At 38.1% G+C, this 142,502-nt stretch overlaps 15 protein-coding genes and 1 long non-coding RNA gene across 20 annotated transcripts; 9 read left to right on the top strand and 7 right to left on the bottom strand.

Moving 5' to 3' along the window:
* The first annotated feature begins 1,665 nt into the window (after window positions 1–1,665).
* Window positions 1,666–2,283, top strand: LOC6644703. Its single transcript, XM_023177022.2, has 2 exons — window positions 1,666–1,745; window positions 1,807–2,283. The coding sequence occupies exons 1-2, from the start codon at window positions 1,743–1,745 to the stop codon at window positions 2,131–2,133; spliced, it is 330 nt and encodes a 109-aa protein (XP_023032790.1). The 5' UTR covers window positions 1,666–1,742; the 3' UTR covers window positions 2,134–2,283.
* A 7,868-nt stretch (window positions 2,284–10,151) lies between these two features.
* Window positions 10,152–16,189, bottom strand: LOC6644704. The gene is given in 4 exon segments (XM_002067491.4): window positions 10,152–11,385; window positions 11,450–11,758; window positions 12,884–13,102; window positions 15,493–16,189. Coding segments are annotated over 4 exon segments (1,713 nt in total). The 5' UTR covers window positions 15,649–16,189; the 3' UTR covers window positions 10,152–10,356.
* A 6,038-nt stretch (window positions 16,190–22,227) lies between these two features.
* LOC6644705 (rho GTPase-activating protein gacK) lies at window positions 22,228–28,313 on the bottom strand. The gene is made up of 3 exons (XM_023177017.2): window positions 27,929–28,313; window positions 26,198–26,533; window positions 22,228–24,647 (listed from the first exon to the last, which is right to left on the bottom strand). The coding sequence occupies exons 1-3, from the start codon at window positions 28,010–28,012 to the stop codon at window positions 23,076–23,078; spliced, it is 1,992 nt and encodes a 663-aa protein (XP_023032785.1). The 5' UTR covers window positions 28,013–28,313; the 3' UTR covers window positions 22,228–23,075.
* LOC26529088 lies at window positions 24,695–26,232 on the top strand. The gene is made up of 3 exons (XM_015177962.3): window positions 24,695–25,538; window positions 25,595–25,803; window positions 25,862–26,232. The coding sequence occupies exons 1-3, from the start codon at window positions 24,789–24,791 to the stop codon at window positions 26,142–26,144; spliced, it is 1,242 nt and encodes a 413-aa protein (XP_015033448.2). The 5' UTR covers window positions 24,695–24,788; the 3' UTR covers window positions 26,145–26,232.
* A 310-nt stretch (window positions 28,314–28,623) lies between the features above and the next one.
* On the top strand, window positions 28,624–42,057 carry LOC6644706 (autophagy protein 5). Its single transcript, XM_002067493.4, has 6 exons — window positions 28,624–28,864; window positions 28,930–29,029; window positions 29,401–29,506; window positions 30,697–30,922; window positions 31,026–31,131; window positions 41,880–42,057. The coding sequence occupies exons 1-6, from the start codon at window positions 28,712–28,714 to the stop codon at window positions 41,996–41,998; spliced, it is 810 nt and encodes a 269-aa protein (XP_002067529.1). The 5' UTR covers window positions 28,624–28,711; the 3' UTR covers window positions 41,999–42,057.
* Window positions 35,810–37,194, top strand: LOC26529727 (ran GTPase-activating protein). Its single transcript, XM_015177973.3, has 2 exons — window positions 35,810–35,865; window positions 35,927–37,194. The coding sequence occupies exon 2, from the start codon at window positions 35,942–35,944 to the stop codon at window positions 37,073–37,075; it is 1,134 nt and encodes a 377-aa protein (XP_015033459.1). The 5' UTR covers window positions 35,810–35,865; window positions 35,927–35,941; the 3' UTR covers window positions 37,076–37,194.
* A 5,389-nt stretch (window positions 42,058–47,446) lies between the features above and the next one.
* Window positions 47,447–50,269, bottom strand: LOC6644707 (box A-binding factor). The gene has a single exon (XM_023176948.2). It carries the CDS (start codon window positions 49,908–49,910, stop codon window positions 47,481–47,483), a length of 2,430 nt encoding a protein of 809 aa, XP_023032716.1. The 5' UTR covers window positions 49,911–50,269; the 3' UTR covers window positions 47,447–47,480.
* A 19,631-nt stretch (window positions 50,270–69,900) lies between these two features.
* LOC6644709 (cytokine receptor) lies at window positions 69,901–78,497 on the top strand. 2 transcript variants are annotated; one of them, XM_002067496.4, is made up of 5 exons: window positions 69,901–70,197; window positions 71,858–72,562; window positions 72,757–73,253; window positions 75,453–76,525; window positions 76,596–78,497. In XM_002067496.4, exons 2-5 carry the CDS (start codon window positions 71,858–71,860, stop codon window positions 78,209–78,211), a joined length of 3,891 nt encoding a protein of 1,296 aa, XP_002067532.3. In that variant the 5' UTR covers window positions 69,901–70,197; the 3' UTR covers window positions 78,212–78,497. The 2 variants fall into 2 exon arrangements, with proteins under 2 accessions (XP_002067532.3, XP_023032651.1); XM_023176883.2 differs by having other exon boundaries at window positions 70,192–70,251.
* A 2,638-nt stretch (window positions 78,498–81,135) lies between these two features.
* LOC111518885 lies at window positions 81,136–93,014 on the top strand. 2 transcript variants are annotated; one of them, XM_023176999.2, is made up of 3 exons: window positions 81,136–82,154; window positions 83,959–84,846; window positions 92,427–93,014. In XM_023176999.2, the coding sequence occupies exons 1-3, from the start codon at window positions 81,520–81,522 to the stop codon at window positions 92,929–92,931; spliced, it is 2,028 nt and encodes a 675-aa protein (XP_023032767.1). In that variant the 5' UTR covers window positions 81,136–81,519; the 3' UTR covers window positions 92,932–93,014. The 2 variants fall into 2 exon arrangements, with proteins under 2 accessions (XP_023032767.1, XP_023032768.2); XM_023177000.2 differs by lacking the exons at window positions 81,136–82,154; window positions 83,959–84,846 and adding an exon at window positions 88,626–89,754 and having other exon boundaries at window positions 91,554–93,014.
* A 1,479-nt stretch (window positions 93,015–94,493) lies between these two features.
* Window positions 94,494–95,274, bottom strand: LOC26529906. The gene is made up of 4 exons (XR_001450547.3): window positions 95,245–95,274; window positions 95,109–95,182; window positions 94,829–95,047; window positions 94,494–94,755 (listed from the first exon to the last, which is right to left on the bottom strand). It is a non-coding gene; the product is annotated as an uncharacterized LOC26529906 (long non-coding RNA).
* Window positions 95,275–96,515: 1,241 nt separating this feature from the next.
* On the bottom strand, window positions 96,516–98,239 carry LOC6644542. Its single transcript, XM_002067498.4, has 5 exons — window positions 98,045–98,239; window positions 97,674–97,980; window positions 97,526–97,602; window positions 97,050–97,464; window positions 96,516–96,994 (listed from the first exon to the last, which is right to left on the bottom strand). The coding sequence occupies exons 1-5, from the start codon at window positions 98,209–98,211 to the stop codon at window positions 96,794–96,796; spliced, it is 1,167 nt and encodes a 388-aa protein (XP_002067534.2). The 5' UTR covers window positions 98,212–98,239; the 3' UTR covers window positions 96,516–96,793.
* A 1,666-nt stretch (window positions 98,240–99,905) lies between these two features.
* Window positions 99,906–102,914, top strand: LOC6644543 (probable cytochrome P450 318a1). Its single transcript, XM_002067499.3, has 5 exons — window positions 99,906–100,314; window positions 101,502–101,571; window positions 101,641–101,965; window positions 102,140–102,653; window positions 102,730–102,914. The coding sequence occupies exons 1-5, from the start codon at window positions 100,023–100,025 to the stop codon at window positions 102,912–102,914; spliced, it is 1,386 nt and encodes a 461-aa protein (XP_002067535.2). The 5' UTR covers window positions 99,906–100,022.
* A 187-nt stretch (window positions 102,915–103,101) lies between these two features.
* Window positions 103,102–103,851, bottom strand: LOC6644544 (differentially expressed in FDCP 6 homolog). The gene has a single exon (XM_002067500.1). The coding sequence runs from the start codon at window positions 103,849–103,851 to the stop codon at window positions 103,102–103,104; it is 750 nt and encodes a 249-aa protein (XP_002067536.1).
* A 1,428-nt stretch (window positions 103,852–105,279) lies between these two features.
* Window positions 105,280–106,278, top strand: LOC111518905. Its single transcript, XM_023177056.2, has 2 exons — window positions 105,280–105,377; window positions 105,438–106,278. Exon 2 carries the CDS (start codon window positions 105,499–105,501, stop codon window positions 106,072–106,074), a length of 576 nt encoding a protein of 191 aa, XP_023032824.2. The 5' UTR covers window positions 105,280–105,377; window positions 105,438–105,498; the 3' UTR covers window positions 106,075–106,278.
* A 13,832-nt stretch (window positions 106,279–120,110) lies between these two features.
* On the bottom strand, window positions 120,111–125,582 carry LOC6644546 (collagen alpha-1(I) chain). Of its 3 annotated transcripts, none has more exons than XM_023177118.2 (3): window positions 125,534–125,582; window positions 124,041–125,178; window positions 120,111–123,896 (listed from the first exon to the last, which is right to left on the bottom strand). In XM_023177118.2, exons 1-3 carry the CDS (start codon window positions 125,570–125,572, stop codon window positions 120,343–120,345), a joined length of 4,731 nt encoding a protein of 1,576 aa, XP_023032886.1. In that variant the 5' UTR covers window positions 125,573–125,582; the 3' UTR covers window positions 120,111–120,342. The 3 variants fall into 3 exon arrangements, with proteins under 3 accessions (XP_023032886.1, XP_023032885.1, XP_023032884.1); XM_023177117.2 differs by having other exon boundaries at window positions 120,111–124,028; window positions 124,125–125,178; XM_023177116.2 differs by having other exon boundaries at window positions 120,111–125,178.
* A 7,663-nt stretch (window positions 125,583–133,245) lies between these two features.
* On the top strand, window positions 133,246–134,600 carry LOC6644547 (ubiquitin carboxyl-terminal hydrolase isozyme L5). The gene has a single exon (XM_002067503.4). It carries the CDS (start codon window positions 133,383–133,385, stop codon window positions 134,511–134,513), a length of 1,131 nt encoding a protein of 376 aa, XP_002067539.1. The 5' UTR covers window positions 133,246–133,382; the 3' UTR covers window positions 134,514–134,600.
* Window positions 134,601–142,502: the final 7,902 nt, after the last annotated feature.

Raw genomic sequence — 142,502 nt, 5'->3', positions numbered from 1 at the left:
ATGACAGGGTGCCCATGGTTGATCCATGATCTTGATGTACAATGACAGGCTGCAGATACATGCAAACCGGCTGGCGAGACCCCTTGCGAGCCAAAGGACCATCCACAGGCTAAAGAGAAGGCAATATCTTACAATGATACGCTAAGTTGCTGACTGATTTGTATAACTACATAAATATAAAACATGAAACCACTAAAAATATAGATTTATGTAAATAAGATTAAAAATTCACTGTTAGTGGTAACTGTTTGGCGAATTACATTATGTTAAGTTAAAAGCTTTGTTAAGATCATTTGTGAATCGATTCCTTGCTAAAATACAAAAATACAAAAAAATAGCCAAAGTGTAAAATATTATTCATCATAACAAAGAAACGCCTCTTTGATATTTTGTAAATTGCTTTTAAATCATACCTAATATATTAATAGGTTTAAATAATAATGTTTTTAGTAGAATAATTTGTTTATATATTACTATAAAATATTACAAATGGGGACATTTTGAATAATTCAAACGTTTTTTTTTTCAAAATCCTGACGTGATGAAGTAAAACTAAATACAGGACCGTGATCAGCACTCCCAAATTACTATAAGAGACCTATTAAACTTAAAACACTTTTTCATGTCCTCAAAAATGTCGGCCTGTGTTACCAATAAGCCGAAATGTTGAAGTTTTCCAACACTATTCACGGCAAGATGAGTAATTAAGAGGAATGAGTCATTGGGAGATTCCCTGTATCTGTCCCTGTACGAATGCACGTTTCTCTTCCTGAAAACTTCCAAATATTTACTGCTTGGTAATGGAACATTTATTTGAATTCAAATCTGAGTTCAGTTCAGATCAGTCAGTCTTCTATATATATATATAAGTAGACGTAGTCGTACAACGCTCAGTACGAACAAGTGGCCCATATGACACCAAGCCCGGGCCTGTTACGATTGACCCTAAGTAAAGGTAATGTGACCCGAAAGCGATGTTTCGAAACCGATAACGTGCCAAAGTCTGTTGAAGTCACTACATAGTATACGAAAAGGTTCATTGAGAGAAAAGTTAGTCCTTCTAGATGGAACAGAAATGTTAATGTGGCTCAACAGCTCGAAAGAGTCAATCTCACCATTCAAAAGTTTGTAAAGAAAAGTTACACCAAGCATATAGTTCTACGATTAGTTAAAGAAGGAAGTTTAATTAACTGAAGTCGTCTAGAATAAGATGGAAGTTGTACAGTTGTTTCCAAAAGGCATCGCCATTTAACGAGAATCCAACATGAGTCATATCCTAGTAGCATCTAACATTAAAAGTATTGATCCTTGCTTAGGCGTTTTCCCCCAGCTTCCCCCAGAGAGTTTCTGCAATCTCTTTTCTTTATCTTCGACATTCGCGCTCAATGGACTTTTCCTTTTTCTTTTCTATATTGCTAACAAGAAAAAAAGTGCTCAAAGTAATAAAAAGTAAACTAAATGAAATAATATTTAAATTTCAATGCCAACTAGATTTTGGCTTCTAATTGAAATTTAAACGATTCTAATTTTGATTCGAACTTAATGTAATCTAGCAATCGTTGGTTTTTTAAAATCAAAGTAAAATTTGTCAAGCTGTTTCATCTCTCTCGACGTATATTTTAGTCTAGTCTAAGCTATCAAAGCAACAACAACCAAAAAAATTTAAATAAAAATAAAAATCTTTCTTAATTTGGATAAATATCTATATATTTTTTGCTCAATCCCTTTGATATTGATTAATAATGGTAAGTTGTCCTGTAAGATGTCCTTGAGGTGAGATATGTAATTACTTTTCATTTGGTCCAGTCCAAAATCCCACCGATTGTGCCAACAAAGGCCAAAAACTATCGTCTGAGCGAGACAGCAACAGCAACAGTGGCTGCCAGTGCAACAACCATTGTCGAGCCAGTTGCCCCGATGCCAACATTGACCTCACCCATGGCCTATCGTACACGCCGTGCTGTTGTCGAGTCCTACAAAGGATCTCAATCGCCATCGGACGATGCCTTGCTGCCAATGCCGCCGCACAACCAAGCCTTGAGCCCGGGAGCTATGATCGAGTTGGTCCAAACCAAATTGGGCATCAAGAATATCGTGCAGAAGGCTCTGGGACTTCTAAAGCGCACCGTTTAGATTGAAATTTTTCAAACTTTTTGTTCAACCTTTTTATCGTTCGTTTGTACCAAAAATTTTGTGAAACTCACACCCATCAAAAGACCTGAAGACATACGCCTAGGCCATTTCCAAATGTTGCAAATAAAAAAAAATTAAGTGAAAATCAAATATTTATCGAAAATTCAGTTCAATTATCAAGCAGTTCGCATTTTTCGACAATTTCCTCCTTACGATCTTTCGATATATGTATGAACTTTGGAGAGTCTTTTCTTCTAATGTTTCTGCAATTTCTATTTTGAAGTTAGAGATTTAGAAATTTTATGTGCCTAAAGCTATTTCAATTTGGTAAAGAAGACCTTAACCACTTGGCTGGCGTTACATTAACAAAGGATTTGGACACCACCACAGCAATTTAAATGTATTAAGCGCAGCAGAAGCAGCCCCAAATCACAAAAGGCCCCACCAACACACACACACACACACACACACTCACCTAGTGCACATGGAGAACAAACTGAAACAACAAAAATGTCCACATTAAAATAAGTTTTAAAAACTAAGCAACGCGGCGGCTTATGTCACATAGAGATAGAGAACATGAGCAAACAACCAAAGGGAGAAAGAAGCCGCCAGTGCCAGGACAGACAACACACACACACACACACACAGAGAGGAGAGACATTTTACAAACACATAAATTTAGTTAAACAAATCTCAGGCGAGGCCTCCCCAAGGATCAAGACGATGCCATTGCTTCTCTACCAGAGCATTGTGAAGAGAAACGGGCCACAGATTGAAAGCAGTAGCAAAGCGACAGGATAATACAATATTTGAAGAATTTGGCGTATCTTGAAATTATTTGAGTTTTAGCATTTATTTTAGATCTTTTATGATTAGTATTTTTTAATTCAACACACTTGAAACATCTAAATCTAAGTAAGTCGCCGATCAGTATAGAAGAAATGCTTGTAATATTAGATGAAGGAAAAACCATCGAGCCAACAAAACAAACTCAATGATATAAAGTAATATCTGCTCACTTAGTTACTGGTATATGATTTGATGATCCTCCGAGTCCTCTGTATAATGAAAAGGAAGGTAACCCATTATTTGCAGTTCATGTCTTGTTTGAAACGGATTCGCCTAGGAACGTAACTCCCAGCATAAGCAGAAATTGGCATCAAATTTAAAGGATTGAAGGTTATAATATTCCTCTTTGGCCCAAGTCTCTTTAAAAACTGTTAAAAAAAAAGCTTATGTAGCTTTAAGCCAATTGGCTAACCGTGTGAGTATTTAATCTTGCGACACTTATGGTCAGTCATGGTCAAAGATCAGCAAGGGTATCAAAGTTTCGGTATGTTGCATGGAGATAACATTCAGTTTAGGTTCTCTCTACAGTTTCTCTTCCTTCTCGTTGTTGTTGCTGTTGCTTTAGCACCGCTGACAAACGTCAAAATATAATTTCTGCGTGGATTTCACGTCTGCCTCCCCACAAGAATAACAACAACAACAATAACTAAACTAGCCAAAAAAAAAAAGAGAAAGCCAAAAAAAATGTTTTGCAACTGCTGCCTGATGCTGCTTCTTATCGCTTCGCCTCTGTTGCCTGCTGCCTGACTGGCACATTAATGTGGCCTATGTGGCTTCAGCGAGTAGGGTGCGAGAGGGGATGGTAGGCTAGAGTATGGGGGTAATATGGCATTGCCTGGCATGTCCTACTGTGAGACATAATTTTTAATAATCTACAACAAGGCTGGGTTAAAAAGGTGGTGGTGGCCAAAAAATACGCGCATGCAAATGGCTTAATTTAATATATAAATATATATATATACATATATATGTATACACTATGGAAAAGTCGAATGAAAAAGGGGTAAAGCTCATTTTATGCAACACCATTTCAAGTAGATCAAGCAAACATTTTTAGAGGGAGCCCCAAAAAGTAGGCAACTATTTTTGTTCTTCCTTTTTGTAATCGTTTTAATCACTTTTTCAAATCACTTTATTCAATAGTTCTTAACTAAAAATAGTGGCCAATGAGTTTAAATATCTGAAATTATATGGTATATAAACTTCGGCTATAGGAAAAAAAATTTGTCTCATTGTATCATTGTAACCCGTTTTGCTTCCCCTTTTGAAGAGAGAGTAAAGAAATTTTCGTTTGGTTATTCCGTTTTCTTTTTGGCCAAGGTGTTTATCAGGCAAGGAAGAGGCAGAGAGAGAGTTGAGTAACATAATGCATAATTATATGTATATGTAAGCGAAAATTGTCTTGTCTAAGCCTCAGATTGATGCTACATATCTCTTGCTCTACCAAAAACTCAGGTGCTGTAATTAAATTGTCATGCTAGGCAGCAGCAGAAGAGCATACACACACACACACACATCGAGTGGGTGTGCCTGTGACTGTGTGTGTGTGTGTGTGTGTAAGAAAGATGGTGTTGTAATTCAAACGGCAGCAATGGGTTAACATTAGCGCACTTTTATGGCCTCATGTTAGGATAAGTGACTCGCAGTGCGTCTTGTTGTCCATGATTAGCTTAGAAAATTTATAACAACCGCAAAGGCATTTGTGGCTACATGAACAACACGGCAGCAACAACAACAAAAACAACAATGACAACAACCAACTGCAGTAACAGGCAAAACTTTATTATGTTAGATACTTAAATTTTAGTTATATTATTCTAAATTGCTTTTCTTAGTTTCACCAAAAACTGTGTGGCCACAAATAAGTTGCTAAAGTTTTATATACATATACAAGGCAATTGTCTGTTACTCAATTTCAATTTGGTTCATACAGGTTTGATCCAATTCTTAATTGGAAGTTGTTACCATTAACACCTGACACTTACTTTAATGATAACGAGAATAAAGCCTTGAAGGAAAGCATCCATCATAATATGTTGGTCGCTATTTTATGGCCCAACAACTGATTTAGAACGATCGTCACGGAACTGATCAGCGACTGAACTCCAGACCAAACGATTAAATTTCGCCAACAAGCGATTAACTGTCGTTTTTTTTATTTATTTATTTACGTCAACTAACCAGCAGTCGACGTAGAAGGTAGCTTAGCTTTATATACAAAAATCCCCGACCCGGTGGAGGTGTTTTATTTGCACAAGGTGTCAGCTATGCCCCGATTCACAGCCAATGTGGTCAGGGATGAGTTGCAAGCAATCCAAGTCCAAAACATATTCAGCGGTTTCGTTGTAGATGATTGAAAAGTATAGCGCGAAGAGAACTGACAGAAAGATAAGGAGAGATAAGGTGAGAAAGGTTATTAAAAGATTGGCAAAGAACGCGAAAAGGTTCATGAAGAGAGTAGTTAGTCAGTCATCTACTAAGGTGAATAGGAAAAAAGTTTCTGGTCCGACGTGAGTGAACACAAAAATAAAGCGTATCTAGTTGACTAGTTTATGGAGAAAGAGAATGCCAAATACAAGCCTACGGTTGTAAAGTGAAGAAAGATTAATAAGAAGAAGTCTGTCAGAATAAGAAGGTAGCCGAAGACTCGGGTCCCAATTAAGACCGCGTAACGCGAACTTAAGGAATTGTAGCTGAACCGATTCAATATTACGCTAGTGAACATCATATTGAGGGTTCCACACTGGCGAGCAATATTCTAGAGTAGGGCGAACTAACGAAATGTATAAAACCTTTGTTACGTAGGGGTCACCAAATTCTTTGGCCCAACGTTTTATGAAGCGAAGAAGCCAAGATGATTTTTTTGATGACAATAAACTGAGCTTATCGATACATTCCTTTTGGAAGTATCCACGTCGAGAGTTGTGAAAAATAATCCAAGGAAAATTCTGTCGAGAAATAGTTTAGTTCAGCATATCTTTGGGGTAAACAAATACCTAATACCTTATGCCTCTGTGGCATTTGTGTCGAAAAAAGATCGTTCAAAAATGGCGCTGCCATATTTTGCGTATTGACATAAGCATTGCCGATTTCCAATATATAAATAGGATCCCTTCTAATTATATTTCATATAAATATGGAATAAGAATCGGCATAATGCAATTTTCCATTAAAAAAAAACCATTTGATTTCTTAAGCATTGATTAAAAATTATATTCAAAGCTTTTAACCAACATCCAAATTGAGTTTCATGAGCACTAAAGTTGATGATGGAGCACTCAGATTTTTCTGCTTCAACTTTTTCATTTCAATAGTAAGTAGGAAGTGTGTTTTTTTCGGTATGGAATGGAATGAAATGGTGGAAGGTTTGGTTTTTTTTTTTTGGCATTTTCTTCTGGCCCCAAACTGGTCCCAGCTGTTTGACCAAATGTGGACTTAGGACGTGCTTTTAATTTTTAAAAACTGCTTTTAAAACGCGATAAAACACGTTGAAATGGCAAATAGTGGGAAAAGGGTAAGATAGAAGGAAAACACACATATACACAAACACACATATATATATGTATATCAGTATGTATGTGCCATTTACATATCCTACATCCTGCATATGTATATATATCTCTATATAGCGCGAACAAATCCCAAGCCAGCGCGTTGAGAAATAAAAAATATGGCAAACCAGAGAGTGGACAAGCAAGGCAACTGCTAAGCGCAAAAAAAAGGATATATATATATATGTACAGATAAAAAAAAAACCCAGAAAAAATGTGTAAAGCATGCATTTACATAATGAAAGATGTTGCACTGTGTGTGTGTGTGTGTGTGTGTGTGTTGGATACTGTGGCAGGGGCCTTAGAAATGAGGAAGGAAAGTGGCAAAGGGATAAGCAACGACGTTGGACGTCATGTGCGTGGCATGAGCTAAAAACAAAAAAAAAAATGAAATTATAAAATATTGAAGCAAGTAAGAAATGCGCAAAGGACACTCGCTAACACACACACACACACACAGACACAGATAAAGCGGGCCACTGCTCGATGGTGTCCAACTGCATCCCACTAATAAGCATACACTTAAAACCAATCTGCTTAAAATGCCATCCATAAAGACCAAAGTTTTGTCCTGAATCTGAAAATTAAATTAAGTCTCGTAAACTTCAGCTTGTAGCTATAATTCTCAAACAGTTTTAGACCGGCAATTGTAGAAATTGGTGGATATTGGACAACCTGCTTTAGAAGATTGACTTTGAGTCGACTCAAATTTCACAAAGGTTCGTTATCCTTTACGTTTTATGACATTAATTTATACCAATGCACTTTTTTGCTTAAACTAGGAAAGAAAGCAAATTGAGCTCTCCGTCGATTGCTATATTTTTCATTAAATTCAATAGTTTTTGAACGACTTACTCTATGCAAGAACACATGGCGTATACGTAATGTATAAATACTATCAAGTTTCAAGGAATCGTTTAAGCCCTATAAAACCGTTACCAAATGGAATCCTCAATATAATCCTTTATTCTAAACTCATCTAAACTTCTTTAGGCATTATCCTTTGGAATACAGTTATGTCAATGGATCACTTAGATATTCGTGATGGAGATACGATTGAAATATCTTTTTCTTTTTCTAAATCTTGAGGAAATTACTTTAAGTAACCAAAATTGAAACGTGAAAAGGTTTGGAAAGTGTCAGTCAAATTACCGCATAAAATCATCATTCGATTTTTGAAATATTTTTGGCAAGTGCATTAAACTAATGTCCTCTTAGATACAAATGCAATTTATGTACACGTATGAGTGTGTGTGTGTGTGTGTGTGTGTGTGTGTGTGTGTGTGTGTGTGTGTGTGTGTGTGTGTGTGTGTGTGTGTGTGTGTGTGTGTGTGTGTGTGTGTGTGGTGTGTGTGTGTGTGTGTGTGTGTGTGTACATATGTATGTAAGTCGCTTCAGCAAATGCTTTCACATGCTTCCTACCATCTCCCACATTTCTTAATTTTTTATTTTTTTCATTTTTTTTATTTTTTGCAACATAATTTTGAATAGCATTAAAATTATTAGCTACAAATGAATAAAAATGCAAAAAAAAAAAAAACAAAAAATAAAAGGAAAAAAAAAAGAAATGGGAACAAAATGGGCGAGCCTTGCAACAAATGCGCATAATGAGCTCTGGTCAGCCAGCCTAGACGACCATTTGTTTCTAAGGGGGAGGGGGTGATGGGGGTGGTGGCAAGGGGCGTTGAGTGTTTTGGGTGGTTTAGGTGGGTGGGTGACCATCGTAGAGATTTACGCGCGACATTTTTTTACTGTCGGAGCTAAACACTTTTCAGTTGATATCGCAAATCCTTTTCGCAGAGCGCTTACATAATGATATGTGGCCGCAGATGCTAAGGCCGCAAGAGTTGAGTTGGCGGCAAGTAAGATGGTGCAGGACAAGAGGTAACTGTGGCTTCACGGCTAGCAAAAAGGACCCAAGAGCGACGTGGCCAGGGGTTGGGTGCGGGGGGATGGGCCGGCCTGGCATCGTCTGCCTTTTTTTTTTTTGCATTTGCATGCAATTTGCGTTTGTTGATTTTGGGGCTCTCGAAAAAGAAGCCAAAGAAGCGAAGAGCCAACTAAAAACCAAAAAAAAAGATACGCTGTGATTTGGTGGAAACAAATAAAGAGCCCACAGAGCCTCTGCTTAAAAAATAATCTCTGTGTTTGCAATGTTATCGGAAAATCATAGCACAAGTAAAGGTAACTCATAAGTAAGTACATTCAACTTGCCCTAACGCTGTTAAAGTAAAACGTTAACATGTTTTCTTAGTTTTCTAATCTGTTCAAATTTCTTTTCACCCATCTTAAGGCTAAAGTACATGGGCGTAGCCTAATCAGGGGGGCGACAGGCATTTTCTTACTTTATTTTTTCAATACATTTTGATTTGTAAAACCAAAAATGGATCTTCATCTTTAAAATTATGCAAGACAAAAGCTTAACTAAAATTCTTCTTAAATTAAATAAAATTCCTAAAAAATATTTGTCTAGATTTCGACCTTATTGAAGTTAATCAAAAACTTTGTTTGAGCGGGGCTTCAGGTCAATCTTACTGATTTATTTGTAAGACTTTAAATCATAGGCAGCACAAAAGGTGAGCAGGTTATCTGTATAGCTATTTCAAGAACCACCAAGTTCTACCATCAGCAGACTTCGCTAAAGAATCCACAATTGTAATGGCCATACCATATCTTCAACGCTAAAAAATAATATCCCCTCCGCCTTACCTTGCTACGTCCTTGCTGAAATACCATATTTGAAAGAAGAACTGCAAAGTTTTGTCCTGCGTTAAACACTTAACGCTTAAACCACTTGGGAATCACAATTGGTATTAATAACTTGCAAATTCTCATTCTACTTCTTTATCAGATCTTATTGCAATCAGAAAATATAATGTTTCACCCTAGAAACTAAGTGATCAGTAAATTTACTGAAGATACTCCAACTCGTTTTTCGTTTAGCATTAAATTATATAGTGAGCCGATCCAAACAAATTTCAAGCATGCAATAATTCGCTTTCCAATAGCTTTCTGGAACTTTTAACTGGAGAATGGCTATATCGACTCAGCTTCTTATGATGATCAAGAACATACATAATTTGTATCTTCGGAAATGTCTATGTAGAAACATCTGACCGATTTATAATACCCTCTACAAGTGTATATCAAACTAAAATCAAATCATCTCTAACAACTTCAAATCTCACAATCACTTTATCGATTACGATTTCTTTGCGTTTCGAAAGTTTTCCACCTGTTCATAGATGGCGCCTATGTGTCACGCAAAATTAACTTACTTTTGATACAAAATAGAATTTAACTACTTAAAATAGTTGTTGCCAAAGATTTCTGAGTAAAGTACGTCCATCTTAGAGGAAATGAATTCAAAAATTAATAAAAAACATAAAATTTGACAAGAAATTGACTACTTTTCTGTGATAAATGACATATCATTTGTTGTTTTACAAATTTGAAGTTCAAGATTCTATTCTATAGTAATAACTCTTGTTTTATAAGCTTCAACATTCATTTCAATTTTTCTGATTTGTTTTCACATTCTTCTTCATATTTCTCATCAAGAATTAATAATTTGATCTTTAAAAACGACGATCTAATATCAAAACTCTATGAAAATTGATTTTTTGTTTGATTTTATTTTATATGTTTGGGTGTGTATATATATAATATATTATAATAGGTTTCGTTTTGTTATATCATGCAATGGTTTTACATATATCCAGTTACAAGTAATAATAATATTTTATAGACTAAGCGACAGACAAAAATAATAATAATAGAAAAAAAAAAACAAAATTTATTTTTGAACACCGCCTGCCTCTCACAATTGCAATTCTGCAGGATGTGGTGATCCTGCTGCTGCTGCTGCTGCTGCTGTTGCTCCTGGCTTTGGGCGACGCTTGCGTCGCTTACGTGCCTTTCGTCGCAATCGATCAAATTTCCTTATGCGATAAACGATAAAATGCTTAAAATCATCGCCCGTATTGTGGCATGACATGGTGAATACAATTAGAGAGTTAACATAGAAAAAGAATCTTATATCGTAGTTATTCATATTTGAATTTGGGCCATGCTGATGATTATGCTGATAATGATCATTATGATGATGTTGATGATGCTGTCGATGATGATGTTGATGGTAATGATAATGATGATCTTGTTGCCCTTTCTCGTGACACTTCTGATAGTTGGAATAGTTATGCTTGCGCAATTTGGGACAAGGCGGTGGCTCTAGGTCAGAATCATCATCCAAATCCGAGTAGCGTCGATGTTTGCGATAATTATGGACCGTTTGATTGAAATGTTGCCGTAAAAAGTCGTAAATGCTCATGCTCCTTATTGTGATTGTGTATTGTTGTTGTTGTTGTTGTCGTCGTCGATGTTGTTGTTCCGCCGATTGATAAGGCGCCACATACTGTAGATACGGCCAACTGCCGCATGCCTCCTGCACGCGTCGTATTGTTGGCAACGTTGTCGTTGTTGTCATTTGTGGCAGCAATGGCTTATTCTCAATGTTGTCGGTGCTGTTCTTCTTGTTCTTCTTGTTGATAGTATTGATATTATTTGTGGCATCGTGAACATGATGATGTTGATCTACAGCAGTGGCTGGAACACGTCAATGATCAGCAATCAATGGGCCCCAGAACATTTTCGATATCTTCGATTCGTCCTCGGTTAAAAAGAATTGACGGCCCAAGTGCACAAACTCCTTGAGCGACAATTGGCCATCACCGTTCTTGTCTATCACAGCAAATGAAACGGCAGCATCATCTTCGGTTAGTCCCAGACAGCGAAAGAAGAGCTTATATTGTTCGAGATCCAAATGGCCAGTGTGATCAAAATCAACGGCCTAAAAACCACAAAACATAATAGGTCAAAAAACAGACTTAAAGAGAAACAAAATGTGTACAAACCTTAAACAAATAGGGCAAAAAGCGTCCAATGCGCTTAGCCATTTTCTTATCGTTCAAACGATGATGCAAATCGGTAAGAAATTGCTCAGCTGTCACCAGATTATATGGGGTTATCTCGCCAAATTGCTCCTCCCAAGTCTGTTTGATCACATCGGTGAATTCGGCGGCAACTTCGGGTGTCAAATGGCCCAAATCGTTGAAACGTTTTGCCAACAAATTAAAGTCATCAAACGAGATGACTCCATCATGGTTTACATCCATAATGCGATGCAATGTGCGCATTTTGCGGCGCCAAAAAGCAGAGTCGCCCTAAAATAACAAAAAGGAAAGCACAAATCAAGTAAGGTCCTTTTTCATCAAAGTTCAGTTAGTCATGTTTCAAACCTTTACCCCAAAGGGGAAAACTGCTTGGAAAAGCTTTCAAGGACTATAACAGAACTAACTAAATGAGAAGGACAATTCTGACTAAAAGGATATGTCATACTTTTGGGAAATTCCCTCCTCACTGGCGCCGCCTTTGGAATGACAAAAAAAGCTCTCTACCGCTTTTTAACCGTTACTCGCTTAATCTGCAGCTTTTTTCAAAGCTGAGAGCGAATTTCAAGAGGCGAATTTGAATTGAAAACTTTAACTAAGTAAAGCTAAATATAAACTTGCACTTTAAGTTTAATAGCCACTAAATTTACTAAATTTTTTTGGAATAAACAAGTAAACTATTCAAATCGAAATATCCAACATAATCGTATCCGTATAATCAAAATAGACATAAAAAATAGATTGAAGTGATTTAAATTTGGGACTTGATTAGACAAATATTTTATTTTAGCTATAGGGAAATCGCTTTTTTTAAGTTTTGTAGCTTTTTCCCTCCGGATGATCGATTAAATTAGTTTAACTGGTTAACCGTAATGGGTTTGTTTAGCTTAAGTTTCACTAGCCTTAGACTTAAGCCAATGACTGAACAGACTTTAGATATAGAAGAAAGCTTAATATTTTAAAACAAGAGTTTTTAGGAAATATTCAAAATTTTGAATGAATTATCTCAATCAGCTAACTATTATGGCTTCTATGCGCGGGCTAGAAATTCATTATTGGTCAATAAGTCTTGGAATTCTTCGTGGTATCCGAATCAGGTGGACGATTATGGCGTTTTTTTTGCTCCATATAAGTTGACCCAGCCTAATATACATACATACATACATAGATACATATTTGGAAATTGAAACAGATTTTCGATTGTAACCAAAACTGATTGCTACATTTTGATGTAATGAAGATTATTGAATGAACTCTAAAGATGACATTGAACACGCCATTGATCGAAAAAACGAAACGAATGTGTAAAAACACGTTTTTACATTTCGCCCCCACGTGGAATTAGTTCGAAACGAATCCGGTTTTTTTTTTCTTTTTTTTTTTGGGAAGTTCACTCACCCGCTCACTACGCTTCGATTTGGCATTCTTCTGGCGACGTCTCTCGAATTCATCATCCGAATCCGAATCGCTGTCGCTCTCCTCGCGTCGCAATGTGGCCGCTCCGGCAGTTTTCTTTGAATATTGACGTACGGCCTGCTGCACGGCAGCTGCTGGCATTTGATGCCACGGCTGCTGCTGCTGCTGAGATCCAGCTCCGGATGCAACAAGTAGAAGGCGCTGCAAAAAACAAATAATACAGTTTGAGCATCACTGATGTTAACGAGAATGTTCTAAAACATGTTTTTGTTTTTGTTTTTGTTTTTGCTGTTGTTGCCCCATGCTGACTGCTGCCCTTCATTCATGGTTTGTATATAAACAAACATATAATAACAATTACAACTTATGTGCAGTTTTATTGTGTTTTTGTTTTCAATATTTATTTTATTTAGTTTTTTTTTTTTGGTTAAGGTCAGTTCTCAGTCAGCTCTCCCTCTATCTCACTCTCTCTCTCTCCCTCTCTTATTCTATTGAAGATCAAACACTGTGCGGGGCTCTTACAGTTTGAGAGGCTCGACCACGTGGCTGAACGAAAAAAACAAGTGTGGCTTGTTTTGGAATGAAATGAAATGGAAAATGGAACTTGGATTACGGTTTTTTAAATATTTATTCAAGGTAAACACAGCAGCAGATGTCGTAGATAAGCTTGAAGAAAAAAAAGAAAAGTTTACGTAGATTAGAAGTTTCTGCCATTTGTTTTGGAAGACTTAACACAGCTTTAGAGAGTTTTATTCCAAAATAAAGTCTCAAGAATTTTCTGCTATTAATGCGAAGCACTTGGTCAATATATTGAATATTAATACTTGGCTTCAAGTCTTAAAATTTTTGAAAACTTTTAGTAAACGTTATCAGCTTGTTTAGAAAAATAGATTAAGGATCACTGCTTTTACAGGCTAGACAACTTGGACAATTACCTCCTGAATTCTTCCCTAATAAACATAACCTCAACTGAAAACAGAAGATCAGTCTTTTCAAGAAATATCAAGTGGAAGGCCTTCTAGAGACTCTTTAGTTCGAGTAAAATACTTTATCCAACACAATATAATATCGTCTAATGGATTTTTTATACGAGAAGAAAACTCATGGAGATTTTTTAAAAGCGATCAATCTCAATCGACAATGAGTCTCTTAATGAGTTGTGCATTTGAGTTGTTAACACTTTTGTTAATTGGCTGCTGTTGACAGTCTTTTGTCTTTTGGTGGTAGTTGGTTCCAACAGGTGAGATAAAAGTGAACTCATTTTTAATTACAAGGCATTTCTTCTCTGCCGTTGATCGGTTGAATGGGAAATGAAATGGTGATGATATCATTTCGATATCAAACATTATCATATTTATGCATAAATTGTTTCAATTGGCCTGGCTACGCTTGGTTAAACGAACTGTAAACATGTTTTTCAGTCTACACAGCCAAAAAAAGAAAACAAAACGAAAAAAGAAACCAAAATTCAATTTGAATAATATGCAAACACGGGCCTCTTTTTAAATAATAATAAATTAAACAAAACAAAAAAATTAAAAAAAACAAAAACTGGTTTTCGAAAATGAAGCAAAAGAACGAAAGAAACGAACAGAGTATTTAATGAAAGAGAACTCAGACAGTCGAGCAACAGGTCAATGTTGAAATGGCAAAAAGCAAAAAACAAACAAATCAAAAAAAATGGCATGAAAAACAAAAAAAAAACAGAAGGCTAAACCAAAGACCAAAGACTATTACTACATATAAGAAATTTAATACACTTTCCATGATAAATTTAATAGAATTTCTAAAGATTTGAAAGGAACTTTTCAGTTGGTTAGCAAGAGATCAAGAAATACCAATTCCAATTGGATGTATATATATATTTATATATGTAGCTAGTTCTCTAATTATCTTAAAGTCTGCTGTCTGACATAATCGAACAAAGTTTTTTGCAAAATTTATAAATACTCGTTTTTTTTTTTGCATAAAGGTTAGCTGTACCACGGAAATTATAGTCCAAGATGAGCCACTTCCTGTGGATGTCAAACTGCTGTCAGCTGATGATGATAGACAAATACCAAATTGACGAGGTGAGGTGAGAGGTGAGGTGAGACTGAGACCATTTGGGTGGAAGTCATGGAATGAGGAAAGGGAATGCTCTAGTTTTTCTTGTTATTGTTCGAGTTTGTCGCTTTGCGCAAGTTTTTTGCGTATTTTGCGCAGTTGTTCCAACCAACAAAGCAGAAGGGACAGAGAGAGAGAAAGAGAGAGGGCAAAGAGGAAAAAGGAAGTTGGGAGTTTCTTTTATTGATTCCCCTCACAAAATAAGGGGGAGGGGGCGGGGCCAGGCGAATCTTTTCTGCAATTTTTCTTAGATTTCACTTGAATGGATCAGAGTTTTTCTTTTTGTTTGATCATCTACTAGAGTGATAGTTAGGCTTAGTTTGAGCAGCACTGGCCTCATTTTGGCCTCCTCCTCTGCCTCTGTCTCCGCCCTCCCCAAGACAACAGATAGAGAGTGAGAGAGTAAAAAAACCGAAAAACTAAATTCTCAAATTTTCTTTCTCTCTTTTTAATTAAATTAACTTTACACACACACACACACTTACATTGTAATCACTGTGTGTGGACGAGGGCGGGGAGATGGTGGACAGCGGCCGCTGGTGCTGCTGCTGATGCAGTGCACCCACCGTAGCGGCCATATTGCGTTCCAATATTTCCCTCGAAGTGCGCAAAAGGCCGCGACTTACAATGGAGAAGGCCATTTTGTTTATTTCGCGTTTCCTCTTTTAGTGAGTTGTTCTTGTTTTTTTGTATTTGTTTTCTACTCAACTCTTTGTCGTTTCGCAGAAATTTCGCAGAGTTTCTACAGTTTTCAATGCACTGTCTTTGTTGGGGCCCAATATCAGGCAATGGATAAAGAAAAGTTGTAACGTTGCTTTCTTGTTGTTGCCTCTTCTCTTGTAAATGTTGTTATAGTTGTTCTTGTTGTTGCTGCTGCTGCTGGTGCTGCTATTGTTGTTTGTATTGTTAAAGTTGTTGGTGGTAGGTTCATTTAGTAACCGGTTTCTTGGCTTTTGTTTTTGTTTTTCTCAAAATATTAACTTTGACCAGACTCACTAAACAAAAATCGTTTTTTATCTTTATTTTGCGTATTAAAAGTCGTTTTAGTTTTTTTTTTTCTTCACTTTAGCTTCTTCCTCTTCTTCTGCTTCGAACTCTTTTCGAGGAGTTTTTTCGAATTTTGAAAAGAGAGAGAAAGAAATAAAACACAACCGTTCGCTGGGACGTTCAAATACGTTTTAACGGTGGACATTGCGGCGCTCAAGAAACGAAAACATCGTCGGCGCTGTAATGGTGTCTCTGTGTGTGTGTGTATGTGAGTGTTTTGTCCAGGCCCGGACTGGCCCACCGGGCAACCGGGCAAATGCCCGGTGGGCCCTTAAGGTAGGGCCTCAAATTTTGATGAAATTTTATGTAGTAGAGTAGCAGTTTTTAATAACTAGGGCCCCTCGGACGAGGTTCCCAGTAAGAATCATTTTTTACCATAATAAATCGATGGGCGCTGGGGCCCCTGTCGTTCACAGGCTCTGTAAGACTGGAAAAGACTGGGGCCCTTTAAAACGAATGAAGTATAGAAAAATTTTCTTGAAAAACCGAAGTTGAATGTAGCAATATACCAGTTAGCCACTAGGGGCCCTTCAAACGAGGTTCTCATTACGAATCATTTTTTAAACGTCACAAACTGATGGACGCTGGGGCCCCTGGATTTTACTTCAAAAACTTTTGACTATTTGATGATTTAAAGTATAGTAAAATTACGGCTTACGTAAAAGTGCATTGTTGAAAAGAGATAGGCAAATAAAATTGTTTGTTTTGTTGGTAAGAAGTCGTTTTTTTTTTATTCACATAAGCGATCATACTTGATGTAAAACCTAAAAATGTGTACCTTTCATTCGCCTCGACATAATTTTTCAAGCATTCAATTTGAATGCCCAATGGGCCCTCAGGGTCCCAGTCCGGGCCTGGTTTTGCCTGAATGTGAGTGAGTGTGTCTGAATAGAAGGGTGTGTGGTGCGGGGTCTCTTCTACAGCTGCTTCTACTTCGACGTTGCCAGAAGCATTCAATACATGCACACATCAAAATAATCACACACTTACATACACATACATATGCATATTTGTACTTACATATATTAAGACAGCCATGTAAGCCGGCTGAAGAAGCAGCAGCCAAAAAAGAAATAGAGTATTCCGTAAACAGCATAAAAGACACGACTCGGGGATACTCTATAATGTTCATAGAATTTGTCAATATTCTTATAAATTATTTAAACCATAGAAGGATGTAAATATGTATACACATACATATGTACATAGGGATTAAGTATGTACATACATATGTACATCAGCTCAAAGTGGCAGTTCTCTTTTTCCTTGTTTAGATGCAATTTGTTAAAAAAAACTTTAATTAAACTCCACATTTAACTAGAGTCGAAATTGTTGTCAAATAATAAAGAATTTAACATAAAAAAAATCAATTCAATTTCTATACTCTATTTGTAATGCATTAATATGCCCTTAGCTCATGGAATCGAGGGGATCAAGACAACAACAGATGGCTGACATTTGCCAATGTTTGTCAAACTGTAGAAATTCAAGAAATTGTAAAGGAAGAGAGAGAGAGAGAGAGATGGATAGAAAGTGTAGTGCAGTTTATTTACCAACACACATACATACACACGCACTTATAGTGTGCAGACAAATTGATAAAGTAAACGAAAAAATATATAACAAAATATAATAAAACTCAAAAAAAAAAAATGCGTATTTAGGTCGTGTGACAAACACACAACACACACGCACAGAGGCCAAAGTATCGGCCTGTGTTTCTGTTCTACTTCATTGCCTCAGCAAAGAGCAACTGTTTACGCACACAGATACACACACACACGGACACGCACACGCATTTGTTACATGCATGTAAATGTGTTTGTGTGATTGTATAATCATTTTGGTTGAACAACAAAAAAACAAAATCAAGATCAATGCAAAACTTAAATTTTCTATTCTCAGTACGAAGTTCTCGAACATCCATCGAACAAGCGAATGCAACAAGCTTACACATGTCTCGCCACAAAAGGCCTTCGCACTCCCCCCAGCAATGCATACACAAGCACCTGTCTCCCTCTCACTCTCTCTTGTCTGTGCATACATACATACATGGCTGCAGTGCATGGGGGAGCCAAATGAGAGCCACTTTACCGTTAAAAAAAAAACAGGGTACAATGCACTCTCGAGGCTTAGCTACAAAACATTTTTGCCAAACGTTTATGCCGTTAACAAAATTATGAACACATTTTAAATGAAGCTTTTGGGCAGAAATTTCTCTCACAATGTTTGTAAATTTGTTTTGTTTATGCATAAACATCGATGGTAAAGAAAAATCAACAGTTTTAAATTCACTGAAAAGGAATTTTTGTCCTGCCTTATTCCTGATGTTTAAGTTTACCGCATAAACCTGCAGTGCTACGTGCATATGCATGCAAACGACGACGTCGACGTCGCACGCCAAGCATCGGGCGACTGACAAAGCGTCACGTAACTAAACTAGGCGCCACTCCCCCATCCTCCACGCCCCCACCATCCCAGCACCCATCACTTTATATGCATTTGTGTATCAATTTAACAACTGTTTCATAAAATTTTCTATGCATTTATCTCCCCCATTTGGGGCATCCATCTGCTGCTGCTAACTGTAGAGTCACGAAGGCACACGACTTCAAGAAGTCACCTGACGGCACTCAAGAGGAGACAAAACCCAAAAAAAAACATAAACAGGGCTTGCCATTAATCGAAATGCGTAATAAGTAAGAATTGTAAATGTAAATTGTTAATGTAAATTGTACAAATATATGTATGTAGCTCTGTATATGTAGAGACCATCGAAACGAAACATTGCTCCGAACTTAATGTATGTTTTAAATGTGTGCGTGTGAGCGAGTGAGTGTGAGTGTGAGGCTACAGCCGAAAGCACAGCCTTGTCCGCTGTAGAATTCGCGTCTTTTATTCGTTTTTCATTATTATATTTTGTTATTCAAGGCAGTCTGAGATTTCCGCAACGCCATTAATTTTGTGTGGTTTTTGTTTTTGTAGAATTAATTCTGTTTTTTGTTTTTTTGGCGTACGTGTTGCGCCTCATAGCCGGCTCAGCAATTCGGAGATGCTGCTGCTGCAAGTAGCACGAGATAGATAGAGTAGTTTTTCGCTCAGCATGAGGGCGGAAGGCGAAAGGCGGGAGGCGGGTTCTGCGCTCATTTTGTATGCCGTTTTTGGCACGTCGTCACTGCAGACGACTACACAAGCCGACACACCGGCAAAAGAGAGCTCGTTGACCCGCTTCGCTCTTACATAAAATGACATAAAACAAAAAACAAAAAAAAAGAATTTAATTGCGTTGTGTCTTTTTCCATTCGTTTGCCTGCACCACCACCAACTGAGCAAGAGTCTACGTGCTAGTTGCAACGCATCCTTTTGCCTTGGTTTCTGTTGTGGTAGGTTTTCGACTTTAACTCAAAGAGAGAGAAGGAGAGCGAAGTGAGAGAGAGAGAGAGAGAGAGAGAGACACTTAAAAACCTCGATATAAAACTATCCTAGACAAAAATAAAGAAGAAATTCAAAAATCTTTGTACAAATCCTGCGAATCAGACAATTTTTAAGGTTGTCTCGTTTTTAATGTTTTTAAGTGCCTAATATACCCGCTTATGCTAATAAGAAAACAGGATATGTGTAAGGACAAGTAGTAAAGAGAAGTTTCCTTTAAAAGGCGACTCATGTATACACTTTACAGTTTGAGAGTCAATGTAAAAAAAAAACATAAAGAGTGTAAAACTGTGTCAAATATCGGCCTTGGATTAGATGCAATATCATTAGTTTTAGATCTATGGGAAAAAGTTTAAGTGAAATGAATTGAAATTTTTAATATTAATGTCTTTTAAACAGATTTCGGCCGCTGGAAGCGCCTCTAACGGTAAAATTTGCTAATTCAAATTCATATTTTATAAAGATTTAGGAAGTTCGTATAAGCATACCAATAAAATAAATCCCGCCCACATGACATTATGTTGATCTTTTTGCCCAAAGGTTAACTAACAGTAAATCTTGTAAATTAAATTATAAACTAAGTAACTGTCTGACTGACTGGCTAGCTGACTGACTGACGGTCGTGTTATCAGCAGCGACCTGTTTCTGCTACTCATACACATTGCCAGTTGATAAAAACTCCAAATAATAATAGTGTCTGGCCCATCCATAAACAAGCATATAATCAGATGATCGAATTGGCTAATGACCAACATTTCTATACCCTCAAAAGAGAGTTGAAGCTTTTCAATATTTTTATCTTGTGAAAAATTGTGAAAATAAACATTTTGAAAAAGGTTTCTTCCTCAAAAATTCACCGAAAATCTACAAAATTTTGAAATATTTGAATTTGTTTGAATAAATTGAAAAAAATATAACACTTTCTTTTTCTAAAACTTTATGTTTAATTTTTTTTTAGAACTATTTGGATCAAAACATTATATTAGATCTTGAAATTTAGTCGTAAACACTTTTTTCAAGGGTATAACAAATTATATATGTATGTATGTATGTATTTGTATGGGTTTTGTAACCCTGAGATAAAAGTGAACCGACCACAAAAAGATTAGGGAGAAGAAAACAAAAATGAAAACAATAAATAGGCAAATTGATTTTGATTTCACAATCGGAGAAAGAGAATAAGAGAAAAACTAGGAGATAGAGAGTGAGAGAGATAGAGAGAGAGACTTGGATGATGAGATTTTTATGAATTAATTATATTAAGTGACCTTCAATTGAAACAAAACAACAAGCATATGTGAAAAATCTAAACAAACTTTTTTGGTAATCTACACCAGACCAGAAAATGCGATGTTTCTTCCCACATCATTAACCCTGATGTCGTCTCAAGTGCTAAGTGGAAGCGTTCAAACTACCCTCTCTTGCCCTTTGCCTTTCCCTTTTTGCCGATGAAGCTATTTTTAGCTCTATTTTTAGCTTCTAGCTTTATCTTACCAAAAACTAAAGAAAAACAAAAACAAAAAAGGGTTTAATTTTATATGTAACAGCCGTTCGACCGACGTTGACTCCGGCACGTTAACAAAAATTTTTGTTTTTCTCCTCTTTTTTTTTCTTTTTGGGCGTAAACAAAATTGTAAAAAAAATGAAAAAAAGAAACTATATAGAAATATGTAAACAACAACACAAGGGCCCCCCATCAAATAACAAACAACAACAATAACAACTTATCATCAAGTTTTCGGCCACTTAGTAGAATCATATTGATGGATGGTTTTCGGGGGGGATTTGTTGTTGTTAGGAGTATTTACGATTGTGTGGGTGGGCATTAATAAAATTTAATTGAAACTTTTAATTTCCCCATTTGAATTGATTCATTTCAGGCGCGCTTGAACATTAGAGATGCACAAGGTAAATCGATAGATGGTTATCGATATATGAAGCTAGCCTGTGGTCACTCTAAAAACAGCTGCAAGCAAATTCAAAAATTGCGTCCAAAGTTTGCCGAAGAGTCGATGAAGTAAATTAAATAATTATAAATTATGTTGTTATCTACCTTAAATTGTAACACTTTTAACTCTCTAATAGTTGGCAAAACATTAAATAACCTAAATATAAACTGAAATTCAGACTTTAACATAACATAAGCTAAATCTGTAGCCGGATCGATTTATGTCTATAATACATATAAGATACATATATGTAAGTTATTTCTCTCACTTCCTTAGCTAAAATGCTAAAACAAAAATTATTTAATAATACATTTAAAATTTCACAACTTGCTAACATGTTTTATTTCAAATACAAATAATTGATTTCCAGACTAATCCTTTAAGTTTCAGTTCTTAGTCCTAAACTTTTTCACCACTAAAATGATCTTCACTTGAAACAAAGAGACATTTTGATGATCTACAAGTTGAAAATGTAAAGACAACGAACGAATCTTGGTGTCATTTTTCGTATATGTATATAATATATATATTTATTTACAAATAGAACATATAGTAGACAGTATGTTACAAATAAAAAAAAAACGCATGTTTATCAAAATTAAAAAAAAAAAAAAATGTGTAAATAACGAGATGATACTTTAAAACGTCGTTCACAACGATCCCGTTAAGCATGGCTGTTTTTGTGGCTATGCGCAGGATATATCGGAAAACTTTTCCGATCACAATCTGGCCGGTTACATAACATTAAGATTCCACAATAATAATAAAATAATAAACGCAATATTCTACAGCTTTTTCCATATGGCTTTTTCACATGGTATTTACACATACACACACATATATATATATAACTAATTTTAGTTTAGTTCAAATAGTTTCAAGGCACCGCCGAATATTGTGGTTTAAGGACAATGGGCCACAGTTTCTTCTCCATTGATAATTACTTGACAAAATGTAATTTAAAATCATTAATTTAAATCATTTTCTGTTATTTACATACTTAATCTGGCTTTGTTTTTGTTTTTTGATATGGCAAACATCTATAAATATCTTTTATAACATTGTTTTTACCTGGTATAAATTTACTTTTCAAGAAATGTCTAAATGAACATAAATTTCAAAAAAATGCTAGGATATAAGTAGATTGGCCCCTTGGAGAGATTCCCTGACATTATCTTCATCGTCATCGATAATATATATAATAAATGGACTTAAAATTCTAAATATTCAAATGATTGCAATTCCATATCTTTCTTTTGAGTGTGTGTGAGCTCGATGTGTGTGTGTGTGTGTGTATTACATATATATATTTTTGAGGGGGTGTGGTGGGGCGGGCAGTGTTTACAAAATGCCAGACTAAATATGACAATTTTTTTTCATTAACAGTAGAATCACAGATTATGAACGTCTATAAACAACAAAAAAAAAAAAACCTTTTGAATCATTACGCGAGATAGAGCGAGATGAACTTCTCTCGTTCCATTTCGTTCTGTTTCGTTTTTTTTTTTGTTTTAGCAAAAAGTTAAGTAATATAAAAATTAAAACAAAAACGTTTGTTCAACTTATATTCGAAATATGAATATTACAATAGAGATTAGAGTTCGATTGTCCTTGCTCCTGCTGCTTATCCTTTTTCCATTTCACACTCTTTTGGGTTTGCTGACAATTGTATAGTTGAGTCCATTGTAGCTACGATGATCGAGAGTTGTTGATACTGAAGTGGAGGAGGATTCGTTGTTGTTGTTGTTAATGCAAATGCCAACAGAAGTCGATGTGGTTGTTGTTGAGTTTGTTGAATTACCATTATTATTATTACCATTATTATTATTATTATTATTATTATTAGTATGATTCTGATTATTGTTATTATTATTCATGTTGGTGGTGTTCGATGATGATGATGATGATGATTTACGGAGCACTCCGTAGCCCAAATGGCTGTCATCGGCCTTGCGAAAACTTTCTGTATCTGGACTAGCTATCAATTCGTATTCATTTGGCGGCGGTGGCAAACGATTCACGGGCAATGTGACATTGACAATCGTTTTATAACCGCTGGAGGTTTTATGATTTGGCGATAGGAAATCCAAACGATCATAATTCGCATCCGGCGGCGGAGAGGAGACAAGTACACCAACAATTGAGGTGGATGATGACGACGGCGGCGGCGGTGGCGGCAATGGCAACGGCAACGGCAATGCAGAACCTTCCCCAATATCAATATCTATGATTTTTGGTGTACCAGCCGTTGGGGTTAAGCGTTTATCACGCTGCTGTTGCCTCACAAAATCCCCACTATCACAGAGTATTGATGGTATACGTTCGCAGTGTCTGACATCGCCGACACCGCGAGTTTTCCACGCATCGGTTATATTCTCAATGCATTCGTAGTCCCGCTCCATTGGCGGCTTGATGACACTCTCATTGCGCAGCGGCAAATCTGGTGGACTGGCACGATGCATGGAATCGGGTGATCCAGGCTTCAGTATAACCGCCGATCCGGTTGCATCGGCTGGCGATGATGTTGTTATGGCAACTGGTTCGTATTTCACAATATTCTTGTATTTATCACAATGAGGAGGAGCAACTGGCACTGGATTGGGTAACTTGCGTGGCGGCTTATTCGGTATATGTTTGTTGGCTGCTGCTGCTGCTGCTGCACCAGCACCAACTCCTCCTCCTCCTCCACTATTATTGGCTGAGAAGTTATTCAATGAATCATTTGAGCTTATAAAACCACGCAATGATATACAACTCTGCGTGGAATTGATTTCGAATTCAGCTGCATTCAACGGATTACTCGATGGCGACGGTGGCAATGGACTACGTGAGCCCGGTTCCATCCCAGCAACGGCACTAAATTGATTCTCCACGCATTCAATGCTACTCAAACTATCGCTGCCATTGATTAGTTTCTTCATCGATTTCATTTTGGCGGACATACAACGGAATACCTCCTGGGGATTGGTGTGATCCAATGTAAAGACTCCCTCGCCCGTGGTGCATTTGCGTCCCGCCTCGAATGTGAATTTACCATCACGATAGCCATATTTTCGTATAAAACGATATGGCCACATGGCAATCGTTACATTTAGATCCTCCGATTTCAATTGCAATTCAGTCGGCGTCATTTGGAGCATATAAGTCTTCGGTTCAATGTTGCAACGTATCGATGCCTCCGATGGTATCAACGTGATCATAAACAGACCATCCTAGAACAAGAGAAAAGTCATGAGTGAGTAAATCTGTCAAATGAAACTCAATAGCCTAGCAAACTGTTTCAAAATATATACAAAGATTTCCCATATTTCTTAGTTTAGTATACGATTTAATAATCGAAATTAGCCGTAAAAATGGAGCCATATCTTCGTGATGCAGACAAAGTCCATATGAATAATCGTCGTATCGACCAAATTCATGAGTTGTTGCGTGGTAAACTGACTTTTAACGAATCTGTGGCTCAAACGGCGGCGGAGGCGATGAAAAAGGAAAACTTGCAACCCAAGATTCAGCTGAATGCGATTTATATGCAGAGACCCAATCTAGAGAATTGGTCTAAGGGACCCATGAGTCCACGACGACCGCTAATGGAGCGTCTCTGGCAGGTGTTTCAACGCAATATACGACCCACATTGATTGTGGTGGTGGATGGGAAGGAATTCCATTGCCATAATTTGGTATTGCGAGCCATTTCGCATTTCTTTCGGAGTCTTGAGGTGACCGAAATGATAGATTTGCCCTCTCCCATGGTAACGGGACGTGCGTTTATCTCCATTTATCGATGGGCCATCGAACCCTGTGCTGTCATGGAATCTGGCCATTTCATGGATGTCCATCGGGCTGCCCAGTTTTTGCGTTGCGATCAATTGGCCGCCTATATGTGGCAAATTGTCGATCGAGAGTGTCAAAAGTATCCAGAGAAGTGCGTATCTCTATATCAAAAAGCCAGATCGAGATCCATAGCCATAGAGAAGACTCTGTTTGAACGTTTGGGACCATGTTTCTTGCCAATTGCAGCCAGTATTGAATTTTTGCAAATGAGAGTGGAGAAGGTCAGTCGACTTCTCTGTCTGGACACAATTGCAGTCAACACGGAAATGGAGGTGGGTTATAGACATATTGTATATTCAAATCAGTAGGCAATTCTCCGTTCCGGCAGGTTCTAATGGCTGCCATTATGTGGTTAGACTATCAATGGCCCAAACGGCAATCTCATATTGTTAAGGTTTTGGCTAGCGTCCGCTTTGAGCTGATACCATTTCTTGATCTCTTGACTCTCAGTCGGCGTACTGAGGGACCGCCTGCCCTGCGTCAGGCCATGACAAATATGGAAATCAAGGATCGCATACATATGGCCCTCGAGAAACTGTGAGTACAAAAAATAATAGTCTAGGTCATTAGTATTATTTGTCTCTGTTTCTTTTAGTTGCTGCATGCCAACGAAATTCCATGGCGGCTGTTTTGATGAGAGTTCACGGCTCTGGGCCTATGATCCTTGCTGTACCTATCATCACACTACGAAGTGCTCCACCGTTCGTTATTTGACGTACAATCTGTTTGTACGCTATTTGAAATGGCTGCAGAAGGCCGGAACAGCGCATTGTACACGTTTGAAATTTGGCACTGATCTGGAAATTCTTTGCTGTCCTCCAAAAGCTTACAACTTGTACAATCGGAGCAATAAGCGGAAATATTTTCGCGGCAAGTAAACGGCAAAGTTGTTGTTGCTGTTGTTATTATTGTTGTTGTTGTTGGTACTTACAAATGAACTGCAATACAGATCGTTATCCTCCTCAATGGCCGCCCCGTGACCCCCATGATTGGTTCCATGGTGTCCGGTGTTTGTATCGCAAAATGCAACAGTCTGAAGGGCTTTAAGCCAATCCTTTAGCTCCTCATCGCCATTTGTGTTGAGGGCCAGGGTTCCATTGTGTTTCACAATGTGTATGAGATTATTGGCCGCTTCTTTTGTGATCTTAACACAGTCTCCGAGTACAAATATTTTGGGATTCTTATCGTCCTTGCTTTCGCCAATTTCCAGACGTGCAATACCATGTCGACTGGCCTTAAATAAAAGGCAATATCGACCGCATGTTTTCTGCAATTAAAGGAAATAGATTAATTTCGATTAATTCAAGGGTTTAGACCGATGTGAGAAAGTAAGTTCAAAAGTTTCCACTTTGAATTCGAATTTGCGCATTATTACCATGGGGTGGTATATTTAAGTCGCAAAAATGTATGTAACAGGCAGAAGGAAGCTTTTCCTCTGACCCCATAAAGTATATATGTATGTATATTCTTGATCAGCCGAGTCGACCTAGCCATGTCCGTCCGTTTGAACACCTAGATCTCGGAGACTATGAAAGCTAGAGCCACCAAATTTGGTATATAAACTCGTGTAGTATGTATAGTGATCAAGTTTATTTTAAATTTTTGGCACGCCCTCTTCCGCCCCAGCAATTTGAGAAAAGTGTTTTTCTCAAAGACTATTCCAGCTAGAGACACCAAATTCGGCATGTATCATGATCTAATCTCTAAAATAACCCACCAATCCTTGGAAAAGAGAGACAATAAGGGAAATTTCCCAAATCAAGACCAACGGAAGGGAGATTTATTGCGGCCCACTTGCCCTCATGTGTTGCCAATTCCGTTCCTGTGTAAGAGTTTAATTTGATTCCTCTCTTTGTGTGGTATAATTTTTTGTTTTTTATTTAGGATTGTGCTAATCAAATTCGCCGGAATCATCAAATTCCAAGTTTAGCTTACATAACGGCAGAAATCGGCAAAATAAAAATAAATATACATATACACACACACATGTATACAAATGCATGTATTTCTAAGTTGTTTTTGTATGTGATCAAGTGGCAAAGCCTGGGCCCATCCCTTCCTTGTATTACCCTGTCATCCTACTCGCTCACCACCCCCCCTTACACCCACTGTGACACTCTTTTGTGGCTCCCTACCTCCCTACCCCCCCCGCTCATTCATTCTCTCTTTTGCTCTTGCTGGCTCGACTATTTCTATTACTGCGTACTGAAGAATTTCCTGTCGAACACACACACACACACAGTTACTCACATATGTATGTGTTTCTGAGTATACAGTATGAGTATGTGTGTGCTCATGTCTCAGGCGCGCATACGCAAATCGAAGAAAAAGACTAGTCGGCATTATTCTCTCTCGCTCGCTCCTGGGTTCATTTGTATGCAACAAGTATGCGTGTGCCGTTCGTTCGTACGTTCGTTCGTTTGGTAGTGTTGTTCGTTGTATACACATGCCATGCACATTGCAGATGGAAATGATATTCTCGTTCTCAATCGAAAGAAAAGATACCATTCTACCTACATACATATACATACATATGCATGTATATATAGTATATACAACTATTTATGTATGCATATATCTATATGTATAGATGGTTTTGTGCAATTTTCAGTCATAGTTTATTTGCATTTCAATGTTGAAATATATTCGTTTCTAGGCTTACCTTTTTCGAAATGCGATTCAGCGAAAATCCAGTTTGAGTTGGAACATTAAGATATCCAGCCAAAACAGGTATTTCAACATCCATTCTGTTCGTTCCGTTCGTTGGGATCGTCCACAAAATATGTGCCCCTCTCTCACTCACACCGTCTCCCGATCTCGTCGTCGTCGTTGTCTTGCTTAAAGAACTCCTTTTCTTCTTGCTTTTGTTGGTCTAATCAATACGCCGAATAATTCGATTTCTTTGATAGATGTTTAAATTCAATTGTTGCAAACGCAATGAGATTCCACTTCATATTTACATCACGGCACGGATAGAGATAGAAGGAGTTTGCTTTTGTTTGCAATAACAATTTCAAGAGTGGCCAGACCCACACACACATCCATTTCAATCGTGGCTGAGTGAGAGAGAGGTGAGTTTTTGTTGTCTGGCCGTATGTAGATAAGATTCATGTAGATAGCTCACAACCACAAAAACTTTACTTGTTTGGTTATCTACACATGTCTCGTTTTCATTAAATTTACCTTAGAAATAAAATGCAAAGAAAAATATCAAAAATTTAAATTAGGCGCACTATTTTATTTTTATCATGGTCGCATAGTCACCATGATGTGAATTGTATCGATAATTATCGATAGTCGTCGTAGTTAGAGTTTCAGTGTTGCAAAGTGTTGGATGTTTGTGCGTTTTGCACACTGTTTTAAAATTTCCCACACCCCTTATCCACAAATAAGCAAAAAGAAGAGAGAGCGCACAAAAAAACAAACATAAATAAACAAAACAATCATGGCCCACGATCGTGAAGTGTTGCGCATGATATGGGAGGGACAAATCGGTATCTGTTTCCAGGCCGATCGAGATGAGATTGTTGGCATCAAGCCGGAGCCTTTCTACCTGATGATATCACGTCTCAGCTACTTGCCCTTGGTCACTGATAAGGTAATAAACATTTAATTCAATCATGGATTAATATACAAACTTCCTCTCTCCTCCCCCACCAAAAGGTGCGCAAATATTTCACACGCTACATTGCTGCGGAACATCAGGATGGAGCCGTTTGGTTTGATTTCAATGGAACACCTTTGCGTCTGCACTATCCAATTGGTAAGGAGGCTATTTATTATCCTGTGACAACTCTCTTGCCCACATCTTTGTCCTTTCAAGAGAGTTTCACTGTTCATTAGACTGTCTATATCATTGACATATCAACGACATGTTGGCCCAAATTTCAAAATTTATATATGTATAATGTATGTTGTATACATATATGATTTTTGTATTTGTTCTACATTCAAGAGTCGTTAAAATGTTTTTATAACATTTCAAGTCATTAAATGTTTTTGGTATCTAGGCCAATGAAGACTTCTTCCTCTTTGCCTCCCAGTCAAAGTCAATTTTTGTTCCAATTGGAATTATAAATAGGTTTGTCTCAAGTATTTTCATAAAATTGATATTTTTCTATGTCCGTTTTCCAGGTGTACTATATGATCTGCTACATCCGGAAGATGATTGCACGCCCTGGTGTCTCACCATACACTTTTCCAAATTTCCCGAGGATACTTTGGTCAAATTAAACTCAAAGTATGAGCAAATCATTTATGTTTGTTCTAATCTAATGTAAAGTTACAATGCTAGGAATAGGTTAGGTTAGTCTGCAGTTAGTTAAGTCTTTGTCATTAGTCTTTGCCTAAGAATAATTTCCATTCAGAGCGTAGAGTCAAGTTTTATGCGATAAAAAAGCTTTATAGTATTAGTTTTTAGATTTTGGCACTCGTAATTATAATGAAAAGCCTATATGAAACAATTCCGTAATTGAAAAGCTTTTTGTAAATTTCTTAATCGTCATTTGATGATTTTTTGAAGATTATTAATTTACACTTGCTAAAATCCACATTTATAGGGGTTTTACCCTATAGAGTTTCATTAACTCTGTGTAAATAATATCACTTGATAGATAAATGACCTAAACTGAAATTCGAAATTGAATTTAACATATCTTATCTTTATTAGAGTCTAAACAGCTTTTAGGATTGAAATTCTGCGTTTCATGAGCAAATTTATATGATTAACTTGCTTACTTTGATCTTTTTTCTATCAATTTGTAAAGTTTTCTATCAACTTGTGATGTTAGCAAGAATTTTAGGCTATAAGCATAAGAACTGGTCGTTGTTCTAAGTTTAAACTTAAAGTTTGATTGTAGAATTTGAAAATTTCTACTCTATTCTCATATGAAACACAGTAAATGTGGCTATCTCGCTCACTCTCACAAGCCCTCGAACGGATAATATCGCAAACTAAACACTTTATACCATATAACTCTCATATTTGTTAAAGAATTGTGTAGACCTATAAACAATATTCAATTTATTTTAGTATTAGAAAACAATAACATGGGGAAAAGAGAAAAATCTGAATCAGAGTCTATATACTACCCAAAATGATGCTAAATTCTTAAGGCAAGTTCGATTTTCCTCAATCAAACAAATTTGAACTTTTTGAAAAGGTTTCCAACTACTTTAACGACTGAAACAATCAAATTATGTTAATCGAATACAAACAAATAATATGAAACTGTGATAAGAAGAAAGGACTAAACATAACTTCAACAGGGTTAACAAAGTTTTAGCGTAAATTTGTGTTTTTTTGGCCAATAAATTTGGTTCGTTGCTAGGGAACGATCTTAGGTAGATATAGAAAATAAGCAAATAAGTCTTTACTTAACTTAACTTAACTTAATTTTCTAATATAAACACTTATTGTTCTATTTGAAGAGAACTGCTGGAGTCACACTATATGTCCTGCCTGAAGGAAGCCGATGTTTTGAAGCATCGTGGCCTTGTTATCTCGGCCATGCAGAAAAAGGATCATAATCAACTTTGGTTGGGCCTAATCAATGACAAATTTGATCAATTTTGGGCTGTAAATAGACGATTGATGGAACCATATGGAGATCAGGAATCCTTTAAGAATCTACCCGTTCGTTTCTACACCGATGATGTAAGCAGTAACACAGACGGAAACGTCACAAGGATTCTTTTTTTAACGCTCTATCTCTCTCTTTCTCTCTTTCGCTTCGATTTTCGTGTTATTTTTTTAATAGGATTTCACGTATACGCAAAAATTGATTTCACCTTTAAGCGAAAGTGGACAAAAGAAGAATTTGGCCGACCTGATGGCCGAATTATCAACACCTGTGCGCAAAGCGGGTGAGTTATCTTAAGGATTACACTTTGCCCAGCCCCTGGCTATCAATTACCTTAAGGCCAAAACAATCAACAAGAAAACTAAGAAAGAAGAAGAAAGAAAGAAAGAAATGGATGGTTAGATGGATGGATGGATGGATAGATGGGGACAACAGACATCATCTAACAAAAAGTGTTGTCTGACTGTCTGCCTCTGTGTGTGTGTGTGTGTGTGTGTGTATAATAAGCAGCCTCTCAGCCAGACGCGTAGACCCAGAGTCTGAGTGGAAACAAGAAAAAGGTGCCAGTCAGTCTGGCCAGGCCAAGTGCATGGCGGCGGCAACGGCGGCTAGCTGACTTATTTATTTTTCTATTGAACAACACAAACGAACCGAAGCGAACTGAAAAACTGATCCCAAAAATGAAGATCCGCCCTGCGGCACCAACTGGCAATCATTCTTCAATTCATCAATGTCTTTGAAAAAAAAAAGAAAGAAAGAAAGAAAAACCTGAACAACAAAAAGACTAGAATTTTTCCTATATGTTTGTATGTGTGTGTGTGTGTGTGTGTGTGTGTATTGGTTAACACAAAGGCCCCCGGGGCAGGCAGCAGCAGGCAACAGTCAGTCTAGGCAGGTTTATTCTTTTCTCTTCGTTTCGTTCTTTCAAATATCCCCTGGACACAAGTTGTTGGAACTGGCCAAGTGTTTTGTTTCATCCATCTCTCTTTCGCTCTCCCTCCCTCTCTTTCTCTCTAGAGAGAGAATCGTTTGGTCATTCAGGCTCACAAGTACAACAAGTATGGAATAACATTTGAAAATTTGGAAAATTTGAAAAACAGTAGAACAAAACACACAAGAAAACAACAAAAAAAAAAAAGAGACACGTAGAAGAAAAAGAGGGAACCCAAATTTGTCTACAATGAAAAGTACGTGTGGATTTTCGAGGCATCGTCATCGGCATCGCCGTTGGGTGCCCATCATCCTGACCTGCGGCGCCGGCGACAAGAGACCAAGGTGTGCAAGCGAGATGGACTGATCTTGCTGGGTGCTCAGTGCTCTATGCTCTCTGCTGTTGCTGCTGGTGGTGGCTTAGGTGCAATAATAGGCATTGGGAATTCCAAAGACAGACTAAAGGCGGAACTAAATACCTGCGGCTGGGATTTACGAATTATATGCTCTATCTTTCTCTCTCTCTTTCTTGCTATCTGTCTTTCTATTCATTGACAATCATCAATATGTACGCCTGAGTTGCTCAAAGAATCCTTGTTCGTGTCCATATGGTTCATTTTGAGGTGTGTGTGTGTCTGTATGTGTGTGTGTGTGTTTTTTTTTAGGCTGGTTTGGGAATTACCCAGATGTGTGTCTGTTGCTGCTGCTGATGCTGCCCTCCTTGTGTGAGGCTAAGGTGTGAAATTTTTATTTGCATGCTTACGACCTTCTTTTTCTCCTCGGCGAATTGAAGGAATTTCCCATTTGAAAGGTGAGAGATTTTGTCGAAAAACTTAGAGCTCAAAGTGCTCAAAGAAAGAAAGAAAGAAACGAAAATGCCAGAAAACAAGTGGGTGAACAAAGGAGGAAGAGAGAGAAAGAGAGAGAGAGAGAGAGAGAGAGAGAGAGAGATGTCCTTTGGGATTAGGTTCTAGATTTTAGACAACAACACGTATTTTCCCAAAGGTCATACCACTAGGTGTGTGTGTGTGTGTGTGTGTGTGTTTGGGTGAGGATCTTTTTGAGTGTCCTTGATGGCCACGCCTGGCTTAAGGTGGGCCATTGCTCGGATCAATCCATCACACAGCCTCTCTCTCTTGAGAGAGAGGGAGAGATTAGCAACAGAGTTAAGCAACAGTTTAACTTAAATTTTTGGGGTTGTTTTTAATTGCCGAAAAATTAATCTCTTCGCGTATTCCCAACATTGCCTAATATATTTCTCTATTACTTGGCTAACTTTGAATTCCTTTCCTTAAAACTTAAAGATTGTTTAGTTCATAACCCATATTGGTAGCTTGGATGTTCAGGCCAAGTTCTTTTCAAAGAGTCTGATTTCTTAGGCGCTTTCCCATTCACCTTTTCATTTTCTGAAGTCGGTCTCTTGTATGGATAGATCTTAAATGTTGGCCTAGGGCCTGCATAGTCCTTTATAGACCTCTATCCCAGCATTAGATCCTGTCAATTAGGGTCCTTGAACTATCTTTCGCAGCTCTTTTTGTTGATCTTGCGTCCAAAAATTTTCTTAGCTCAGTTAACAACAGTTTCTTGGCCCTAACTGCAATATTTGTCTAGATTTTGATCTTTTGTTGGTCTATATATTCGTTTAATCATTTTTGTTGTAAGATAATCATAAGTTTTGATGACCTTTTCACATCAATTTCTTTCCAATAGGCTGGAAAAAATTAAAAACTATAATAAATAAACAAATTTTTCTTCAAAGACTACTTCTTTTTATTTTAAAAGCGAATTCTTCTACTGTTTATTGCATAGTTTAGGGGGCATAGTTCCCCCGATTTCGCGAAATGCTTCACATTTGCTTGGAAAGTTAGGTTTCTCTCTCCCTTTCAGTTCGTTTGGCCAAAATCAAAGAGTTTTTAACGAGAATTTTGTCAAAATCTTGTCAAGAAATGAATTCAATTCGAAATTCTTGTTGGTTTCGAATCTTCTTCCGGTTAAAGAGGGGTGGGGGGAACTCAACACCAGACACATTGCCTTCCCTTATTTCCATTAATCCCATTTAGCCCCAGGCCAGATTCAGTTAGTGTAATCCAAATCACATAAATGCATTCTAAACATGGTCAATTGATCGTGGGGGATGGGGCAGAGTCGTCGGCATGGTATGAAGAGGTGGTGCTAGTCGTCGCGGGGTTTTCTCCTCGGGTGGGATCGGGGAGCGGAGGTAGTTGGGGGCGAGGCGATTGCACGTACGTGTATTTGTAGTGCGTGCATTTTCATAGAAAATTGTATTTAAATTGAAATGAAATTCAAATATACAATGCAGTTTGTCGGCGGGAACGTGGAAGGTTCAAAGTAGATGCGATTCCAAGAAATCAAAAAACCAAACCAAACCAAAACGAAGAAAAGAACGAGAAATGAAGAAGCACAGACAGCCAGAGGAGGAGGCTAGTAGGAGGAGGAGGAGGAGGAGGAGATGAGAAAAGAAACAACAACAGTCAAGGCAAAACGGCAGGCGGCTGCGTCGGTGGCAGCAGCGGCAGCGGCAGCGGCTTTGGGTAGCCCAACGGTTGAGAATCTAAGACGCGTCAAAAATAACGAAAACGCATTTCTTCTTCTTCTTCTGCCCAGCGGTTTTGGCTACGACGACTTCTCCTTTTTGGCGTGTGTGTGTGTGTGTGTGTGTGGGGCTCTGCTGCCGCTTCGTTTTCTCTCCTGATGCATTGGCATTCGGCTCACTTTTTTTTCACTTCGTTTTTGTGTTCTTTTTTTTGTTGTTGTGTTGTTGTTGTTTTTGGAGAGCCCGCTTTCATGATTTGCCGCCGGCTGGCGGATCTTGGCGTCGTTTGCCGGAAAGCAACGTCGCTGTCGACATCGACGCAGAGGCAAAAACGTCCATGTGTGTGTGCGTGTGTGTGTGTGTGCATGTTTGTGTAGGGTGCTCATCGTCGTTGAATGTGTGAAAAGGAAGTTCTGAGATATCACCTCCGCTTATTTGTATTTTACACCTCCTCCGTCGCCAACACCTTTACTCTCCATCTCTCTCTCTTTCTCTCACACTCCCGCTCCCCCTCTCCCTTTGCTTGTTGCACGGAAATCGCACCTTGAATGTTTATCACTTGCCTTGGCTCTTGCATCTTTACTTTATTCTCTCTCCCGCTCGCTCTCGCTCTCCCTTTGGGCACTCCATTGCACTGCACTCGCACATCTCCCTCTCGCTCTCTCTCTCTCACACACACTCTCTTTTCTTTTTCTGCTCTGCTTTTTTCTTATTGCTGTGCTGTGTTTGCCACCTTTGCATATTTGCTTAGTCCCAATTTCGACACATTTTCGTTTGCATTTCGTCAATCAGACAAACAATGGCAACCTGCAAAATGCACAGAAAAAAAAACAAAACACAAAAAACAAGTAAACTAAATTGAGAGAAGAAATGTAAAGCAAAGAAAAAGAAAAGCCTGGAAACGTTACCTTACCCTGCCACGCCCCATTCTTGCTTGGTGGGTGGTCCAATTGCAGTCAAAATGATAACCAAAGTCCTTTGGTCCATCTATTGATCTAGGATCTAAAATTTCCATTTCACAGGTGCAGCTCGTCGTACTTGAGCTCGTGCGCCTTCGGCTATGTCCTTTCGGCGCGTTTTACAACTGCTCTAAGCTCTAGGCCTTTGCTTTCTTTTATCTTCTGTCTCGCTTACTCGCATGGTTCTCATAAGCATATTTCAATCGATTTTTTATAAAGGGGGTTTTGAAGATTCATTGCAGTTTGACAACTCATTAGAGGTGGAAAAGCTATCGATGTATCGAAATTTTCAATGTATTGATGTTTTTCCACCTCTACAACTCGTACGTCGTCCAAAGTTTGGTATACTTACAAGTTTATTAGTTCAGGGGGTTTTGAAGATTCATTGCAGTTTGACAACTCATTAGAGATGGAAAAACTATCGATGTATCGAAACTATCGATGTCATTTTCAATGTATGGATGTTTTTTCACCTCTACAACTCATTCAAAGTTTCATATACTTATTCATTAGTGTAATTAGTGTGCTTTGGAGTATTTATAGAATACTCACTTTTAACTTACATTTTGTTCAAGTAAGTAATACTCTGACTTGGAAAAAAAATCAAATTTCTATAACTCGATATTGTTAAAAAGTTGTTTCAAAGGAATATGGAGAAATATATTTTTGATAAAACAGATGCCAACTTAATTAAATATGACGGTATATCCCTGTTGGAGAAGAATTACATTTGGGATACGTCGGGACAAGTGCAGAATGTTGTTGATGCTTTGAAAACGCAAAAAGTCGTCAACTATCTCGAACTCGAAGGCAACACACTTGGTGTGGAGGCGGCAAAGGCTATAGGGGAAGCGCTGGAGTCCCATCCAGAGCTCCAGAAAGCCCTGTGGAAGAACCTTTTTACAAGCCGCGGGAGACTAGAAGTACCATTGGCCTTGGAGCATTTGTGCTCTGGCCTTATAAAAGCCAAGGCCCAATTAACAGTGTTGGATCTTAGTTACAATGTTCTGGGTCCAAATGGAATGAGTTCATTGGGTACACTCATGCGCTCGCCTGTGTGCTACTCCTTGCAGGAGCTTCACCTCAACAACTGTGGCCTGGGTCCTTTGGGCGGTAGCATGCTGTCGTCGGCCTTGTTGGCTCTCCATTCCAATGCCCAAAAAGCGGGATCGCCGCTCCAATTGCGGGTCTTTGTGTGCGGGCACAATTGTTTGCAGGATTTCGGTGCCACGGCATTGGCCAGGACTTTTAAAGCATTGCGAACCCTAGAGCAGATTGTTCTAATGCATAACGACATACGCTACGAAGGCGTGAAGTATCTTGCCGATAGCTTCAAGGCTAATACCCACCTGAAAGTGATCAACATGAATGACAACAATTTTGGTGTTAATGGTGCCGCCAAAATGGCCGAAGCATTTGAGGAGACACCATTCTTGAGGGAAATCAACTTGGGTGACTGCTTGATTACAACCGAAGGCGCCTACCACATTGCTGACTCGCTGGAGGAATGCAACGATGATTTGGCAGTCATAGATCTAAGTTTTAATGACCTAACATGTGATGGTGGCTTGGTAATTCTCTCCGCTTTGCAAGCCAAACCTAAACTGACCTACTTGAACTTGGATGGAAATTGTTTTGGTCGTGAAGGTCGTGCTCTAATAATTGATCTGATGGCCCAGAGTGTCAATGCTTCAGCGTTGCAGCCTCTCGATGAAGACTGCTCCGAGGCGGAGCATGAAGATGACGACAAGGAGGCTGACGAAGATGATGCCTTTTACGCCTAGCTGCGCAATGACTCGTTCACCTTAAATGATAAGAAGAAGAAGGATGCCACCTAAACGAAACACGTGACTTTTACCCCAGAGTCGAAGTAAACTGATAATTAAGCAATAAATAAATAAGCAATTTACTGAAATTTGTTTTAAATTGAATCAATGGATGATAGAATTATTTATTTGAAAATTAAGTGTGCTTGAAATACTCACAATATTTTGAGTATTCAAAGAATACATTCCAAATTGAGGACTTATCATTATTCGATTTAGTTAGGCATGGATAAATGAGTTTTAGGACTTCTATTCAGATGTATTCAATTGATTCATTATGAGACTGAACTATACCTGAATAACTTCTGTCTGCCTGTTTCAAACATTTTGAAGATTTTCATATTCCATTTCATCCTTTAAGTGCAATGTTTAAAAATTTTCGTGACTTTTAACTCTTTCCTTTCCCATTCGTAATCAAGTTAATATATATGATGTTTTCGATCACGCTTTAATCATATATTGTATGATTTTTACTCGAAATTTCCTTATATAAAACATGAGGCACTTTCACTTATCGTTATACGATTTGGTTGGGTCGATTATGTCAGGACATGGATTCATTATGTTCTATATTTCAAAGTTAAGTTCTCTAGCTTCACGCTTTCTTCTGCCTGTTTGCGACATTTTTGGCGACATTAATTTAACAAAGGGTCAAAAAAAAAACAGTCTTGATTATAAAACTTTTCTTTAATAGCTCTCGGTATGTCGTCATAAAGGTGCAAAATAGCAGGCAAAAATTCCAATCTGGAGTATCGTCTCCCCTCTCTACAGCTGTGTTGATAAATGGCATCGAGCAATTTCGCTTGAATTTCAATCTAATTATACCCTGCATCAACCGCAAAGGGTATATTGAGACTGGCATAGAGCACAGTTTGTAAGGGAATTGGATCATCTAGTTTTAGAGTTAGAATTGCTGTTTCGGATAGATTTTCAAATCGGTTTCAATATGATACTTTGCATATTTTGAGGTAATCCGTTTCGGAATTGGTTTTATTTCAATTTGCAATATCTTTTGATCTATGTTTTTAACAGTTATATAATCTTCTTACAGGGTATCCATCAGTTTAACACTCTAAAATAAGTTCTTAAATATTTATTTATTTATTTTCATAATTTCTTGACCACGCCTCAATTGAAAAATAATCCAGATACAATATAAACATACCTACATGCATACATATATGTATATGATATATTATATCTTTGGCGATTCTTTTCACATCTTTTTGCCACGTTTTGTTTTTTGTTTCAATACATTTTTTGTCTGTTGTCTTTTCCTCACCGTCTGCAAACATCAAAAACGAAGTTTGATTTTGTTTGTTTTGTCTGGTAAAAACTAAAATAAAGAGAGAGACAGAGAAAGAAAAAAAAGTGCCCCATCAAGCAATTTTGGCTTCCAATTTTTTAATATCAACTTTTGATCATGTCCCTACAATGTTGCTACGTCAAAATAAACGAAAAATTTAAATGAAATAATTGCCCTTGTTCCCTGTTTCCCCTCATCGCCCCCCGCTCATTATGGTGGAATGGACAAGTGTCTGGGCCTAGAGCTAAAGGCAATTGATTAGCAGTTTTTTTTTTTTTTTGAAGAAAAAATTGCATTGCCATCGCAGTGGAATGAGGAGGAGGAGGGAGGAGGAGGCGAAATTGTTGACCGGAACTTGAATCGAAACGGAATGTATATCTATAAACAAATATATGTATCTATGTGTGGGTGTATTGAGTATCGGTTTATTGGCCTATTGGACACACACACAATCTATTAAATTATTATGATGATTGGGCCCCTTCTCGCTATCAGATTTCCACAGTAAAAACACAATTCGCTTGCCATCGATCGACATCGGATCGGTGTTTATTTTTAGGCGTGAGCTATGAGCCGCAAATTTCAAGTGAACTGGAGATGGTGGTGGGTGTGGGTGTGGAGGAGGGGGAGGGGGAGGGCAGGAGTTCAAGGGTGAAAGGGGTGCCACTTAAGTGACTGACTGACTGACGGACTTAGGGAGGACTTAGTCAACTTGACTGATTCTTGGGATCGCACGTTTCTTGTCGTCAATTGAAAAGAAAATGGGATCAATAAATTGTCAGACTGTTTGGCGCCACACACACTCACTTTCTCTCTCTCTCTCTCTCTCTCTCCCTCTCTTTGGTGTGTGTGAGTGTGTGTGTGTGTGTGTAAGTGTGCGAGTGTGTGCAGCGGGAAAGGAACGCTTTGATGTTGTTTTTTTTTTGCTGAGATTACTGCTAATTACTAAATTCATATGAATGTCTTAATGGAAAATTTATAATCGCAAAGGTAAACAGAAATGATAGTGATCACTGATCACTGATCATTGATCGATGTTTAGTCAGTTAACTAACAATTAAGTAGTTCTAAGTTCTCTAAGACACATTATATATTTGGTTTTTTTAAGCAAAAATAGTTTTCTCTCTCAGTTAAAGGTTGTCGCACTTTAGCGCACCTAGCGGTCACCGTTACTTTTTGTTCTCAAGGCTTACCATTCATTTCTCTTGTAATTTTCATTAAAACTTATGGAGAAATACAGTGGCGGGTTCTCGGGGGTGAATATGTGCGAAATTTTCCCCCTGAAGCTGGTCGAATTTGTAAGAAAAGTTTATAATTTCTTCGTTATCTTTGCATTTTTGGAACTTTTATAACTTATAAATATATATATTTATGATTCTGTAGTGTTTGATCGAACGATATATATAACTTTCCACCTGTTTTTACTTTGCCGGGCTTTGAGGTTAATCAAATGTTTTTTCGTTTGCTGTTCTCTCTCTCTCTCTCTATCCCTGTCTTTCTCTGTCTCCTTCTGTAGGTCTGACTATCTCTCTCTGTCATTGGCTCTTTCTCTGTCTTAGCAAGTTCCTCTATGTTTGGGCATTTCTATTTTTGGACTAGCGCCAGCCACCATTCGTTTTGGTCATTAAACTCGTGACTTTTATTGGACCAACATTGGAGATATCAGACGAGAAATGCTTTTAAAGAGAGTTGCAATGCGTTTCGATTAGTTTAGTTTAATCACTCACTTAACCCACCCACCCATCACTCCGTCCGAAAAGCGAAACTTGCTAAATCGTATCATTAAGTACATATATATATACATATATAAGACACATTCGGAACGCTGGGTTTGCCGTTCTACTTGAAATCGCCTCGTTGCACAAATCTTATCTTTGACCACACTCATTCGCTTCTCCATATAGTATGTAATCAGCCATTATCAGAGATTTGTACACACAATCAAAGAGAGTATGTGTGTGCGTGTGTGTGTGGGAGAGAGAGAGAAATATAGCATGTGGGGCGGAGAGAACTTGAACGGGCGTCGACTCCCTTCCTACTTTTACTACTACTCACTCAACTGCCAATCTATAATTACAATTCAAAAAGCTATAATTATAAATGACGAAATTTTTTGAAAAAACAAAAAAAAAAAACAAAATCCACTTTAGATTTAAATGTTATTGAAGAACATTTGCCATTTGCCATGCCTTAATACACTTGTAGATAATGCTAACAGTGATTTATATGGGAACAAAAAAGAAAAGAAGGTTTCCCAAGATAGAATGCATCCTATACACCCACACACACACGCACACACACACTCTCTCTTTGAATGTGTGTGTGTATATAAAGTTTATAGAGAGCTTTAACTATTCTTATTCTTATGAACTAAGCTATATTCTGATTTTGATAAAATTGCACAAACATTTCAATTTCTTTTTTAGTTGACGAGAGGAAAACTTTCTCCTTCCCCATAATCGATAGTTTAATCTCTAAAACTGGCCAGATTTCTAATATATTCTATTATAATTCCCCATCAGAATATACGGTTTCTACGATTCGTAATTGTATTATTAAATAAATTAGTCAAATTAAACGGGTATACCAAGCGATTCGTAGAGTTTATGACGAGTATTAAGTGAACGCTTGAGTTTTGTAACGAGTAAAACTTTATGTTCCTCATTGTCTCAGTGGATCCCTCCTAAATCTATGTTACTCTTTAGTTAGGAAATTTATTTAGCTCAATACTATGAGTATTTTAATCAGTGTTGTTTACAATGAGACAACTAAACGAATAGCAATAATACTTAACGAGTTAATCTTTTCTTCTTTTTTTAACGAGTAAGGAAATTTTTGTTTGTCTACATACTAGATAGTTAGTAGGTCGACGAGTATTTTAGTAAGGAAGTAGTAAATTCAGTTAAGTTATTCATATTTCAGGGTTTTAGTTAGTCTTTAGCTTATTTATTTTGGGGTTTCTTAAAAAAAAAACATTTTCAAACGATAGTTTTGCAAATTTAAAAAACGGCTTTGGTTACAAAAAAGGTGTTTCTAATAATTTCTTTTAATATGCTTATTGTACAAAAACTTTACTCGTTACTTGGTCAACGAATCTCTCAGTTTAGTAACGAGTAAAATAGCAATGATTGCTTACTTGACTTTAGTTTTATTGTAGTATTATAGTAATTACTCGTTAAGCTTGACTTTACTCGTTACTTGGTCAAAATAGCAACGATTGTACGATTCGACAATAATAAAACTAAAGTTATTAACAAGTCAAATTTTCTTTTCATTTATTCATTTGATTACACTTGATTACACAAGTCCTTAAAGACATGAAATAGAAATGAAATTTGGATTTGAGTACTCAAATCAAACACTTTACTATGGAAATTGATAGCTGTTCAGTGATTTCAGTTTTGTCTGCGATAATAATAATGACTGATAATTTGCCTTTCTCTATTTCTTTTTCAGTCGGATGTCGCACACATGGCATTGATTTGCATGAGGAGACACAACTTCAATGGCTCTCTGAACATTTCAGTTATCCTGACAATTTCCTGCATTTATCGATTGACTATAAGGCTATATAACACGAATGATATATAACACGATGATGCCTATATATATATATATAATTTGTTTAATTTTGATTTATAAGTTAATGATGATGTTGATGATGATGATGATGATGATGATGATGATGATGATTATTCCAGCAATCCCAGGGCGAATTTCAGTGATTGATTTAAAGAGTTACGCTTAAGTCTATGTAAAATATTTATTATATACATACATATATATATATATACTCGCCTGATCCATCTAAGCATTTAAAAAGCAAAACAAATAAGCCCCAACCAAAAATGAAAACAAAAAAAAAAAAAAACAAATAGAATCAGAAAACGGAAAAAAACAACAACCTAAATTTGTTTGTAAAGATTTTGCACGTCGTCGTTTGCATCCATCGATCATTTTCGCGTATTTATAAACGCATTATTCTCTTGGCAAAGACAGCCGTGTGCCAATGTTGGTTCTATTAATAAGCCCTCTTTCTCCTAGGAAACGGTTATCAGTTTAGTGGTTTATTTCTGTGTGATATTTGCTTTTTGGGGCTGCTTTTTCTGGAAGTACCTTGCGATTTTTATCCGTTTTGTCAAGATAACAACATGGTCGGTGGGTCGACCTTACACAATATTCGAGTTAATTATTTGAAGAGCATCGATTTGACAATGTCGCTGCAAAAGAAATGGAGTGCTCAGACAACAGGAACTTGTCCTCCCCCTCCCCCTCCCCAACCGTCGCCTGCCGCCTGCTCTAAAAATAGTCACATTTCGACCCACTTGAGAATGATTAATTCCATCGATTCGATTGTTGATTTGTTGTTTAGTGTAAACCAAATATATAAAGTGCATGTCTAATAAATAATTCGACTTATACAATGATGGATCCTCAAAGGTCGCCATAGTCGGTATATATGTAGTAGCATCCTGTTGATCGATCTCCTCACTTTTGCTCAGACCATATTGGAGTGGAAGCAATTAGTTATTCGAAAAACATATAAAATGCAATCGATTACAATTTCTAAAGTGATCGAATGACTCAAGCCAAAAGGTAAGTACGCAATTCATAGAGAAATTCTTTTAAAACCGGTAACTGATACAAGAAAAAAGTTCCTTCTACGCCCAAAAAGTAGGTTTATGTTAACAAATTTGAACTTTGCTTGTCCTGCATACGAGAAAAATTTCTATTCGCATCTCATTAATGATTTGTTAATAGCATAGACCATAGATTTTAAAGTTCTTTTTATGTCAAATGCTCATTAGATGCCAAATACATACTTATACTTATAATAAGCCTATTATTTTTTTAGCTTTTTCGTCTTAACTGATTTTATCTCTAACATAAAATAGACACGCCCAGCACTTTGGCGCCCATCTCTGACTTTACACATCGTTTCTTGATATAACTTGATCGTTTTCATTACGATTCTCATGAAATTTGGTAGATCAGTAGATATTGAATGCATAAATTAAGGTATTTAATTTCAATATAATTCGAATATATCGAATTCATATTCGTTTACTTTCCATCATCTAGAATGGAAATCTGAAATGAACTCGTCTGGGGAAATCACATTGGCAATCGAAAATGTTTCATTCTGTCATTTTGCGTGTAGGGTATAACGAAATTCGGCTATTATAAGGCCTTTATGCCTTTATGTTTGGATCATTGACCTGTGGCGAACTTTGTAGTTTCGATTTTTTAAGACTTTTTTGATGACTCATAAAAACTCTGATTAAAAGAACAGACAATAAAAAATAATGTGAGCAAAATCCATATGATCATCATGATGATAGTAATGCTTGCTACTTAATAATACTAACAATCGGCAGGTTTTCCATAAATGATCATCTCCCTTTGCATTGGTGAAATTTTAGCATCCATCGAGAAAGAAATAATGAAAACGAAACTTGTCATAAGCTTAAAAATTACATTATTGACAATACAAAAATAGTGACACGATTCCTAAGTTAATCACTTTTACTTATTAAAAAGAGGTAAACAATTATTTGCTTCATTTCATTTCAATTTGGATCCTTTCTCAGAGGCAGATCAAACCAGGGGGGGGGAAGGGAAAGGTACACTTAGTTGTCGTTTCTAGTATTGCTTATTGCTGTATATAGTCGGTAGCTATAAGTTAAGTCAATTTATATATAGACCGAGAGAAATGTCAAATCAAATCTACATATGTAGAACCAAAATCACCCACTTGCCATCTGCAATGGTTAAATGTGATTTTTTGTTTGGTTTTTCAGGTGTGTTGTTATGGCATCAGTTTCCCCCAAGCCCTCCTCCCCCCGCCCCTTTGCCATTGCCCCACTCTCATCATTATATACAACTATCCATCTCTTTCTGTTTACTTTGTAATTGGCCAATGTTGTTGCTGTTGCCGATGGGTCGTCGTCGTCGTCGTTTGGTGTTGCTGTTGCTGTTGCTGATGTTGATGCAAACCAAAAATGTGTTACGTTCGAAATGTTTGTCACGTGGCAAACAGAAAGAACCGAAAATAAAAATGAAATTATCCCGACCCCTTTTTCAGTCTTCATCCCCAAGTTTAGGGAGGGAGGTATTTAGTTTAGTTTAGTTTATGTAAATGTCGTTTTGTTTGTTTGTTTGTTTTTTTTTTCAGAGAAATAATATTATATAGTACATTCTTTTTGGCTACTACAGTGTGTTTATGTGTGTGTGTGTGTGTGTGTGTGCGTGTGTGTGTGTGTGGCTTTCCTAGGATGATCCTACATATTCGTAGAGATGGGGCGGAATGTCTTCGAAAGAAACAACAAAGCAACCAAACGAATTCTTTGGCACTATTCACTTGGTTACATAGAGAAACATTCTCCACATCATATATGAGACGAACTGAATACTCTGCACTTGAAGTGTACACACACACACACACTGACACAAACACACAATGAATAGACCCCAAAGTTGCTGCTTTCGTTGTCGTTGCCGTTGTCGTCGTTTGGTTGGCTCGTGATTGGCGCACACATTGGCAAACGAGAGCACTTTATTTTTAAATGTTTTAAAAATACCAACCATTATAGAATTTTGCGGCTTAGTCATACCCCGCTGCGGTAACAAATCCAAAATGTGCCATGCAAATTGACCAAAACTACCATTTGAACCTAATGCAAAACACAAGCACACACACACACCGAGACAGACTCACCCTCGTCCCCCCTTCGTCATTGAAGGTAGATTGGCGCCTGAAACCCTAATGATATAACATCCGAGCTGGAAATATGCCTGAATGATATTATCCGAATGTTTATAGACAATATCATATGCAAAAATGATGGAAAAGGATTTCATTTCGATTGAAATCAGAAGCCAAATTATGCACGAATTCAAAATATATCATCTATAGAGCTACACCATATATGTATGTACACATGAGTGTGTGTGTGTGTATATATGCATATATATATAGTCATGAGAATGAACCATCACATGTGTTACTCAATTCAAGCCCATACAAAGAAATAACAAAAAACAAAAAACAATGAACATTTTATAAATTTATTAGAATAAATTTGTAAACCTCTGAAAAAGAGAAGCATCTCCCCGAGCATATAAAGTATATATATTCTAGATCAGAATATATTCCTCTGTCAAGATCAACGTAAAGTTTTCGTTATTACTTGTCAAAAAATATACTTGTAAAGTTTCTAAGAAAGGATCAACTCAAAGTTTTTCAAGATCCTAAAAGATATTCTTTCATTTGTCTATTTACAACAGGTAAAATATCCCATGGTCGAATGGATCTGATATGTATATATGTACAGTCGAGTCTCGATAAATCGAAAACCTTAATATTTCGTAAGAAACTGCTGGTCCCTTGAAAAAACTTTGTTGAAATAGAAACCCTGGTAAATTGAAAACCTCTCTAATTCGTAAAAATTCTGTTCCCGAGACTCGACTGTATATCATAGGAATGATTGTTTGAAAATTTGATTTGATTCTTTATAACTTGGTTGTGATCGTTAAGATCGGACTACTACATGATTAAGGTCCTATAGAAAAGTCCTACTCGTAAAATAGTTTGAGTCACAAATCGGCCATAATCACCATGATAACGATAATAATTTGGATCATTCAAAAACTTGTGCATTAAACTAACACAAAGCATAAGAAATTAAAGTAAATTAAAAGATTTAAACAAATAAATCTCAGTTTAGGCCATCAAGAAGAAATATCTAGCAAAAACTGCTTTCCTGAAAATGGAAAAATTACAAATTTCAGAGATCAATTTTCGGTTTTTGGTATGGAAATTTCCCGCATTTCCATCTCCAAGTCTTCGCCTTTCATTTAAAATTGGTTTTCTTGAAAGGATCTAAAAGACTTTTGGATCCCATATCTTCTTGGTTATACAAAGCGTGAAGGATTTCACAGAAATTGCTGGATAAGAAAAGTCTCAAGTGAAATTTTGGAAAAATGTTGACAAATTCACGAGTGAATCGAATTGTACAGTATGTCAAAACAGATCCAGAATATATATAGTATATATATGGCTCGAACAAAGTTTCAATTTGACCACGCCCCATTTGAAAAAGAGAGATCCTCCACTTGTCCTCACCCCGTTTTGCCTTCATTTGGTGTTTAATAAGTAAACCAGTTCAATTTTAAAGTTTTTGTTAATTTAATTATTTTTTTGTTTGTTGTTGTTTTTGTTTCTCTCTCTCTCTCTCTCTCTCTCTCTTTTCATATATATATATATAAAAATACTGTAATATAAATTTATCAATAAAAAAAAGGTTGTTTTCTCTCTTGTTTTTTAGTTTGTATATAAATATATTGTATATATATTTTTAGATTTATGTATATAATAATATTTAATAATAATTAATTGTTTAATTTTCTGTTGTAAATATATTTAAATATATGTGTATATATATTTCTTTTATTTATATTTATTCATAGTATAATTCTTTAATTCTGTTTTTTTTGTTTTTGTTTTGCAGTTTTTAACAATTCATTAAAATTTTGTTACTTTTTTCATATCACAAGAATTTTCAATTTTCTCTCTCTCAAAAAAAAAAAAAAAAAAAAGAACACATTTAATTAGTTTTAATATTAATATATATATATATATATATGTGTGTGTGTGTGTTTGTGTGGGTGTATTTAAAGCTTTACTCTTACAATCGATTCATTTGTATTTCGTTTGTCTCAGTTTTTTCAGTTGCAATTTTTTTGTTGTTTCACAATTTTTTTTAGTTCTACAGACAACAAAATAAAATTACGAATAAAAAAAAAATTACAAAAAAAAAAAAAATTATACTTAACTTAATTTGTTCTTAGAATTTAAACACAAAAAAAAATGTTAAGTTATAATTAAATTTCTTCTCTTATAAATAAGGTGGGTTTTTTTTTTTAAACTTTACTCTCTCTCTCTCCGTCTCGCTCTCGCTTATTGCTGATATGCATGGAAGTACATAATTAATTAATTAAAAAAAATATATTGAAAATTTTGCATAAATTCAAAAGGAATCGCAAATATTTTCTTATTTAGGCCACCATGGTGAGGTGAGGACTATGGCTGGGGGTGTTGCTGCCGACGGCAGAAGTGGCAGAGGCGGATGCTGGAGCCAACATTAGGGGCGTGCCAGCCACTGATGCGGCAGCGGCAGCAGCTGCGGCGGCGGCCAGCGCCTCCTGATCTAGCCAACGTTGCAAATGGGTTGATCGATGTTGCTGCTGCTGCTGTTGCTGCTGCTGCTGATGATGATGATGATGTTGCATCAACATTAGATTCTCGTTGTAGACGGCGGCATGTAACTGCAAATTGAGGCTGTATTCGCCACTGCCGCTGCCGCTGCCGCCGCCGCAACCGCCTCCGCTGCTAGCACTGTCACTGTAGGTGGATGAGCTGCTCTCGTAGCCAGAGACGGGCGATCCTTTGGGACAACAGAAACCGGTGGGTGAGAGCGGACTGATGTGGACTGTTTGGGGCGTGCTGCTGTTGCTGTTGCTGTTGCTGGCGGTGCTGCAATTGCTGTTGCCACCATGAAACTGCTGCTGGTGCTGCTGCTGCTGGTGGTGAGGAGGACTCCCGGCAACGGGAAATGGCTGTTGCACTAGGAAGGAAGCTGGCTGCGTTTGAAAGCGTTCGGTTGTTGGATATGTCGATGGATGATTGCTCCATATGATGGGCTCGCGTTGTTTCTTGTCCACACTGTTTCCCTCATCAGTGTCATCCTCGTCCTCATCCTGCTCGTCATCGGCAGCGGAGGCAGCTTCATCCTCATCCAACAGATATGGCTTGAATAGTTTCACTTGCTTCGAGGGCAACATCTGTTGTGGCTGCTGCTGCTGCTGCTGCTGCTGCTTGAGTATCTTCTGCTCGTGCTCCTGCTCAGCCTCTGTCTCGACATCGACATCGACAATGTCCACATCGACATCATTCTCGGTATCGGGCTCACACTTGATCATCTTATCCGGTTGCATGGCATCCGTATGAACCTTACGCTTGCGAAACGATAAATCCACACCGGATGGCAATGATGGCTTCTCATCCGATTGCTGTTGGTGGTGGAGCTGCTGTCGTTGCCGTCGTCCCAGCGACAAGTCCATGGGCGCTGGAGTGGGCGCCGATTCCAGACTTAGACGTGGCTCCAATCCAAGATCGGCAGCAACATGCGGATGTGGATGCGACTGCTGTGGTGGTGGTGGGGCCAACGGCAGGTATGTGTGATAGGCGGCATAGGGAATGTGGGAATTGCTTGGCACTTGAACTGGACTATGATGATGTTGATATGGCATTGTATTGGCACTTGATGTGGTTGTTGTGGTTGTATTGGCGTTGCTGCTGCTGCTGCTGCTGCTGCTGCTGGTGGCGGCGGCAATTGTGGAGCTAATGTTGCAACTTGTTGCTGTCGTGGTGCTGTGGCTGCTGCTACTGCTGCTGCTGCTGTTGCAGGGACTGCTACTGCTGCTGGTGGTGCTGGCGGCGGCGGTGGTGTTACTGGTGTTGCTATTCGCCAAGGCTACAGCGGCAACAACTGCAACAATTTTGGCAGCCGACAACTGAGAGGCGGTCGAGGCAGATGACGACGAGGGTGAGGCACTTGCACTGCCATTTGTGATAATAAGGCCATCGCCACTTGGCTGTGGCATCAATGTTGGTGGCGGCAATGTCGGTGGTGCTGGTGGGGCTACTGCAGCTGTCGACTGCTGTCCTCCCACCACTGGCACATGGGCAAGGGCCAGGGCATGTGGATGTGGATGGAAGCCATTGGCCAACAAGTGATGGGCCATTGCCGCATGATGATGATGATGATGATGCGAATGATGGGGATGTGGATGCGGATGTGGGGCATGATGGGCATGGACATGATGAGCGGCTGCAGCAGCATGATGGGCCACCGTCATGTGATGGGCCAATGTATTGTGGAATTGTGTATGCGGTTTCACATTTACCGCAGAATTTGTTGCCACCGATTGTTGCTGCTGCTGCTGTTGTTGTTGCTGCTGCTGCTGTTGTTGCTGTTGCTGTTGCTGCTGTTGCTGATGATGATTGTTGGCCACCGATGATCGCAGATTTAGTTCGCATTGCAACCATTTTTGTATTTGCCTGCGATGAATATTATATTTGCGAGCTGTTGCCCGTTGATTGCCCTTGCAATCGTTGTCATTGCGATAGGATTCCAAAACTTGCAGTTTGAATTGTGGTGTAAAGATGCGACGTGAACCCATTTTGGGACTTGCTCCACCGCCTCCTGCTCCGTTGCTGTTGCCACCTGTGGTGTTTGATGATGGCTCCACAGCAACTCCAACACAAACTGTGGCATCCTTTGTGGCACGTTTAGTGCTCTGATGATGATGTTGTTGCTGCTGCTGCTGCTGCTGTTGCTGCTGCTGCTGATGATGATGATGATGATGATGATTTAAGCTCAATAACGTTGTTGCCGACGAACTTTGTTCGCTTAGGTTATCCATTTTGATACTTGTTGATTATTTTTGTTTTTAGTTTAGTCCGTTGTATATTGATATCAAAAATATATAGTATAACTATATGTATATATATTTCTCTAAATAAGTTTCTTTGTATATATCTCTTGGTATTTTTTTTTGTAGAGTTTTTTCTTCTTCTGTTTTAGCGTTTTTTGTTAAAATTTATGTTTTGTTGCCACATGCGTGTTGTGGCTGTGGCTGTTGTTGCTGGTGTTGTTGGTGTTGCTGGTGGCTGCTGCTGCTGCTGCGACGACGCTTGCGCTTTCATAACTCGCGATCGACCAATACCAACAACAACACGTTAACGTTTGACCGGGTTGCTTTTTTATATTTGTTGCTTTTGCTTTTTGGATTGTTTATGTGTGTGTGTGAGTGTGTGTCTTTCTGTGTGTTTGTGTGTGTGTTAATGTCTGTTGAACGGGGGGGCGTGGGGGGCGTAGAAGAAATTCAACAACAACAATAACAACTACAACGACGACGACCACACAGAGAAATCAACAGGAAAAAAAAAATAATTAAGTAAACTTTAAAATAAAATTTGTTGTTTTTCTTTTTCTTCTTTTTACAAAAAACTCGCGTGAATTTTTCTTGTTTTTCTGTTTTTATATTTTGTATATTATTATTATTGTTGTATTATTTTTGCCTTTGCTGTTGGCTGTGCTGCTGCTACTAACTGACTGACGACTTGTGAGTGCTGCTGCTGCGCTTTCATAACTCGCGTTGATCCGCACGGCAAGGAATCCAAAACTCAATTGTTCAGATAAAGATACGTTCTAGTTCGAAGATACAGATACGTTCTAGACTGCTGGCTCTGGCTCAGTTGAGGTGTCGGTGTCGTTGCGGCGCGGCGGTGTTGGTATCGGTGTCTCGGGCCCTCACTCATTCACATACTCGTTCGCTCGTTCGCTCGCTCGCTCGCTCGCTCGTTCGTTCGTTTGCCCGTTCGCTCACTCACTCACTCACACACATGCACAATCAAAATGAACGCCTTGCAATCTCTGTCTGCCTGAGTCTGAGTCTCTCGCTCGCGTTCTTGCTCACTCTCTCGCTCTCTCTCTTGCCCGCCCGCTCGTTCTCTCACTCTCGCGCTCTGTCTCCCTCCCTCTTGAGTGTGTGGCGTATGTGTGTGTGTGTGTTTGCATCCGAAACAGGGAACGAGTATCGAGACAACAGCAACAACAACAACAATCGAGCACGGCGCTGAGCATTGCAGACAAACTGACGACAATCGTCGTCGGGCATTGCGCTCGTGTATTGTATCTGTGTGTGTGTGTGTGTGTGTGTATCTGTGTGTATGAGAGACCCGTTCTAGCTGCGATTGTTGCTGCCGTTGCTGCTGCTGTTGTTGTTACTGCTGGTGTGGAGTTGTCGACGGACAATATGGACAGATGGGGACGGAACCCAAAACGATTGCTCTCCCCTTACCCCTTTCCGTTGCCCGATCCGTTCCCCTTGCTCCATGCGTCACCCATCGACCAAAAGTGTGTGTGTGTGTATGCTGACTAACTGACAATTTGCGTCTGTATGCTGAGCCACTCGAAACGTTGTTGGGCCACAGTGGTATAAAAAAGTTCTCAGCTCCGACATAAATTGAATTTCTAAAAAAACCATTTCAAACCAAAGTCATAGTAAAAATTTCAAATGGAATTGTTTTAGCATAAATACATGAGAATATTCTTCCAAAAAGAGGTTAAAGAACAGTCAAACGGTTAGAATGCCAAATTTGCCCCACTGTGCTGCGGCGGTTTTTAGACAACGACAGCATCGAAGTATGCTTTGTGGCCTGTGGTCGTACGGTCGGCAAGCTAACTTGCGCTACAATTTTCCTGGCAACGCCACTTTTTTACTCAGACACAGATACACACACACACACATATGTATGTATGTATTGCATATATGGCACACATGCGTCTATATCTGTATAAGTGAGTCGAAGTCGTCGTTGCCGTTGCCGTTGCCGTCGTCGTCGTGGCTGCCAGACACTCTGGCACTAGGGCCCAACCCAGCCCCCGTCATTCGCCACCGACGCCCCGACACCCTGACGTTCTGTCGAACGTTCTGTCTGTCTGTCTGTCTGTCTGTCGGCGGGACAGACGCAACAGATCGCCAGTTGAACTTGTTGAGCATTACTGGCCCAAGGGGGGTGCGCCAAGTATAAACCATATCTCGCCAGCTCTCTCTTTCTCTCTCGCTCTCTCTCCCTCTCGCTCGTTCGTTCTCATTCTCTCTTGTTCAGCTAGCGCGTTCAACTGTTGAATGTGCAATGCAACGCGACAACGAGCGATGCATTTATTTTTTGGTTTTGGTTTTTTTTTTTTTATACGGCCTTTTGTATGTATTTATGTATGTATGCGCAGATGCAAGTATATGTACATACATACATACATACATACATATACACAAGTATGTCGGTTTTTCATTTCATATACAGACGTTTTTATACCCATTAAAGGGCAAGAGGCAAGCTAAATGGGTCCTTTTTAATGAAATGTCCAACGGGTTTATCTTTAGTAATGGGTTCTCCTTAGTTGAGATTGTGAAAAGGATTAAGAATATATAAACACCTGATTAACCTGTGACTAAAAAACACGTGTTGAATCAATATTTTGCCCCTTGTGAGGGAAAGTATGTCTCTCAATCTGATGATGATCGAGGGCTAGGTATAACATGGTCGACTCTATTTAATATTATTTTTGATTGCAGTTGTTCTTGTTGGCCGTGGGTGCACACACACACGCACATACATACATAGCTAGAGCTCAGAGAGCTGCATTCTGTTCACGTTGTCGCCGCCCAGTCTAAAAGTTTCAAAGACAAAAAGGGCAAATGCAGTTGCAACAACAACAACAACAGCAGCAACAGCATCAGAAGCAGCAGCAGCAGCAGCAGCGGGCAAAGGAACCATCCGCACTTGTTGCAAATGACAAACCAAAAATTTTCCCTCTTCTACGAAATCAACAACAGCAACAACAACAACAAAATCTGCGCGCTGTCGCTGCTGCTAGCTGATGTCGTCGTCGTCGTCGTCGTCGTCTCCTTCGTTGCCGCCGTCACCGCCGTCAACTGGAATTCATGAATGAAACACATATGCAGAGGTGTCTTCTCTCTCTTTTATGTATTTGATATGTACGTGAGTGTGTGTGTGTGTGCGTGTGCGTGTGCTAACTGTGGGCTGCTGCTTCTGCGTGTGTATGCAAATTCATAAATAATAAATGTGTTTCATAGCTTCTTTTTGTTCTTGTTGTTGTTGCATTATTTTGCACAAGAAATAGAAATAGATAGCGATACAGAGACAGAGTGAGTAGGAGAGAGAGAGAGCGAGATAGAAAGAAGTTATAATGGCAATTGAATCACCTAGACTGGGACTACATGACGGATCTCTAGCCATCAACGACGACGACGACGACGACGTCGACACGGCACGGCACAGATTCCCACGTCAACATTGCAAACGCCCAACGCCCTTTTATTTTTTGGGCTCCTTTCCGTTGCGCCCCCTCTCCCCACCCTTGACGTAGCACTTTAGATGACGACGCATTGTCTGGGAGTCTACACGGATTCGGTTTAGTTGGACTGGCAAGCGCCTTTAGCTTCTTCACTGCATTTCTAAGTAACGCACAGAAATATGCCGAAGAAATGCCACAAAAACACACACACACACACACACAACAGGCACACACATACACACACTTGCATACATATAAGACATACATACATACAATAAAGTGAAATCAAAAGAATTCCACTTTTTTTTTTTAGAACCCGTCGGCTTCTAAATCGATTTATCAAAACCGAAAAAAAAAACAAAAACAAAAAAAATCTACACGGGAAAAAAAGCGGAAAGACGCAGGCAAAGAGATAAAAATTGAATATAATAAAAAGGTAACGTAAAAACGAGAAAAAAAAGAACGAAAGAACAAAACTATACACACAATAGATGCACACACACACACACACACACACACAGAGAGAAAGAGAGGGAGATGAGAAGGAGGAGGAGGAAGACAGAGATGGACAGAGACACACACATGAATTGATTAAAAAGTTGGAAAAGAAATCATTTTGGTCGAGTCGATCGGGCCAAAGGGAACAGGCAAAGGGCACCACGACAACGGCGGCGGCGGCGGCGGCGGCAGCAATCGAAAACTGAAGAAGAACGAACAACGAACAGTTGACCTGTGTGCTTGGGCATTTATGATCCGATCCGATCCGATCCAGCCGAGGCTACAATGCCATAATGGAGAGCATAGTGGTGGGGTGGGGGGTTGGTGCGCCCAAGAAGAAGATGGACAAGGGAAGCTGGGAGTAGAAGTCTTCGAGGCCTTTATGGAAAGGGGCAAGGGTCTGAGGTCTGGGGCCTGGCCATCCATTGCCGCCGTGCTGTCTGCGTTTGAATAAGCCCACACAACACTCACACTCCACTCCACTGATTGTGAGTGGTAACAAAGACAGCGAGAGAGAAAGAGCGAGAGAGAGAGACAGACAGTTGGAGACATTAAAACAAACCAAACGATCAAACGATCAAACTCTCTAGAACCAGAACCGAAACCCCAAGACCAAGACCTGACCCGGTGCGTAAGGCGCACTACCAAAATGATCAAGAAACCGAAGCCATCAAGTTTTTTTTTTGTCGGTTTTGACATTTTTCTATATACCTACTACATATTTTTGTATGTATTTGTAAGCGATTCTATTAATATCATTCGATTGTTCATTTACTATAGTTATTAAATTCTAGCTTATAGAATTATTTCATACAGTAGAGGGATCTCCAGAGAAGTCAGGACTTCTTTGACAGCTTTGTCCCCCATTCCCACCTCTCTCTTTCTCCTACATTTCTGACCAGGTTAGAGAAGCTTCTACAGGAAACGTAATTCTTAAGAATTACGAAATCTGTATATAGAATTGCCAAATGCAATTACTTAGTATACATATATAAGGTGATTAATTCAATTAAAGATGAAATTTTGCCATATTGATTCTAGATCTATAATATATGTAAATGTAGATAAGATATGGCTAAGATACATATATGTGACAAAGTGACAAAGTTTACCTTTTTATATACATTTCAAAACAAAAAGAAATCATTTTCAGATAAGTCATACCAAAACCAGAGGGCCGGAACTAACTTCGACCGCGTCAAAGTTTGTATACCCTTGCAACTTTTTTGGATCTATTTCGGGTTACAATCTTAGCATAGGAAATAACTAAGATATTGATAAAAGTCACGGTTTTCCACCGATCGTTCCTATGGGAGCTATATGATATAGTTACCCGATATTTATTAAATTCGGCACGGTCATTAACAGATTTATTAAACTAACAAATATTTAATTTGAAAGCAATCGCGTTAAAAGTAACGAAGTTTTTGACAAAAGTCACTGTTTTCGAAAGATCGTTCCTATGGGAGCTATATGATATAGTCACCCGATCTTGATAAAATTTGGCATAGTCGTTTATACGTGTAACAAACTCACCAATATTAAATATCAGAACATTAGCTCAGAAAATAACGAAGCTAATGAGAAAAGTCACTGTTCGTGATTTTGTCATTTGTATGGGAGCTATATGATATAGTGATCCGATCCGGCTGAATCCGAGATATACAACGCCTGCAGTATATACAAGCCTACATGCAAAAGCTCTGTAGCTCTTACGGTCTAGGAGGAGTTTGCGTTAATTCGAACTCGTCTCGTCGTGCTGATCAAGAATATATATACTTTTACTTTGGTCGGAGATGTTTCCTTCTATGCGTTGCACACTTCTGACCAAAATTAATATACCCTTTTTGCAAGGGTATAACAATGATGCATTCCTGGCCAACTACTTAGGTATATATAGAACAATACGATTGTTCTTTCAATTATTTTGATATATATTGTATAAAGCATGGGAATGTCGGTGGTGTAATAATTATATTGACTGACTAACTAGAGGCCTTATCATGCGATAACATCAAACAAAGGCAAAAGTGGGTCTATGCGAAACTATGTGGTTATAAATACATATATAAGTATATATGTATATGTATTGATAGATAGAGTAAGTGCTACTGATGCATCATCATCATCATCATCGACCAGTTTTAGTTGTTCTTTTCGGTTAGTTAAACACTCACACTATCTCTAATCACCTCTCTCTCTCTTTCACGATCTTAGCCTAATACACGTGGGTTAATCACGTTTGTTTTGGACTTGAGTTGAGTCAGTGATGGCCGTGTTCGAGGCGGGGGGCCTTCCCTTTGCCTTGGCATTCGTTCGTTAAAACGGTTACGCAAGCTGTTGCCAAGTCCAAGTCCAAGTCTCTCGCCTTCTCTCTCTCTCTCTCTCTCTGACCCGATCCCGGACAACAACAAGAGACGACGATTATGTATCTCGGATCACGATCACGAGGTTTGATTGCTATTGCAGGCGTGTGTGCATTAATCTTGAATCGAAGCTATTTTTTTTTTGTTGTTTTTGTTGTTTTTGTTTCGTTTAGAAGCCTTAATGAATGTAATATGTAATCTCGCATTGGGGGATAACCTAAACTGAACTGAACGATTAGATCAAAGTCGAGATGGGTTAATCATCGATCTGATCACATTGCATCCCGTTGAAAGATGTTCCGGTATAATATAAGTAAAATCTCACCTAACCTACCTAAAAAATAAAAAAATCCCTAGAATTCAACAACATAACGAAAGAAAACCCATTCCAATATTAACGATTTCCAATGCAACATTAAAAAAAATCGCATTTTCTTGGTGTTTTTTTTTTTTTTTGCGATCGTTGCACGATCTGCTGGAGCCCAATTCCAGTTAACTACGAACCGAAGCGAACTGAGGCGCCTAATGCATAGTTCTTCTTAGAAAAGAAAGCGGCCTGGCCCAAAGCTAAAGTCATGGATAAACTAAAGTAACGATGTCCCAGGCACTCGCAGTCCGAGGTTGAGTTCGAGTTGGAGTTGGAGAAGGAGAAGGAGACCGAGTCGAAGTCGCTATGCCTCTGGTCAGACATTGGGCCGCCGTTGCCACTGTCGCCGCCGCCTTAAGCTTCAAGGGGCGCATAAAAATGCGCACTGACCATATAAAAAACAACAACAACAACAACAACAACATCTCAGTAAGGCATGGGATAGATGGATGGATGGGATGGATGGTATGGGATGTGTGGGGATGTGGGAAAGGGCAAGGCAAGCGCGAAGGCAAAACTTTTATTAACTTTTCCAAGAAATGGAATTTCTTGGATCCTGTGTGCCTGTTTTCGCTTTGCTTGTGCTGACTTTTAATGCGAAGCTGGAAGTTTTGGCTTCGTCTTCAACTTCATTTGCAGGTATCCACACACACACACACACACACACACACACACACACATATATACACTCACCATAAGCTTCAGGTGTTTCTTCTTTGGTCTTCCTTTTTGTGCCTTGGTCCAGGGCTAGTTAACGGCGGCATTCTTTCGTGCGGTTGCATTGGAAAAAGGGATAGGTAAAGGAGAGCGAAAGGGTGAGGGGGGAGGGGGGCGAATCGGAGGGTGAGCGCTGGGATTGGGACTGGGGCCGTCGTCGTCGTCGTCAATTTGAGTCAATTTCTGTTTTGTAGTCGAACGTGAACGAAATGAACGAAGCGCATAAATAACGTAAAAACAAAACAAGACGAAGAAGAAGAAGCAGAAGCAGAAGAAGGCAAAGAAACAGAAGGTAGAAAAGTGCCTGGACTCCAAATTCAGTGGCGGTGTTAAAGTTGGACAGAACGGTGAGGGGGATTTACAATGGAGGGGATTAAGTCAAATAAATGTGGGGGAGGGGGTGGGACCATTTCTAGTTGAGAGTACACGGCAAGGTGTGTAAAATCGGCCGCCCCTTCCCTCCCCTCCTTCCACCCGTTATTGTTTCTACCAAAATCCTCCAACAGAGTGAGAAATCTGTTCTACGCTTATGGCATTTCATATATACACACACACACAGAGAGGGGTAAGGAGAGTGATAGAGAGGGGGGGTGGGGAGGGTAATGGGGACCGACCAGAGTCAGACCAGCGGACGCCTACGTGCTGCAATGGCGCTGCCTGCCTGCCTGCTTGGTTGTTTGCTTGCCTGCCTGCTAATGCAGCTGTGTGGTGCACAGCGGGAAGCGGGGTTAACGGGTACGGGAGGGAGGTAATATGCTATCGGTGGCCAAGACTGGCGCACTCTGGCAGACATACTGGCAGGCGGCTCTTCCTCTTCCCCAGTCCACATAAAGCGCCACACCGTGGCTGCATTCATACACACACACAGACACACACACGTATCTCCGAGAATTCACTCTTGTACTCGTGCCCTCTCTCTGTTGCTCGCTCTCTCTCTTAGTCGAACCTTTTGTATGTGTTCGTCTCTGATGGAGTGAGTGTGTGTGTGTGTGTGTGTGTATCCATGTGTCAGTGAGTGTGAGGCACATTTGTATTTTTAGTACAAGATTGTTGTTTAAACAAACAGGTTTTTTTTTTACACCGCCAGCCACATAACTCGTCTGTCGAGCTGACGCCTCCGCCTGCTGCCGTTGCTGCTTGCTGCTGCTGCGGCTGCTGCTGCTGTCTGCGCTGTTGTCGGTTTTCAACGAGCTTAGCTAATTTTCCATGGCAGCCCTGGCGCCAGGCAGCACGCCAAAAAAAAAGGAGAAAAAAAATACAATATATATGCGAAACGATACCAAATGGTATAATAATAATAAAACCAGTTCTACATTGATTGTGCAGCCCTGCATCATCAGTCAGCAAGCAAAATGCCCAACAGGTTGAGCACTCTCATCTGCGCAATTCGATTTTGATTTGCCCTACCCTACCCTACCGTACCCTATCCATGGGTACGTGTGTGTGTGTTTGTGCCGAATCTGAAAAACAAAAAGCATAGGATCGATCTCTCTCTCTCACTATCTCTCCGTCTCGCTTGCTCTCCCCCTAGCTGGCCACGTTCATCCGCAAGAGGTGGGCGGAGGGGTGGTAGTTGGTCGGGCTGGGGGGATAAGGAGGGAGGGACAAAAAAAACGCTGATGTTGCTGCGGATACGGCGCCCCAGCGTCTGTGTAGTGCACAGTGGCAATCGCAAGGTGTACCTCTAGCTAATGTTATTTAATTTATTTTCGTATTCACACGTTTTGCGGTGGCATACAGAACACACATACATTCATCCATATGTACGAACCATATCTTCACATATGTGGGTGTTTGTGCCTGCATGTATACATACATATGTATGTTGGTGTAGGTGTACTCTCAAAATGAACGCCACTCAGAATGAATGCCGAGAACTCGACAGAGTTGCTCCAACAATTTCAATTTCATGAGTTCATTTCTTGTCGTCGCTCTGTCTGTGCGCTCATTCGTTTGTGGTTCATTCATTCTCTCACACAACACACACACACACACAGCGAGCGAGAGAGCAATCGACACAAAGAGAACAACAGAGAGAGCGAGAGACAGAGAGAGAACTGGCGACACAAACAGGTACCCCAACGAACGAGCATAGCATAGAGAGCGAGGTTGAAGTTGGGCAACAGTGCACTCGATCGCCACCAGACAGAATGTCGCCAGTTCATGCTACGCCGCCAGACATACTGTCGTCGTTGTTGTTGTTGTTGTTGTTGTCGATCTCGACGCTGACGTCGCAGTCGCAGTCGTTTGGTTGTCGCTGCCGTTTTTACACCCGCCGTCGTCTATGGCTTTGCTGTGGTTGCTGTGATCTCTACTCCGCCTTCTCCACCTTCCTACCCCAACCCCCCCTACACCATTCCACTCCGCAAAAAAAAAAAGCGCCCTGTAACCGATACGAATATGATCATATATATGTACGCCCTCGACTTTGGCTACTGATCGATCGATCGATCGTTCGATCGATTGCTGCATTTTTGCATGTTTGTTAGCCTCAAGCCAAACTAACTTATTTAGTTAGTTAACGCGTGCATTCCTCTGGAAATGAAGCCCAGTACTTTTCCACGTCTCGAGATTGACATCGAGACAGTGTGAGTCATTTAAACGATCGATCTAGCAAGGGAAAGTGGAGCCACACACAACGAATCATATGAATCAACTAAAACAAATCAATCTAAAAATCATATTACATGACTCATTTTTTAGGTATTAACACGATTCTTTCATTCAAATGACTTTCATATGCTTTAGAAGTTTCACGCCAATATCGGAAAAATTTACCTAGATTTTGCATTATACTGCCACGTTTCTGTCCACTCTGAATTTATTGAACGCCCCACAAAAAAGAACGCCATAAGAAACACGAAAAAATTCCGTGAATTGCATTCTTACTTTCTTTTGTTCCACAACTTTTGCTGGGTCACCTTGATCAGCAATATAAAGTGCCTACGAAAAAACAAAAGAAACCCACAGAAAGCCACACACCAACAATTTTGTTCTATACTCTAAAGAAATTTAAAAGAAATCAGTTTTTTTACGCTAGAAACTTAATTAGTCAGCTCAATCGATCAAGAAATAATATTAAATGAATAATTTAATATTTCAATTGAGCTTAACGTTTCCTTAAGAACACGATTGTGTCTAAAAGTTTATGTCTTAAACTTGAGATATATAACTAAAACAAACTTTTATTGTAACAGATTTCAGTAAGGTAATATCGAAATTGCTCCGCTTGATGATCAGTGCTAAATATTAAACAAGTGTCGCATCTAGGACTCTAAAATGGAAGCGACTTTGCCCCCCAAAGTATGCAAAAGGCAATGAAAGAATGAAATTTTTGGAGTATCTTGTGTTTACAACCAATTTTTTAAGTTTAATTTAGAAGGCATCCGAAAACTTAAACACTTTACCTACTTTAAGGAGCAAAATTTACCGCAATTTCAAAGCCGCTAATGAAATTAAACTATACAAAGTCGTGTTAAATAGTAAGTAATGCCTTTTTGGGGTAAGTGTATAAAGAATTGGCCAAAAAGTTCGTATAAATTAAATTTTGCCCACATCAGCGAGTTTTTGGATCGCATGTGGGTGTATCTACCTATGTATATACATATATATAGACATTGGCCAAGCTCCATCATCTATTTTAACTTGAGTTTGTTTTCATTTTGGCTTAGCTTGAGCTGTCGCGGTCAGCGCGTGATCTGGTACTAACAAAATAATACAATACGAGTATTTTAGCCGAGGTTATTTAACCCAACATTTTTGCACTGTCAGAAACATTAGGCAATTCAGCTAAAATTTTTATTGGTTTTTGTTTTTGGGGGTTCGTTTTTTATTACACGTTTTCCAATTCAAAATCAAAAACCTATTTTTGTTTAGTATCAAAATTTTAGTGAGTTTTAAAGCTATTTGATGAAACTGTTGAAAAATAAAGTAGGTTAGGCGCGTGTGGTAATTCGGAGCAGTCAATAATGTCATCAGATATAGCAGAAGGATCCATCAAGCGATTAATTAATTCTATTTTAATCTAAAAAGGATTGGAGGTACTTTATTTTTCGACCATCTTTTCTTATCCTTGTTTGTTTGGTCTCTAGGAAATTCTTCTGCTCAAAAATGCTCGCCAGGCTCCTTATTGATCTTCCACCTCCCGAAAATCCCATCTAAGGATGATTAGCCTTCTTAAATTTTTCTTTTAATATCCTTTTTGATCTATTTCAATTATAATCTCAATTGGAGCAATTTTGCTAAAGAATCCAAAGTTTTAAAGGTCATTCCAAAACTAGTTGGGAATCACAACTACTTGAAGTGAAAATTAAAAGAAAAGTCTGTTGATGATAAAACTTGGCGGTTCTTGAAATAGTTTAACCTTTGTCTACGATTTGAAATCTTATATATTCATATCAATATAAACTGATCTCAGGATGGGAAAAAGGGTTAAAAAAACAGACGACTTTAGTTTTCTTTTCGACGGTTTTTAGGTTCGATTGTTCGATTGGATGACCTGCCTTCTCTGGCATTTTACCTTTTTGTCTACCATTCCTGTTGTTCCTGAGAACCAAACCTGTGAACCTGTGCCTGGCCCAAAACATGTGCATAGTTTTGTGTGTATTGTTTGCTAGAGTGGCCCAGCTTTAAAATGGGGCTTTCCCGACGCACCCAAACACATGTGTTGACCCGTATTTCAGATAGAGTGAGAGACCTGAGTGTCAGTGTCAATAACTTGACACGCCACACACACACCATACGCCAGCATTTGTTTTGGATTTCCCGTCGGATTAAGCAACTTAGTGCACAATCCTCTAGGAAAGCGAGTTCAGTTCCGTGTATACCCGTGCACTTTGCGGGTGCGATCAGCATCATCATATAATGAGCTGACCTGCTGACCTGACCTGAGTCTCGGCATCGGCATTGGCAACTCGGCATCTCGGTGTCTGCCTGCCCGCCCGCTAATTGTAATCGTGGGAAAAACCCAATCAGACGTAACATTCGTCCCTATTTTATTAGGGGCAATATTAGCGTAATCCACTTTTAGGGTTTGTGAAGAAGCTGTAAAGAACTTGGCTTGCATTTACGATCCATTTAGTCATAAATATTCAATGCGATATCAAGGTGTCGATCGTCGATCACTCTTCGAGGTAGGCAGGACACAAGGATTATATGTATATACATATTTTGTCGACACTTGACGAATTTTAATTAATGCGATCACAATTATAATTATAATTCATTTGACTTTTAGGAAAGAAAGGATATGGAAAGACTTTTCCTTCCACAACCGACAAGTCGATGACAAGTCGTTGAGGTTGATTGATGGATCCATATCCGGTTTTTGTTACTTTAAAGAAATCTTTATCTAACCAAAAATTAATATGGCATGTTATTCATTAGGCACTTGGACACATTGTCTTGAACAGGTGGCCATAATTTAAAATTAAAATCAAGTAAGGCCCTCATTAGATACTCCGATCGGCCAGTCCGTCGATCGGTTGGTCGGTGGTTGTCTTAGACGTTGCCGGTACGCGTGTGGCATATGAAAATGAGAAGTAACTAAACAAATCCCAGTAGCTATCCGAACCTGTCCATAAATCGCTCAAAGACAACGTTGCCGAAATATCAATTACAATTACTTTGAGCGGTACTGCAACTAAATTCATATTGAGTTGGTGTTTTTTTTTTTGGATACCCAAACCATAAATCACATTGGGCAACCTGTGTTTTTTGGGGGTGTGAGAGGGTGTCCAGGTTGTTTCTTAGGCGTTACATTGAAACCTTTATGGGTGCTGTCAGACGACAACAGCAACAACAACAACAACAACAACAAAAGAAAGCCACATTCAGGCAATGTGCATGTAGATGCCCATAGAGATAAAGATTGATAAACATCTTGACACTTGACTTGGGTGATCGGTTGCATACCAAGAAGAGACACATTCTCCCCCAATTGATTGGTGGCCCATAATCAACCATTAGATTCCTTCACTCATTGGACACTACTTATATCAAATATTATTAACAAAAAAACACAAAAAAAGCCAACGACAAGCAACGATTAATTAATAGATATAATAGAAAGTTTTGATCAATATAGAAATCTAACAAAACTGACAACTTGAAATTCTAGAAAATTCTTTTCAACGCTCTTCAAAGAAATTTTAGATCATGCACCAAAATGGGGGGCATTTCGCCCCCTAAAATATGCAATAAGCAGTTCAAGAATTCGCTTTTTCAATCATTTAAAGAAGGTTTTGTTAAATACTAAGAAGGCATTACCAGAAACCATTTTAATATTGCAACACTCAAAACAAATTCTAAATTTCTGAAAAACAATTTAAGAATTTTCTTCAATCTATTGCATACTTTAAGGGGCAACGTTTCACTATTTCACTGCCTTAGATGCGCCTATGAGTTATTTGGTTAATTCTGAAACTGAATTCGTGGCATTTCTTTGAGATTTCTATCTGTTCTACCTAATTGAATCGGGGTAGATGTTCGATCATAAAATAAATATGATCGGCTTAGGAAATCTAGTAATTTGTTAGTTTGAGGATTCATCAAAATTGCCTGATCATTTTGAAGATTCACGAGTCGAAAAAACTTCAAAATTATTTGAAATATCTCAGACTCCACTTTCCCTCGATCAATTTATTACAAAGGACCAACTTAGTCCTAGGCTGAAAATCAGAGGATCTTGTCTTGAATGGTAAAACTTTACTTAAATTCAATTCCAACCGCTATTTTTATAACTCTATAACGAAATGATGATAATTCAGAATAGTTTTCCTTTGGGAGAGCCATGTATATAGGGTAGAGAGTTTTGTTTCGTTTTGTTTAGTTGCCCTTTTGCTAAGTAAACTGTCTACTCGTATTCATGTAAATTCAATATTTGGTGTCTGATAACAAAAAAATTTGTAATCTACATACGAAAGAGTGTGGAATATGGAATGAGGTGTTCTCTATCATATACATATAGTATCGTATTGTAACGTATCATGGGTGCCCAACAATTTGTATATACATACATATATATGTATACCTTCTGTTTTGGCTTCTGAACCGATTGCAGGGCATTGCAGCTGAGTTCAGTTCAGTTCCGTTCGGTTCGAAAACCTAGTAGAATTGCATACAAATAGACTTTTGGACAAGAGGGAGATAGACATTATGTACATAAATACATGAAAGAATCGAACATGGGAACCCATATACAAACACATATGTATATACATATATATGGATAGATGTCGGTACATTATTGTTAGCATTTTGGATTCAGCTTTAGCTTTTTGAATGCAGTTGCAGCTTTGGGCATTTTATTGAAAGTAAATATTTATGTACACATGTACATAAATGGGTGTTGTGTGTGTTCCAGTGCGTGTGCGAGTGTGTGTGTGTGTGTGTGTGTGTGTGTATAAATATGTTTTACGTCCAAAAGCGGCCCCTCGTCTCTAGCCATGCCATTTCTCTTTCTCTGTCTCTCTTTCTTGGTTCAAACATCAGTTTGTTTATGCCCATGCGGCGGTATATGTTGGCCACAGTGAAACCTCTTGAAAGTTGACTCTAACATTGTCATGTAAAAATTGTCTATAAATAAAGATTGCTTCAAGTAATTCGTTTTATTATGCCAATTTATCTTTTAACAAGCGATTTCTTGGACTTGTTGCATACTTTAGAGGGCAAAGCTCTGCATCATTTCGCATCCTCATTGAAAATTGTTTAAAATTCATGCCTAAAGCAAGATTTCCTTTGGTTTTTTATTGCCTACTTTTGGGGGCTATGCAAATTTTGGACTTTTCTGAAATCTCAAAAACTAAAATTTCTAAAAATGAAAATATAATTAAGATAAAAACCTTCGAAGCGAGGGAAAGGAACTTACTTTCTCTCTCGATCCGACGCAGCTTGTGAGCATGTGGGACATTTCTGGAATTCTTGCTTAACTAATCAGTAGTTATTTCAAAAGTTGAACTTCCTTTCAATATTTCGAAAGTTGTTAAACAAACTGGAAGTCATTTTCTAGATCGGCGGTCGATCGAGGGAAGGAAGGGCGAGGGGAAAAAATAATATAATATTTATTCTCAAGTGAAATTTCATTGAAATCGTTGTGAAATGAAACGATTATTTTGGATTATAATCGAAATATAACTTGATTCTAAAAGAATGTTTAGTGTGGGAGTAAGAAAATACATTACAGAGGGGGTTAAGGTTGTGAGGAGAGGGGCAAGAAAGAATGGGGTTTGAGCTTAGTTCCTCAAATTGTTCGATAATTTTAGGAATCCTTAATCTAGATGATCATTTATCGATAACCCCCCAAGATAGTGTAGTTTAGTAATGGCAGGATAGGGGAAAAGGCGGATGGGGAGGGTGAGATTATTTGCGGTGTGTGGCTTCAAATGTACGATATGAGCGTTTATCGATAACTCTCCCCTCTAAAAGATCGGGGGGACTTTTTAATGGAGTGTTCACTGTAAGTTTTCTTCTACGTGTATAATGCAAGCCGTGCATGTGGTGTTGCTCATGCTTTTGGGATACCTACAATGCACATACGCACACACACACACACACACACACTCATACATACAAACATACATACATACAAATGCATTTATGTGAACGTCAAGAATCCATATCAGCACACCACAGCACAACAACAACAACAACGAAGCATTCATATGCCCTGCCAAACGTACAAAAGTTCATGCACACACACACACACACACACATGCAATCATGGTTATGCACGGTGTGGCGGTGGCGGCGGCGGCGGCGGCGGCTGTCAGAGAGAGAGAGAGAGAGAGAGACCAGGCCCCGACCAGGCAGAGTCAGGCCAGACAGTCTGTCGCCAGAAAAATCTACACAACGCAGAGGCCATAAACGAGGGCAGAGGCAAAGGCAAAGGCAGAGTCAGAGTCAGAGGCATAGGCAGCGGCAGCGGCAGCGTTAACTATCGACGGGGGGGCCGTAAAGCAGAAGGGGGAGAAACGTCGATGGTGAGTTGGTTGTGCGGCGCGCTGGTTTGGTTGAGAAATCGTTCGAAAGAGCGAAGCGCAAAGCGAAGCAAAATTCCATTTAGATTATATTCTTTTTTTTTTGTTTTTGGTTTTTTTGGTGTGTGAGTTGTTGTTGTTGTTTTGTTTTTGTTGGCGCTTTTGACGAACGGCGTGTTGTGCGGCTTGGGAGGTGTTACAATACATAATGAACATCGTTATGTATGTGTTTCTCTCTGTGTGTGTGTGTGTGTGTGCCAGAGCGAGTGCATTGCCAGACCGTCCGGCGCGCCACAAACGTCATCGCCAGTTTGGGGCAAGTCAGAGGCGTCGACGTCTTACATAGAATGCAGTCCGAAACCCTTTTACCACTTTCCATTAGTAGACTTTACAAACAAGATGCCACATGAGCCGAAGTGACACGAGCATTTACGAGCATGTACGGGTGACGGCAGCGGTGCGGCAGAATGGGTCAAGATCGGTGCGCCAAAATCAAGCTATTGTTTTCAAGAAGTTAAAACAATTCTTGGGTTCCTATAAAATTTGACGATGAAACGTTTGGAAAATCTTTGACAATTAAAATTAAAAACGATACCGATAACAAAGGAAACTGAAATCGAACTTTGAATAGAGGATAGATAGTGATATCTAAAGTTCTTCTGCGATAGCTAACAGAACTTTTTGTCTTTTAATGCCAATTTTACAATTACAAGGAATGAACTATCGAATGATTAATTTTATTTGAATTACAGTAGAATCCGGTTATAACGACGCTCAAGGGACCGACGATTTTTGTCGTTATATCCGGAAGACGTACCAACCGAAGGCCCTTGGGACCAACCGAACACTCATCGAACTTTAGTCGCTATAACCGGACGGATGTTATAAGCGGAGTCGTATTAACCGGATTCTACTGTATTCAATTAAAATTAACTGAGATATAAAAAATTTTAAACATTTTTCTAGTTCAATGTTAAAGAATTTTCACCTATTTTTATGAATATTGAAAAAATTTTAAATCTGGAGCATATTTTTAGGGTTTATTTTTCAGGTAGCATAAATTTAAGGCATCAGTGGCGGTTATAAGTCTGTAAAATGTGCCCCCTAAAATATGCAATAAAGAGCCCAAGATTAGATTTACAAGTTTTGGAACGTCTTGTGCTTAAAAATTAAATACTCGATTGAAACATTCTTTATAGACAATTTGTAAGTTACAAGTCATAAGAAAAACTACAAGTTTCTTGACAAGAATGAATACTTTTCAGTCTATTGCATACTTTAGGGAGCAAAGTTTGTTATAATGATCAATAACTATCGTTTTAGTATTGCGTAAGGTTTATGGAGAGAAAGGAAAAACGAGCTTGGCTGTAAAAGGTCGGTCTAACTTTATATAGTTCATCCTTCTTGGTATTTCAGCAGATGCAATTAACAACCCCTTTTCCAAGCACTTCTCTGGTTCTTTAGCTTCGAGTCGAGTACGAATTTTATCGCCCACGGTTTTTACTTTATTTTGTTGGTTGGCTTGTTTCTGATACCCTGCCCACTCACTCACTCTTACACACCACTTGAGGAGGTTCTACCATTTCTACTGAAGGCGGATGGGGCGATGGGATGTGGCTGAAACCCATAGGAAAAGGTGGAGGAGGTGACCGAGTTGCCAAAAATTAAGTACATGCTAATAACTATTCTGGGGCAAGGTAAATCAAAAGGATTCTTGAATCCTTTTGTAGGTTAGGGTCGTTCTAGAATCTTGAATCGATGTTTTGAAAGGTCTCTGTGATCAAGGGGTAAGGAAAACATTTCCCTATGTTATTGAAAGGATCATCTGCATCAGTTTTACTCCTTCTTGCACTCAAATGCAGAAGAATTGATTCACTCTCGGCCGAGTGCAAGAGCGAGTCCAAAAACTGTACTAAAGATAGAAGTGAACACGTTCCCACTTATGCACACACACACACACACACACATACACAGGCTAAGAGGCACACATGCATACAGAGACAAACAGGAAACGTGAACGCCACCGGACGATGGAGGCGAAGGCAAATGCTGCCTCTGAAACTTAACACTCTTTGGGCTCTTGCTGCGAATATTAAAATACCCACTTAAGTCGCAACAACAACTACCACAACAACAACAACAACGGTAAATAGAATTGTAAGTACCCTGTTGGAAATGGAACCATCTAATATATAGACTAATTACCTACTTTATTTTCAACTAACATAAATAATAAAGAACTAAACGTAATTAAAAATGTGTTCAAAATGCATTCGAAAGTTGAATCAAAATGTATGAATTCGAAATCTTTGAAATATTTGTCTCAATGGGAATATGCCAAGATTCTGAAATTGATCCTGCCATTTCTGTATCTTTAAGAGCAAATTTTATGATGTTGGTCCAACTGGGTTCCTTACATTAACACCGCACACACACAACACACACACACATACACTCTCCTGAAATGATCAACAGTGGCCCTCCGGGTCTGGGTCTTAGTCTTGGGTTAGGCAGGCTCTTGAACCTCAATAATATCTTCTAGCGCAGGCGCAGGCAATTAGCGCTTTACCGACACTTGAGATGCATGAAATTTTGAAAGGATATATTAACTAATTGCCAGCGACCATAATGTGTGGTAGAAGTAGTTCAGATTTACAGTTCGTTAAGTCGAAAAGAAAGTGTAAAGTACTTATAAATGAACTATACATATATGAATTTTAGAACGTAATATTCAACTAAAGATACATACATAAGTGTTTTTTCACCTATCATAAATTATATCCAATTGAAACTTTCGTTGGGAGCTCAAATATATAAGTATAAATGTTTAAACTGGGATTTTAAAGGTTGTGTGATGTCAAAAACATGCAACAGGCCAACGGACAATTATTTGAATTAAATGTTTTTCCGCCACATTTCGACAGCTGTATGCTATAACTATCGAATAACGCAAAAACAAATAAAAATTATCGATACGTCGATAAACGTTTCTGGCGCTGCCACCTTTTAGGTTAAGCAGATTTAAAAATGCGCGGGCATATCTAAACGAAATTATGAATTAGACAAGGCCTTAATGGTCTCATTTCATTTCTCATTGCTCAATCAACAATAAAATTTAAAAAAATTGAAGCTTTCTTATAATAATAACCCATTTGCATACATTTTAAACAGATTATAGTACCAAATATCCAGTGCAATCTCATGGATTTCGGTTTTTTTATTTTGTCATAAACTGTATTTTTAATATAAGTACAAGATTCAAGTACATAAAGAAAACGTGAGAACAATAAGGATAAAACCCAATTGCCCAATATTAAAGAATTTTTGCCAATTCACTTTATTTTAGCACTTAATTAATTTATAGAATTGTGAATATTTGAAATTGCCCAAAAGTATGCTACACATTTATATTGTTCGCCGTGGTTCGTTACGCAAAGTGAGTACAACTCGAACTGGGTTTGAAGCGAATACTCAGTATGGCTAAGCGAATGTTCGAGTTCGTGAGTAAATAATTCAAAATATGTAAAACCATCGAATGTATCGATAGTTCCATCGATGTTTGGTCCAGCTCTAATTTTTGATTCATTTCGATTCGAACGAGATATATGTATAGGCACCAAAAGTAGAGAGAAATAAACAAAAAGCGCAAGAAAAGTGTTAAAAGTTAGTTAAATTGTTAAACGGATTTAAAAATCAAAAAAACTAAATTGCAAGCGGCATTTGCTGTATTTGTGTCTGTGTGTTTGTGCGTGTGTGTGTATAAAGGTTGAGTCGAAATGCCATAAAATTAATTCCGATTCCTGGAATTCATTGTAGCATTGTATAAAAACGGTTTCTCGAGAATTACCAATACAAAGCCAACAAGTGTGCTGCCCCGCAACCAGCAGCAGCAACAGCAGAAAGGTGTGTGTACGAGAGAGAGAGAGAAGGAGAGATAGACACTGTGTGTATGACTGAGTGAGTGCGTCTTTTTGTCTATTTGTGTGAGTGTGTGTGCGAGTGTGTCTCTGTGTGTGTGTGTGTGTGTGTAAGTGCCCCAAACAAACAGAAAAAGAAATTCAAAATTAATTCGAAAAATATCTATATAAAGTTTTTAAGAAATGCAACCGCTAAAAATATGTATAAATAAATCTATTCATTTGAAAATATCTTTCATTACGAGAAGCAACTTTGCTATAAACAATTGAGTAAATTTAGTTGCAAAATATTTATAGATAAATATTCTTGATCCTAGTTCGACTAACTTAAGAATGGTGTTGCCTTTTAGTTAAATAGTTCAAAGAGTCTTTTAGATGGAAGCTAGCCGCTTAAGCCGGTTCAATTGTTAGAGAATTTTAATTCCAAATTGTTAAATCTTTTGCCGGTTTGTTATTGAATCTCTTTCAAAACTGTTTCGAAATATGGACTTTTCTAAATCACTTTGTTCTACCTAAAATATAAAGCCGGTTTGGAAATGGTAGAGGAAAATAAACTCTAGAAGGATATATCTCGAATTTTCTAGGCGATAGTAGACTAAAAGGATACAAACAAGATACAAAGAGATTCTTCTTCCTAGTTTCTACTGGCTAAAAAGTCTTGATTTAATCACAATTTGTTTAGCAAGAAATTGAAGTTCTTAATTTCACAATTTCTTGACTTATAGGAAAAGCCAATCAAGTGTGATTCCCCGATTTTAATTCAATAAGTGTAAATTTGTATTTAGCATATATTTAATAAATAGGCAAAGTTTAACTTGGAGAGAGAGAGAGAGAGATAAACGCAATTTCTAGAGGCCAAGCCAAATATTTCAAATGCTCTAGATCATATTTTCTTTAGAAATTTTGTATCCTTCAATATATACACTATATAATTTCCACTAAGAAATAGATTCGCAGCGATTTAAAATGATTTTGTCATCAATTATTAAATCTCATTAATAATCAAGTAATTTGTTTAATAAAACAAACGTATATGAGGGACCTGCGACTCTCAAAAAGTTAAAATTTCAATCGAAAAAATTCACTTTAATATTTAATTCAACTACAAATCTTAAAAAGAGAGTATTATCATCTATCAACTGTTATTGGAAGAAATAATATTCTAGTTCTATTTCTTCTTATAAGTAGAATACCTTGCGAATTAGCACTAAAAAGTATGTTGATATGAAAAACCCTAGATAGAACTAGGACAGGAGGTTAAGAGGGGCTGAAAACCCCCGAAATATGGATATTTCAAATATTTTTTTTGCCTTTTTTCGGCTGTCTTTATGAGGAACTAGTGAATCTTTGAAGTGTTCGGGCAATTTTCAGTCTCATCAATTGCCCAACTTGAAATTTAATAAATTTCTTAAGCTGAAAATCGAATTTCTCGATCGAACCCCCTTAAAATATAATGTAAACGTCCGTCCATGTATAAAACAAAGTAAAGTTTCAGATATCCACAATGCTCTCAACCACTTTTGGGATCGAATCAAATCAGGCTTGGTCCCTAAAGGGTCAAGTAAAAGATAATATGACCTGTTTGTTTCGAAACTGTAAGCCAATTTGAATTAACCTTTAGGTATATATATATCTATTGTTCCCAGATGCAGTTGATGAGGGATGGTTGGACTGCCGGCTTCACAATGAGTTTACGTGTTCGTCTTCGTGTCCTCCAATTGCTGGCCCTGTGTGAATTGATTGCCGGAAGTATAGCAAGCAGTGATCCGGGCTGGCTAGTGCCCAGCACAGTGGAACAATTAATTGGCGGCGATTTCAATATCAGTTGCACAATCAATGAAACCTACTTTCAAAAACATAAACAAATCCCCGAGGAGCACTGCACAGTCGATCAATTGTATTTCCAGACGAAATTTCAAAGGTTTCGCAGTGAGTCCGATATACGGATATTGAATCGTACAACCATTATATACACGGCTCGGAATGTGACGGAACAGAAACTACAATATGATTGCATGTGCGGGGTTTATGTGATTAATTCGGCCAAAGTGTATGTGGGCACAAGTCCCTTGAAAATTGAAGACTTTAATTGCATTGGCCATGATTATTATTATATGGTTTGCAATTTCACCGAGCCCTACAATGAGTTATTGACCAAATATAATGTCAGCTATACGGTGGGCACTCGGGATTCAGCCTATAGATATTATATTGATTGCAATTTCGATGTGGCCCCCATTGTCACTTGTAATATTACGGACACAAAGGAGCAATACAAAAAGTATGGTGAATGGTATTTCTTCCGTTTGGACATTGCCAATTCGTTTGGCCAATTGAGCCAAACCATACCGGTAAGTGTACATAAATCGCGATTCTAATTATAACGATTAACAGCAGAGTTATTTCTAGTCTTTGGCCCTATATAAATTCTTTACGCTTTATCAATTAACTGATGCTTATTTTTAAATTTCTTGCATTCTCGATGAAATCTTAATCTAATCTAGAAATCTAAGACTTTACGTTAATCTCAATTTCAATTTGGCAGATCAATAACTATGAACGGACTGTCCCATCGAAGCCGGGACAAAAGTTAAGCGTCGTAAATCGTACAGAGAGTAGTCTATGCCTATCATGGGAAATGCCGCGACGCAGCAATTATGGTTCACGTGGCCTGGTCTGGCAGGTATTGGTTAGGCCCAAAGAGAAGCCCATCATACAACGCCCAAATTGGCGGAATAATTCATCGGAAGTGAAGGATACCCTATGCCTGACTGAATTGCCCTATGCTGGCTATGATTATGAATTGACAATGCGTGTGCGAGCCAATTACAATCAATCGATGTGGAGTGAGCCATTGATCTATGAATTCCAAACACTGGCCGAACGTCCGCGTCGTCCGCCAAGGATAACGAATGGCAGTCACTATGTTCTATCATCCGAAAAGGAGTTGCGTTTCTATTGGGAGCAATTGGAACCGCATGAATATAATGGTCCCAATTTTCATTATGAGATCACTGAATATCGTATCAATGGCACTTTAGCGTAAGTATCAAAAGAAAAGAACTCGAAAATATATGATGAGAGTGTAGTATAGAACAGGAGCGGACTTTGGGGGATCAAACACGAATCGTTAATTTTGAGAGTTTCGCAAATATCAAGCGAAAAGTTATATTAATCCATTTTATTTCGCTCCTGAAAGGCTTAGAGATTGAGAAAAAGCTATAATTTGAATATTTATGCCGATTTCGAATAAATTTTGTAGGAATCGAAATTTAGTTCAACTTTCGCATAGAATCCAAATTAATTTATCCATTTGAATTGATTAGAGTGAATCCCCATGCCTTCTTTACTTTGGAAACAGCTCAAAATTCGAAACCTTTTCTATTAAAACAATTTTTGATCGAAAGACATTTCGAAAACGAGAATCGAGATCGAATTAGGTCTCAATATATGTATGCACGAGTGAATTCTATATAAAAGACTTCAGTTTGATCGAAAGTTATGTTTATTTAGTGGTAACTGGGCCCCACCCACACAATCGGTTGTGTTTCTTTGAATCCGCTCCTGTTTCAACCACATCTTTTTCTGACATTCGGTGTAATTTTTGATAACAAATGTTGCCCGCGCTTCAACAATGTTGGCCAGATTCTCTGAATATGTGGCGGCGTAGTATAGAGTTTTAGTTAGTTTTCGCACACAGATACAGATAAAGATACACAGAAAGAGAGAGTGTGTGTGTGTGTGTGTGTGAGAGAGAGAGAGAGAGAGATGAAGAGAAGGGTAGAGAGATATAAACATGTTCATGTGCACAATTTCTTGAAAATTGTTTATTTTTAAAAATTCGTTGAATTGCCTCAATGTTTCCTCTTCTTCTCTCTCTCATTTTGTCTCTATCTCTTGCTGTGTCTCTGTGAGGATTCCTACACATGCATTTCTATGTACATGTGTGTGTGTGAGCTCTATTCGGTTCATTAATGAGTTTGCTTGGCCTAAGAAACAAAATTGAACGAAGCATTCTTTTGTAATGTAAATCGAAAATTGTTGTTGTTGAGTTATTATTTTCATACCCTGTAGATTTCTGTTTAACAAGAGATATATTCAATTCTAAGTAAACGTAAAAGAGACAGAAGACAATTTAGGGACCAAAACTTGTCTTAAGCTTAAACCCTAATACCAGCTGCCCCGCCTTTCCCTGTCCGCCCTCTTGTACCTTAACCTTTTCCATTTGCTTTTGTTTACATTGTTTATGAGAGGAATCAAATTATTGTTATAGACATAACTTTGATTTCAGCTGACAAATTGATTTAATTTTCAATTCAAATTTAAATATTTATAAGTTATTTTCTAGGCGAATCAAGTGAACAACATTTATTTGGAAATCGAAAGCATAAACAGATTCCAATTCCAATGCCGATGCATTTATTAGAAATAAAAAACGAGATAAACAAATTTATTGGCCATTGGATCCCCCACGAATTCTGGCTTAAAATGTGCAAAACCAGTCTAAAGATGTAGTCAACAAGTTCCTAGAAGAAAAAGCGAGACAGAAGACCAAATTTTAGTCATTGAAATGTCTGAAAAACATCTTAGAAGTTACTCGAAATCGGTTGAATACTTCTCTCAAAGAGATTATCTTATAAAATTGTTGTTACAGGGTATCTTCTAGTTGATCTCATTCAATTCTCTTGATAAATTTCAATGTAATCTTTTATCATTTTAAAGATAATGTGTGTCTGTGCATGTGTGTGTGTGAATCTTTCGATATAATTAATAGAAAAGTGGATTTCAATTCATTGGAATAAACTCTTCGTTGTCGTCGTCAACGTTGCAACTTGGTTGGTATCTCGTTCAGTTTGCCTCATTTAGATGTATGTATGTACATAATATGTATTTCTTTTGAATTCGAACTCGAGAGAATACGGCAAAAAAATAAATACAAAATGATTTGTTTTCTTCGTTTTCATTTGAAAACAAATAATCAACAGAAAACAAATGGGAAATACCATTAAATGTTTCTTTCTAAAGAATTTTTGTATACATATTTATTCCCTTTTGTGTTATTTGGAATTTATTGAAGAAATTATGAAAGAACCTTAAATTAAATGAAATTTTTACGATCTGTTCAAGATTTTCTTAGACAAAAGATTACAAAATTTTAACCTTCCTTCGAAAAGTCGTTTTATATTCCGTTTAATACTCGATTAATTATGATTAAATTCTAAACTTTTAAACTAATTGCAGAGATCCATCCGATATCGATGTGTCCACGAATTCGGCCAAGATCAAGAAATGGGATAAATACGCCTATCATGACATACTGATTGGGAGTAGAAATAGTGTCAACTCATCGGTGAATGCAACACGTTTGGTCATTGGCCCCGTTACCGATGAGGATCTGAGTCAGCGAGTGCCCAAGAATATACGCAGTGTATATCATCCGACAAATCGCAGCTACACCCTCAGCTGGGAGGCACCCGACGATAGACATGGCCAGATAACCGATTACACTGTGTTTTGGTGTGCCCCCAAACCGGCCATACAAACGGATTGCGATGGCTCGATGCATTTCGAACAGGTGCCCAATACGGCAAGACAATTCACCACAATGGGCAATCAAATGCCCTCATTGAATATGGCCGTATCGGCAAATTATGTTAATCATAATACGGGAATGCGTTGGTTAATTTGCACTCAGGACATGAACGATGACTTGGCCAAAATGCAACCGACCATTGATGCGGCCACAAAATCCACATTGGTGGTCAAATGGAGCAACGAAAGGGTCTGTCCGGTCATTCTGTCGGGTTACAATTTAACCTATTGCCAGAGATCGACGGGTAAACCGGATAATTGTACAACCGTTGTGATACGCGATCGTTATGCCAAACAATATGAGATACGGGATCTGGTACCCTATACGGATTATAGTGTGAAAATGCTTATGTTCTCCAAATCGACGGCCAGTAAATACAGCGATGAGTTGGTCAATCGTACAGCCGAGGCGGCACCATCTCCGCCCAGACAATTGATTGTAATGCATAATGTTAGCAATTCGATGGCCACATTGGCCTGGCGTCCACCCATTATGGCCAATGGTGTAGTACGCTCCTATGAGGGCACCTTCCATTACAACAATCAAACGGATTTCTTCAAGATACCAGCAGCAGCCGATGAGTTGGTGAACAATGATAAACTAATCTACTATGATTTGGGCAATCTGAGTGCCTACACGGAGTATGAGGTCTATGTAAGAGCCTGTACTCTCTACAATTCGGAGCCGAGTAATCTGGTTAACTTTCAAACGACAGTGGGAGGTTGGTATTCAAATTGATTTGATCCTTTGATTGGATTGTAATGATTGTTTTGCTTGTCTATATTTTGCAGTGCCATCGAAACCAGAAAAAATGAATGTAACACTTACGGATAGTATAACGAAAATTACTTGGTTCCCACCAACTGAACCGGCCGGACGTATTGATTTCTATGAATTATCATTTGTTGGCAACAATCACAATAATTCGGTGCTCAGTTGTATGGTTAATTATATATTGCCGACTCAAAGTCGTTATTTGGCCATACCGACACCGAAATGTAAGCCAAATAGCAAACAAGAGTATCGTTTGAGGGCAATCAATGCTGAATTATTGCAAAATGAGATTACCGATGAGCAGCAGCAGCAGCAGCCGCAACCGTCACTTGCCACACTAACATCGAGACGTGATAACTGCCAATTGGATGTGGATAATCTCAGTGAGGAGGAGCAACAACAAATGCGCTTGTATTATAATCAACAAAGATATCGTCTCTATACATCAGACTATTTGCCATATGGACTGGCATGTTCGGATAGTACGCAGAGTGCCAAATATCAGACCATTGAAGTAGTTGTGGCCATTATTGTTTTGGGAGTCCTCTGTCATATGGTCTATAAGAAATATCGTAAAATGTCGGATATTGAGCTGGTTCTGCCGCCGGGCATAACAGAGAACCTTAAGAAACCCATGGATATGGGTGGATTAAGTGGCGGCTATCCAGGACCGGATAGCTCATTAAATGGCCTGGGAAGCAATAGTGTTGGAGGCATCATATGTACGAGAGTCGATGCCACCACACCAATGGATACCATGCCACATGATTTCAATAGCTGCGGCGGCAGTGAAAGTTCCAAATTGTTGTTAAGAAACAATTCCACGAGCGGTGGGGCAGGCGATGCTTATGATGATCATAATGATGTTATGGTAACACCATCGGTTCATCAAGAATTGTCGACAGTTGCCCCCATGATCGATGCGAGCGATGGTGGCAATAGCTATATGATAATGCGACATGGTTTACCTGAACAGGCAGCAGCAGCAGCACCAATAACAACCACACCATTACCAATTGGTGGCAATCCCAATGGTGGCTATATCAAGCCAACACAAATGAAAAATTGGCCACAGGCAAGTAATAATGCCAATACCTTGCCGTCATCTCTGCCCACACAAGGAGTGGCCATGCCCATCAATCGTATGCCCTTGGGTGGTTATGTGCCAGTGCCCATATTGCAATCGCGGCCAAGTTTGCCACCGCTGTCTCTGCCACAACAAACAACAGCACCACAGCAACCACCACCAGCAGCAGCAGCAGCACCACCACCACCATTTAGTAGCACAAATTATGTGCAAGTTTCGGATTTGCATAAAATGAAGCCACCACCAAATCATCTATTAACAACATCAGTTGCGTCAGCGCATCAGCAATCAATGCAACAGGCCGCAGCAGCAGCAGCAGCAGTATCAGCAACAGCAACAACAACAGCAGTTCCTTCCAACATCATACAAACAACTGTTCCAACTGTGCCAGTCAACAATTTTGGCTACACAACCATGGAGCAATTGCAGCTAATGAAGGCAAATGCAGCAGCCAATCAACAGACACGCCATCAGCCACAGATTGGTGGCTATGTGACGCCCCAGGATTTGAATGCTCTTGCCCATAATAATGGGCATGTAATCTAGATCTAATAGAACCTATATAGATTGTTGATCCACTAAAGACGGGGGCCCAAAAACATGACAGACAGATAAACAGAGAGAGAGAGAGAGAGAGAGTCGATATCCACACCCCCATAAATAAAAACAACAACCATTATGAGCAGCTATAATACACACACACACACACACACACACACAGACACAACTGTCCATTAGCAACTCGCATATTTAGCATATCATGAGAAGAAGAAGAAGCAGCTCACATTCACCACATTCATGCCTTCATAATTAAATGCAATTATTATTATTATTATTTTTTATTATTTTTTTTGTAATTTTTGTTCTTTAATTGTAATCCTGAGACACGGTATTCAATTCTCAATTCCGAATCGTTAACAATCGGAATTGAGTAAACCTAATTCCGTATACATATTTTTTTTTTCGACAAAAACTGCGTGTAATTTTATATATTATAATAATTATTGTGTACCTATTTCTGTTTCAAAGAACTTTCTTAACCCCAACAACTTTTCTTCCTCCTTCACCCTCCCCTCACCTGAAAGTATTTATTTTCTTAAAAAAAGTAAACAAACTAATTTTTTTGTTTTTTTTTAATTTTGTAACACAAAACACACAAAAGAAAAGAGAGTCGATTGAAGCAGATTTTTAAGTATTTTTAATGCTTTAAGTACTTTAATAAAACGTATACTACTTGACAAAAGCCGCCCCCCAAAATCCATGCCACGCCCCCCAACTCCCTCTATACATATAGAAAAATGAGCTAACCCACACACAAGTCTATAAGCTCATCAGTACTATAAGTCTATATATAAATAAACAAATATATATATATAATAATAATAATAAAACATTATTTTAAATCAAAAAATAAGAAATTTCAAGTTTTTTCTTTATTCTCAGCTCAATTTGAATAGGTAAATAATCAAATTAAGACTATAAACTTGTCAATATCATAAACTGGTAGGATTCGGTCAATTTTTGATACAATAATTATGCAAAAGATAATGTATTTGATTTGAATTTAAGGGCATATACATAAGTTGATTTGAGGTCAAGATCTTCTGAAGAAGATTACTTTAAAAGCAGATACAGTTGGACCCCGATTATCCGGGACATCACTGGAAATCGAGAAACCCGGTAAATCGAGAGCAAAATTTTCACGTATTTCGTACTTGAAATTACATATCTTTAAGTCCCAAACACTGACCATAAAAATAATAAAAGTAATACATACATACATACATACACGAGTGTTTCTCATTGATTGCTAACTATAACGGGAAAGCGTTTTATTATTTTAGAAACAAATTTTCGAAATTATCATGATAATTTGGGCGCCATTCAAGGTGCAGTAGACTTTTTGACTTTATTATTTGTCAATGTGAGCCAAGTTGAAGCCAATGTACCTTTTTTTTAACACGGTATCCTCAAATTTCTGTTAGTTTTCTTATAACCTATAATACCACTTCTTCAGGGCTAAAACTAATGAGAAACTACAGCGAATTGAATATACTTTTTGATATTGTATAAGTGAAAAAACTTTGTTTTCTTTATATTCATCATAAAATATGTATAAAAACCATTTTTGTCTGTTTGAAAATGAATACAAAGCATTTCATTGCAATTGCGTTAAAATTTCAAAAGTATTTTAAATGTGCTATGTTGTTTGAAAATCGATTAACGATAACTCAAAACAGCTGTGATAAAGAGAGGACTCCAGTGTGGCCATTTTCGTTTCTTTCCCTCACCGATTAATAAGAAAACGGCGGCAATTTTGGCTAAATTAAATACAAGCGATCGTTACACTTGGAAAACTTTTTTACTTACAACAGGGCCGGATTAGTAAATTTTGTTACATTGTTCATTCATTTACCCAAAATACCAAAAAATAAAAAAATGTATTTTATTTAGGTAAATCGGTGAACATTATTTATAGGTTAACAGACAAAAAATCCAAATAAAAATATTATAAACAACTCTTTTAACTTTGCCAAACCATTACAAAACCATTTTCGAAAGCGATAATTTTGTATTTAATGCTTTTAGAGTCACAATTAAATGAAATTTTTTAGTCATGTTGAAAAGTTTGTACTTAGAATTTCTTCAATTTGTTCAAAAATCGACTCTAAATCATTATAAAATATGCTAAATATGCAATTTAAGTGAGTTATAACTTTATGAATTCGTTTAGATTTTATTAAAAAGAAAGTCTGACAAAATAACAGCGAATTTTTTTCCTATTCAACCCTCCACTCGCTTAATCCGGCACTGACTCTCACTTTCATTCTCTGAGAGACAATGAAAGAAGACGACAGTTGGGAAAATTGTTTCTCTAATTGGATCATTTGTCGTATACGTTATTTGCATCACGCATACGATAAGTGCTCTAAAATAGTTTTCCAATTTCTAATTTTAATTCCATTCCATTCCATTTTTCATTCATAATTTAGTTTTGTATTTACTCTTTGGTTTGATTTAGCCTTTTTTGTTTTTTTGCTCATCACTTCTAGACGCCATGTGGGTGAGGGCTTTTCACTTTCAAGAACTGAACTCAAAGTTGAATGCGCGTTTGAATACGACAGTTCGGAAACGCGCAACAAAAGCTCAGAGAGCATATATTATTTAAATTTTTTTTTGTTATTGTTATTATCAAGTTCTGCTCTGCTCGTTTATAAGACGACAAATACATAAATATATATGTATATACACATACATATACATATAATTCGGGCGCGATAAAAGAAACAAAAAACAAAAAAATTGAATTGTTTTTTTTGTTTGAAAACTATAAAACGGCAATGGCATTTTATAAATTTATTAGACAACATTTGATATTGATTCTGACATTTATACTATATATTCTAATCAATTGTATTAATTCAACTGATGCTAAAATTTACTTTACACCGAATGAAAACAAAATACGACAAGGTTCGAATTTAACTTTAATTTGCACTGATCAAGAAGAGAAGGATGTCGAGTTCTTGCAAATCGGATTGAGAGCGGAAAAACATAGAAATGGAAGAATAGAAGTCATCGAAAAGCACAATTCTTCGTCTATAATAGCGAAAAATATCGATACAAATACTTTAAATGGACAGTACACATATGACTGTCTATTTCGTGAAGTGTCTCAAGTACATCAAATCATAACTGTTTATCGTAAATTGAAAGTAAGCAACTTTGACTGTTTCATTACGACTGCTTATGAGTCTCCAATCAAATGTGAGATAACCCTGCCTTACAATTTAAGTCTAGAAACATATACATATAGACTGCAACGGGATGAACCGTTTCCGGATGAATTTCCTATGGATTGTGTATATGGAAACACAACAATATCATGCCACTTTGGACCTGTAAAACAAGCAGGTCATAATTCAAACATCGAATTTGACTATAGATTCACATTATACATGGAAGACCCACTAAACACAACGAAAATGAGCTTTAACATTTCCAAAGAGGCAATGGTGATTCTTCCGGCGGCCCAAGTAGAATCAATTAAACCGGGTCCAAATGAGATTTGTTTCGATGTTCGAGGCGATTATTTCAATGATATCTACGGTGATTGGCCTGTCGTATGGCATTTTAATGTAAAAAGTGAATCGTGTGAAACTGTCAATTTCATAGAAAAGAATTGTAATCCTCTCGGGATTTTGTATCCGAGGATCAATACTTTCAAGTGTTGTCTGGGCCAACTTCAAGGATATCGAAAATATAAAATTAATTTTAGTCGAAAATTTAAAGACTCTTCGTTTAGCCATTGGGCTAATACAACTATCTCCAATCAAACCACATGCGATATACCTTCCAAACCGCCAGATATGAAGGGCAATTGGTTTGAATATGATGGCAATACATTGAGGCTCTATTGGGTCCATCTGCACGAAGATCAACAAAATTGTAACAATGTAACATACGAAATCACAGTGGATGATAAAAGGTGCCTATTATTGATATCTATCTATATATATATTTTTTTTTTTCAATTTTCGCCAAAATCAATAGCTTAATCTAGGCTTGTCCGTCCGTATAAACACCTACATCTTGAAGACTATAAGAGCTAGAGTTATTAATTTTACTAAGTAGCCTTGTGTAGTAGACAGGATGATTAAGTTTATTTTAAGTTTCAAACCAAGTTGGCCGTTGACTTATATATCCATTTGGTCTCAAAAATTCAAATTCATGAGGGGTAGGTCTAACTTACTTTGATTCATTTGATTTTTAATACCCTACAACATAGTCACATATGTGCCCATATATATTTCTTATCGCTTGTTTGGACGTCCGCCTAAAAATGATTGAATTCTAGGAAGTGCCAAAAATTTTTTGTTGTTTATGCCTCTACGAGCACATAAACAGCATATATGAATTAACAATCTCCTTTTGTGAGATTATAAATTGGATTTGGAAAAGAAAGGGCTAACAAAAGTATTAAAAGTAACAAAAGTAGTAAAAGTAACAAGACCATTTGAAATTCGTTATGATTAAAGTAAGCTTTCTTTCTATAGCTTTTTTGTTCGTTTCAGTGGTCTTTAAACCATTTTTGTATTCATATATTCATAGCTACTGTATGTTATTATTGATCTTAAAATTCATAAAAAATTACAAAAAATCATATATTCACAGGTTATTCCAGTTATCAGTTTCACTTGCAATCCATAACAATTTGTCTTTTATCTTCAATGAAATATTGTGTTTGTATTTGTAGAATTGATATATGTATGTATATATACATGCAATTTGTTCGGAACTAAAGTGTTTATTTATAATAAATTTAATAAATAAATGAATTGCTCCCACAGTAAGAAAAATATATAAATTCAATTCTATGCAATCTTATAAAAAAAAAAAGAATATCCAGAGACCCAAGCTGATTGCGTTTATGGTGAAGTTTGTATACTCTTCTTGTGATTCGACTACTATGAGAAAAGAGACAATTGGGGTTGGGGATGAAAGGTTAAAGCTTTAAATGTGTAAAAGCAGATATACCCCCTTAAAGTATGATATAGAAAGTCAAAGAATGGTTCTCGTTCTCTTATGCCTAAGAGTGCCTCAAGGCACATATCAATACTTTATACTGACCCTTTCTTAAATCATTTAGGAAATTATTTTTTGTTAAGAAGTTTCATTTGTTTATTCCCAACTAAAATAAATTTACATAATTAGTTTTCATTGTTTGTTACATTTTATGACAATGGATTAAAAACTCACGAGCATTAGAGGGTTAAACAATTTGACAAGTGCTTACATAACATTTCAAAAAGTTCTTTATGAAATGTATATTGCATACTTTAGGGGTTAAATTTGTACGATTTTGTATAGCCTACTTAAGTTTTCTGTTTATAGGGCTAACAAATATGTGATTCCTTACCGTTCATATGAGTGAAATGACATTGAATAAGGAATATCTCTCGCTTACCTGCTGTAGAGTATATATAAGACGGTGTGATGTTTATCTTTCAATAGAATAGAACTACAACTAAAACTAAAATGTATTTTAGTATGCCTTTATGCTTTTGTACATATGTTGTATAACATAGATACATATATATAGATACATTCTTGATCAGCATGAGTTGCTGACCTCATAGCCACTTAAAAAATAGAAAACCAAACCAAAAAGTCAGAAATTCTTTGTTTTGAAATGAATAATTTAATGCGGATTTTTGATAATAATTTCATATCTTTCAAGAACATTGCTAAAAATGTTTTCGTTTTTTTTTTTTTTTAATATTTATTTGCAGCATTAAAGCAGATTATATTGATCAACATTCGGCCTATATAATGGATTGGCAAGAGAATCGGAGTCACAACATCAAAGTCAGGAGTAAAAATATTATGGGACTCTCGGTGAATGGGAGCATGGTGTCAGTGCCCAAGCTATCGGATGAATCTATGAGGGAACAACTTAAAGTCGTATATAATAAGTCATCTCATATAGCAACGTGGACATTCAATGATCAACGGCTGAACTCAACGGATTTGAAAGGCTTCACCATTTTATGGTGTCATCTGGGTATTGACAATGCCAGATGCGAGGCAACCAAACGTATTGAGTCTATTGAGGTTGGTCGCACGGAATATAGTTATAACTTTAGGCCATCGGAGGGTCCGCGCGGAATCACTGTCGGCGTTTTGGCAAATTTCGAAAATCCAGCAAAAAGTGGTGGATTGTATTGGGATAAAAAACCACCCGAGCTGCCGAGTAAACCATTTTCGATTATTCCCTATCTAATGGCAAGTGCCCTTTCACTGACATTTGCCAGCTCAGGCTATTATGCATATAACAAATTGAAGAAACGGGCCCAAATCAGCGTCGATATACAACAAGACTTGGAAACTCCAGTAGCCGAATGGTTAAGGGCTAACTGCGACAATCAATCAAATGGAACATTAAACATTCTAAGCAGTTTATGTCGGGTGATATGGCTGAAAACATTTGCCAACTTGAGAATTAGAGAAGCGTTTACAGGGAACAATAGGGAAAATGAAGAATTGATAGCCAGCGATAAGCCAATTGCAGTAGTAAAGAATAAAGCGACGGATGCTCTTGAGATGAAGGCGAATCCAGTCTCAGATCCAAATAATCAAAGTGGAGGGGCAGTTTGTGAGACGACTCCCGATTCTAATAGTTTTCATGATCATGATGATCCACCAAACAATTCAAGTCCACTGCCTGTTCCTTGTATGTTGGTAGATTCGAATAATTATGTTGACAATCGAAGTGGAATGCAAGGTCTGGGTGCATATCATCAAAGTGGTCTCCCAGTTCAGCATGCAAACAATTCAAGTGGAGTGATAGTTTGTGAGATGAATCCTGATTCTAATAATTCTGGTGACCCATCAAATAATCCAAGTCCAGCGCCAGTTCCTGGGATAATGGTAACTTCGAATAATTATGTTGACAATCGAAGTGGAATGCTAGATCCGAGTGCAAATAATCGAAATGGAGTGCCAGTTCGTAATGTTAACCCACCAAATAATCAAAATGGAATGCCAGTTCGTAATGTTAACCCACCAAATAATCAAAATGGAGTGCCAGTTCGTAATGTTAACCCACCAAATAGTCAAAGTGGATTAGTAGCTGGTTTTAGTGGTTATGTTGACCCGTCAACCCTTTCTACTGGGAGAAGTTGAATCCATTTTGGGCGCTATTATTAACTAAATCGCATATTGTTTAATTTAAGTTTACAATAAATGTGAAAATGTTTTTATTTCAATTATTCGATTAGTTTTGCCTATCGTTTGACTATCGCAACAATGTCATCACTAGCAACGATTGATATTTGCCTTGAAAAACATGGATGATACATATGTACATACATACATATGTATGTACATACATATGTACTTTTAAGCAAATATTAGAAGATTATACATATACATAGAAAAAGATGTCCTTGAGGCGCTTGGCGATAGTCTCAGTTGGAAATCAACGAATTTTCTATGAATTCGTTCCTGGAAGTGATTATTTATGAATTTTAGGTATTTTATACAAGCAGCTGATCTGGGTCATTCACAAAATTCTGCGAATTTAGAGGCCTGAGATAACCTAATCATATATATGTATGAACATATATTTGTATGTATATATGTACATATGTACATACATATGTACATCGTCATTTTATAGACACATGCGACTTGAACCATTGAGAGGGAGAGAGAAGCAGCGAGGAACAAGAGATTGAGCACATACACATGTACATATATATATATATGTATGTATGTAAGTATGTATGTATGTATACATGTAAATAAATGATTAATCACATTTAAAAAGAATAAAAATTTCTTTTTTTGCTCTCGTTAATTAAATAAATATATATATATATAATAATAATAATAAAACATTATTTTAAATCAAAAAATAAGAAATTTCAAGTTTTTTCTTTATTCTCAGCTCAATTTGAATAGGTAAATAATCAAATTAAGACTATAAACTTGTCAATATCATAAACTGGTAGGATTCGGTCAATTTTTGATACAATAATTATGCAAAAGATAATGTATTTGATTTGAATTTAAGGGCATATACATAAGTTGATTTGAGGTCAAGATCTTCTGAAGAAGATTACTTTAAAAGCAGATACAGTTGGACCCCGATTATCCGGGACATCACTGGAAATCGAAAAACCCGGTAAATCGAGAGCAAAATTTTCACGTATTTCGTACTTGAAATTACATATCTTTAAGTCCCAAACACTGACCATAAAAATATATAATATGTACATACATACACGAGTGTTTCTCATTGATTGCTAACTATAACGGGAAAGCGTTTTATTATTTTAGAAACAAATTTTCGAAATTATCAAATCACGGATAATAGAGGTAATCACGGTTAACAGTTACAATGCATAATAGGGGTGTTCGGTTAATGAAAGCCCGGATAATCGGGGTCCAACTGTATAACCTTTGTTGTTTTCTATATAATGCTATATTGCATTGCATATGATAAGGCGTAATGGTTATACTAATTTCCTAACCTTTTTTCGCTTCATTTAATTGTAATTCCCAACTAGTTTTAGCGTTGAAGATATGCTTTATGTGTTTTTCACTTCATTTAATTGTAATTCCCAACAAGTTTTAGCGTTGAAGATATGCTTAATGTGTTTACTTGTTGTTTTTTTTTTTCGAAATGAGTCAGTTCACTCATTTTGTTCACTTGCTCACCAGTTCAGTTGTTCAGCATAACAAATGAGTATAATTAGATTAAAAGAATTCTAGATTCGCAAGGTTTTTGAGCATTTTGTAGGAAATATTTGCCAAAAATCAACCAAATTTACAGTTTTCACTGTAGTTTCAAAGTAGAAAATTAAAATGGAAGTGTGAATCAGCCCTCAGTTATCTGTTTTCTTTGTTATTTATGTTGTCATGCCTTTAATTCATGAACAATGTTTATTGACGAATAAGAATCTGATCTTTTGCCCCTCGATTCGGGCTGCTTCAGATCTGTAAAGCTAAAATGGAGTAGACTTTTTGACTTTATTGTTTGTCAATGTCAGCCAAGTTGAAGCCAATGTACCTTTTTTTTACACGGTATCCTCAAATTTCTGTTAGTTTTCTTATAACCTATAATACCACTTTTTTCAGGGCTAAAACTAATGAGAATGTATAAGTGAAAAAACTTTGTTTTCTTTATATTCATCATAAAATATGTATAAAAACCATTTTTGTCTGTTTGAAAATGAATACAAAGCATTTCATTGCAATTGCGTTAAAATTTCAAAAGTATTTTAAATGTGCTATGTTCTTTAAAAATCGATTAACGATAACTCAAAACAGCTGTGATAAAGAGAGGACTCCAGTGTAGCCATTTTCGTTTCTTTCCCTCACCGATTAATAAGAAAACGGCGGCAATTTTGGCTAAATTAAATACAAGCGATCGTTACACTTGGAAAACTTTTTTACTTACAACAGGGCCGGATTAGTAAATTTTGTTACATTGTTCATTCATTTACCCAAAATACCAAAAAATAAAAAAATGTATTTTATTTAGGTAAATCGGTGAACATTATTTATAGGATAACAGACAAAAAATCCAAATAAAAAAATTATAAACAACTCTTTTAACTTTGCCAAACCATTACAAAACCATTTTCGAAAGTGATAATTTTGTATTTAATGCTTTTAGATTCACAATTAAATGAAATTTTTTAGTCATGTTGAAAAGTTTGTACTTAGAATTTCTTCAATTTGTTCAAAAATCGACTCTAAATCATTATAAAATATGCTAAATATGCAATTTAAGTGAGTTATAACTTTATGAATTCGTTTAGATTTTATTAAAAAGAAAGTCTGACAAAATAACAGCGAATTTTTTTCCTATTCAACCCTCCACTCGCTCAATCCGGCACTGACTCTCACTTTCATTCTCTGAGAGACAATGAAAGAAGACGACAGTTGGGAAAATTGTTTCTCTAATTGGATCACTTGTCGTATACGTTATTTGCATCACGCATACGATAAGTGCTCTTAAATAGTTTTCCAATTTCTAATTTTAATTCCATTCCATTCCATTTTTCATTCATAATTTAGTTTTGTATTTACTCTTTGGTTTGATTTAGCCTTTTTTGTTTTTTTGCTCATCACTTCTAGACGCCATGTGGGTGAGGGCTTTTCACTTTCAAGAACTGAACTCAAAGTTGAATGCGCGTTTGAATACGACAGTTCGGAAACGCGCAACAAAAGCTCAGAGAGCATATATTATTTAAATTTTTTTTTGTTATTGTTATTATCAAGTTCTGCTCTGCTCGTTTATAAGACGACAAATACATAAATATATATGTATATACACATACATATACATATAATTCGGGCGCGATAAAAGAAACAAAAAACAAAAAAAATTGGATTTTTTTTTTTTTGTTTGAAAACTATAAAACGGCAATGGCATTTTATAAATTTATTAGACAACATTTGATATTGATTCTGACATTTATACTATATATTCTAATCAATTGTATTAATTCAACTGATGCTAAAATTTACTTTACACCGAATGCAAACAAAATACGACAAGGTTCGAATTTAACTTTAATTTGCACTGATCAAGAAGAGAAGGATGTCGAGTTCTTGGAAATCGGATTGAGAGCGGAAAGAAATAGAAATGGAAGAATAGAAGTCATCGAAAAGCACAATTCTTCGTCTATAATAGCGAAAAATATCGATACAAATACTTTAAATGGACAGTACATATATGACTGTCTATTTCGTAAAGTGTCTCAAGTACATCAAATCATAACTGTTTATCGTAAATTGAAAGTAAGCAACTTTGACTGTTTCATTACGACTGCTTATGAGTCTCCAATCAAATGTGAAATAACCCTGCCTTACACTTTAAACCGAGAAACATATACATATAGACTGCAACGGGATGAACCGTTTCCGGATGAATTTCCTATGGATTGTGTATATGGAAACACAACAATATCATGCCACTTTGGACCTGTAAAACAAGCAGGTCATAATTTAAACATCGAATTTGACTATAGATTCACATTATACATGAAGGACCCACTGAGCACAACGCAAATGAGCTTTAACATTTCCAAAGAGGCAATGGTGATTCTTCCGGCGGCCCAAGTAGAATCAGTTACACCGGGTCCAAATGAGATTTGTTTCGATGTTCAAGGCGATTATTTCAATGATATCTACTGGGATTGGCCTGTCGTATGGCATTTTAATGTAAAAAGTGAATCGTGTGAAACTGTCAATTTCATAGAAAAGAATTGTAATCCTCTCGGGATTTTGTATCCGAGGATCAATACTTTCAAGTGTTGTCTGGGCCAACTTCAAGGATATCGAAAATATAAAATTAATTTTAGTCGAAAATTTAAAGACTCTTCGTTTAGCCATTGGGCTAATACAACTATCTCCAATCAAACCACATGCGATATACCTTCCAAACCGCCAGATATGAAGGGCAATTGGTTTGAATATGATGGCAATACATTGAGGCTCTATTGGGTCCATCTGCACGAAGATCAACAAAATTGTAACAATGTAACATACGAAATCACAGTGGATGATAAAAGGTGCCTATTATTGATATCTATCTATATATATATTTTTTTTTTCAATTTTCGCCAAAATCAATAGCTTAATCTAGGCTTGTCCGTCCGTATAAACACCTACATCTTGAAGACTATAAGAGCTAGAGTTATTAATTTTACTAAGTAGCCTTGTGTAGTAGACAGGATGATTAAGTTTATTTTAAGTTTCAAACCAAGTTGGCCGTTGACTTATATATCCATTTGGTCTCAAAAATTCAAATTCATGAGGGGTAGGTCTAACTTACTTTGATTCATTTGATTTTTAATACCCTACAACATAGTCACATATGTGCCCATATATATTTCTTATCGCTTGTTTGGACGTCCGCCTAAAAATGATTGAATTCTAGGAAGTGCCAAAAATTTTTTGTTGTTTATGCCTCTACGAGCACATAAACAGCATATATGAATTAACAATCTCCTTTTGTGAGATTATAAATTGGATTTGGAAAAGAAAGGGCTAACAAAAGTATTAAAAGTAACAAAAGTAGTAAAAGTAACAAGACCATTTGAAATTCGTTATGATTAAAGTAAGCTTTCTTTCTATAGCTTTTTGTTCGTTTCAGTGGTCTTTAAACCATTTTTGTATTCATATATTCATAGCTACTGTATGTTATTATTGATCTTAAAATTCATAAAAAATTACAAAAAATCATATATTCACAGGTTATTCCAGTTATCAGTTTCACTTGCAATCCATAACAATTTGTCTTTTATCTTCAATGAAATATTGTGTTTGTATTTGTAGAATTGATATATGTATGTATATATACATGCAATTTGTTCGGAACTAAAGTGTTTATTTATAATAAATTTAATAAATAAATGAATTGCTCCCACAGTAAGAAAAGTATATAAATTCAATTCTATGCAATCTTATAAAAAAAAAAAGAATATCCAGAGACCCAAGCTGATTGCGTTTATGGTGAAGTTTGTATACTCTTCTTGTGATTCGACTACTATGAGAAAAGAGACAATTGGGGTTGGGGATGAAAGGTTAAAGCTTTAAATGTGTAAAAGCAGATATACCCCCTTAAAGTATGATATAGAAAGTCAAAGAATGGTTCTCGTTCTCTTATGCCTAAGAGTGCCTCAAGGCACATATCAATACTTTATACTGACCCTTTCTTAAATCATTTAGGAAATTATTTTTTGTTAAGAAGTTTCATTTGTTTATTCCCAACTAAAATAAATTTACATAATTAGTTTTCATTGTTTGTTACATTTTATGACAATGGATTAAAAACTCACGAGCATTAGAGGGTTAAACAATTTGACAAGTGCTTACATAACATTTCAAAAAGTTCTTTATGAAATGTCTATTGCATACTTTAGGGGTTAAATTTGTACGATTTTGTATAGCCTACTTAAGTTTTCTGTTTATAGGGCTAACAAATATGTGATTCCTTACCGTTCATATGAGTGAAATGACATTGAATAAGGAATATCTCTCGCTTACCTGCTGTAGAGTATATATAAGACGGTGTGATGTTTATCTTTCAATAGAATAGAACTACAACTAAAACTAAAATGTATTTTAGTATGCCTTTATGCTTTTGTACATATGTTGTATAACATAGATACATATATATAGATACATTCTTGATCAGCATGAGTTGCTGACCTCATAGCCACTTAAAAAATAGAAAACCAAACCAAAAAGTCAGAAATTCTTTGTTTTGAAATGAATAATTTAATGCGGATTTTTGATAATAATTTCATATCTTTCAAGAACATTGCTAAAAATGTTTTCGTTTTTTTTTTTTAATATTTATTTGCAGCATTAAAGCAGATTATATTGATCAACATTCGGCCTATATAATGGATTGGCAAGAGAATCGGAGTCACAACATCAAAGTCAGGAGTAAAAATATTATGGGACTCTCGGTGAATGGGAGCATGGTGTCAGTGCCCAAGCTATCGGATGAATCTATGAGGGGACAACTTAAAGTCGTATATAATAAGTCATCTCATATAGCAACGTGGACATTCAATGATCAACGGCTGAACTCAACGGATTTGAAAGGCTTCACCATTTTATGGTGTCATCTGGGTATTGACAATGCCAGATGCGAGGCAACCAAACGTATTGAGTCTATTGAGGTTGGTCGCACGGAATATAGTTATAACTTTTGGCCATCGGAGGGTCCGCGCGGAATCACTGTCGGCGTTTTGGCAAATTTCGAAAATCCAGCAAAAAGTGGTGGATTGTATTGGGATACAAAACCACCCGAGACGCCGAGTAAACCATTTTCGATTATTCCCTATCTAATGGCAAGTGCCCTATCACTGACATTTGCCAGCTCAGGCTATTATGCATATAACAAATTGAAGAAGCGGGCCCAAATCAGCGTCGATATACAACAAGACTTGGAAACTCCAGTAGCCGAATGGTTAAGGGCTAACTGCGACAATCAATCAAATGGAACATTAAACATTCTAAGCAGTTTATGTCGGGTGATATGGCTGAAAACATTTGCCAACTTGAGAATTAGAGAAGCGTTTACAGGGAACAATAGGGAAAATGAAGAATTGATAGCCAGCGTTAAGCCAATTGCAGTAGTAAAGAATGAAACGACGGATGCTCTTGAGATGAAGGCGAATCCAGTCTCAGATCCAAATAATCAAAGTGAGACGACTCCCGATTCTAATAGTTTTCATGATCATGATGATCCACCAAACAATTCAAGTCCACTGCCTGTTCCTTGTATGTTGGTAGATTCGAATAATTATGTTGACAATCGAAGTGGAATGCAAGGTCTGGGTGCATATCATCAAAGTGGTCTCCCAGTTCAGCATGCAAACAATTCAAGTGGAGTGATAGTTTGTGAGATGAATCCTGATTCTAATAATTCTGGTGACCCATCAAATAATCCAAGTCCAGCGCCAGTTCCTGGGATAATGGTAACTTCGAATAATTATGTTGACAATCGAAGTGGAATGCTAGATCCGAGTGCAAATAATCGAAATGGAGTGCCAGTTCGTAATGTTTACCCACCAAATAATCAAAATGGAGTGCCAGTTCGTAATGTTAACCCACCAAATAGTCAAAGTGGAGTGCCAGTTCGTAATGTTAACCCACCAAATAGTCAAAGTGGATTAGTAGCTGGTTTTAGTGGTTATGTTGACCCGTCAACCCTTTCTACTGGGAGAAGTTGAATCCATTTTGGGCGCTATTATTAACTAAATCGCATATTGTTTAATTTAAGTTTACAATAAATGTGAAAATGTTTTTATTTCAATTATTCGATTAGTTTTGCCTATCGTTTGACTATCGCAACAATGTCATCACTAGCAACGATTGACATTTGCCTTGAAAAACATGGATGATACATACATATGTACATACATACATATGTATGTACATACATACATATGTACTTTTAAGCAAATATTAGAAGATTATACATATACATAGAAAAAGATGTCCTTGATGCGCTTGGCGATAGTCTCAGTTGGAAATCAACGAATTTTCCATGAACTCGTCCCTGGAAGTGATTATTTATGAATTTTAGTTATTTTATACAAGCAGCTGATCTGGGTCATTCACAAAATTCTGCGAATTTAGAGGCCTGAGATAACCTAATCATATATATGTATGAACATATATTTGTATGTATATATGTACATATGTACATACATATGTACATCGTCATTTTATAGACACATGCGACTTGAACCATTGAGAGGGAGAGAGAAGCAGCGAGGAACAAGAGATTGAGCACATACACATGTACATATATATATATATGTATGTATGTAAGTATGTATGTATGTATACATGTAAATAAATGATTAATCACATTTAAAAAGAATAAAAATTTGTTTTTTTGCTCTCGTTAATTGATAAGGTACATACATATGTACATATATACATATGTATGTACATATGTACATACAGATATAAGTCAGATGGCTGCTGTATAATTGCATTTACAGAAAATCAATAAGATTGTAATACACACATATGTATGTATGTATGTACGTATGTATATATGTATGTATGTATATACATCTAGGGGTCAGTTGACGGCATTTGTTTACGACTTTTATAACCAGCATCTATGTATGTATGTATGTACATATATTGTGTGAAAATGAATCTATCAACGGGTAATTTAATTGGATAGAGTAACTGTAGTTGTCTTAGGCCCTCAAACAGGCACCTAAACAGAAGGCGAAACAAAAAGGAACAATCAGGATGATTTAATTCTCAACAAGGACCACTAAAAACCATTTATCCCTAGGGACAGCCATCTCCAAAGAACATTTGAGGTAAAAAATAGTGAGCAATCGAAGTTTTAATAGCTTTTTGGACTAAAAACTAAAGCAATAAAATTGCACTGTCATGCCAAGTCAAAAGATTTTATAAATCACTTTCTAATCATATTCAGCATTTCTAGCGAAATTGAGAGGACAGTACAATCTTTACATCTTTCTTAATAGTTTCGTAAGAATTATTTAATAAAATAAATAAACTAAATTAGTACCAAGTCTACGTTCTATTTGTGTCGCCTGATGGCTTGGAAAAAAACATTTCATCTTTTACTAATCATCTACTTAATCTTTATGCTTCTGACTAACCGCAAACCTCACTCAACAAATGTTCTTGTCGTATTCTCAGGGCACAACCTCAGATCAAAATCATTGAGGCAGAGAATTTATTAAGTTGTTTGTTTTAGGCGCTCTGAAAAATAATATTTAAAAGCCCAAAGGCCAACTTAGATGATAGCATTTCCATATTTTATTCCATTATAATTATGAATATGGGATTATGTATGACTAAGTATGAAACATGTAACATTTTGTTTGTTAATTGTACGCAAAGACTGATAAGATTGATGCAAACGCCATCACGATTCGGTTCCGTTTACATCAGTGAAAAGTAAGATGCTCCCCTAAACAGCATTGAATATATAGATGGGCGTGTATCCCGTTTACATATATATATATATATATACATTTATATAGAGTATCTGCACCCTGTAAAGAAAATGAAAGAAAAAGAAAATGGATGAGAAAATGTGTCTTAAGTACATTTGGTCATTTTACTTACTTCAGTTGTCCATTATAAAGCTATTTCCTTATTATAGACCATTAAGTTGGATCTGTAATTTCTCTCATGATCATTAAGTTTGTGTAAATCCGTCGAAATGTGTGGGTGGGTGTGTTATACGGGCTGTGTTTTCTCTTTAAGTTGGGGGGGAGGGAGTGGTATATTTGAAGTGTGACCCGAACTTGGGTAGAGATTTTGTGCAAGTCATCTTATATGTATCTGCATTAAACAATTATAACTTCTCTTGATATAGACTGCAAGGATATATATTCATACTTACATTTGTTGTATATGCCGTTCATTTTGTGTACATTTTTGTGCCTTTTATTAATTATTCACTACGAACCATATTATCTGCATTAAACAATTGTAACTTTTATTATATGTACACTGACTGTAGGGATATCCTTACTTACACATTTTGTATATATGTTCGTGTCCTTTTTTTTTATTTTTTATTTTTTTTCACTGCGAATTTTGTTTCATTTTAAGGAAATCTAAATGTTGCTTGCTCGAGTTGTGAAAGCAAAGTGAACAAATCTAAATCACATTTTCCTTTTATAGGCAAATGATGACAGTCAAATTGGCAGAGCCTACTTGAATTCCTTATAAAAGTGTAACCATATGGCATTTAACCAAGAATGCCAACAATTTTTGGCCTATTTTTCCCAGCTTCTAGTATTTTTTTTGGCTAAAAAAACTTCAACTTAGTCATACAGCTAACAAGGCCTAGTAAGGTGAGTTTTTTTTAACATATATTCTTATAAATGAAATCTCAATTTATATATATTATCTTTCTCAATTTATGAATAAAAATGCATAATTTCAATGCAACTAAATGGGTTTTTTGAATAAATACTTCAATTGATTGATTTCATTTATTCATCGATCAATCGTGATTGATAATTGAGCATCTTAGCTTAATAATCGATAAATGGTTCTTGTTTGTTGCCATCACTAGCTACAGTATTGCGTTTGTTTACAAGAATTCTAAGTAAAATTTATGAAATAAAAATGACTTAGGTAGAATTGTTTATGTGTTTTTGACTATTTGCTTTATAATTTCAGTGGTCTTCCTGGGTATTTTGTTGACAGTTTATGTGTTAAAAACCAAAACACAGGGTGGTCCAAAGCTTATGACAACATTGACAACTGACTACTGTAATCCAAAAGTAAGTCCAGCCGGTCAATGTAAAAAACCTTAAAAAGTATGTACATATATTTGTATGTATTTAAAACTGGCAGAAAGATCAATCACGAATCAATCACGCCGATCTAAACATAACATAAAGCTGCCAAATTACAATCCCAGGCAGTGGAGGATCGTGCGCTCGATTTTTTGGGGGTGGGGGGTTAATCGAAATCAAAAATTCGTTGGACGACGTAATATTTCTTAACCATACTCTGATTTTCTATCCGACTAGTAGTTTTTGGGGGCGAAATTTCCCCTTCTTCACCGCCCCCGTAAGTCCGCTGCTGATTCCAGGATATATAGCTTCAGGCCCTCCTGCATAACGTATACGCAGAGTGTGCCAGGTGGACTAACTTTACTTCTTAAACTCAATGAACTTGCTTTTAACATTCCATCTTGTAACTTATGTTTTCTGTTTCCATTTTGTCCTGGTAATTCAATAATATGTAAATGTATGTATCTCCCTCTTTATTGTAATTGAATTAAGTAAATGTATAGCATTAAAATGTGTATTTTATTATTTAAACAACACAAAGTAATATTAGAAAGCAAAAGGAAAAGAATAGTGCAATAGATTTTGGTTACATAAACGCGTTGGCATTTTTATAGTATGCGTTTTGTGGTATTGATATTGATTAAAAGAAAAAGAAAAGTAAATAACCACTAATATTTTGACAATCCCCTTCGATGAGGTCAAAATGCTTATGTGGAAACCTATAAAAAATTAGTAGTTGTTTGCTTTTTTTCTGTTCGTATTTGTGTCGTAGGCTTGGCTAGTTTGTTTCGACACTCTCCCCACTATCCTCAAGAATTGCCATTGGGAAATTATCCAATTGGTTGACAATCTCATCGACTTGACAGCACTGTACTAGACCAAATGCAGCATACTGACGCAAATTCAGAAACATGGTGTCCTTAAGCCAAGACACTTTGTTGCATTTGTCGGTGCAGAATTTGGTCATCTCATCTGTAATCTGAAAATAATCGATTGCAATAGATGGGTCTAATCGGTAATAGATAATCACTTACGAATGGAGTGTTATGGCCGATAATGACAATGTCATTCGTTGTGTCATTTGTGGGGAGTATTTCGGTTACATGGGCCCAGATTAACTTTGGTACTGATATTTTTACAGTGTTATCGCCAACAATCGATAATGTACGATTCAGACATTGATTTGCAAATTTTGGCAACTGCAATTCACCCGATACGCCTAAACGGACATCAAATTTATGGCCAGTTTTGGTGGCCTCATTTAGGGCATTGAGCCATTTGTACCAGTTGCCAGTGCGCAAGTTACGTAACCAAACAATGCTTAACATATCCTCGTATTCAGTGAATTGGTTAGTTAAGGGCTTATCTTGGATTAGGTTGGCATATTCATAGGCATTATAACCAAATACTTCCCTGTACATGACATTGAAATTATCAATAGCTATTGGACTGAAATTAGATTAATATAAGTATATTATAATAGTTTCAAATTTCTATCTGATTTACTTACCTAACTGGCTGGAAAATTTCGTTTGTATAGGCGACATTAATATCGAGTCCCAATGTATTTAATTGGCCAATTTGGTGCTGCAAATAGATAGATGGCATAGATAATTAGTTTACAGGATTTTTTTTATATAATAGATATATCTGCATACATTTTGAATTATTTTCTGATTTCCCAAATATGCTGTGTATGCAATATACTTTAACCTCAATTCAACTATGTCATAGCAAAGCGCTAAAGATTTAGATGAGCCCAAATTATTAAAATTTTGGCCCATCACATAAGTCATCGATTGTTCGCAATTTGCTAATTTCTTGCGACTTTCAAACATTTCAGATTTCTTGCCGTCCACACAAGAAATTGTACGGTATGGTTCATCATTTTTATTCCTAAAATAATCATCACATCGCAAGCTTAGCATGGAATCTGGTATAACAACTTCGCGTCTATTGTAATCTCTGCAAAATAAAATATATGCGTTTAGAAAAACTATAAAAGATCTGTATACTTTGTGATACATACTCCACAGCTTTAAATCCATTGGGACAGTACAACTTAAGATTCTGACCCTCTCCACGGTTAATTACTCCAAAACTTTCTGCCATAAAGTGGTAGGAACCGAATTCATTCAGAATATATGGTGTTGGATTTAGCATTTCAATTTGGCATTCAGCTTTGGATGAATCCATTAAGAGGAATACCACAGCTAAAATTATTAGGGCACGCATTGTCACTAAGTGTTGCTCAATTTTTTCACATAAACTGTTTTTCAATGCAACGCTTTCGGCCTTTATATAGGATCCAGAAATAGTGATGATTCAGCATGTGTGTCAATCGCATGTAATCGAGTTCGTAGGTTAACACTAATCAGAAAGATTAGATGCCTTTTGCCAATGCATCGATGGAATCTAAACACGGCCTGAGTTTCTCAAAGTGCGAGAGTGGCCTAATGAATCTAATGAAAGAAAATTTACCAAGTAATTAAGTCATCGATAAATCAATATGAAACATTGCAATTAGTTTAGGATAGTGAGATAAACCGATTCCTATTTCAACTTTACGTTATTTTAGACTAATTTCAGTTTTTATGCAGTTGCCTTAAGTTTGGTATTTCTTATTTACATAGGAAGACTCAATTTGGGTTTCCTCTTTTGATATTTCACGAAATTGTGACCATACAACAGTATTTAAATGATACACTTACTTTTCGAACACATCTCGTATGCTGTAAGCGGTTTTTAAGTGTGATTTCCCTTTTTCAGTTTCTAAATCATAGCCCTGTAAAATAGTTTTATTTATTTATTAGTCTTTCATTAAATGTCAGAGATAAGCTGAAATTTACTTACATATATGAACTTTTGATTGGGAAATGAAAATTTGCACGTGAAGAACAGGACCGTTGCAAGGTATAAAGGCGCCCGAGACCGTTAACATTTGAATTCTTGAACTAGATAGACTTATAATTTAATGATTTTTATATTTGAATATCTATTTTAATGGTCTTTCTTAAAAAAGAGTTTTTTTTATTTATTTTACACGTGATCAACATTTCGGTAAAGTAATCAAATACCAATACTTTAACTAGTTGGGAATTACAAGTGGTTCTTTTATCGTAATTAAACGCTGAAATTTTTATACCCTTTAAGATTTATTAAGATTTATTCTGCCCTTTTTCAAGCTCAAGTCAGTTAACTTTTATTGGTGTTCAAGTGTTTCTAAATGAGAGATTGTATGGGATAGATTAGAGTGCACAATGCCTTAGAGGTCAGCCTCCACTATCAGATATTGCTATCAGATATTGCCATATGCAATAAAAATTATAGACTATCGAACTAAACACCTTTGTCAGTGAAAACGCATTGAGTAGTGAAATGTTTTGATTGCATTGCGAGAGAGTCTCTAGAGAGCGAGAGGGAACTGCAACTTTTTGGTACGTCAATGTTGGTTTCCGGTATGCTTTCGGGTTAGTTATTTTGTTATTTTTTTTGTGTGTATTTTGTTGTCAGTTGTCTCTGTGTACTACAAGTGGACGGTTCGTTTTGCCTGGCTTTCGCATTGGAATACGTTAATGGCACATTTTGATTACAAAGCACCACATTAGAGCAAAAGCCAAAGAAACAATTGAAGTTTTTTCATTGTTTTTTTTTTTTTTTGGTTTCTTTGATAAAAATGCATCTATATGTGGCCATGTGGATATGTGGAACGCTGCTGGCATTGCTACTTGGCTGGCAGCAGAGAAAATGTTGGCGCCTCATTTGGCAATTGAATGGATGGCGGGGCGTGGCGCAACAGCCAATACTATGGTTTCTTCTTTGCATAAATCTTCATCCAAATAGTTGAGTTCGAATCAAAATATTTCCTTGTGTTTATGGTTATTATATTTGTTTTTTTTTGGACAGGCATTTTGGATAGAGTGACACAATTGCGTGTTTATTTTAAACGTCCATTGGCCATACTGATTGGCACCAGGGTATTGGTTTATATTGATGATCCTGCTGGCATGGAATGCATATTGAATGCCCCCGAATGTCTCGATAAGACCTTCATGCAGGAGGGATTCTTTGCCAGACGCGGCCTCTTGCATGCCCGTGGACAAAAATGGAAATTACGTCGCAAGCAATTGAATCCAGCATTTAGCCATAATATTGTTACCAGTTTCTTTGATGTCTTCAATGCGGTGGGTAATCAAATGATTGAACAATTCTCACAGCAACCGGATCTCAATGGAAATGCTGTTAAATTTACCGATGCCGAGGATATGCTTAGCCGTGCCGTACTCGAGGTTTCCTGTCGTGAGTATCAATTCAAATGATTTGACAATTATGACCTGACAAAAAGCTAAACAAACAAACAAAATGAAGTAAGTCGTCTCGCCGACTTAGGTATACCATACACCAGTAAAGCAAATATTTCAAATTTATTAAATAATTGCATTTTCACATGCTTTTTACAAGCATATCTTAGTATCTCGTTCACTCAAACATATGGGAGCACCCTAGCGCCCCCACCAACGCCAACGGCCAACTCTGGCCTTGTGGAAAAACGTTTACATATGTATATGCATAACTCGACTATTTTTTGACCGATTTTGATTAAATTTGGTATCAAATTTACGGGTGCCAAATTTGAATGCACAATGTAGAAAATTACGGGAAATAATCGAGTATTTTCAAGTTACGTGGGCGAAAAGGGGCGTGGCAAAATCTTTGTAAAGACACATACATGATGTGCGCATTTACTAAGCAAATATGCATACCAAACATGGTGTCTCTTGCTAGAATAGTTTTTGAGGTAAGCACATTATTTAAATTGCGGGGGCGGAAAGGGGCGTGGCAAAAATTTGAAATAAACTTGATCACTTTACATACTACATGAGTCTACATACCAAATTTGGTGGCTTTAGCTTTTACAGTCTCCGAGATCTAGGTGTTCATACGGACAGACGACCGAACGGACAATGCTAGATCGACTTGGCTGTTGATCCTGATCAATAATATATATACTTTATGTGGTCGAAGAAGCTTCCTTCTGCCTGTTACATACATATTGGCGACTTTAATATACCACTTCACCCTATGGATGTATGGTATAAAAAACAAAAATACACCCATGTCCATATTGCCCTTCGCGGGGCAACACGTTTCTACAGTTTCCATGCAGCTCACGTACGCGGAACGTACGCGCAGTTGCGCTTTTTGACGAAACCCATGTAAACTTTGGTCACAATAATAATTGAGGTTTATTCAAACAATTATGACAAGACTGAAGAACAGCAATTTGTTATGTAGAAATAGATATTAAATAAGAGTTAGTTAAATATTTAAATTTGGGTTTGGTATCTCAAGTTAAGATGATATTTAGAAAGATATTTCGATGGCAAATATGATCTCAAAATGTTTTCGTTTAAAAGGCCGTTTAATCTGAAAGTCATAGACGAAAATATTAGATATACATATAACTTGATGATGCTTTATTTTAGTTACCATAATGGGCACACCAACAAATTTCACCCAAACGGATGATGCACATATAGCCACCAGTTATAAGCGGTAAGTTCAATTAACTATATATGTATACATAGTTATAGATAACACTAAGAAAATGTATTCAACTATTAGGCTATTGGAAATTTCGGCCATAAGAGTGGTAAAACCATGGCTACAAATCGATATGCTTCATCGTCTATTGGCGCCACAATTGTATGCCGAGGCAGAGAAATGCAATGAATTGCTAGTCGATTTTGTTGCCAATATTGTACAGACCAAACATCGTAATTGGCAATTAAGAAATGCCAATGGCAATGGAGAAGGCAATGGAATGGAAACATCATCATCATCCCATTGGCAGCGTCGCATATTTATTGAGCAAATATTTCAATTGGCAGCAAATGGTGAACTGACACTACAGGAGATCGAGGATGAAGCCCAATCCATGGTATTGGTGGTAAGTGTAGCTCAGGAAAAACTCTTCAACAAGTGTCATTAAGACTTGTAAGTGTTTTTTGACTAGATCCCATACAAAATGTGTTATTTTAGAACCATTTTAGAACCATTTTTTGTATCTTAAGTTTTACTTAACGTGGTACAATGATAACCCATAGATATTCAATTTTTACAGTCCTTTGAAACGGTTTCGAATAGCATTATGACGGCTCTCCTCTGTCTGGCCACCAATAAAGGTGAATGTCAGCGACGTTTGCGTAAGGAAATTGGTAGAGTTTTCCCTCAGCCCGCCAATCCTGAGGCATATGTGGGTCTGGAGCAATTGCAACAATTGCGCTACTTGGATGCCTTTGTTAATGAATCGTTGCGTCTATTGGCCACAGTTCCAATGAATTTGCGTCATGTTAGCCGGGACTTTCAGTTGGCTGGACGTAAGGCAATTGTGCCAAGGAATAGCATCATTGTGCTGGACACATTCAATATGCAACGTGATGAAGATTGGTGGGGCGAGAATGCCAAAGAGTTTGATCCGCAACGATTCCTGGATCACGAGCAACCAGATGATAGTACGGCGGATAATGATGTAAGAACTGAAATGCCATTAAAGACAAAGTCCAATCAACAGCAGCAAAAGAGACGACATTCGTATAGTTTTTTGCCATTCTCAAAGGGTTTGCGCTCTTGTATAGGTAAGTGTAATGGTTCTTTCGATTGTTTTAAATGAATGATTTTAAACATATTTATATATATATTTTCGTTGTTCAGGTCGTCGCTATGGTTTCTTTATAATGAAAGTATTTCTAGTCAAACTGATTACAGCATTCGAATTCGATAGCGACTTTCAATTGGAACAATTGCAATTTGTGGAGAATATATCATTGAAATTTAATAATGTGAATGATATATTTATACAAATCCAGCCCATACAAAATAAGAAAACAAATTTATAGGTTTTTTTTGTTTTTTTTTTTTTTTGCAATTCGATATACCCTGGATGACAACATTTTGAGGGTATACCGAAAGTGTTTTTTTTCCCCAAAAATTATTATTATTTTTAATGATATTGCCCAAGGAAATGTATATGTATGTTTGTATATGATGTATGTATGTATGTGTGTATAAATCTTTGTTGGCTTATTACTGATTACAATTTTGATTATGCTTTAAGTAGTGTTGGCATGGTTTTGGGTTTCGGGTAGCAGTTATATTCATCTCTGCCAAACGCTGCTGCCAGTGGCGATCAAGACGCTCGGAAGCTCGCTGCAATTGCTGGACATTTGCCTCGGCAACCTGAGCCCGTCCCTCACTTTCCTTCAGCTGGGCATAGAGTTCTTCGATCTTGCGCTCCAGAAGGGCTTTTTCTTGAGATGAAGGTCCTCCGGCACACTGCTTGCAACAGGCCCGTTTGCCACGAAGATCGGCTTTCAGCTTGAGATTGGCATCCTCACACTGTTCCATTTTCTTTTCACATTGTGTCAAACGATCGCGTAGCTCGCTCGAGCGATGGATACTCTCCTGGGTCAATCGATTCGATTCTTGTGCATGCTCCTTGGCCTTCTGTGCTTGATATCTAAGCATCTGGATCTTTTCGCTAAGCAATACTTCACGTTGTTCGAGAGCCCTGCGCAAACGTGTGCCCTCACTCAGCGCTGCAGTGGCCTCCTGCAGGGTGGCCTTGACCATCTCTAGCTCGGCCTCCAGTTGAGAGTTACGACGCTGCAGACACTGATTCTCCGCATCCAATTGAACGCGCTGCTCCTGCTCCCTGGCGAGAAACTCCTGGCATTGATTGTACTCCTCTCTGTAGCGTTCCAAATCGCACCGGGCCTGAATTATCTTACTTTGAATGGCATCGATCATCAAATCGCGTCTATCGATTGGCGGCATCTTTGTATCTAAAGGAACTCTTTGTGAAAGGAACTTTTGTTGGGTGAAAAGATTTGGTTTAGAAGGATTTTACAAATTTGTTGTTTTTTTTTTCTCTCAAAAAGAAAATTGGAAAAATAAATTATGAAATTGTATTGACTAGAAATCGAACTGTTCGCTAGAAAGGGAGAATGTTGAATTGATTTTTGCTTGAACTTCGAAACGTAGGTAAACTTTTTGAGATGTCAAAAAATTTCACAGTATTTTGAAAAGGTAACGTGATAAGAGAAAGTTTAACTTGGAAATGAACCCCCATTCAAAATCACAATTACAAGAGGTTAAAGCTCGGCGAAAGCTTTTCAAAGCATTGATAAAGGTTAAAGCTAGCAAAAAGCTCAGGAAAAATCAAACGAAAAAAAAATTTTTTCAAAGTATTTGTAATAGTTAAGCAATCGAATCATGGTCAGAGGTCTATTTTAAATTAATTGATAGAAATAAATTGAAAATTGATTATACTTGATGGCTGAAAGCACCCAATATACATATGAGAGATGAAACTCAAATTATTCAACAGTTTGTTTGCTTTTTACAAATTTCCTTGTGTTGTAAAAATTTGCACAATTTTTTACTCAAATGTCGCAACACTTCTTGGGAAAAAAAGGGGCCAGGAAGCGACAAGGGGGGTGGGAATGAAAAAGAAGAGGCATATCGTATGATAATATGCCACAACTGTCAACAATATTTCCGGTGCTCTAGCCATACGCCTGTCCTATGCCAGCTATGTGTCTCTCCACCCCACATTTTCACACTTTCTGTCTCTCTTTCTCTCTCAGTATCTGGCTAGGATCTCGGGCACATATCATTGTCAGCAAATGCCCGTGACTCAACTCAACTCTCGACTCAACTCCAGTTCGGTTGACTTGTCTAAAGAGTCAGGGTCCAACTGCTGGCATCATCTTAGTAACTAAACGGCGGTAGTGGCAAAAAAAAAGAAGAGTTGGAGCTGCAGCTGAAGAGCCAGCCAGTAGCATCATTATAAACTAGGCAACATACACTGCAAGAAATAAAATTTCAGTAGTATATGGAAATCTTTTCAAAACTTTTTCCTTTTACCAAAGCTGCGTAAACAAGGGAACTAAAGTTCAACAAAATGATTAAAGCAAAGCAAATCAGAGATAATTAAAAAACTCTCCAACAATCGTGACAAAAGATATAATAAGTTAATCCTTAAATGCACCTATAGCCATCAAAGTGGATAAACGTTTAAGCTAAAAAATGGCTAAAAAAAAAACAATCTTAGCATAGGAAACGTAACGAAGATATTGATCAAAGTAAGCTGGTTATTTTGGAAAAGTAGGCCATGACTTCGAATCTCTTGTCCAAAAGTTCATATACCCAAATGACGACAGTACGATATTCAGTTTACTTTTAAGCATTTCGAGTAGTAACACATAAAAAAAAATAAAGTAAACTTTTATAAATTTTTAGTTCTTTAGTAAAAAATTTAGCATTTTTGTAAACTCTTATAAAGGATTCTTCAATATTGCGTAAGTCACACTTAAAAAGGTAAATATACTGGATTCAAAGATGGTCCATTTCTCTTTCAGATTAACGTACATTTTTACGTTGAGATTGTTGCCAAATACTCTACGGAAGAAATCAAGGATTATGTCCATGTCTAGGTTGTCGAACACTCGTATAATTTTGGGATCGATGAGCAATATAATCAATACACGTCAACCAATTCGCCAACACATGTCGAAGCCGAAGATTGTGAAGATTTTCAAACAGCAGTCGGCCACTTACATTGTCGTCCATGCTTCGCGGGCCTCAGCCGCCGCCCTAGAGGACATGGATGAGTGGGAAATGCCTGTGCCGATGGAGATGCCTAAGAAGAGCACACTGTGTTTGCCCCCGAAACGCACTGAACAGGACCAGTGCAGGATTTGCAAGGCCCAGAGTAAGGAGGCTGTGAAGAATCTTTTCAATCATGAACTTCCCAAGGTGCAACGTCTGCCCTTCCACCCGATGCCGGCCGTCAATGGCAATGTCTCAAGCCGCCGCTTTGCCAATGCCGAGGAGCTGCTGAAGGTCATGGATAAACCCCAACAGTTGGCAGAAGAGGTAATCAACTTGGACCTCCAATTGTCCTGGGAAAAGGCTACGAACAAGAAGCTAACGGCGGGCTGTAAAGATTTACTTTCAGAGTTGGCTTTAAAACAACGAGTCCAAAGAGGAAAATGAACCAAGTAAAATTTAAATTTGGCATTTAAGCAAATTTTATGAAATTTGCTAACAGATATTTATCGGATAATCGTAAATTTATAATTGTTCCAAATTCGTAAAGACTACAAACAAAAAAAATTTAAAATTCAAAGTACATAAGAAAAAATTAATAATTAAATATATCAATTAGCTCAAGGAAGCTCAGCATCAATTAAAACCAAAGTTTGTATACCCTTGCAACTTTTTTGGTAACACTTTCCTTACCTGTAGCCAATCAAAGTGGGGAAAACGTTTTATCTAAAAGGCTAATATTTGCGAAAGAACGGCCTACAAACTTAGCATAGGAAATAACGAAGATATTGATCAAAGTCACTGTGCTCCACCGATCGTTCCTATTTGAGCTATATGATATAGTTACCCGATCCTTATCAAATTTGGCACAGTCATTAACTAATGTATTTAACTAACAAATGTTTAATTTGACAGCAATCGCGTTAAAAGTAACGAAGTTATTGACAAAAGTCACTGTTTTCGACCGATCGTTCCTATGGGAGCTATATGGTATAGTGACCCGATCTTGATTAAATTTGGCATAGGTGTTTATATGTGTAATAAACTTACCAATATGAAATTTCACGACAATAGCTTAGAAAATAACAGTTATTGAGAAAAGTCACTGTTCGTGACTTTGCGGTTTGTATGGGAGCTATATGATATAGTGGTCCGATTCGGCTGAATCCGAGATATACAACCCCTACAGTATATACAAGCCCACATACAAAATTTTAACTCTGTAGCTCTGAGGGTCTAGAAGGAGTTTGCGTTGATCCAGACGGACGGACGGACGGACGGACATGGCTATATGAACTCGTCTCGTCATGCTGATCAAGAATATATATACTTTATATTGTCGGAGATGCTTCCTTCTATGCGTTGCACATTTCTGACCAAAATTAATATACCATTTTTGCAAGGGTATAGAAAACAACAATTAATAAGAAATTAAGTAGAAAATTAAAGATGTCCTTTTGAAAACCGTCAATGAAAGCACTTTAGATTTAGATAAAAAGCATTTGGTTTTTAGGTTTTTGGCTTTCTTAATTGGATTATTTTTACAGATTTGTTCGACTTGGACCAACTCTAGAGAGGATAAATGGCTTGATTGTGCAATAATTCGCAACTTGTTTCAGCATTTCTGATCTCTGTTTGTTTTCATTTAAAATTTGTAGAAAGTTTTTTGCCAGTGCAATGTTTAACAGGTAATCTCCTACCTAACTCTGCTGATTTCTCTTCTTTTTGGTCTTTTTCTCACTACCTCTCTCCCTCTCTCGTTCTCTCTTTTGGCCTTTAACTGGATGCTGTTGCCTTTTTGCCAAGCAAATGACGCCGTCAACGCAGTCATTAGGTGAACGGGGTTGGCAGGCAGTATGTCGTCTACGGGTCTCGGTCTTGTTGTTGTTGGCATTAACTTGACACTTTCTCATTGCCGTGAGCTAGTGAGTGTCTCCATTCTCTATCTCTTTCACTCTCTTCACAGCTCTCTGTCTCTCACACTTTCTGTGTGTGTTTGTGTGTGTGTGTGTGTGTGTGTGTGCAACTTGTGTGCAAAATTTATAACTCTAAAAAGGCACTTGAAACACAGTCGCATGGAAATTTGCTTGCATTTTTGCCTTTGATTAATGTGCCGGCAAAAATCGCTTGAGATAAAATATAGTACGAATATATGATGATGGGCACTAGCTAACACCCAAACCGAAACCAAAAGAAATATAACATAACAAGAACCCAAAAAAAATGTACGAAAATTCTATCCTAATTATCAAACCAAAACAACAAAATCAATTACTACAATAATAATAAGTTGCGGATACTTATAATAGTCAGACTGCCTAAAACTGAAAATTATTGATCAATTCTCAGTTGAGCTTGGCAAAAATAGTTATTTGCACTTATCTCGAGTTGGTTTTAAGTTGACTCACGGTGCGTATACATAATTTTATTCTTGCATTTACTCTGAGTTTAAATACGATAAGAATGCAATTGAAACAAATATAAACAAATATATAATAAGAAATTGAAAATTCATTATTTATAATATTTTATCACAGAATTCGTATTTCTTTTGGAATTTCCTTAAGTGACGGGAATTTCAAAACTGACCCAAGCAGACACAACACATTGATACATATGTATATGTTCCTGGCCACAAAAGGCCAAGATGCCGACGGGTTTAAGTGTCGCTGGAAATCCACTGAGCAGCGTTAAAATGCCTCTGGCCAGGGCTAATAGAAGGCCTCAGCAGCAGCCTCAAACCAAATTTTTGGTCATTCAGTTTTTTGTTTGTTTGTTTGTTTGTTGTTTTCCTGTTGGTTTTCTTGTTTGGCGTTGGCAACGTTGTTGACAATTTGTCGACGTGTCAAAAGAGTGAATGTGACAAGTGAAGGGATGACAAGACAGGCAACGGGCGGCGGTGAGGCGGGTCAGGTGCAGGGACGCGTTTATGTATGTATGTGTATATGGCCATTTTGTTTCATATTTCAAGAGGTATGAGATCCTTTTGCACCCTATTTCTGTATAATTTTCATTTGCCATCCACGAAGCGTTTTAAATATGCATTTTATGTGAAATAAAAATGCTTTTGTTTTTCTTTCCTCCTTTTTGTTTTTTTTTTGTCACGTAACAGAATAATCTGTCAACCATCGATCCATCCTTTATGACACAATCAGATCCAATGATTTATTATATCAGAACAAGCAGACATTCTTTGTTGAACTTCACGATCTGTGCTCTAGAAATTAAAATCAATGCGTGTCCGAATAATTTTGTAGTCCGAAGTCTTTCTTTGAGTGGCTCAAAGTTTGCTTTTATCCATTCATTGAATAGTTCAATAATTGTTCGCCCTTGATTCTCTCTCTTTGTCTTTTCATGGGTGTAATTTTATAGTCCGATTTCTGGTTTCCCTAGTGGATTAACTACGAGTTTCCCTCAATTGTTTCTACTATGAATCATTTGTTTTTATTCATCATTAACCAGTCACCGGCCAGACAATTCCTTATTCCAATTTAAAGTCCACCGTAAATGGGCACAATTGAAATATCCGTATGGATAATGGTCGTATGATTGATGTCCACCTTTCATATTAACTAATTACATGAATGTCAAGTCGTCCTCTCATCATTGCAATGTTCAGCCACTCTCAATTCGAGGGTCAAAAACAAAAACCAAAAATATTTCGATAGTTTCTCTATGTGCGGCCCTTTTAAATTGGGTATACACAATCTGAAATGCATTATGATTCTGTTGATGCTAGCCAAGAATATATTAATTGATTTGATTGGTAGAGATTTAAAGAAATCCTTGTTACTCTTAAGCGGCATTCGTATTCGTATTGAATAGCTTCCATTAGTGTCTCTTGGAATATATAGGATGTATAAACATCGGTTTGAACAATGTGTCTTTAATGAATTTTTCAGCCTTTGCTGACAGCTGTCGGTAAATGGAATTGTTAATTATCTGTTATCCACATACAGAGCGCTCAATCTATGGTTGGTGCATCATTTTGATGCAATGTTCTCCGGTGATTATCATAACGTTGGCAAGCTTGTCAAAATTTGGATGTTGACAATTTTGCAGCTTTGCATTGGTCTTTTTATTGGGTCATTACTCATTGGAATGGAAAGATGGATGATGTGTACCTATACGATAATATATTAGCCGAAATTTTGGTGCCACATGAAAAACATGAACAAAATCAATTTCATAGCCAAATGACAAAAATTTCAATGAGTTTTCTTTGAATTCAACAAAGTTGTATTGATGGACTTGCATTGTGTTTCGTTTTAAAACTGGTTGGGAATTATAAGTACTGAGTCTGAAATTCATTTCCTTTTCTTTTCTTGTGCACTTTAATCCTTGTATTTAGCTCTTTAAATTCCCATTAGGATTCGCAGTTGCGCGCTTAATTGACCACTTGACTGGCAAAGCGTCTTTCTTATGCTGAGCTACTACCTCATTGCCTGCTGCTGTTTGCTTCCTGCCGCAAAACCCTGTTAACCTAAGCCCATGCCCTTGAGCCTTGTGACATGGAGAACATATCATGGCCCAAAGCGTTGCATAGCGGCTGGCACTTTAGCTGTCCATCTGTGCACACGTTGCAACACCAGCAACGGCAATTCCTAGTCTCCCATTGCCCAGGAGCGTTATGACCGTCCGTTACCTTGACGACCCCAAAAACGCAGGCAATCAAGTGTAAAATCATAGAATTTTTAATTGATTCCACTGACACAACGTGTTTGCCCCATCCAGCACCCTTCACGTTGCATCCGCTAGCATCTGAATCGCAATGTTGAAACGAAATGCAACGCAAGGCAAGAGAGCTTTGCATGGATCCGGACGGAGGGGTCTGTTAGGATCAGAGTGCTCTGGCAACGGCAACGGCTCAGGCTCAGTTGAAGTATTCTCCTACTCGTTGGTCCTCCTCTATCTCTCTCTCTCTCTATATTCAATCATCTAGCTCCAACTATCTCCACTTTTCGTACCCTTACTTTTGTAATACCTTTGCTGGGTATGTTTTTTCGTCTTTTTCTTTTTAAGTTAATTGACATTTAGTGTTTTGGCGACGAACAACCTCAATCGATTCGAGCATGTCCTTCGCATTCGATTCGTTGTTCGATTTTCGTATTTGCACGATGACTTTATGTTAATGTTAAATGACTAAAGGAGGAATATTTTTTGATTGAATTCTCTATGAAACAGAACGTAGAGAAAGGTTGGATCAAAGATATGCCTATTCGATGTTAACTCACGATTTCAGCATGTCAAAAAGCAAAGCAAATCCAAAAATCTTCTACTGGGTAATCCCCATTTACAATGTAAAAAACAAATCCAGCCGAACCTTCTTCATGATGCACGTTGGTCGGTAAAGAGAAAACAGAACAAAAATCCACTCAAAGACCATAAAAAAGAAAAGAAAAGTCAAAAAACGCCGAATCCAGTGTGCAAAATTGACTTGGGCGGAGGCGTTGCTGGCCATTAAAAAGATGCCAACAAGGCAATTGTGAGATGTAAATGGGGAACGTAATAGATGGTATTCCCTGCCATCCTTAACGCCTTCTTCCTCCAACTGCAAAATGCCACCAAACAGCGGCAAGTTCTTTGGACTCCGGCACGAAGCGCAATAATTTGCAAATTTGCTCAAATAAATTCCATGCAGCGAAAGGACAAGCTGACAGTGGGGGAAAAAAGCCTGAAATGTATGCAAAGCCTCCACAACGAATCCGTGTCCAGGACTTTCTAAGGCTCTCTCTCTCTCTCTTTGCGGACGAATGGATTGGTTATGCAAAACCCTGGCGGTAGATAAGCGCCAATTGTAGCCAATTTCAAAGGAGCGCGAGCCATCGAGCGATATAAATAAATAAATAATCGATTGCTACTACTAAGCAAGGACAGAAGGATGGAAGGACAGAAGGATGGCTGAATGGGATGGGTGGGCCTGGTCGAATAGTCTGCCATCTCCATTTTGGTGCTTGTCGAGCAATTAATTTGCCATTTGTTTGTTGTAGATACACCGATGTGTCTCGATTGTTGGGAATGTGTGTGGCCCAACCTCCATACTCATTGCACGTTTCAATGCCAGTTGCCCATTGCCCGATTGCCCATTGGTGTTGGCGTTTGGAGTTTGGAGTCGGTGTGACTCTCACGCACATGTCACTTGACAGGCTCTACAAAGGCGACAAATCCCCCCGCCCAATACGCTTGATGAGAATGAATGAGCCCCGCGGCTGGCCATCATGTACACCATACATACATCATTTGTATCCACCTACAAATACATATATATAGAGATATAGTATCTGGCAACTGTCTGTTGGTCTGTCTGTCTGACTGGGAACCCCTTTAAATCACATTACAGTCTCTGATCTTTGGATGAAATTATCTTCCATAGATTGAAATTTTCTTCAACTATCAAGCCAAAGACATTGATTTAGCCATTTAATATCCAAGATATCTTTACTCTCAATCTGATCTGGCAAAATTTTCAAGAATATATGGGATGATGATATTTCGATGTTTGTCTATGAGGCTTGGTCTCTGCTGTTGCAGGAAACTTTTTGGCCAATAACAAAACTTGAGAAGTGGGCAGAATAAGAGTAGAGAAAGAGTGGGAGGCAGGACACTTAGAAGGAGCTTAGAAACTGGAGGTTTGGGGCAAAGAAAACTCTGCGGGACAATTTTCATGGCCACAATTGTGAGGAATATTTCCCCCCCCCCCCCCCCCCCACTTGCTGTCTCTCTCTCTCTCTCCCTCTCTCTCTCTCGCTCTGTTCGCTCTGGCAGTGACTTGAGCCAGAAAGGAAGTAATTAAAACACAACTCAAAGGACATTTTAATTTAATCCCTTTGAGCTTGTCTGCTCTGTCTCGTCGCCATCAGAAACATGCGCCAAAAATTGCGCTCGCTTATATAGTTTTGTGCCAACCCGGAAGAAATGTCGCATCGATGATGGGTGAGGATACAGGGTGGGGCACATTCCTGATGAAAATGGCGACTGGGGAGCCGTTTTTGGTGGGCGGCTTGAGGTTTGATAGTGTCCTTTTAGTAGAGCAAGGCATAAATCATAACGCTTTGGCGCCCGCAGTCAGGCTCCAATTCGTTCGTCTTCTGCTCCTTTCGCTTGCTTTGCCTTCTTCCAGTTGCATTTTATTTATGCCGACAGTTTATTAATGTCAGTTGAGGCTTGATGAAGGGTGGTGCGGTTGGCAATCTACTACAGGGATGGAGTGCGGAAGGGGCGTGCCAGTTGACTTGTAATTGTATTTGTTTATAGCTGGAGTGTGTGTGTGTGTGTGGGTGTAAAAACTTTTGACTGCTGCAACGGAAGCGCCCACACATCGGCCTGGCGGTTGACTGGCATTGGCATTGCCTGGTCCAGGACCTGGTCTGGTCTGCTCTAGTCCTTTGACTCTCTCTCCGACTGCAACTTTGGCTGAGGCTCTAGTTCCAATTGCAGCCCAGCTAGCTGCAATGCTTTGCCGTTGCCGTTGCCGTTGCCGTTGCCGCTGCCTTGTTATGCTAATTAGTTTTCGACGTTGACGTTTGCCAACTACTCCAACTACAAGAGGACGAGAGCATGAGGTTGGAGAACGATGTCTTTAATTGGTTCTCATGTTGCCATTGCCAGTCCAGGCAAAAAGGACGCTATTCCTGTTCCGGCTCCTAGCTCCATTTCCAGCTTCTGCAACTGCAGCAGCTGCTGCCAGTTGGCTAGCATCGTTTTCTATTTTTTCTTCCTTCTTTCGTTCATGTGTTTTTTTTTTTGCCACTTTTGGCACTGGGCAATTAGGTGCCAGGCACAGCCAAGCAACTTTTTTGATTTGCCTTCATTGTATGTGTGTGTGTGTGTGTGTTCCACCTCTGCTACATTCTTCTCAAGGGGGTCTAAGCGTCAGCAATTTGCATTTCGATACCAAAAAAAGGTGTTACAGGTACAACTAAATGAAACTGTTTATGGTTGTTAGCAAAATATCAAAAATATTTATCTATATCCTCATGACTATTTGTTCAAACCAATTTGTCTCTAGGTTAAAATGTAACTAATAGTATGTACAAAATTTGCTAAGAGAGGAGATGATAATTTTGCGCTGTCAATGTCAAATTTCTGCCTTTTGGTTTGCATATTAAATAAAAGTTATATCGCATATCTTGGCTATTTGTTATGTGATTCTTATAATCTATAGGGTGGACCTATAGATTTAGAGAAGTTATTTAAGTGTACCAAATTTTGAATAATTTGATTGGCGTTGAGCGCGGCAAATATTTGAAACAAAATCCATCGTCCAAACATAACAAACCCGTAGAGATAAGCGATCTAAGAGGTTGATTTGTCTAAATCATTGGTCGGCATGGTCCATTTCCCAGACTAGGGCCTAGCTCTGTCGCAGCGCTGCAGCAGCGCTGCCGTCTTACATACACTGTAAATGCTCGTGTAGGTTCAGCAACGGCACTTCGGAAACAATTTGACTCGTGCTTGTCAGGAAAAAAATGATTTCCAAAAAAAAAAAAATAAGTCCACATGTCAAAAGTACAATTAAAAAATGTTATTGAAAATTTGGATTTAATGTTCAATGCGTTATTTGCCATCAAATTCCTTTAAAGTAGTAATCTTTCCTTCAAGCACCTATAGAGTTTAGAAACCACAAGAAAATTCTAAAGACATTTTTATGCAGAAAACAAGAAAAAAAAAAACAACTATAAATGGCCCTTCGGGATATTCTCTTGGATGCAAATGAGTTAAGGAAATCCCACTTGGATAGAATTTCTTTTTGCGATGCGTTAATTTGCAAAGCCGATAAGGCAGACAAGGGAGAAGAAGGAGTGAAAAGGAAGGTCATGGCAATGCATGCAAATGTCCCCAGATATGTTTCTATGTATACCCTTCCATGACTTCCCTTAAGTATCTTTTTTTTTATCCTGACTTAATACCACGTTATTTGTAGCACACACAATTTAGCGCATAATTATGCAGAAGATCTTGGGTTTTTTTCATTTTTGCTACGTGTGGGGATTTGGTGACCATACACCATGCCATTCTGCCCCACACACAACGATGTTTTCAACCTCCTCTCACTCGTATGGGCAAATGCATTTTGCTCTTTGAATGTTAATTGCCCGCCAAGACGAAAAGAAAAAACCCAACAATTTTCGTAAAGCAAAACTCTCCTCCTTTAAGCTCAATCATAACGCCTTTTTAGTGTCGCCAACATTGACTAATTTGTCACTTTTGTTCATGACAAGGGGAAGAGAGAAAAGGACAGAGAGACTGAGAGTGAGAGATAGCGATAAAGGGAATGCCGGACGGGGCAGTTTTCAACCCTTTTCAAGGGCATTTTGTATTCAAATAATGTTTGACATTTTTGTGCACTTTTTAGTCCTTTGGCTTTTGGTTGTTGGGTGACTTGCTCGCTGTTTTACTTTCTGTACAATTTGTATACCCTTACATAGAAGGGTATATATATTTCAAGCACAAGTTTGGAGCATAAATCCAATCTAGTTCATGCTTAACTGTTTCAAATCATAATAGTATCGTTAGATCACAAAAATGTTAAAATAGTTGCTGGGAAACTAAGTCTTCTTTGAGATTCTGTCTGAATTTCTTATTCATTTTCGAAACATACATTTATATTAAGATTTCGAGAAATAAATATACAAACGAAATGAATAATATTTTGTTTAATGATATTAACAATTTTTTGTTTAATTTTAGATCAGAAATTTCATATTACAATAACCAAAAAGTCATAATCATAATATAGACAATCACATTAAGAATTTTTGTATAGAATATACATTTTTCAGCTGTTTATGTGGTTTAACGAAAGAATTAAGGATAACAAATTAAAATACGTTTTTAATTGAAATAATTACAAAATGCGACTAAAAAGGTTGTTCTCATAATTCCTTTCACTTGTTTTTTTTTGTCTGCAAGACTTAAATCAATAAAAATAGAAAATGGAAAACTGGATGAAAAGTTTCTAAAGATATGCAGATTTTCAAATTGTGTGTAGTAGGGTATCAAATAAACGACTAGTTGGAAGTTGGTTCATTTTTTCTTGAATATATGTATGTGTATAAATTTTGTTTCCTTTTGGGATTTATTCCCCGCACCACTTCCTAATTAGCTGTTAATTTTTTGACCCCACTTGAAGTGTTGGGGATGATGATGGTGATGTTTTTTTTCTCTGTTGCCCTTGTCCCAACACGGAGTTGATGATGGGGATATACTTTTTGTTTGCCCAGAGAAAAAAAACAAAAAAAAAAACTGTTCATCCGGCATTTGGGTTAACATTTGGAACTACAACGGAATAATAATGGGTAAACAAAGAACACAACAAAAAAAAAATAGAATTAAAATTGTTTATAAGGGACTATAGGTGCATTCAAATGAAGCATTTTTTAGAAGTTGTACATAAAAGGACTTTCACCTGAATAAAAATGCCATCTCTTTTTTTTTTGTGGCTGCCTAATTCAGTCTATCTCTCTCTCACTATGGTGAAAGTTTCTCCTATGTAAATATTTAGTGTAGCGCAAGAAATTTCAAGTGAAACGCAAACACAGGCAAAGAAAAAAAGCAGAGCGTTAAGGGAAAGTGCATTGGATGGCCAGGACCTTAACTGGAGAGACATAGAGATAGCTAGAGAGTGAGAGAGGGAGTGGGGTGGGAATGAGAAGCAGAGCAATACACTTAAGTTGATTCGCTGTCATCCATTGCAGCTCATTTATCATTAGACCAAGTCATACACATACCCAAGACAAGGACAAGCGGACAAGGACTAAGACCAGGACCAGGACCAGGACCAAGGACCACAACCAGAACCAGGCTCTGCGACAGTTTCAGTCTAAGTAGTCCTGGGCGTGGGCGCGTCAAGAGTAAGCATAACACTTTGCCAGGGACCAGGACAAGGAGCAGAACCAGAACCAGAACCAGGACAGCGACAACGAAGTAATTCAATTTTTATCGTGGGTAATTTTGTAACGAGAAACGAACGAACGAAACGAAACGAGACGCAATGAGATGAGATGCTGAAACTGGAAATGGAGAACCTTTAAAGAGAGCTGAGATCGTCAGCTTGCCTTGTTGTCCTTGGTACTGGTCTTGATGTCTACCTTCCTCCAATCCTCCCTCCGATTCGTCGCACCCAACGTCGCAATGTGCGACCATACGTTGAAAATTCAATTTGCCTGATGACTTGCTGTGGTTTAAATACGGCCAAAAAGCGACAGCGCGCACATTAAACTCATTGCCGCCGTTGTGGCCAATGGATAAAGAGGCGAAACAAAACTCATGTACCATGGATATCTACCACCCCAACCATCCAGTGGCCAGTGCCCAGTGCCCAGCCATGTGCACATTATATACTTATGCATACGATAAAAAAAAAAAAATTTATATATAAAAGAGAAATGTTGGAAAAAACCGGGCTAAAAGGGAGGAAGAGAGAGAGCCAGAACAACTGGCGAAACAAGTAAAGTGAGCAAAAAGATGGCAACGAAAAAAGCGTAAACTTTGTTAACTTCATTTGACAGGAACCATCAGGATGATGCGCTAGGCTGAAGGGGGGCGGTCCACACTTACGCTGCTAGCCACACACAGTGTTCTACCCCTCTTACGCCCTGTGATCCAGCAAACATATAGCTTTTTGCTTTTTTTTTATTATATATACTCTCAGCCAGAGTATCCCAAGCATGTTGTAGTTGTACCTACTTGAAGCCTTGGTCTCGTTGATTGGATTTCATGCGCTTGGAAAATCAATTTTTATTTAATTAATATGCCTTCCATTTTCCATGACCAACGGAGCTGGAGTTCCTTTTTATGATGGAACACGATTAAAATGCGTTTGTTTATGGGGGACCCTATCAAGTTGTATCAACAAAAAATATATATGAATATCAATTTGTAATACTAGGTAAACGGATATTCGATCTATTATTATTTATAGAAAATAGGAAACTACTTTACATAATATTTATGGAGTTCTTGAGACATCTGCCACATAGATTTCCCATTTGTAGATTAACCATAAACTCATATGTGACAAATTAATAATAATCGTAGCCATACCTTAGTGGCTTCTTTTCATTTTCCTTAATAGATTTGCACTGAACCTGACAGCTGATTTTGCCTAAACCAGTTGAGAATTTTACGAACAGCTGTTGGAAGCGTTCAGAAGCCAAATTTGAGTTCAAATATGGCAAAGTTAAAGCAATAGAAGGCTAAAGACTGCATCAATCAACGATTCCATCTAAATGCCATCAAATTGTATCTATATTTGTATTACATTTTATTTCTATTTCTTTTTTGTTGTATATACATATATATATTACTTTTTTTTTTTTTGTTTTACAAAACACACAATGGCGCCACGGGGAGTTGGCACAGGCACACACAAACACACCTGCAGACGGGGAACAGGGTGAATGTGTGTGGTGGGGTTGGCTAACGAAAGAGAAACTTGTACTTGGATATTTAATATTCACATTTCAATTGTTTTTCCTTTTTTTTTTCTTTTTTTTTTTTGGCGGGGAGGGCAAAAAGTCACTCGGCTGGGTTCATTGCGCAATTTCCACAAGTCTACACACCCGCCGCCGCCTACCCCCTTAGCAGTCACCTTCATTGCCATCTTCATCACCAACTCCACCTTGAGCCAACATCAGGCAACCAGCGATGCCTTTTCCTTATTTGCTTTGACTTTTGATGACGCTGACGACGACCAGGACCAGGACAAGCACAAGAAGCAGGAGGACTGGCTGAGAAGAATCTGCTGGCTCCTGTTGGAGTTGCCCGTTTGCCTTCTGTGTGTGTGTTTTTTTTTTATTTATAAAAATTTTATAAAGTTTCGTGTTATTAAAAATGGAATATATTCTCGTGCGAATACGCAATGGAATATTAATAGCATGAAAGGAGAAGCTTGAAGTATTTTTTTTTTTTTGGCTTTCAGAAGACAGAACGCAGAGGGTAAGGGTGAATGGAATGAGAGGTGCCGAAATGTTAATTCAATTACTTATTATTGGTCATCAATATGAAAGTAAAGGAGGCCAAAAATCAACTCCCATTAACTACCATCAACACACCAGATCTGGCTGATGTTACGAAGGTGAAAACTTGTAATAAATCACGGACACTGAAAAGATAAAAAAAAAAAGGTTGACCCACTGTACGAAAGAAAATCCCATGAATTTCTTGCTTTTGCTCTCTGGCCCTTTTTCTTTTCAGTTTTACTGATGGTGGAGTGGATGGGGAAATTCAGCTTGGCCCAAGGTATATAATTGCCTTGAAAGGCCGCTGAAAGCCCAAAGTCAAAGGGCTTAAAAGTTGATAGCAGACACTTCAACAGCAGAGCATCTCTCACTCATTAACCCGAACCACCCTGCCAAGGGAGTAGTCCATCAGCAGCTTTTTCACTGTGTCTTATCTGAAAGCGACTGATCCATCACCTGGCTTGGGTGTTTGCTTTATGAGAGACGATGAGACGTTGAAATGAGACGAGACGACGCCTGCCCAGGGAAACATTTTCTGATTGCGTGTGCATTTTTAATGTCGGCTGCTTGGACTTGTTCATTTTCCATTTTCCACGCAGCTTTTCATTCATCAATGCGGCTCGCATCTTGGCCTAAATGCCTTACCAACATCAGTAGCAGCATCAGGCTACCCTCTAAGACAAATGATGATGTGATGTGATGGGTTCTCTCCCTAACCCAGACTTTGTCGTTTTTCTTAATATGTATAAGCTAAGCAATGTCTGAAATAAATTTGGGTATATTGGGACTATGCAAAGTGAATAGGCTAATAGATTATCGTCAGAGAAAAGTAAAGGGCAGGCCTTTGATTAGCATATAACTTGACATTTTCAGTTTGCCTTTTGCTTGTTAAAGACAAGATCAATTCGATTGACTTCTAGGATCGTAATTTTATTGTGCTGGGTATCCTAAAGTCTATGTTGAAACTAAAAAAATCGAGAATTCTTGGCCTTCTTTGTTACATTTGGCCTTTACACAGACATCTGCCAAGGTTTTTGGCTCTGATTTTTATAAATTTTATATGCTCTGCCTTCTCCGCCCATTTACTTACCTCTGTAACCGTACTACCGTACTTCCATACTCATCCACCCGCGCACCCCAATCCCCCATTTGATCCCTCCGCTCTTCTTCGCTCTGCTCACTAATGAAATATGAATAATTAAAACTGTATTTTCTTTTTGTTTCACTTCATTTCGAGAGAGTTCATTATTTTTTGGTTCACTGCTTCATTGTATTTGTACCCTTTTCCTGGGTGCGTTTAGATACAAGTACATTTTGCACGAGCTAGTGTTTGATTCTATTCCGTAAGCTCAACACAATTGTCGAGGGGGGCAAAGAGGTGGATGGGATGGACTATGAATTTGTAGCTAATTATGAAAAAGTCAATTATTTGGTGGAACGGACGGAAAAATTTTGTACACGGAAAATAAGTTTATATTATTTTTAAGTGCATGCCTGAATTTGTAGTGATTTGACGAATGGTTCCAGGTTTCATATATATTTGTTGCCGATTTTAATATAATTTATTTAAAGGAACCAGTTGTATTTAAATTACAATAAATTAAAGGAAATGTGTTGGATAAGGTAGGTATATATATACTTTTTGCAAATATTATAAAGTTCTTGTAAATTCATTTTAGATTATACAGTTTTAGTTGTTGGAATACTTTAGCTTTTGAATGCACTTTTGATTTGTCGTTGTTTGCTTATCTGCTCACTTGTTTAGGCAGACAGCCTCGTCCTTGGGCAAACATTTCAGGCTGAGGAAATCAAAGCGATCTTTGCTATTCTCACAGCGATTGTGAGACAACTTATGTTTGCCTGATTTCTTTATCTCGCAGCGATAATATTTACGACAATCTCTTACGTCCGGGTACAGATCACCTTCGTCACATTCGTCTTCGTTCTTTAGTTTCTTGATGATGTCCTTTATGTACTGTTTCTTTTCCTTGGAACTAGGTTTCTCATTGTCCTCTTCTTCTTCGTCGTTGGATTCTTTAGAGTCTTTTGACTTGCTAGGCTTCTCTTTTCTGTCCTCCGTTGAATTATTCTCTGTGGAAGTAGGTTTTTGCTCTTTGGATTGATCTTCAGCAGATTTTTGTGTTTCCTTGGATTTTTTATTGCTCTCTTCTGCAGAGTCTTTTGATTGCTTTTTCTCCTTTTTGTCCTCGGTCGAGCTGTTTTCTGCAGATTTCGGTTTATCCCTGGTACTCTTGTTGCTATCTTCTACGGAAGCGTTTTCGTTGGAAATAGAAGGACCACCAGCTGATGGCTGTTCCACCGACTCTGCCGTTTCAGATTTGGGAGTTGGGCTGGTTGCTGTCGCCTCTGTCGAGGACTGCGTGGTGGTGCGCCAGCTGTTAGCCCAGTTGTGCCAGTTTGCCCAGAATGGCAGGGGGGGTCTTTGCGATGGGATGGGTTGGCCTCCATTAGCTATTGGATGCTGGGGACGAACAGGCCAAAATGGTCTCTGTGGCTGAGCTGGATAAGGGCGGAAAGTGGACCACGGATGACCTCCTGGGATAAGGGCTTGATTTGGATGTACGGGACGCCAAGGCCAAGCGCCAGGATTGCCTGGATGTACAGGAATCGAAGGAATGGCTGGTGAATTGGGATTAGTTGAAATTCCTGGAGCAACAGCAGAGGCAGAGGGAACGTTAGAAGCAACTGGATTGCCAGCAGCAGCGGCTGAACCAGAACTAACATTGGGGCTAGCTGGAGTTCCCGGAGCAGTGGTTGAAACAGAAGGAACATTAGGATTAGCTGGGGTACCCGGGGCAGCGGTTGAAACAGAAGGAACATTAGGATTAGCTGGAGTACCCGGGGCAGCGGTTGAAACAGCAGGAACATTGGGGTCAGCTGGGGTTCCTGGAGTAGCGGTTGATCCAGCAGGAGCATTGGGGTCAGCAGGAGTGCCTGGCGCAACGCTTGATCCGGCAGGAGCACTGGGGTCAGCTGGGGTTCCTGGAGCAGCGGTTGATCCGGCAGGAGCATTGGAGTCAGCTGGGGATCCTGGAGCAGCGGTTGATCCGCCAGGAGCATTGGGGTCAGCTGGGGTTCCTGGAGCAGCGGTTGATCCAACAGGAGCATTAGGGTCAGCAGGAGTGCCTGGCGCAACGCTTGATCCGGCAGAAGCATTGGGGTCAGTTGGGGTGCCTGGAGCAGCGGTTGATCCGGCAGGAGCATTGGGGTCAGCTGGGGATCCTGGAGCAGCGGTTGATCCGGCAGGAGCATTGGGGTCAGCTGGGGTTCCTGGAGCAGCGGTTGATCCAACAGGAGCATTGGGGTCAGCAGGAGTGCTTGGCGCAACGCTTGATCCGGCAGGAGCATTGGGGTCAGCTGGGGTTCCTGGAGCAGCGGTTGATCGGGCAGGAGCATTGGAGTCAGCTGGGGATCCTGGAGCAGCGGTTGATCCGCCAGGAGCATTGGGGTCAGCTGGGGTTCCTGGAGCAGCGGTTGATCCGGCAGGAGCATTGGGGTCAGCTGGGGTTCCTGGAGCAGCGGTTGATCCAACAGGAGCATTGGGGTCAGCAGGAGTGCTTGGCGCAACGCTTGATCCGGCAGGAGCATTGGGGTCAGCTGGGGTTCCTGGAGCAGCGGTTGATCCGGCAGGAGCATTGGAGTCAGCTGGGGATCCTGGAGCAGCGGTTGATCCGCCAGGAGCATTGGGGTCAGCTGGGGTTCCTGGAGCAGCGGTTGATCCAACAGGAGCATTAGGGTCAGCAGGAGTGCCTGGCGCAACGCTTGATCCGGCAGAAGCATTGGGGTCAGTTGGGGTGCCTGGAGCAGCGGTTGATCCGGCAGGAGCATTGGGGTCAGCTGGGGATCCTGGAGCAGCGGTTGATCCGGCAGGAGCATTGGGGTCAGCTGGGGTTCCTGGAGCAGCGGTTGATCCAACAGGAGCATTGGGGTCAGCAGGAGTGCTTGGCGCAACGCTTGATCCGGCAGGAGCATTGGGGTCAGCTGGGGTTCCTGGAGCAGCGGTTGATCGGGCAGGAGCATTGGAGTCAGCTGGGGATCCTGGAGCAGCGGTTGATCCGCCAGGAGCATTGGGGTCAGCTGGGGTTCCTGGAGCAGCGGTTGATCCGGCAGGAGCATTGGGGTCAGCTGGGGTTCCTGGAGCAGCGGTTGATCCAACAGGAGCATTGGGGTCAGCAGGAGTGCTTGGCGCAACGCTTGATCCGGCAGGAGCATTGGGGTCAGCTGGGGTTCCTGGAGCAGCGGTTGATCCGGCAGGAGCATTGGAGTCAGCTGGGGATCCTGGAGCAGCGGTTGATCCGCCAGGAGCATTGGGGTCAGCTGGGGTTCCTGGAGCAGCGGTTGATCCGGCAGGAGCATTAGGGTCAGCTGGGGTTCCTGGAGCAGCGGTTGATCCAGCGGGAGCATTGGGGTCAGCAGGAGTACCTGGTGCAACGCTTGATCCAGCAGGTGCATTGGGATCAGCAGGAGTTGCTGGAGCTATAGTAGATCCAGCAGGAGCATTGGGATCAGCTGGAGTTCCTGGAGCAGCGGTTGATCCAGCAGGAGCATTGGGGTCAGCTGGAGTACCTGGAGCAGCGGTTGATCCGGCAGGAGCATTGGGGTCAGCAGGAGTTCCGGGAGCTGCGGTTGATCCAGCAGGAGCATTGGGGTCAGCAGGAGTACCTGGAGCAGCGGTTGTTTCGACAGGAGCATTGGGGTCAGCAGGAGTTCCGGGAGCTGCGGTTGATCCGGCAGGGGCATTGGGGTCAGCAGGAGTTCCGGGAGCTGCGGTTGATCCAGCAGGAGCATTGGGGTCAGCAGGAGTTCCGGGAGCTGCGGTTGATCCAGCAGGAGCATTGGGATCTACAGGGGTGCCTGGAGCAGCGGTTGTTTCGACAGGAGCATTGGGGTCAGCAGGAGTTCCTGGGGCAGAGGTTGATCCAGCAGGAGCATTGGGATCAGCAGGAGTGCCTGGAGCAGCGGTTGATTCAGCAGGAGCATTGGGGTCAGCAGGAGTTCCTGGAGCTGCGGTTGATCCAGCAGGAGCATTGGGGTCAGCAGGAGTTCCGGGAGCAGCGGTTGTTTCAACAGGAGCATTGGGGTCAGCAGGAGTACCTGGAGCAGCGGTTGTTTCGACAGGAGCATTGGGGTCAGCAGGAGTTCCGGGAGCTGCGGTTGATCCAGCAGGAGCATTGGGATCTACAGGGGTGCCTGGAGCAGCGGTTGTTTCAACAGGAGCATTGGGGTCAGCAGGAGTTCCTGGAGCAGTGGTTGATCCAGCAGGAGCATTGGGGTCAGCTGGAGTACCTGGAGCTGCGGTTGTTTCACCAGGAGCATTGGGGTCAGCAGGAGTACCTGGAGCAGCGGTTGTTTCGACAGGAGCATTGGGGTCAGCAGGAGTTCCGGGAGCTGCGGTTGATCCAGCAGGAGCATTGGGATCTACAGGGGTGCCTGGAGCAGCGGTTGATCCGGCAGGAGCATTGGGGTCAGCAGGAGTTCCGGGAGCTGCGGTTGATCCAGCAGGAGCATTGGGATCTACAGGGGTGCCTGGAGCAGCGGTTGTTTCAACAGGAGCATTGGGGTCAGCCGGAGTTCCTGGAGCAGCGGTTGTTTCACCAGGAGCATTGGGATCAGCAGGAGTTCCTGGAGCATCGGTTGATCCAGCAGGAGCATTGGGATCAGCAGGAGTGCCTGGAGCAGCGGTTGATTCAGCAGGAGCATTGGGGTCAGCAGGAGTTCCTGGAGCTGCGGTTGATCCAGCAGGAGCATTGGGGTCAGCTGGAGTTCCTGGAGCAGCGGTTGATCCGGCGGGTATCTCAGGATCAGCTGGAGTTCCTGGAGCATCGGTTGTTCCGGCAGGAACATCAGGGTCTACTGAAGTTCCTGGGGCATCAGTTGACCATGGATCATTAGTTGTTCCTGCGGGATCGTCGGATATGGGAGTAGTTTCTTGTGGTGAATTTGGATTTACTGGGTCTTCGGTGGTGTCAGCTGGACCATTGGGGCTCAGTTCTCCTGGTGCATACGTTGTTCCCGCTGGTTCATTTGGTGTATTCGAATCTGTTACCCCTGGCTCGGCAGTGGTTTCCTGGGGATTGGAGGGTTCAGCTGGTCCTGTGGTTTCATCCACTACTGCCGGTGTTGTGGTATCCACGGGGCCATTAGGATCACTGGTTGTATCCTCCGACAAAGTGGTGGTTGTCGGCCCATCAGCAGCACTCACGGTTGTTGTCTCTATCGCGGCGGACGATGTCTCTGCGGGCGCAACACCGTCGGTGGAGGAAAATGATACGGCTTCAACTAAAGCAGCGGAGTCAGCGATACTGCCACTTACTGGCCCATCAGTGACTGTCACCATTTTGGCCACAGCTGCTGTCGGTGCCTCGGCTGTTATCTTAATGGCCACACAAATCTCGACTCCATCGGTCACACAACGCGTATTGGCCTGGCACGAAACAATGCTGCCCGTGGCCACATCATCCACACACGCCTGATAGCTAGTTGGTCCCACACAGATAGCAGCTTTACCACTGCACTTGAGACCCGCTACAGCAGCATCAACTTGTTGCCGCCCAGCCAAGGCTGTAAACTGTTGGAGAGAAAGTAGAAGGGAACGAATTTAGTCAAACTGAACTTCCGCTTGTTTGTAATTGTCGGTCGGGGGCCGTGCCACTTGCATAAGATACTTTTGAGTAGCCGACACCGCCGAGTGCTTTGAGTGATATCCAAAGAAGCAAAAATCCCGGTAGCTAACAGGTTAGTAAGTATCCGCAATTGTGGGGTTTGTAAAACAAAAATATACAACTTATCAGTAAAACAAACAAAAAAAAAACCAAAAAAAAATATTAAAAGTAATAATTGCAATTCACAAAACAAAAAAATAACTTAATACAAAATGGATAATTGGTTAAATAGATCTCATTGCCGAAACCTTTAACAATTACCACAAGCAATAGAAGTAGTCTGGTTGTTTTGTTCGTCATCGTCGTTTTTGTTCGAATGTAAAATCGTTACTATCCTCCAACTGGCCAACGGACTGGCTTTTAAACTGAATCTCCATTAGACCAGATATCTAGCGATAACTTCTCACTGTGACGTTTTGGCGTAAATAATCACAACACACAAAATGATTATCTTTTGTTTGCACAAGATAAAGAGTCGGGGGCTACCGATTTATGATATTGCGGTTAAATTGTTGCCTCTAGTTTTCTGTATATAAAATTCTTTTCGTTTGCCCAAAAGAAAAAAACAAAACTTTCATCTAAATCTTTTCTACACGTATTGAAGATTATGTATATTTAATTTAATACAAATATGTGTATCTAATATCACATTATAAAACAAACTCTAAATATCTATTTTTTGACCCACAAAATGAAATAAAAAAAAAACACGGCAAACAAACAATAAGAAATACTTGGAAAAGAGATAAAATATTAAAAATAGAAGAATGGAAATAATATAATTTTAAGAGCATTAAGATCATGTGAATCATTGTCAACATGCGTGCAGCTAGAGTTACAATTATTTTGCCAAAAATGATCATAATAATAAAACAATTATGATCTTGTTACTAAGAATTCATTAAGTGCTTAACATAAAATTAAAATACAAGAAAAATATATGAGTTGAAGCGCCAATAATGAGATACCCTGTAATACGTAAAAATCATAAGTTTTACAATAAAATGTCTGAAACGCAAGAATACAAAATTATTTAAAAATTTGTTTGAGCAGGCTTCAGGTCAATCTTACTGATTTATTTGTAAGACTTTAAATCATAGGCAGCACAAAAGGTGAGCAGGTTGTCTGTATAGCTATTTCAAGAACCACCAAGTTCTATCATCAGCAGACTTCGCTAAAGAATCCACAATTGTAATGGCCATACCATATCTTCAACACTAAAACTAGTTGGGAATTACATTGCCAACTAAATGAAGCGAAAAAAGAACGGCAAAGCTTGCAACTGCAGATTCCACCTTTTTTGTGTGCATACCCATGGGCGCCAGCTGAATTAGTGTAAAGGGCTTCGCCTTAACCAACTAATCGTCGCGCCCAAATATTTTGTAATAGTATATTGTACTATATGCAAAAAAGAGGGTTTTTACAGCAAGTGTAAAACGGCGGGCCTTCCGTTTTTGGTATTTGTCTAGATTTCGACCTTATTGAAGTGAATCAAAAATTTGTTTGAGCAGGCTTCAGGTCAATCTTACTGATTTATTTGTAAGACTTTAAATCATAGGCAGCACAAAAGGTGAGCAGGTTGTCTGTATAGCTATTTCAAGAACCACCAAGTTCTATCATCAGCAGACTTCGCTAAAGAATCCACAATTGTAATGGCCATACCATATCTTCAACACTAAAACTAGTTGGGAATTACATTGCCAACTAAATGAAGCGAAAAAAGAACGGCAAAGCTTGCAACTGCAGATTCCACCTTTTTTGTGTGCATACCCATGGGCGCCAGCTGAATTAGTGTAAAGGGCTTCGCCTTAACCAACTAATCGTCGCGCCCAAATATTTTGTAATAGTATATTGTACTATATGCAAAAAAGAGGGTTTTTACAGCAAGTGTAAAACGGCGGGCCTTCCGTTTTTGGTATTTGTCTAGATTTCGACCTTATTGAAGTGAATCAAAAATTTGTTTGAGCAGGCTTCAGGTCAATCTTACTGATTTATTTGTAAGACTTTAAATCATAGGCAGCACAAAAGGTGAGCAGGTTGTCTGTATAGCTATTTCAAGAACCACCAAGTTCTATCATCAGCAGACTTCGCTAAAGAATCCACAATTGTAATGGCCATACCATATCTTCAACACTAAAACTAGTTGGGAATTACATTGCCAACTAAATGAAGCGAAAAAAGAACGGCAAAGCTTGCAACTGCAGATTCCACCTTTTTTGTGTGCATACCCATGGGCGCCAGCTGAATTAGTGTAAAGGGCTTCGCCTTAACCAACTAATCGTCGCGCCCAAATATTTTGTAATAGTATATTGTACTATATGCAAAAAAGAGGGTTTTTACAGCAAGTGTAAAACGGCGGGCCTTCCGTTTTTGGTATTTGTCTAGATTTCGACCTTATTGAAGTGAATCAAAAATTTTGTTTGAGCAGGCTTCAGGTCAATCTTACTGATTTATTTGTAAGACTTTAAATCATAGGCAGCACAAAAGGTGAGCAGGTTGTCTGTATAGCTATTTCAAGAACCACCAAGTTCTATCATCAGCAGACTTCGCTAAAGAATCCACAATTGTAATGGCCATACCATATCTTCAACACTAAAACTAGTTGGGAATTACATTGCCAACTAAATGAAGCGAAAAAAGAACGGCAAAGCTTGCAACTGCAGATTCCACCTTTTTTGTGTGCATACCCATGGGCGCCAGCTGAATTAGTGTAAAGGGCTTCGCCTTAACCAACTAATCGTCGCGCCCAAATATTTTGTAATAGTATATTGTACTATATGCAAAAAAGAGGGTTTTTACAGCAAGTGTAAAACGGCGGGCCTTCCGTTTTTGGTATTTGTCTAGATTTCGACCTTATTGAAGTGAATCAAAAATTTGTTTGAGCAGGCTTCAGGTCAATCTTACTGATTTATTTGTAAGACTTTAAATCATAGGCAGCACAAAAGGTGAGCAGGTTGTCTGTATAGCTATTTCAAGAACCACCAAGTTCTATCATCAGCAGACTTCGCTAAAGAATCCACAATTGTAATGGCCATACCAATTTTTGATTCACTTCAATAAGGTCGAAATCTAGACAAATACCAAAAACGGAAGGCCCGCCGTTTTACACTTGCTGTAAAAACCCTCTTTTTTGCATATAGTACAATATACTATTACAAAATATTTGGGCGCGACGATTAGTTGGTTAAGGCGAAGCCCTTTACACTAATTCAGCTGGCGCCCATGGGTATGCACACAAAAAAGGTGGAATCTGCAGTTGCAAGCTTTGCCGTTCTTTTTTCGCTTCATTTAGTTGGCAATGTAATTCCCAACTAGTTTTAGTGTTGAAGATATGGTATGGCCATTACAATTGTGGATTCTTTAGCGAAGTCTGCTGATGATAGAACTTGGTGGTTCTTGAAATAGCTATACAGACAACCTGCTCACCTTTTGTGCTGCCTATGATTTAAAGTCTTACAAATAAATCAGTAAGATTGACCTGAAGCCTGCTCAAACAAATTTTTGATTCACTTCAATAAGGTCGAAATCTAGACAAATACCAAAAACGGAAGGCCCGCCGTTTTACACTTGCTGTAAAAACCCTCTTTTTTGCATATAGTACAATATACTATTACAAAATATTTGGGCGCGACGATTAGTTGGTTAAGGCGAAGCCCTTTACACTAATTCAGCTGGCGCCCATGGGTATGCACACAAAAAAGGTGGAATCTGCAGTTGCAAGCTTTGCCGTTCTTTTTTCGCTTCATTTAGTTGGCAATGTAATTCCCAACTAGTTTTAGTGTTGAAGATATGGTATGGCCATTACAATTGTGGATTCTTTAGCGAAGTCTGCTGATGATAGAACTTGGTGGTTCTTGAAATAGCTATACAGACAACCTGCTCACCTTTTGTGCTGCCTATGATTTAAAGTCTTACAAATAAATCAGTAAGATTGACCTGAAGCCTGCTCAAACAAATTTTTGATTCACTTCAATAAGGTCGAAATCTAGACAAATACCAAAAACGGAAGGCCCGCCGTTTTACACTTGCTGTAAAAACCCTCTTTTTTGCATATAGTACAATATACTATTACAAAATATTTGGGCGCGACGATTAGTTGGTTAAGGCGAAGCCCTTTACACTAATTCAGCTGGCGCCCATGGGTATGCACACAAAAAAGGTGGAATCTGCAGTTGCAAGCTTTGCCGTTCTTTTTTCGCTTCATTTAGTTGGCAATGTAATTCCCAACTAGTTTTAGTGTTGAAGATATGGTATGGCCATTACAATTGTGGATTCTTTAGCGAAGTCTGCTGATGATAGAACTTGGTGGTTCTTGAAATAGCTATACAGACAACCTGCTCACCTTTTGTGCTGCCTATGATTTAAAGTCTTACAAATAAATCAGTAAGATTGACCTGAAGCCTGCTCAAACAAATTTTTGATTCACTTCAATAAGGTCGAAATCTAGACAAATACCAAAAACGGAAGGCCCGCCGTTTTACACTTGCTGTAAAAACCCTCTTTTTTGCATATAGTACAATATACTATTACAAAATATTTGGGCGCGACGATTAGTTGGTTAAGGCGAAGCCCTTTACACTAATTCAGCTGGCGCCCATGGGTATGCACACAAAAAAGGTGGAATCTGCAGTTGCAAGCTTTGCCGTTCTTTTTTTCGCTTCATTTAGTTGGCAATGTAATTCCCAACTAGTTTTAGTGTTGAAGATATGGTATGGCCATTACAATTGTGGATTCTTTAGCGAAGTCTGCTGATGATAGAACTTGGTGGTTCTTGAAATAGCTATACAGACAACCTGCTCACCTTTTGTGCTGCCTATGATTTAAAGTCTTACAAATAAATCAGTAAGATTGACCTGAAGCCTGCTCAAACAAATTTTTGATTCACTTCAATAAGGTCGAAATCTAGACAAAATTATTTAAGTTTGAATTTTAAATGTTAATAAATAATTTGGTAGGTACTTATATATCTAGAAAATTTATATTTTTTATGTCTTTTCAAGTATTTACTTATCGTCAGCATTTTAATTTCTCTACTTAGTCTGTAGTTTTGTTCCCCTTTTCGTTTTTACTAAACTATATTTTCTTCTTCTTTTCAACATTCTCCCTAGTTTTAATATTTCTTTCTAGAGGGTATCATAGAAGAAATCAAAAGAATAACAAAATGTAATCTTAATCTTTTTTGAACGTCAAGGTAAATTAATGATAAAAAAGCTGCGCATTTCCGTTGACTGTGAAATGTGAAAGATTCTTTTTACTTTATTTGCACAAATATCGAAAAACAAACAAAATTCAACACTAGAATGTGTTGCTTGATATATTCGCAAGATTTATTCATCCCAAAACGGAACTGATCACAAAAATTAACAACAACAAAAATAAATAATTCCATCTTCTACATTTCGTTAGACTGTTTTTTTTTTTGTTTATGTGTTTTCATTTCTTCTTTGTATATGTGACGCAAACGACTAAAGATAAGATATTTTGATCCATGCTTTTGGTTAAAGATTAAGTACAAGTTATGATTACGCATCGTCATCGTCTAGATAATTAGTTATGTATATGCCAAGCCAAATGATACCGGATATGGATAAGAAAATGCAAAAAGAAACACTGGCCCGATTTAACTTAATGACTAATTTGCTCAGGTGACACCAGATGTGACATTTCCCAAGCTAGGCCATATTTCCAGGTGTGCTTACATCAAACAAATATCACACACAAAAGACAGAAAAAACTCTATAGTAAAAATTATGGCCATTGCATATGCCCTTTGAAGCCGGGCAGAAAATTGCCTGAAATTGAACAATTAACGGCCTCTGGATATATGCATTTTACATACATTTGTATGTATATTTCATATCTACACGCAAATACACATATGTACATATGTACGTATATGTATCCTTTTTGTTCAAATACCCTTGCTGAGGTTATAACGAAATTAATCAGGTGTTCAGGAAGAGTATTCAATTTCATTTAAATGGGATCAGTTATTATCATAAACTAAAAAGTAAAAACAAAACACTATCCATTGGTTCATCTTGTAAAAGTTATAGAATTCACAAAAAACTAACTTTCGATTCGGACTTTATATTATATGATTTAGTTAGCTCTAATTGGATTAATCAAAATAAACTTTAATGAAACTTTGGTTTGCAGATTTTCGGAGAAAATTCTTATTTATATTTGCTAGAGTATTACAATTTCGATACGATGAAAGTAAATCCCTCCACCCACTATTTATTTATAATATTTTTTGTCAGGATTTTTTTGTTTCTGCTGCTTTAATGCGGTTAAATGCAATGCAGGCTCATATTGCGGTTACGGCATGTCTAGACAATATAATAAATACAGTTAGGGCCATATATTTGTATTATCATATTTAACAGATACCGATATACAGATACAGATACAGATATTTTATAATTGTCAAAAAATGTTTGAAATGTTGCTGCCAATTTGTTGTGGGCTTATCGATGGGCTAAAATGGAAGAGAAGTGATTGGGATTCTGTATTTGAATTAAAAAAAAAATACGATATTCTTTTTGTTTATTCTTTGGAATGTGAAATGAAAATCTGCAATGTCAACATATAGATAATCGGATTTGTCAAATAAGAAGAAAAACTGCGTTAGTGGAGTGAGTTCTTTAATATTTAGGATTTTTGGAGGGAAACCTTCTATGTGAATGTTGGTGGTCAAATTTCTTATATGTACCTGATTATTATGGCATCAGTCTCTATGTTTTGGGTCCATCTGCAATTCCATTTCCTTTGCAATCTTTATGCATTGATGTTGGTAAACAATTCACGTGCTAATTCGCTCATCACCCAGTGTTAAGCCCAGGGGCTTGAGGTTGAGGTCCTCTGCGGTCCCTAGACGAACGAAACCGATGGACGACAACGGAGATGACAAAAATCCACTGCCACTTGCTTCCCTTTTATGCGACGCGGTGCTTTTAACCGCTGTGCCTTGGCATGCAAATCAAGCTGGACATAGGGAAATAGCGCCCAGTTGCCCAACAGATCCAAATTATGCAACTTGTGCATCGGTTGCCCTACACACAGAGCGCACACCTCGCATTACTCTTTCTTCCTTCTGTTATTCCCTTTAACCTACAACTGAGTACTGCGTTAATGTTGTTGGCGTTGCGGTCGCGTCTGTGGCTGCGGCTGGTGGCTGGTGGCAACGGACTCGTCCACCGAATCGTACGCTCATTGGCGTTGCACAAAGCGGACGTTGGCGGTGGCTAAATTTGCATAAATTAACAATGTTTCGCAATTGCAGCCACTGATGCAGCGAATTCTTGTACTCTTGCATCAAAATGCTGCCAGCAGTAGGTGGCGGCCGGCGGGAAGGGGTATGGGGTAGGGGGGATCTAACACAGACACTCAAACATATGCAGATACTTACTATGTATGTATGTATGTATGGGTTGTAGCGTTTTATTGATTTGATGCTGCAATGCACTCATTATCCCTTAGGCAGTCATTCTCCATTTGCCCATGGGACAGTTAATTCCAACCAAAATGAAACTAAGACATATTGATAATCATCTTAAATTAAAACATAGAAAACTATTCACGTTGTGACGTGTACATACATATGTACCTAAATGGGGGGCGATATCTGACAATGATGTAAATTTACTTCTTCTCAATTGCTTAAAACTTAACCAAGTTTTCGAATAGGTTAAGAATGTGGTAAAGCACTGAAACTCCTTCTGAGTTCCTTTTTGTAGGTCATGAGCGGCTGCTTATATAAAGGATACTTTTGTAAGAATTTTAGGCCAGTTTGTCTTATTTTCTATTGATTCTCTTTTCGTCCTTTGGTTTTGTCGATTCTATTGATAAATATTAGCAAGGTTTATTCACACAAACTTAGTTTACTCACAGATTCGTAACCTTTTCACAATTGATCAGCAAAGTAACCCGTTTAATTTTAGTTTATGGTAACACTAAGACTCATAGTGATTATCAAATGTGCTTTGCAAGAAAACTCTCAAACTAAATCCAAAATTCAGAGTTCCAACAATAAGAAACAAGATTGAGATCTCGAATTCTATTTGTTGTGTTTAGTTTATTTTGTGTATTTTTTTTTTGTGGCCCAAAAATGGAAACGAATTCATCAGGATCAAAAGAGCCGCAGCAGCAGCAAATGGCCGAGACTAGTGGACAGTCACAGGCAACAAGCAATGAATGGTGTTTGATTGAGAGCGATCCGGGAGTATTCACTGAATTGATACGTGGATTTGGATGTGTTGGTGCCGAAGTTGAGGAGATCTGGACATTGGACGCTGGCGCCTTTTATCATTTGGAACCGATACATGGCTTGATATTTCTCTTCAAGTGGATAGAGAACGATGAGCCAGCTGGACGAGTGGTGCTGCCAGATAGCGAAGAGGGTAAAGGGATATTCTTTGCCAAACAAATGGTGACCAATGCCTGTGCCACACAGGCCATATTGAGCTTGTTGTTGAATCTCCAACATGAGGACATCGAACTGGGTGAAACGCTGATCCAATTTAAGCAAATGTGTCAAGAATGTGATCCCTATAAGCGGGGTCAGAATCTGGGTAATTCGTTGCAGATACGTCAAGTGCATAATTCGTTTGCTCGACCCGAAATCTTTGATTTGGATACAATCAAGCAACAGTCTAGCCTAACAGAAGATGATTTCTATCATTTTGTCGGCTATATGCCAATTGGTAATCATCTGTATGAGCTGGATGGCATGCAGGAGGGACCCATTGAGCTGGGCGAGATCAAGCCGGGTCAGAATTGGCTGGATGTTGTTCGTCCCATAATTGAGGCCCGTATGAAGCGTTATTGTGTCGGCGAGATACATTTCAATTTGATGTCTCTGGTTTCAGATCGTCAGCGGGCTTATGAGCGTCAAATTGCCACATTACAGAAACCAGGTAATGATATGCTGCTAGATAGCAACCTCTCTGAAGCTGAGCGTATGATCGAGATAGCCGATTTACAGAGGCTTCTCGAATTCGAAATGGAGAAAAAGCGTCGCTATCACAAGGAGAATTCGCGACGTCGTCACAATTATCTTCCCTTTATCTTGGAGCTGCTGAAACAACTGGGCGAGACGGGTCAATTGATGCCCATCTATGAGAAGGCCAAAGAGAGATCGATTTTGCAAGCCAATTACCAGTTTAGCAGATTGAATGCAATGCCAACTGATTGTAATGATGAATCGGTGAAAGTGGAAACTAATCCGCCCCCTAAGTAATAGTATTGTATAAAAAAATTGTAACCAGTCATATGAATCAGTAATAAGTATGTCAAGTTTATTGAATAAATCAGAGTACAATAATTACTTACTCTTAGCAAATCATTATACCCTTGCAAAAAGGGTATATTAATTTTGGTCAGAAGTGTGCAACGCATAGAAGGCAGCATTTCCGACCATATAAAGTATATATATTCTTGATCAGCACGACGAGACGAGTTCAAATCGCCATGTCCGTCCGTCCGTCCGTCCGTCCGTCCGTCCGTCCGTCCGTCCGTCCGTCCGTCTGTCCGTCCGTCTGGATCAACGTAAACTCCTCCTAGACCGTTGGAGCTACAGAGCTGAAATTTTGCATGTAGGCTTGTATATACTGCAGGCGTTGTATATCTCGGATTCAGCCGGATCGGATCACTATATCATATAGCTCCCATACAAATGGCAAAGTCACGAACAGTGACTTTTCTTAATAACTTCGTTATTTTCTGACCTATTGTCATGAAATTCAATATTTCCGTTTTTCCACTTTAATGGCTATAGGTAAGAAAAAAGTTACCAAAAAAGTTGCAAGGGTATACAAACTTTGACGCGGTCGAAGTTAGCCCCGGCCCTCTGGTTTTAATTCAATTTATTTAAATAACAAACTATCTGGAAAATGTATTCAACAACTTATTTGAGCAATATTTGAATGCATTTATACTGGTATACTATACTGGTGTACTATAAATGCAGGAGTTCCCCAAGGAAGTGTTTTAGGCCCTGTACTTTATACATTATTTACATCTGACTTGCCTATCGCATCTAATGTCAACGTGGCTACATATGCAGATGATACGGCGATAATCGCATCAAGCAGCATTCCTAACAGGACAACAGAATACCTACAAAGAGAAATTTGCCTAATAGAAAAATGGTTACACAAATGGAAAATCAAAGTTAACTCGCAAAAGTCTGTACAAGCAACATACTCCTTAAGACGAGGAAATTGTCCAAAAGTCTTACTAAACAATTGTGAAATCCCCCAAAGAGATTCAGTTAAATATCTTGGAATTCATATTGATCGAAGGTTAACCTGGAAGGCACATATCAAAGAAAAACAGAAGCAGTTGAATATTAAAACCGAAAAAATGTACTGGCTATTAGGACAAAAGTCTCAGCTTAACATTGAAAACAAAGTAAGACTTTACAAAGCAATATTAAAGCCTGTTTGGACTTATGCGCTACAACTTTGGGGAACCGCGAGCCAATCAAATATTGAAATTATGCAACGCTATCAATCGAAAACCCTACGCACAATCGTTAACGCACCTTGGTATGTTTCCAATGCTGAAATACATAAGGACCTTAATATACCATTTGTAAAGGATGAAATAGCAGAGTTTAGTGTTAGATATATTGACAGACTGCACAACCACCCAAACTCATTAGCTCTAAGTCTACTTAATAATTTAACAACAAGAAGACTAAAAAGATTACATATATTAGATCTTCCAAATAGGATTTAACTTTTGTTTTATATATGTACATATACATAAATATAAATATATATACCATATAAAATGAATATATAATAATACACATGTATAAATACTTAAGTAGATTTAATTACTCGTCTGTACAACTTAGAGTTTATATATAATAGTTGACTCAGTGGAGCCGACTATTCCTGTTATGTTTTTATGTATCTCCAAATTTACTGATTGTCCAAGGACAGATTGTAAATAAAAAGAATTGGTAAAAAAAAAAAAAAAAAAAATTTATACTGGTACTGCAATTATTTAATTATTAATTCAATTCAAATCCTTATTTTCTTACCCCAATGAACAGAGAAGGGCATCAAGCTGACATAGCTTCATGTTTCAACCGCATTCCTGTCCTTGTCAACGAATCGCTCCATCTCCATCATCCTCATCCTCTTCATCATCATCATCATCCAGGAATGTCGCGCTTATTTGTTTATGTTGCACAAAGTAAACAACTAATTTTAATTCGCCGCAGGAGCCGCAGACGACAAGATGATGATGACCATGACGTCGACGACGACGACGATGACGACGACGACTAAGACGAAGACGAGGAACAAGATGATGATGATGTAGTCGACGATTTTGCTAGAGTGGACAACCGAACGAGATATGGCAATGGGGCTGGACGGCAGCTGAGGCAGTTAAATCAAATAAAAGAATACATATAGACATACATATACATACATATATATGTATACATTTATACAACTAGCAGACAGCACAACAAACCGCAAAGCACACTACGTCTCCTTTTATTTAACATACTTTTTCATATACTTTCTCAGGGTATTACAAGTTGACTTAGAAACCATCTTTCTACATTGAATGGGTTTACTTAGGAGGAAAATCCACTACCTTTTGGACAACTATAATGTTTCATAATCCCAATAACTAGTGATGGAAAAAAAACATCGATGTTCTCTTGGCGATGTTTCTCGATGTTTACCGATGTTTTTGTCGATGTCGATGTTCAGCGATGTATCGATGTTTCACCAAAACATCGGTTCTTTTTGCCACTTATCAAATTATTTCATATAATTAAATGAAGCTGTATCTTTCAAACCTTACTTAAACTATAACTTGAAGCGCATTTTTTTCAGATTGACAACAAAGATAACATAAAGGGTTTTTCACGGACTGAAAAAATGATATGACAGATACAATAAATAAATTGAATAAGCCCAAATCAGGTAAACGAAATTTTATTTCAGAAAGTAAAGCCCATAAATACTTTATCAAATAGTTTCTGAAAGATAAGGCTAACAATGAGAAAAGAGAACAGCGGGTTTTAAAATTTTATAAATACCTTATTCATTTGAGATTAATTTAAATATTAATTTAAAAACTTTTAACTATTAGAAAACAGTGAACTTTATTAATTTAGAAAAACATGAGACATACATCGATGCATCGAGATATTAGCCCGATCGATTATTAACATTAAAATTATCGATGAACATAGACATCGTTGTTTGTATTGAAATTTACATCACTACTAACTATAACTTGGGTTAGGTAACAATAAATAATAAATCTAACATATATTTCTATATTTATGAGAGGCGAATTAAATGAAATTTTAAAGTAAAAGACTTGTAAAATTTTGTAAGTATTTTAATTTTCAAACCAAAGACTAAAACTGTTGGCAAACCCAAAAAGTTGAAGAATTTTTGAAAGATTTTCATAGTTTTCAAGGAAGATGTATTCAATTGATCATTTGTTCACTCACTTGCTGGTTTTATCATTCATTTAAACTGCTCAGTCGTTGATTCACATGTTCCTTTAATCACTTACCAACTCACTTGTTTCACTCAATATATTTGTATTTGGAATTTTGTGATGAAATATTATTTACTCTCTTTTCTTTAGCATCTAATTGAATTGGATGGAATGGAATGGATACAAATGGATCTAAATGGAATGAAAGAAAATTCAGTTGTAGGGTACATTCCATGTCGGTTAAACTTTTGAAAAAAAAAAACGTTTTTCTTTCTTACATTTTGATGGTTTTGCGTTTTGTTTTGACATTTTCCATTTATGTATGTAAATATGTGTAGTAGGTGGAGTAAAACAACAACAATAACAGCAATAACAAAATGCTGCACAGTCAAATTATCTTTAAATAATTTAGATTTAGAGTGAGCGAGAGGAAATGATACAACAGGGCAAGAAGTGGTGGACAAGAGAGGCGAATGGAAGGGGGCAGAGGGTTGGAGAGGTTTTCAAATGGTTTGGGGGCGTGGGATTTCCAAAACTGATTTGGCTGGCGTATGCTTTTCTCTTATGATTATTATTTTTTTTTTTTGTTGTGTTTTTTTATTCTTTCGTTTTGTTTATATTTGGCAAGGGCGGACAACATGAAAGCGGAAACGGAAGTGCTTACCTTTCGCACACACATGTAGGCACACACACACACACACAGACCCATAGATACTCTGGCATGCAAAATATTCCTGCTGCGCCTTGAAGTGCTTGGCGACCTCCCGTCACTCTCTCTCTCTCTCTCTCCCAAAAATAAAATTGGTTATGGAGCGGTTCGTCAGGACTGCGGTGGGTCGTATGTGTGTGTGTGTGGGTTGGCGGAATCGGGAGTTGGCTCATTCTGCCAACTCAGCTTTAAAATATGTCCACAGGTGCACACAAGCAGGCAGCTTGTGGAATTGACTTTCCGCTTTTGACTTGTATGCCAAACGCAAAAGGCAACAAGCAAAAAAAAAAAAACCAACACACATATACACACATACATACATACATATAACGAAAAAAGAAAACAGAAGAAACACGAGGAAAATGAAACACGACAAAAATTGGCATACCAAGCCAGAGGGTTGCTTAAAACTATCACCAACTTTGGAAAAGACTTTTGAATTAGAACTATTCACAATCTGATTATCATGGTAAATAGTTCTAACTAGTTCTAACTACTGAAACAGAATCTAAAAATATTTTCCAAAAGTTAGGATCTTAGGGTTCAGAAAGTTTCTAAAGATTGATCTTACAGAAACTTTGAAAAGTTTCAATTGAATCTTTGATACCTTGCAATAGACCCTACCGAAAGTCAAGAACTTTTAGAACTCTGTTCAAATTGGTTTCTTAAAACTTTTCAAAGTCATTTCCTCTACAAATCGAAATCACTGATTGTTCAATCTCATCTCCGGTTCACCACCTTTATACCATCAGATGTCGGGCTATAGACATACATGTCGTTTACGCTGGAAAAGGCTAATTGAAATTTGCCATTAATAATGCAAAAAGGTTTCGGTGAGAAACTTTTAGGTCCACCCACAGGCTAGCCACAGACGCACACACATGTGTGTGTGTGTGTGGGTACTATTTTAAATATTTCAAATATTTGTAACATTTTCTCCAACTCCAGTTTTAACTCTCAAGTAAGCAAAAGTACAGGGAAAACCAACATCTACGGCCTCACCATTTACCGCATACGCCAAAACCATCAACCGGCTGGGAAAGAGGGAAAGGACAGAACAGAACAGAACAGAACAGAACATAGCAGAGCAGGACAGGACAGGACAGGACAGGATACGGCACGACAGCTCGACTGGAATGGAAGGTGATTGTGAATGCTTATTTTCTGGTCCGTCAGTCGACGACGTTAACGTCACCGTAACAGTCACCGTTACCACATGGAAAAATGTTCTTCCTTTTCTCAATTTGTTAAGAGCGAGTAAGGTTGAAAGGTGTGGGAGAGTCAAATGAATGGCAGGAGTGAAACTTGGGCTGAGATTTCGCGAGCCGCTTGGTTGCAAACGTAAAGATGGGTGATGGGGATGGAGATGGCTGTCCATAAAAACCTCCAAAACGAACTCAGGTTAAAGATGAAATGTTGTTCTAACATACATATGTACCTTGCCAGAAAAACTATCCGTACATGCAAGTATTATGTAGAAAATTCAAGTTTACATCGGATAATAACAGCGATAAAGTTATAATTTGATAGGTCTGTTTTATTATTATGTTTATTCGATATTTTTTTTTGATTCTCACAATATTTTATAATTCTTGTTGCACGAGAAGCATTTTTTTTAAATTTAAAATGAAAATGTGGCAACATTGTAACCTAGAAAAAGTTTCCGTACGCATCGAAAAGGGGGCATCCCATGCTATCAGCTGATCTTTATTAACTCAATTACAGTTACATTTTAGTTTGTGGTATTTTGTGGCGTGAATACATGACTTTCAAGATAGGCTTAACATATAAAAAGTTCGAGTATTTAGCATGGCACCCAAAAGTAAGGAAATTACTCCAGACGAACGGAAAATTATTCTAAAACTTCGAAATGAAGGGAAGTCTTTTCGAGAAATTGGAAAAATAATAGGCAGGTCCCACTCCTCTGTCCAGTACGTGGTTAATACCTTCGAAAAAACTGGCTCCATTCTTTCAAAGCCACGTTCTGGGCGCCCGAGCAAGCTGTCAGATCGTGAAAAACGGTCAATATTGCAGGAAGTAAAGAAGAATCCTCGAGTAACTGCATCGAAATTAAGCGAAAATGTTAAAGATTCGTTTGGTAAAACCATTCATGAAGACACGGTTCGCAAAATATTGAAAAAAGAGGGTTATCATGGCCGTGTAGCACGTAAAAAGCCCTACATATCAGATGTCAACCGAAAGAAGCGAATGGATTTTGCCAATGAACATGTAAATAAGCCTCCAGAGTTTTGGGAAAGTGTTTTATTTTCGGACGAAAGCAAATATTGCATATTTGGCATAAAGGGCAGAAAACTCGTATGGCGAAAAAGTGGTACTGCTTTGAATAAAGAAAATTTGGCGCCCACTGTCAAACATGGCGGAGGTGGGGTGATGGTCTGGGGGTGTATGGCGGCCGAAGGAGTGGGTAAACTCGTATTTATAGAATCCATTATGGACCAATATGGATATTTAAATGTTTTAAAGTCCAATTTGAAACCAAGTGCTGAGCAGTTGGGGCTGGGAGACGATTATTATTTCCAACATAATAACGATCCCAAGCACACTGCCCACAATGTTAAGCTCTGGTTGCTATTTAATACCAAAAAAAGGCTAGATACTCCACCACAATCACCAGACCTTAACCCCATCGAACATTTATGGGATTTGCTGGAACGCAAAATTCGACAGCACACCATAACTTCAAAGGAAATGCTCAAAAACGTCCTTTTGAGTGAATGGAATGCTATTACCAAAGATGAAACATCCAAACTGGTAAATTCGATGCCCCGTCGCCTTGCAGAGGTCCTTAAGAGGAAGGGCTATCCTACGAGCTACTAAAGCTCAATATATTATAAGATTTTTGAATATTTTTTAGGTTTTTATTTTGTTGTACGGATACTTTTTCTGTTCCTTTCTTATGAAGTTTTTTGTTTTTGTTTGCTAATTTTAATTTAAAGTAATAGAATCGTGTAAAAACGAGTTAAATATATTGGACAATAACTATGTTGAACATATGAGTAGCAATTTCATACTTTTAAGTTTATTAAAGCACAATTTTTTTGACAAATTGTTATGTTCTCATGGTGTACGGATATTTTTTCTGGCAAGTGTACATATATACAGAACAGGACGCAGGTTTTTCTATCTACAAGTTTGCCCAAAACACAAAATGTCTGCTGGGTCATGGTCAATACAACGAGAGTTAAAATAATGAAAACCATGAGTAAAATGATACAGGGATCGAAGAACAAATGCATAAAATGAATAGGAAGATAGGGTAAAAAGAGTGCTAGTTAAAGCAGAGGCAAGAAAAAGATTGAACGAGAAAACAAACAACGAGAGCTAAGAGAACGAGGCTTTAAAAACGAGATCCTTAAGAACGAGAGCCTTAAGAACGAGAACTGGTAGAACGAGACTTGGAAAAACAAGACTTGGAATGGCGAACAAGAAAACAAGAGACCTTAGAACGATATTTATATGAACGAGACTTGGAAAAACAAGTCAAGTCTCAAAAACGAGAGCTGCTTGAACGAGACTTACAATTAGAAGAACGAGAGTTGGAAGAACAAGAATTGGAATGGCGAGACTACAAGTAAAAGGCTGAGAGAAAAAGACTTAGAAGAGCGAGACTAAGAGGTCAATTAGTTGAATGAACGAGTATTCGAACAGGAGGGCTGGAAAAACGAAAGACAATCGAGTGAAGGTTATGTGAACGTGTTATAGGATAACATCACTTCGGTAGAATGTCATTCACTCAATCAAAAGGCGAAACACATCCCTTAAATAGGTACTCCCTGTAATTGTAGCGCACACAAATTTCAACTCTCATTTTTCAATTTGCTTTGTTTCTTGGCATTTGGTTATTTGTTTATTTCTTTTTTCTTTTTTTTTTTTGATTTTGTTGATTGTTTTACAAAACATCAGCAAACTGGAAAAAAAAACAGACGGAAAGCCAAGAAAAGGGAACCGAACGAGTGCCAGGGCCAGGAAAAGGCAAAAATACATGTAGAAAAAAAAAAAAAACGGAAAACAGAAAGT

The sequence above is a fragment of the Drosophila willistoni genome, assembly GCF_018902025.1.
Source record: "Drosophila willistoni isolate 14030-0811.24 chromosome XL unlocalized genomic scaffold, UCI_dwil_1.1 Seg142, whole genome shotgun sequence".
In the NCBI taxonomy this organism is placed as follows: domain Eukaryota; kingdom Metazoa; phylum Arthropoda; class Insecta; order Diptera; family Drosophilidae; genus Drosophila; species Drosophila willistoni.
This window is presented reverse-complemented; position numbering and strand designations above follow the sequence as displayed.

What these genes read in the sequence shown, in the direction of transcription:
- LOC26529088 (XM_015177962.3), top strand. Translation starts at nt 24,789, where the DNA reads ATGGAGCCATATCTTCGTGATGCAGACAAAGTCCATATGAATAATCGT. An exon ending in CAGTCAACACGGAAATGGAG is followed by an intron (nt 25,539 to 25,594) that starts GTGGGTTATAGA and finishes CCGTTCCGGCAG; the next exon opens with GTTCTAATGGCTGCCATTAT. An exon ending in CATATGGCCCTCGAGAAACT is followed by an intron (nt 25,804 to 25,861) that starts GTGAGTACAAAA and finishes TGTTTCTTTTAG; the next exon opens with TTGCTGCATGCCAACGAAAT.
- LOC6644705 (XM_023177017.2), bottom strand. Translation starts at nt 28,012, where the DNA reads ATGGATGTTGAAATACCTGTTTTGGCTGGATATCTTAATGTTCCAACT. An exon ending in TGAATCGCATTTCGAAAAAG is followed by an intron (nt 26,534 to 27,928) that starts GTAAGCCTAGAA and finishes CTTTAATTGCAG; the next exon opens with AAAACATGCGGTCGATATTG. An exon ending in ATCTGTATTGCAGTTCATTT is followed by an intron (nt 24,648 to 26,197) that starts GTAAGTACCAAC and finishes CTCTTGTTCTAG; the next exon opens with GATGGTCTGTTTATGATCAC.
- LOC6644706 (XM_002067493.4), top strand. Translation starts at nt 28,712, where the DNA reads ATGGCCCACGATCGTGAAGTGTTGCGCATGATATGGGAGGGACAAATC. An exon ending in TTCGTTTCTACACCGATGAT is followed by an intron (nt 30,923 to 31,025) that starts GTAAGCAGTAAC and finishes TTTTTTTAATAG; the next exon opens with GATTTCACGTATACGCAAAA. An exon ending in AACACCTGTGCGCAAAGCGG is followed by an intron (nt 31,132 to 41,879) that starts GTGAGTTATCTT and finishes TTTCTTTTTCAG; the next exon opens with TCGGATGTCGCACACATGGC.
- LOC26529727 (XM_015177973.3), top strand. Translation starts at nt 35,942, where the DNA reads ATGGAGAAATATATTTTTGATAAAACAGATGCCAACTTAATTAAATAT.
- LOC6644707 (XM_023176948.2), bottom strand. Translation starts at nt 49,910, where the DNA reads ATGGATAACCTAAGCGAACAAAGTTCGTCGGCAACAACGTTATTGAGC.
- LOC6644709 (XM_002067496.4), top strand. Translation starts at nt 71,858, where the DNA reads ATGCAGTTGATGAGGGATGGTTGGACTGCCGGCTTCACAATGAGTTTA. An exon ending in AATTGAGCCAAACCATACCG is followed by an intron (nt 72,563 to 72,756) that starts GTAAGTGTACAT and finishes TCAATTTGGCAG; the next exon opens with ATCAATAACTATGAACGGAC. An exon ending in CGTATCAATGGCACTTTAGC is followed by an intron (nt 73,254 to 75,452) that starts GTAAGTATCAAA and finishes AACTAATTGCAG; the next exon opens with AGATCCATCCGATATCGATG.
- LOC111518885 (XM_023176999.2), top strand. Translation starts at nt 81,520, where the DNA reads ATGGATTGTGTATATGGAAACACAACAATATCATGCCACTTTGGACCT. An exon ending in ATCACAGTGGATGATAAAAG is followed by an intron (nt 82,155 to 83,958) that starts GTGCCTATTATT and finishes ATTTATTTGCAG; the next exon opens with CATTAAAGCAGATTATATTG. An exon ending in ACGACTCCCGATTCTAATAG is followed by an intron (nt 84,847 to 92,426) that starts TTTTCATGATCA and finishes CGATTCTAATAG; the next exon opens with TTTTCATGATCATGATGATC.
- LOC6644542 (XM_002067498.4), bottom strand. Translation starts at nt 98,211, where the DNA reads ATGGATTCATCCAAAGCTGAATGCCAAATTGAAATGCTAAATCCAACA. An exon ending in AATGGATTTAAAGCTGTGGA is followed by an intron (nt 97,981 to 98,044) that starts GTATGTATCACA and finishes TTTATTTTGCAG; the next exon opens with AGATTACAATAGACGCGAAG. An exon ending in GAAATTTTCCAGCCAGTTAG is followed by an intron (nt 97,465 to 97,525) that starts GTAAGTAAATCA and finishes ATCTAATTTCAG; the next exon opens with TCCAATAGCTATTGATAATT.
- LOC6644543 (XM_002067499.3), top strand. Translation starts at nt 100,023, where the DNA reads ATGGAATGCATATTGAATGCCCCCGAATGTCTCGATAAGACCTTCATG. An exon ending in CGTACTCGAGGTTTCCTGTC is followed by an intron (nt 100,315 to 101,501) that starts GTGAGTATCAAT and finishes GCTTTATTTTAG; the next exon opens with TTACCATAATGGGCACACCA. An exon ending in CCCAATCCATGGTATTGGTG is followed by an intron (nt 101,966 to 102,139) that starts GTAAGTGTAGCT and finishes CAATTTTTACAG; the next exon opens with TCCTTTGAAACGGTTTCGAA.
- LOC6644544 (XM_002067500.1), bottom strand. Translation starts at nt 103,851, where the DNA reads ATGCCGCCAATCGATAGACGCGATTTGATGATCGATGCCATTCAAAGT.
- LOC111518905 (XM_023177056.2), top strand. Translation starts at nt 105,499, where the DNA reads ATGTCCATGTCTAGGTTGTCGAACACTCGTATAATTTTGGGATCGATG.
- LOC6644546 (XM_023177116.2), bottom strand. Translation starts at nt 125,572, where the DNA reads ATGACGAACAAAACAACCAGACTACTTCTATTGCTTGTG. An exon ending in GACTACTTCTATTGCTTGTG is followed by an intron (nt 125,179 to 125,533) that starts GTAATTGTTAAA and finishes TCTCTCCAACAG; the next exon opens with TTTACAGCCTTGGCTGGGCG.
- LOC6644547 (XM_002067503.4), top strand. Translation starts at nt 133,383, where the DNA reads ATGGAAACGAATTCATCAGGATCAAAAGAGCCGCAGCAGCAGCAAATG.